The following is a 110,236-nucleotide window of genomic DNA, read 5'->3' as shown; positions in this document are numbered from 1 at the left end:
ACGGCAGAGTAGTAGTGTCCCTGCCCCTGAACCGAGGGGCCCGGGTTCAAGACCTACCTGTTCCAGAGGAGTGTAACAACATTTCTGAACTGGTTGATTAGAAAAATAAGCTTTAAAAAAAAAAACGAATCTGCCTTAAAAAATATTCGTAGACTCTTTTCAAGGACTCTCTTCCCCACCTCTCAGGGAGAGATTTCCATAGACTCAAGATCCTTTGTTGAGGGAAAAGGAAGTCTCCGTTTTGTATAAGCAAGCCCTTCTTTTTAAATAATGGCCAAAGTTCTGGATTCTCACCTAGCTGGAAACATCCTCTCGAGACCCCTCAGAATCGTTTATGTTTTGTTCGAGTCACCTCTTCTAAACTCCCATGGATGTCAGCCTGGCCTTGTCCAACCTTTTGTCTTTAGGCACCCACCCATTTCAGCGACTAACCCCAAGGATGGGGGAACCCCAGCAAACAGAAATGGGTTTGAATTATTGTGCTGAGTGGATGATCCATCTCGGCCCGATCCCCACCATCACAGATGCCAGTCTTCAGCCAATTCAATTCACTTCATGTCGCAACAAGAAATGACTGGAGGTACTGGCTGGATGTAATGGGTCCTGGTCAAAAATTGGTGCTGAAGATGTTTGCTCAAGAATTGGTTACAACTCTCACCCCCCCAAACATTAGTTGTTAAGGAACAGTTACAACGCTGCCTTCAAGTTGACCGACCAAAAAATTGTCCAATTTGGTCCTCTTCATAAAAAAGCTTGGACAAATACAATCTGGCCAATTTCTGACTAGTCAGTCTGCACTCAATAAAACTCTAAATGGGAATCACTGGGGGAAACTCTCAACTGGTTGGAATCAGACATGCCACAAAGGGAAGATGGTCATCGTTGTTGGAGGTCAATCTGCGAGAGTTCATCGGAGTTGTGCCCAAAAAACCAATCCTCTTCAATTGCTTCATTAATGATCTTACCTCTATCATAAGGTCAGGAGTGGAGATGTTTGCTGATGATTGCACAATATTCAGCACCATTCACACCTCCTGCGATACTGAAATAGTCCATGTTCATGTTAGTGGGCGGCACAGTGGCACGGTGGTGTGGTGAAACGGTTAAAAATTATGTCCCAATACATGTGTGAATCTAACCGGAATGGAGGTGTTGCTTAGTCCCGTGTGAATCTTATTACACACCTCCCCGTGTGAATCTTCTTATCTGTATGTAACCAGAATGGAATGTGTTTTTTAGCCTTGCTCTGCTGTTCACATGAATGTTTATATCTGGAAAAGAGTATATCAGCTGGAAAAGTCTCCAGTTCGGTGAGTCTGCTCCGGGGTTACGTTTAACCGCCGAGCGTGGGTTGTTGGCAACCGCTCTACGAGAACTGACGGCTCCCAGTTCCGGTAACATGTAGAGTGAGTATAAGCCAGACCCATTGTAAGTATGAGACCTGGTTGTGGCGACGCTGCAGGGAATAAAATGCTCATATTCTAGCAGACTCGCCTCTTGGTCGTTTGTTCTGTGTCAGACTACTCTCCTACGAACCTGACCTTGAGAATTTTTTAAAACAGGTGGTTAGCACTGCTCCCTCACAGCGCCAGAGACCTGGGTTCAATTCCTGCCTCAGGCGACTCTCTGTGTGGAGTTTGCACATTCTCCCCGTGTCTGTGCGGGTTTCCTCCGGGTGCTCCGATTTCCTCCCACAGTCCAAAGATGTGCAGGTTGGGTGAATTGGCCATGCTACATTGACCGTAGTGTTAGGTGAAGGGGTAAGTATAGGGGAATGGGTCTGGATGGGTTGCGCTTCGGCGGGTCTGTGTGGACTTGTTGGGCCGAAGAGCCTGTTTCCACACTGTTAGTAATCTAATCTCATCTAATCTAATCAAATGTGGCGAGACTTGGACAATATCCAGGCTTGGGCTGATAAGTGGTAATTAACATTTGTGTCATGCAAGTGCCAGGCAATGACCAGCTTAAACAAGACAGAATCATTGTCCGTTGATAATAATGGCCTGATGGGCCAAATAGCCTCCTCCTTCTCTGTAACAGTTTTTTGAATCTGCTACATCATTGTGCAAAGATAAGTGTTACGTCAAATGATTGATAAGAAGGTAAAGAACTGCAGAGAGTGGCTAAAAGGTTCATCGGGGGCAGAAATTGGGAGAAAGCAAGAGTTACAGGTATTTAAAAAATGAATAAAAAGCATAACGTGAACGTTGGCCTTTCATTGTCTTTCGGGTAACCATGTATCTGGATAGAAGTGAGAAAAATGTTCTAAACATCACCCTTCTCATGGCCATTTCCATGTGCAACTGCATCAATCTGTACATGGACCCTCACCAAGTGCTCTCTGCCATCATCCCAGAGGGGCTGCTGTCTCACTGGAGAGAGAGGTGACTGGTGATGCTTTAACCTGAGCATCAGCACACTTTAGGTGAGGGGAGAGCTTGTGAAGGAGAGTCACAGAATTCTTAACCTGCAGAGAGATACCATTCAGCCCATCAAGTCTGCACCAACCCTCTGAAGAGCATCCCACCACATCTCCGTAACCTCACATTTACCATGGCTAATCTATTCAGCCTGAACTCTATGGGCAATTTAGCATAACCAATTCACTTAACCTGCACATCTTTGGACTGTGGAGAAAACCGGAGCAGACTGACAAAGTGATCGAGAGAACGCCTCTGTGTTAATCCTTCCAACAATCACCAAGACCTAGCCAAGATGGTTCACGCGTGCCCAGCATTTCCAAGTAGTTGGATTGTGCTCAATCACCTGAACATTTTTGAGAGGTTTGTGTCAGAAAACACGTCGGACTACAGAAGCATCAGGAATCACGGAATGTCCTTGAGACCCCGTGGGGAATGCAGTCAGCCAATTGGTCAGATACTTCTCTGAGCGGAATCATCGAGAGAATGCCTCTGTGGATGTCCTTCCAACAAGCCCCAAGATGTAGCTAAAAAGGGCAGCATGGTGGCTCAGTGGTTAGCGCTGCTTCACAGTGCCATGGAGCTGGGTTTGATTCCAGCCTCGGGCGACTGTGTTGAGTTTGCACGTCCTCCCCTGTGTCTGCGTGGGTTTCCTCTGGGTGCTCCGGTTTCCTCACACACTCCAAAGATGTGCAGGTTAGGGTGGATTGGCTGTGCTAAAATTGCCCAGAGTGTTCGTGGGTGTGTAAGCTGGGTGCATTAGTCAGGGGTACATATGGGATAATAGGGTTGGGGAACGGGTCTGGGTGAGTTACTCTTCAGAAGGTCGGTGTGGACTTGTTAGGCCGAAGGGATTGTTTCCACACTGTAGGGATTCTATTAAAAGGATTGTTAATGCACATTGAGACACACGCTGCCCTTGAGACAGCAGTGGTGCTGAGAGGACCTTTGGAGCGTGCCTTTGCAAAGAAGGTCTGGAAAGAGATACGATGGTGTGTTTTGGGTGAGGTTAGTCCCAATCAGATCCTGACCTGGTGCACGTGAGCCACAAACCTCAGCAAACATCCTCTGCATCTGGAAAGCAATCAGCTTGGCGAAAGACACATTTTCTCCTTCCTGAATATTGCTGGTCTTCCAGTGCTTGGAGTTTTCCTCGACTGAGTGTTGCAGACTGGCACATTCCAAGGCTGTGTGCTGAGGGAGGCGCTTGTGCTTAGGGCTGCTGCTGCTAAGTGGGGAAAGGACTTTGTCTAAGACCAGTCATTTATAGCGTGCCAGGTAAAAACAAGGATTGCAGATGCTGGAAACCAGAGTCTAGATTAGAGTGGTGCTGGAAAAGCACAGCAGGTCAGGCAGCATCTGAGGAGCAGGAAAATCGACGTTTCGGGCAAAAGCCCTTCATCAGGAATAGAGGCAGGGTGCCTGCAGGGTGGAGAGGTAAATGAGAAGGGGGGGTGGGGGTGGGGAGAAAGTAGCATTGAGTACAACAGGTGAATGGGTGTGGGGATGGAGATGATAGGTCAGAGAGGAGGGTGGAGTGGATAGGTGGAAAGGAAGGTAGGCAGATAGGACAGGTCCTGGGGACGGTGCTGAGCTGGAAGGTTGGAACTGGGGTGAGGTGAGGGAAGGGGAAATGAGGAAAATGGTGAAGTCCACATTGGTGCCCTGGGATTGAAGTGTTCCGAGGCGGAAGATGAGGAGTTCTTCCTCCAGGCTTCGGGTGGTGAGGGTACTGGTGACTAAGAGGACCTCCTGGCCTGAGGGAAGTAGGCATTACTGAACATGTATAGCTAACGGCACATTTTGCAACTGGACTAAATCTTTTCCATGTAGAACTAGATCAAGTTTAAGAAATGGAAGACAGAGGGTGGTGATGGAGGGTTGATTTTCAGACTGGAGGCCTGTGACCAGTGGAGTGCCACAAGGATCAGTGCTGGGACCTCTACTTTTTGTCATTTACATAAATGATTTGGATGCGAGCATAAGAGGTACAGTTAGTAAGTTTGCAGATGACACCAAAATTGTAGGTGTGGTGGACAGCGAAGAGGGTTACCTCAGATTACAACAGGATCTGGACCAGATGGGCCAATGGGCTGAGAAGTGGCAGATGGAGTTTAATTCAGTTAAATGCGAGGTGTTGCATTTTGGGAAAGCAAATCTTAACAAGACTTATACTTTTAATGGTAAGGTCCTAGGGAGTGTTGCTGAACAAAGAGACTTTGGAGTGCAGGTTCATAGCTCCTTGAAAGTGGAGTCGCAGGTAGATAGGATAGTGAAGAAGGCGTTTGGTATGCTTTCCTTAATCGGTCAGAGTATTGAGTACAGGAGTTGGGAGGTCATGTTGCAGCTATACAGGACATTGGTTAGGCCACTGTTGGAATATTGTGTGCAATTCTGGTCTCCTTCCTATCAGAAAGATGTTGTGAGACATGAAAGGGTTCAGAAAAGATTTACAAGGATGTTGCCAAGCTTGGAGGATTTGAGCTATAAGGAGAGGCTGAACAGGCTGGGGCTGTTTTCCCTGGAGCGTTGGAGGCTGAGGGGTGACCTTTACAAAATTATGAGGGGCATGGATAGGATAAATAGACAAAGTCTTTTCCCTGGGGTCAGGGAGTCCAGAACTAGAGGGCATAGATTTAGGGTGAGAGGGGAAAGATATAAAAGAGACCTAAGGGGCAACTTTTTCATGCAGAGGGTGGTATGTGTATGGAATGAGCTGCCAGAGGATGTGGTGGAGGCTGGTACAATTGCAACATTTAAGAGGCATTTGGATGGGTATATGAATAGGAAGGGTTTGGAGGGATATGGGCCGGGTGCTGGCAGGTGGGACTAGATTGGGTTGGGGTATCTGGTCGGCATGGACAGGTTGGACTGAAGAGTCTGTTTCCACGCTGTACATCTATATTACTCTATGACTCTAAATTGATTGTACTTCCCAATTTGAAGTGTGACACACTTTTTGACATTTAAGTGGAAGCATATGTTTGAATAAAAATGGAAAGAGTAAGCAAAGTGAATCTTTGTCCTTTAGAGAGTGAGAATGGGTGATAGTGATAGGTAATAAGAAAATGGCGGATCAAATGAACAATTATTTGTTTCTGTCTTCATTAAAGGTAAAATTGCCATCATCTCAGAGGGGTTGCTGACTCGCTGGAGAGAGAGGTGACTGGTGATGCTTTAACCTGAGGGTCAGCACAGGTTAGCTGAGGGGAGACCTTGAGAAGGAGAATTCTTAACCTGCAGAATGAGGCCATTCAGCCCATCAAGTCTGCACCAACCCTCTGGAGAGCATCCCACCCTATCCCCTGAATCCCACATTTACCATGGTTAACCTATCCAGCTTGCACACTATGGGACAATTTAGCATGGCCAATCCTGCACATCTTTGGACTGTGGGAGGAAACTGGAGCAGACTGACAAAGTGATTGAGAGAATGCCTCTGCGTTAATCCCTTCCAACAATCACCAAGACCGAGCCAAGGTGGTTCACGCACACCCAGAAACTCACCGCTTGCTGACCACGAGATAGCTGTGGTGATGAGAAGAGCCATGCAGACACTGGGGGAGAATGTGCAACTCAAGATGGACAGTTGCCCAAGGCTGGAATTGAGCCTGGCTCCCTGGCGCTGTGAGCTGGCAGTGCTCACCACCGTGCCACCCACAGTCCTTTGTAGTAGCCTTAGCCGGTGCCGGAATTGGCAGTACTCTGCATTGCAAACCAACCAACTGAGCTAACCAGAAGCATTGGAGGTGATTCAAATCAAGTTTGCTAGATTGGTACCTGAAATGAGTGGGTTGTCTTATGGGTCATGGCACAAACTTGCTACAAAGCAGAAAGGTCCCATCTCAAGTCTGTGAACATTCATTCTGCATGAGAGATTGTCCGAGGCATAGAAACCAGGAGTAGGCCATTTAGCCCTTTTAGTCTGCTCTGTCATTCAACAGGATCCTGGCTGATCCCCGATATCAGCACCATATTCCCGCTTTCTTCCCTCCCCCCTTGATGCCTTCAAAGTCCAAACATTTACCTATTTCTGTCTTGTACCTCAGGGACCTGGCCTCTGCTAATATTCACTACCCTTTGAATGAATATTTCCTCATCTCAGTCCTAAAATTGGTCGACTCCTTATGTTGTGACTGTGTTCCCTGGTTCTAGATTCCCCAACCAAGTGTAACGTCTGATTGGTATTGATAGCCAGGCCAGCAATCATTGTCCGTTCCTAATTGTCCCTTGAACTGAGCAGTGCACTCTGCCTTTTCAGAGACCATTCAGCCACTTCGGTGTGAGTCTGGAGTCGCATGTAGACCAGGCCAGGTGTGGACGGCAGATTTCCTTCCCTGATGGATGCTAGTGAACTGGGTTGCTTCCTGTATTAATCACCATCATTCAAGAGGGGGCATTGGATGGTTATTTGGATAGAAAGGGATGCAGGGAAAAAGGATTGGAATCAGTGCAGGCTGGGTGGGCCAAATGGCCTCTGTCTGCACCATAATAATTCTGTGGTTATTACTGAGGCTAACTTTCCGTTATTTCAAACGTTTCAGCTGCTGTGGCAAGATTTGGACCTGTGTGCTCAGTGCATTTACTTGGTCTGGTATTACTCAAAATTATGGCACCAATTGGTTGAGGAAGGCTGCGTTTTACACTGTACACTGTGCTATTCAATAAGGGAGCAGTGCATTTGAGAAATGAGCCAGGTGACCCGTTACCCAAATCCCGTTGGCTTTTACAACGTTTGGCTCTTATGCATTTTGGCAATCAATGTCAGTGGGTACGTCACTCCATTCCTTAACTCACCTCGGAATTTACTCTGGGTCCCGGCATAAATGAAAGGGTTGAGGCAGGAGCTCAGCAGCTGAAGCATGAAGCCACTCTCCTCCAGCACAAAGTTGGATTCGCTGTAATTGGAGCCTGAGAAATAACTCACATTCGCAATTCGAATGTAGAGGAAGGTGATAAAAAACAACAGCCATAACAGGATCAGGAGGCCCGAGATGCAGAAGAGCAAAACGATGGATTTTCTCCGGCTCTCGGTCTCTGGGTCACTCTGACTCTCAAGGTGGCTCCGGACCTGGAGTCTCCTGCGAGTCCTTATCGCGGTTAAGATGTATCGGACGGTCAGAGCATTGAAGAATAAAATCAGAATGAATGGGAGACATGGAGTTGAAATGCGGTGAATCCAGTCAAAGGTAGCCCACGCAGGTGAGGTGTAAAATATTAACTTGATACTGCAAAACCAGGGTGTATTTCTAATTCTGTATACAGGCTCGTATATGAAATACCAGAATGTGTTTTTCACAGAACTCACACCACAAACTGCTCCTATCACCAGTGCTGCCGTTTTCTCTGTGCAGTATTTAGTTTTCAGCTTCTGGCAACAAATGGCTACAAACCGGTCAAAGGTGAACACCACAGTTACCCAAACGGAGCAGTCTCTGATCCCGTAGATCAGCACAAAGCTAAAACTACAGACTGGCGTGATGGAGAGAAAACTGAGCGGGAAATAAATACCAATGATCCGATTTAAGATCACAGCTGTAAAAATGACCAGGAGGTCTGTCACCGCCATGGATACGAGATAGTAAGTGATGCATTTAGAGAGTCCACACCTTCCACGATACAGGATGACAATCACTGCCATGTTAGCTGCAATCATGAATGGGAATAAAAAAGGTTTTTTGTGCAGGTGAGTGAGAGAGCATAATATTCTTTTTGACAGGAATATGTGTGATATTTACACCTTTATAACCAGCTCCTGAATGAAATATTGATTGTTTACATTTAGAAAACTATTAAGATGGTAAATAAATTATAACAGGGCATCAAATTATTAAGTACTATAATGACAACAATCAGAATAAGAAATAATTTTTTAAAAATCGAATGTCAGCAAATATAGGTCGAGGATTGAGGGTTTTAAAGGCAGGATTCTTGGCAGTATGGAGTAACAGAGGGATCGTGGGGTCCATGCCCATAGATCCCTCAAAGTTGCCACCCAAATTGAATAGGGTTGTTAAGAAGGCATATGGTGTTTTGGCTTTCATTAGCAGGGTGATTGAGTTTAAGAGCTGCGAGGTTATGCTGTAACACTATAGAACTCTAGTTAGACCACACTTGGAATATTGTGTTCAGTTCTGGTTGCCTCATTATAGAAAGGATGTGGAAGATTTAAAAAGGGTACAGAGGAGATTTACCAGTATGCTGCCTGACTGGAGGGCATGTCTTATCAAGTAAGGTTGAGGGATATAGGACTTTCTTCAGTGGAGTTGGAAGGTTGAGAGGTGACTTGATAGAGGTGTACAAGATTATGAGAGGCATAGATAAAGTGACTTTTTCCCAGGGTGGAAACAGCTCTCATGAGAGGGTATAATTTTAAAGTGATTGGAAGAAGATTTAGGGGAGATGTCAGAGGTAGGTTCTTTACACAGAGAGTGGTGGGTGCAGGGAGACATTAGGGACATTTAAGCAACTCTTGGCTAGGCAGGCAGATGATATTAAATTGAAGGGTATGTAGGTTAGTTTGACCTTAGATGAGTAAAAAAGGTTGACAAAACATCGAGGGTAAAGAGCCTGTACTGTTCCGTGTTCTCTGTTTTAAATCTATTAAAGAGGAATTTTAAGAGGTTAAATAATAAACAGTGATAATCATTGGCTTTGAATATTAATTACCCTCTTAGAGTCACAGAGGTGCACAGCACGGAAACAGACCCATCAGTCCAACTCAATCATGTCGACCAGATATCCCAATCTAAACCACCTGCCATCCATATCCCTCCAAACGCTTCCTGTTCATATGCCCATCCAGATGCCTTTTAAATGTGGCAACCCTACTAGCCTCCACCACTTCCTCTGGCAGCTCATTCCAGACATGTACCACCCTCTGTGTGAAAAAGGTACCCCTTAGGTCTCTTTTATATCTTTCCCCTCTCACCCTAAACCTATGAGACTTTGTCTATGTATCCTATCCATGCCCCTCATGATTTTATAAACCTCTAAGGTTACCCTTCAGCTTCTGACATTCCAGGGAAAACAGCCCTAGCCTATTTAACCTCTCCTTATAGCTCAAGTCCTCCAACCCTGGCAATATCCTTGTAAATCTTTTCTGAACCCTTTCAAGTATCACAACATTCGTCCGATAGGAAAGAGACCAGAATTGCACACAGTATTCCAAAAGTGGCCTAACCAATGAGCTGTACAACCACAACATGGCCTCCCACCTCTTTTGTACTCAATACTCTGACCAACAAAGGAAAGCATACCAAACGCCTTCTTCACTATCCTATCTATCTGCGACTCCACTTCCAAGGACCTTGCACTCCAAAGTCTCTTTGTTCAGCAACACTCCCTAGGACCTTACCATTAAATGTATAAGTCCTGCTAAGATTTGCTTTATATAAATGATGAAAATTAGTGGATTCAGCACTGATCCTTGTGGCACTTCACTGGTCACAGACCTCCAGTCTGGCAAACAACCCTCCACCACCACCCTCTGTCTTCTACCTTTGAGCCAGTTTTGTATCCAAATGGCCAGTTAGCCCTGTATTCCATGAGATCTAACCTTGCTAACCAGTTTCCCATGGGGAACCTTGTCGAATGCCTTACTGAAGTCCATATGGATCACATCATCTGCTCTGTCCTCATCAATCCTCTTTGTTACTTCTTCAAAAAACTCAATCAAGTTTGTGAGACATGATTTCCCACGCACGAAGCTATGCTGACTATCCCTAATCAGTCCTTGCCTTTCCAAATACCTGTACATCCTGTCCCTCACGATTCCCTCCAACAACTTGCCCAGCACCGACATCAAGCTCACTCGTCTATAGTTCCTTACCACCTTTCCACCTTTCTTAAACAGTGGCACCACGTTAGCCAACCTCCAGTCTTCCAGCACCTCACCAGTGACTATCAATGTTCTAAATATCTCAGCAAGAGGCCTAGCAATCGCTTCCCTAGCTTCCCGCAGAGTTCTAGGGTTCACCTGATCAGGTCCTGGGGATTTATCCACTTTCATGTGTTTCAAGACATCCAGCACTTCCTCCTCTGCAATATGGACATTTTTCAAGCTGTCACCATCTACCTCCCTATATTCTATATCTTCCATGTCCTTTTCCACAGTAATACTGATGCAAAATACTCGTTTATTATCTCCCCCATCTCCTGTGGTTCCACACAAAGACCGCCTGGCTGATCTTTGAGGGGCCCTATTCTCTCCCAAGTCATCCTTTTGTCCATAATGTATTTGTAAAAACCTTTTGGATTCTTCATAACTTTATTTGCTAATGCTACCTCATGTCCCCTTTTTGCCCTCCTGATTTCCCTCTTAAGTATACTCCTACTGCCTTTATACTCTTCTAAGGATTCATTCGATCTATCCTGTCTATACCTGACATATGCTTCCTTCTTTTTCTTAACCAAATCCTCAATTTCTTCAGTCATCCAGCATTCCCTATACCTACCAGCCTTTCCTTTCACCCTGACAGGAACGTGCTTTCTCTGGATTCTCGTTATCTCATTTCTGAAGACTTTCCATTTTCCAGCCGTCCCTCTATCTATGAACATCTGCCTCCAATCAGCTTTTGAAATTTCTTGCCTAATACCGTCAAAATTAGCCAATTTAGAACTTCAACTTTTCCATTTAGAACTATCCTTTTCCATCACTATTTTGAAACTAATAGAATTATGGTCTCTGGCCCCAAAGTACTCCCCAACTGACACCTGAGCCACCTGCCCTGCCTTATTTACCAAGAGTAGGTCGTGTTTTGCACATCCACACATTGCATCAGAAACCTTTCTTGTACACACTTAACAAATTCCTCTCCATCTAAACCCTTAACACTATGGCAGTCCCAATCTATGTTTGGAAAGTTAAAATCCCCTACCATAACCACTCTATTATTCTTACAAATAACTGAGATTTCCATACAAATCTGTTTCTCCATTTCCCTCTGATTATTAGGGGGTCTATAATACAACCCCAATAAGGTGATCATCCCTTATTTCTCAGTTCAACCCAAATAACTTCCCTGGATGTATTTCCCGGAATATCCTCCCTCAGTACACTTATAATGCTATCCCTTATCAAAAACGCCACTCTCCCTCCTCTCTTGCCTCCCTTTTTGTCCTTCCTGTAGCATTTGTATCCTGGAAGATTAAGCTGCCGGTCTTGTCCATCCCTGAGCCATGTTTCTGTAATTGCTATGATATCTCAGTCCCATGTTCCTAGCCATGCCCTGACTTCATCTGCCTCCCCTGTTTAATTTATCAGTCCTACGTTGTTCTCTGCTTTGTTCCTGCCTGCCCTGACTGTTTGACTCACTTCTCAACTGTACCAGTCTCAGATTGATCTCTTTCCTCATTGTCTCCCTGGATGCCACCCTCCATCACCTTAATCGTTTAAATCCTGCTGAGCAGCTCTAGCAAATCTCCCTGCCAGTATATAGTCCCCTTCCACTTCAGGTGCAATCTGTCCTTCTTGTACTCCAGAAGAGATTCCAATGATCCAAAAATGTGAATCCTTCTCCCATACACCAGCTCCTCAGCCATGTATTCATCTGCTCTATCCGCCTATTTCGACCCTCACTAGCTTGCAGTGCCGGGCGTAATCCAGATATTACTACTCTCAAGGATCTCCTTTTTAATTATTGCCTAACTCTCCATATTCTCCCTTCAGAGTCTCATCCTTTCCCCTTCCTATGTCATTGGTTCCTATGTTCTTCTGCTTGTCCCTCTCCCCCTTAAGAACATTCTGTACCCTCTCTGAGACAACTTTGATCCTGGCACCAGAGATGCAACACACCATTCTGATTTTTCGCTGCTGGCCACAGAAACACCTGTCTGTGCCTCAGATTAGAGAGTTCCCTCACACAATTGATCTCTTGGAACCCCACATACCCCTCATTGCATTAGAGCCAGTCTCGATACCAGAAACTTGGCTGTTCTTGCTACACTCCCCTGAGAATCCACACCCTCTACATTTTCCAATACAGCATGCCTGTTTGAAATGGGGATAGCCACAGAAGACTCCTGCACTACCTGCCCACCTCGCTTACCTTTCCTAGAGTTAACCCATCTACGTGACTGTATCTGCAACTTTTTTCCCTTCCTATAACTGCCATCCATCAGATCCCCTTGGTCCTGTAAGTTGCTCATTGCCTCTAACTGTCTCTCCAACCGATCCATTCAATCTGAAGGGATTCGCAACAAATTGCATTTATTGCTGATATAATCCTCAGTAACACGTAAGCTCTCCCTAAACTCCCACATCCGACAAGAAGAGTATATCACTCTACTAAAGGCCATTTTTGCTTCTTCCAATATACAGACCCAGAAAGTAGCACTGTCTTATTCCTCTACAAAACACTGCTCCAGGCTAACTTAATACTTATAGCTTATATTTTTAACTTTAATCAAGAGATATATCTCATTAAAACACACAATCAAGAAAGAACCCACTCTACTCACTGCTGCAGACTTACTGTAAGGCCACACTTAAAAATGTTCACTTACCTGTTTCTGTGCTGTGACCTCTCCCAAACAGATTCTTCCAAAATTAGTTGTGAATTTCATTGTTTGTTAATTTTCTGAAGCACTGCTGTCTAATATTCACTCTTGGCAAACTCTTTACTCAATTTATATAAAAGATCTTCAGGCAGCACAGAGGAAAATGGAAAATTCATGGTGTCTTGCACAGAGGTGAGGGCATTATTTCTGTGATGGGCATCTGGAATCACCAATTTCAGTTCATCTAGTAGGACTGACAAATTATCCAGTCTCAACTGGCAACAGCAGTATCTTGGCACTGCAAAGTGCTCTCACCATAAGGCATGGGCTTTGTCAGTTGTGAAGATTAAACTTACAGCTTTATAGCACAGATATCAGCTTTATAACAAAGACTGCTCACCATCGACAAGGCACAAGTCAGGAGTGTGATGGAATATTCTCCACTTGCCTGGGTGAATGAAGCTCCAATAACACTCAAGAAGCTCAATACCACCCAGGGACAAAGCAGTCCACTTGACTGGCACATCCACAAACATCCACCCCCACCACAACCAGCAGCAGCTGTGTATACCATTGACAAGATACACTGCAGAAATTCACCAAGGCTCCTTAGACAGCATCCGTCCATTAGTGAACCAGAGGGGGTTTTCCAACAATTGTCACGTTCAGTATCACTGATACTAGCTTTCAAATCAGATTTTATGAATTGAATTTTACATTGTGCCAGTTGCTTCGTGGGATTTGAACCCATGAGTCTGAGCCCGGATCACTAGTCCCAGTAACACTGCCACAATCTCTGAAAACTAAAACTGAACTTGCTCTACAAATACTGCAAAAACTATCAAAGCACAGCTTCAGATTCTGCCAGATCTGTAGGGTTGCTGCAATTTGTTCTGTTTTGACTCGGGATTCCAGTATTCAGTGCTTTGTGTTCATCCTGCATTGGTACCCGGAGAAGGCTGGTAACAGGAGCAGATCATTTACACCTTCATGATGCTGTTTGGTTATTTCACAGTTCCAAGCAGCAGGTCCTTCAATGAGCAGGTTTCGAACAACCACGACCTTGGGACAAGAGGAGGCTCCCTGTGCAGCCAGTGTCTACTGTTAGTGCCTCAGGACAGTACTGGGAAGACACACAGGCAACACTGCACATTACAAAGGAGTGTCCCCTCCTTGAGAGCATGTGGCAGATTAATCACTGTGAGGGTGGCACAGTGACTCAGCGGTTAGCACTGCTGCTGTAGGAAATCTAATCTAATCTAATTGAAACTGAACAAATGGGGAGGCTACAACTCGTTTTAGGAGATTTGCAAATTTTAACTGCACGTAAGGGGTCTGAAGTTTACAAGGACTCAAGAGATGATACCCTACCTGCCATGAAATTGTATGTCTATATGCGATAATAGAATCAATTGAAGGGGAGAAATGATATTGGTGAAGGGCATTGATAAAAAGGACAGATTATAAAGCAAAGGGGGAAGAGTTTGCAAAATCGAGAGGGAGGAAATGAATAAGGAAAGGAGCAGAGCGATGCAATAAAAGAACAATAAATGATAATTAACTCTGTTACCTGGAACTCCGATTGCTGCAAGGATAGGATAATAAAGCGCAAACAGCAGACCTTTAGGTGTACCATGCATTTTTCCACATGAGAAAGAGCATTCAGATCTTGAGACATATATACCTGGTGCCAGCCTTAAGGGAGGCAATTAGCAGTGTTGATCTTTTATGTTCATTTATAATCAGTGAAAGAAACACATGGAAGTTTTGTTTTGGTAAGCTGTCTTTAACTGAACCAGATATGTCTCAAAGGAAACAAAGCAGGACCTTGATTATGTGTCTTCAGAAAAGCCACTGGAGACTGAAATAACTCCACAAAGGCCAGTATCCTGTCACCAAGTCACCCTTTATTTCGACATGCATGGTACATGATGCTGACCCAGCTAGCTCAGAGCTGGCTCCTGAGGTGAACAGAGCCCCTGACACCGATAGAATCCCTACAGTGTGGAAGCAGGCCATTCAGCCCATTGTGTGCACACTGACCCTCCAAGGAGCATCCCACCCAGACCTTACCCTTTCCCCGCAACCTTGCATTTCCCATGGCAATCCACCCAACCTGCAAATCTCTGGACACTACAGAGCAATTTAGCACTGACAATCTACCCAAGTTGCACATCTTTGGACTGTGGGAGGAAACCACAGCACCCAAAGGAAACCCACGCAGACACGGGGAACACGTGCAAACTCCACACAGTCACCCGAGGCTGGAATTGAACTTGGGTCCCTGGCACTGTCATGGCCATAGTCATAGAGATAGGTAAAAACAAGGACTGCAGATGCTGGAAGCCAGAGTCTAGATTAGAGCGGTGCTGGAAAAGCACAGCAGGTCAGGCAGCATCCAAGGAGCAGGAAAATCGATGTTTCGAACAAAAGCCCTTCATCAGGAATAGTCATAGAGATGTACAGCACGGAAACAGACCCTTCAGTCCAACCCGTCCATGCCGACCAGATATCCCAAACCAATCTAGTCCCACCTGCCAGCACCTGGCCCATATCCCTCCAAACCCTTCCCACTCATATACCCATCCAGATGCTTTTTAAATGTTGTAATTGTACCAGCCTCCACCACTTCCTCTGGCAGCTCATTCCATACGTGTACCACCCCCTGCATGAAAAAGTTGCCCCTTAGGTCTCTTTTATATCTTTCCCCTCTCACCCTAAACCCAAGACCTCTAGTTCTGGACTCCCCCACCCCACGGAAAAGACTTTGTCCATTTACCCTACCTATGCCCCTCATGATTTTATAAACCTCTATAAGGTCAGCCCTCAGCCTCTGACGCTCCAGGGAAAACAGCCCCAGCCTATTCAACCTCTCCCTATAGCTCAACTCCAAGCAGTGCTACTGAGCCACTGTACTGCCCCACCGTCCCCTATATTACCTCCTGTGTATATCTGCCAGCCAGGACTCTCTGATCAAACCATGTTAACAGCCCCAATCAGGGAACGCATATCCTATGAGCTCCACCTGGCTGACCTTGTTTCAATTACTGCATCCCTGCCCCTCTAACTCCAGGGACGTAAGCCTGTTCCTTTTCCTATAGTTTCTCCTGGGATGTTTTTCCTCCGATTCTACCTCCGGTAGCAATGTAATGGACCATAGACTGCCTCCTGTGCCCGGAGCATCTCGCAAGAAATTCTTCTACTTCTTCAAGTGGTAACGACGTTGAGCTTAAGATATCTGCTGTGTCCATCTTGTCCTCAGACATTTTGTTCATGTTAGGCAGAGGGGGATGAACCCATGGGTTCTGACAGCCTTGCTGGATGTTCTGAGGAGCTGGGTATGTTTCACTCCCGCCCCATTCGTGAGATGGCAGCTTTCAAGTGGTCCACATGCCTGTTCAGGACTGCCTCTTCTACCCGAACCTTGTACGTCACTGGACCTAACCCCGCACTGACCGTGCCTTGCAAGGGCATTCTTGTGGCTTGGACACAAAACATCGTCCCCATAAATAAACTGCCTCTCTCGCTTAGAGCAGTCTTGTGCCTGGCATTGGCATTCCTGATGCCATTTCACTCCCCCTACAGCCCACCCTCACCCCAGATCCGGGAAGATCAGGTTTAACCTGGTGCAGAGTCTTCTCCCCAATAGCAAATCTGCTGAAGCTGTCCCTGTAGTTGCGTAAAGAATAGTCCTATAATCAAACACAAACGGGGGCAGTTTGGTACTGAGTGAACCTGTAGGGTATTTCTTTAAGCCTGCTTTTAATGTTTGGCCTGCTCTTTTCACCAGACAATTGGATGATGGATAGTATTGATCTGTCCTTACATGCCGAATGCCAATTGACTTTTGGAAATACTCAAACTCCCTGCTGGTAAATGATGGCCTTTGTCTGTGACCAATGCATCCGGGAGTCTTGCAGATTTTCAATCATCGGGCTTCACAAATGAACTCTATGCACATTCAGTCGTTTTGAGTGGGTGTCCACAATGACTAAGAACATGGTGCCCATGAAAGGTTAGCGTGTAACCAACTCCCGGGTTTACCCAGCCATTCCCACGAGTATAGGGGGAGCTGCTGGCAGTAACTTCTGTCCTTGTTGGCAGTCTGGGCACTGCCCCACCAACGCAGCCATATTGGCATCCAATCCTGACCACTCGACATGACTTCTCGCCAACATCTTCAGTTTGGAAACCCCTGGATGACCCTGGTGGAGCTCAGCCAGTATCTGGTGGGGACTCTCACGCAGGACAATCACTCCCACTCCCCATAATAATACACCATCCTGGTCTTGCTGAATGGAGAAATGCTTCAGTTCTGGTTGTGATGGCCCCTTGTTTCCCCCATCACCACCAGCTGTTTCAGTTTTGCGGGGACCGGATTTTTTTTCATCCAGAGTCAGATATTATCAGCAGTGTCCAGAAGTTTCAAACCAGAACAGATTCTCACAGTGACAGCACTCAGCATGGTGTGTCTGCCAGTGGGAAGTGGGTCAAGGTATCCATATTTGTCGAGAAAGTGAGGTCTGCAGATACTGGAGATCAGAGCTGAAAATGTGTTGCTGGAAAAGCGCAGCAGGTCAGGCAGCATCCAGGGAACAGGAGAATCGACGTTTCGGGCATAAGCCCTTCTTCAGGATTTGTCACCTGGATGGGTTTGAACTTGTTATTATACTCACTGAGAATAATAGCCCACCGCTGAATTTAACCTAAAGCTATGGGCAGCACAGCACTGCCCTCTTTAAGTAGCCAAAGCAGGGGGGTTTGTTGTACTATTACAAATTTATGTCTGTAAAGGTATTGATGGAACTTTCTGACACCAAAGATGGCCACCAAACCTTCCCAGACACATTTTTGTTGGGTATCAGCCCAAGCCCAGGAAGCACATGCTATCAGGCATTCCTCACCACTGGGCCAACATTGAGGCAACATTACCCCGATACTGTACAGGGAGGCATCGCATGTCAGCACGCCATCTTGCTTGGGATTGTAGTGTGCCAACACCTTAGACAACAATCGCTGCTTCTTCACCTCTCTAAAGGCTGCATCTTGGCTATGAGACCATTTCCAAGGCTGGCCCTTTCTCAATAGCAGGTGTAAGGGTGCCAGGATGGAAGCCAGGTTACATTTCAATTTTTTGTAATCACCTGCCTAAGGAAAGGCCTAAGCTCCAGTACAGATCTGGGAGCTGGGGCACCTTTGATTATCCTCATTTTATCTTCCAATGGGTGTAACCCAGTCTTGTCAACTCTCTAGTTCAGGTAGATCCCTTGGAGTGCCTGGAACACACATTTCTTTCCTCCTAAGAAATACACTGGCCATGGAGAAATGTTTAAGCACTAGTTCCCGAGTTGTCCAAATGCTTTTTATTGGTCTTCTCAGTTTTGATGACCTGGGATAGACCTTGAAGAATGTTCTCCATTATCCACTGGAAAATTGCACAGGCTGATGAAACCCCAAAACGATCTCTCATGTATTTAAATGGTTTAAATTGTAGCACACTTCGGGGAAATCCTCATTAAATCACAATATCAGCCATATATGGCTCATGTCCAGCTTTGTGAAGGATAGCCTCACCCTCTGCCAGCTTTGTGTATAAATCATCTATGTGAGGGATTATGTATTAATCCAGCTGTGAAATGCAGTTTACCAATTGTTTAAAATCCCCACAAAGGCGAATCCACCCATCAGACTTCACAATCAGTATGACCGGCACTGCCCATTCCACAAACTGCACTGGTTTGGTGATTCCTTCGCTTTCCAGCCTCCTGATCTCTGTCTCTACGTTTTCCCATGAGGCAAATGGCACTGGGTTGAACTTGCAGAATGGTGGGATTGCTTCCTGGTTACCATGCAAGGTGGCCTTGGCTCCTTCGATAGACCCTGGACTTCCCTGAAAATTTTCCCAGTATTCAATTAGGACTTCACTCAGGTAGCCTTTTTCTAATTGAAAAATATTGAGGCAATCTTTCTCAACCAATTTCGCCCCATCAGGCCTGGTCCCAAGCCTTTTATTACAGTCACTGGGAACTGAACCAGTTGTTTCTCATAAGGGACAGGAACTGAAGTTGTCTCCTTAGCCTGGCTGAGCTCTTATACAAACTTAAGAGATGGAGTCCAGAGGGAATTTTAGTAAAGACTGGTTCCACAACACTAATACAGCCGCACTGGTATTGACCGCCATTAGACATGGGTGATCATTTATCTTGACTGGTTCTGATTAGTAATAATGCTAAGCAATATAACCGTTCCAAATCAGCTGTAGGTGGGCTTTCCAGGGTATGCACTCTCCTGGATGCCAGCCTGTGAGTTCTCTTACTCAATTCAAGGCTAGTGGGACTCTTTTGCCATCTTGAGTCCGCACGCCATCAGCAACTACAATGGCTTGTGGCCTGGATCCTCCAGAAAATTTTAAGAGGCTTGGCCCTCTTTTGCCATGGGCTGACATCCTTTGCCATCCTTTGTTCAGGATATGTCCTGAGTCAGGCTCTGCAATTGCCTTCACTGAAGTGGTGTTTCCCCAAGTTTAATTGGACTGGCAAGGTTATCCACTTCCGTCAGAATACCCTGTGACTCATAAGCTCCACTTGTTGCATTTTCCAATGATAAAGCCAGTTGTTGGGCCTGTTTGAAGTCTGGTTGGGCTTCAGCTGGTAGGCACTTTTGCATGGTCACATCATTAATCCCACGTACCAAATGGTCTCTCAGCTTCTCACTTAGAGTTAAATCAAAGTCACTGCCAGTCACCTTGACCTGGTCATATCTCCCGATATGGATTCCCTTGGTTCTTGAACTACTGAGTAAAACTGAATGCATCTCAGAATTAGAGGAGGCTTGGGATTGTAATATTCCTTAACTATATCCGTCATCCCTGGAAAGGTTTTAGTATCTGGCATGTCAGGGATAGTCAGGCTCCTAATAACTGAAAAAGCTGCGGGTCCACAAGCTGTTGGGAGAATTACTCATTGCTTTTTATCTGCCCCATTGTCATTTGCCTGAAAAAAAATGCATTCTTTTCACATCCTGGCTCAGCCTTCAATGGAAGGATTGAACAAGTCAAGCTTCCCAAGTAATAGCCAGAAATGCTTATGCAAACTCAAAGTTGACTGTTGCGAGAGAATCTCTTCAGGGGTGTGTGTCTTTCCTTCGTTGCCATTGAAATAGCTCCACAGAGGCTGGTATCCCGTCACCAAGTTATCCTTTTTTGTGCACATGCATAGTACATGACACAGAGCCAGCTCCTAGAGTGAGCAGAACCCCTGACACTCCTGTCTATATCTGTCAGCCAGGGCTCCCTGATTGGACCAGGTTAACAGCCCCAATCAGGGAACTCAGATTCTATGCTATCCAAATGACAGACCTCCTTCAGTCACTACAGAAACCCTGTTAGGTATTTAGCATCAGTGAGGGTGAATATGAAACACGCAGACTGCCGCGGTTCATGAAGAGAGTTTCTCAGGACAGCTAGTGTTGTGTAATAAATGTTGGCCCAGCCAGCCACACCCACGTTCCACAAGGAAATTAAAACATACAGAGAGAGAGAGAGAGAGTGAGGATTGCAGATGCTGGAGATCAGAGTCAAGAGTATGGTGCTGGAAAAGTACAGCAAGTCAGGCAGTGTTCAAGGAGTAGGACAATCGATGTTTCGGGCATAAGCCTTTCATCAGGAATGAGGCTTGTGGGCCGGGACAGACAGATAAATGGAAAGAGGGTGAGGCTGGGGGCAAGGTAGCTGTGAATGCGATAGGTAGATGAAGATGGGGAAGAGAGTGATAGGTCGGAGAGGAGGGTGGAGCGGATAGATGGGAAAGGTGGTGGACAGGTCAAGAGGATGGTGCTGAGTTGGAGGCTTGGGACTGAGACAATGTGGGGGGAGGGGAAATGAGGAAACTGGTGAAATCCACATTGGTCCCATGTGGTTGCAGGCTTCCAAGGATGAATATGAGGTGTTCTTCCTCCAGGCAATGGATAGTAAATGTTTTGCAATGGAGGATTCCCAGGACCTGCATGCCCTTGGCAGAGTGGGAGAGGAAGTTGAAATGTTCAGCCATGGGGCGGTGGGGTTGTTTGGGATGGGTGTCACAGAGATGTTCTCTGAAATGATCTGCAAATTGGCGTCCTGTCTCCCTGATGTAGAAGAGACCATGTCGGGTGCAATGGATACAGCAGATGACATTGGTGGAGGTACAGGTAAGTTTCTGTCAGATGTGGAAGGATCCTTGAGGGCTGAGGGGGGGGAGGTATGGGCGCAGATTTTGCACTTTCTGTGGTGGCAGGGGAAAGTGTCGGGAGTGGGGTGTGGGCTAGTGGGGAGGTGGGCGGGGGGTGGATCTAGCAAGTCTTGGAGGGAATGGTCTCTCCGGAACGCTGATCAGGTAGGGAAGGGAAATGTATCTCTGATGATGGAGTCTGTTTGTAGGTGGCAGAAGTGACAGAGAATGATGCAATGTATACGGAGGTTGGTGGGTGGAAGGTGAGATGGGGTGGGGGGGGGGTGCTTATTGCATTGGGAGGGGTGGGGTTTGAGGGCAAGGGTGCAGGAAGTGGAGAAGATGTGCTGAAGGGCATCGTCAACCACATGGTAGGGGAAATTGTGAACTTTAAGGAAGGTTTGCAGTTCTTCAAAGATCACAATTTCTCCTCCCACATGGTTAACAATGTCCTTCAGGGCATCTCCTCCACTTCCAACCCACCAACATCTGTATACATCATATCATCCTCCATCACTTCCACCACCTACAAACGGACCTCATCACCAGAGATATATTTCCCTCCCCACACTTATCTGCGTCTCGGAGAGACCATTACTTCCACAACTCCCTCGTCAGATCCACACCTTCCCACCAGCCCACACCCCACTCCTGGCATCTTTCCCTGCCACTGCAGGAAGTGGAAGGCCTGTGCCCACACCTCACCCCTCACCTCCATCCAAGGCCCCAAAGGATCCTTCCACATCCGACAGAAATTTACCTGTACTTCCACCAATGTCAACTACTGTAAACGTTGCACCCTACGTGGTATTGTCTACATCGGGGAGGCAGGACGCCAACTTGCGGATCATGTTAGAGAACATCTCTGGGTCACCCGCACCAAACAACCCCACAGCCTGTGGCTGAACACTTCAACTCCGCTACGGACATACGGGTCCTGGCCTCCTTCATCGCCAACTCCTTACCACCTGACGCCTGGAGGAGGAACGCCTCATATTCCACCTTGGGACACTGCAACCACACAAGATCAATGTGGATTTCACCAGTTTCCTGAATTCCCCTCCCCCCACATTATCCCATCCCAAGCCTCCAACTCGGCACTGCCCTCTTGACCTGTCCATCATCATTCCCATCTATCCGCTCCGCCCTCCTCTCCGATCCATCACCTTCTCCCCCACCTTCACTTACTTATCATGTTCCCAGCTACCTTCCCCATAACCCACCCCACTTCCTTTATCTCTCACCCTCCTGGCCCACAAGCCTCATTTCTGATGAAGGACTTATGCCTGTATTGTTGATTCTCCTGCTCCTTGGATACTGCCTGACCTGCTAACCTTTTGCAGCACCACATTCTCTGTCTCTCTCTCTCTGTCTCTCTCTCTCTGTCTCTCTCTCTCTCAATCTTGAGAGAGAGAGAGAGAGAGAGAGACCATGAGATATAGGAATGGGAGTCTGATGTTTGTCCCCTTGAGTCTGCTCCACCAATCACTATGGTCATGGTTGATCTAATAATCCTCACATGCATGATCCTGTCTTTTCCCCATAATCCTTTATTCCCTGACTGATCACGAATCTATCTCAACCTTAAACATGGAACCATTGAATCCCTGCCATGTGGAAACAAGCCATTTGGCCCAACATATCCACACCGACTCTCCAAAGATCATCCCACCCAGATCCAACCCCTTACTCTAAGCCCATCACTCTGCTTTTCCCATGGACAATCCACCTAACCTACACATCTTTGGACTGTGGGAGGAAACCGGAGCACCCGGAGGAAACCCATGCAGACATGGGGAGAATGTGCAAACTCCACACAGACAGTCACCCGAGAGTAGAATTGAACCCAGATCCCTGGCACTGTGAGGCTACGGCGCTAACCTCTGGACCACCGTGCTGCCAACACAAGGACTCTGTCCCCACAGCTTTCTGTGGCAAGGAGTTCCTCAGAGTCTTAAAACTCCACGGGAAGAAATTCCTCTTCATCTCAGTCTTAAATAGATGCCCCCGTATTCTGAAGGTGATGAGGCCACTTGGTATAAATTCGCTCCAGTGCTGGGCTTACAGATTGAAGCAAACAGGCACAATATGTAAAAGATCATGGAAGCTCTGCAGTCAGAAAATGCAGCCTAGTCCCAGTCATAGAGCCATAGAGCTGTACAGCATGGAAACAGACCCTTTGGTCCAACTCGCCCATGCCATCCCGATATCCCAACCTAATCTAGTCCCGTTTGCCAGCACCTGGCCCATATTCCTCTAAACAGCCTTCCTATTCATATAGCCACCCAGATGCCTCTTAAATGCTGTAATTATACCAGCCTCCACCACTTCCTCTGGCAGCTCATTCCATACACGCTTCACCCTCTGTGTGACAAAGTTTCGCCTCTCATCCTAAACCCTCTAGTTCTGGACTTGCCCACCCCAGGGAAAAGACTTTGTTTATTTATCCTATCCATGCCCCTCATGATTTTGTAAACCTCTGTAAGGTCACCCCTTAGCCTCCAATGCTCCAGGGAAAAGCCCAGCTTATTCAGCCTCTCCCTGTAGCTCAAATACTCCAACCCTGGCAACATCCTTGTAAATCTTTTCTAAACCGTTTCAAGTTTCATAACATCCATAGCAGGGAGACCAGAATTGCACACAATATTCCAAAAGTGACTTAACCAACATCCTGTAGAGCTGCAACATGACCTCCCAATGCCTATAGTCAATGCTCTGACCAATAAAAGAAAGCATACTAAACGCCTCCTTCACTATCCTATCTACCTGAGACTCTACTTTCAAGGAGCTATGAACCTGCACTCCAAGGTCTCTTTGTTCAGCAACTCTCCCTAGGATATTACCATTAAGTGCATAAGTCCTACTAAAATTTGCTTTCCCAAAATGCCACACCTCGCATTTACCTAAATTAAACTCCATCTGCCGCTTCTCAGCCCATTGGCCCATCTGATCAAGATCCCGTTGTAATCTGAGATAACCTTCTTCACTGTCCACTACACCTCCAATTTTGATATCATCTGCAAACTTACTAACTACATCTCTTATGTTTGCATCCGAATCATTTATATAAATGACTAAAAGTAGTGGATCCAGCATCGATCCTTGTGATACTCCACTGATTACAGGCCTCCAGTCTTTCTCTAAGATTTTCTATTCATGTAACTGTCCAATGTCTTTTCATTGTTGTGATGGTTCATTCCGTGTAAGCACATTTAAAGCTCTTTTTAAAAGTCTATACAGACAGCATCCATTTCATTGCACAGATTAACCTCCCTGATTATTTTTTCAATGAGATTTGTCAAAGGTGTTCAGTTTTGAGTCCAGTTACCCTTAGCCACATCTCCAGCATCCACAAAACAGCCTTTTGTGAAGAAGGATCACTACCCAAAATGTTAACTCTCTCTTCACAGATATCACCAGAACTGTTGAGTTTCTCCAGCAATTTCTGTTTTCAATCTGCAGTGATACTGTCAGGAAACTCGTTTGCATTTGCAGGGAACAGTATTTAATACATCAACAATATACAGACCTCTGCAGCATTGCTTTTAAATCTCAACACTTAACTGGTCTACAAGTGGTGGCGCAGTGGGAGTATCACAGGACTAGAATCCCAGGCCAATGCTCTTAGAATCTGGACTCTAATCACTATGCAGATGGTGAAAATTGAATTCACTCAAAAACTGCATTAAAAATATGGTCATCTAATGATGTTGCAAAAACCCACCTGGTTCACTTAGAGTCATAGTCATAAAGAGGTACATCACGGAAACAGGCCCTTGGGTCCAACTTGTCCATGCTGCCCAGATATCCTAACTTAATCTAATCCCATTTGCCAGGACTTGGCCCTTATCCCTCTAACCCCTTCCTATTGATATACCCATCCAGATGCCTTTTCAATGCTATAATTGCACCAGTCTCCACCACTTCCTCTGGCAGCTCATTCCATACACGCTCTGTGTGAAAAAGTTACCCCATAGGTACCTTTTAAATCTTTCTCACTTGGGATGAAAGGGCAGTAACATAAGGAGCGGTTGAATAGTTTGGACTTGTAGTCGCTGGAGTTCAGGAAAAATGGGAGGGGGGATCTGACTAAAGTGTGTATATATATATATATGTATATATATAGAGGGAGATTGATAAGATGGACGTTAAACAGATGCTCTCTCTTGTGGGACAGGGGGAAAGTGAAGAGGGTGGTGCTGGGAAAGCACAGGAGATCAGGCAGCATCCGAGGAGCAGGAGAATCGACATTTCCTGATGAAGTGCTTATGCCTGAAATGTCAATTCTCCTGCTCCTCAGATGCTGCCTGATCTGCTGTGCTTTTCCAGCACCACACTCTCGATTCTCCTGCGGTACAGTCTTGAACAAGAAGCCACAGTTATAGTGAGAAGAGGTAAGTTTAAACTTAATGTGAAGAGAAACTATTTCTGTCAGAGGGATGTCAATCTGTAGAAACCCACTGCCCCAGAGTGCACTGGAGGAGGCAAAATCAGTCAATAGATTCAAGAAGGAAATAGTTATGTTTCTGATGAAAAGTGGGGTCAAGTGCTATGGGGAGCTGGCAGGAAAGTGGAGTTGAGACCAGGTTAAGATGAGCCATTAAATACACCTCTTAAAACCATTGTATAATCACACCCATGAAGAGATTTGAAACCTATAATGTTTCTAATGTTTCTGAGTCCTGACAAAAGGGCATGAGACATTCAGTCTGAGTCCCTTGGATAGATGTTGCAAACCTGCTGACAATTTTTAGCACATTCTGTTTTTATTACCTTTCAACCACTGAAGTGCGAGTTTATGATTTTCACGCAATTTGGGACACTTTAAATACTTTTTGAGCCATTCAGGTTCACATGATGGTTTCTTCCAGCATTCTGAAGCTGTTAGAATAGTACTTCTCTCAGTATTTAAACATTTTTCTTTCACAGGATGTGGGCATTTCAGGACAAGGCCATCATTAGCAGTCCATCCCTAATTGCCTCTTGAACTGAGTAGCTCACCAGGCCATTTCAGAAGGCAGTTAAGATTAACTTGATTCAAGTTATGAGGAGGTGATGAAGATGATTGAGGGGAAAAGTGGTTGATGTGTCTACATGGACTTCAGTGAAGACTTTGACAAGGTCCCTAATGACAGACTGATACAAAAGATATCAGGGGGTGAGCTGGCAAGATGCATACAGAACTGGCTTAGTCACAGAGACAGTAGTGGCAGAAGGATGCTTTTCTGAATGGAGGGTTGTGACAAGTGGTGTTCCACAGGAATCAGTGCTGGGACCTCTGCTGTTCGTGGTCTACATAAATGATTTGAAGAAAAACATGGATAATCTAATTAGTGAGTTTGCAAATGATACAAAGATTGGTGGAGTTGGTAGTTGATAGTGAAGAAAATTGTTAGAGGATCGAGCAGGATGTAAATCAGTCGGAGGCATGGGCAGAAAAATGACAGATGGAGTTTAATCCGGCCAAATGTGAGGTAATGCAATTTGGAAGGTCAAGTATAGGTGGAAATTATACAGTAAATGGCAGAACTCTTAGGAGTATTGATATGCAGAGGGATCTGGTAATGCAGGTCCACAGATCATTGAAGGTAGCAGTGCATGTAGATAAGATAGTAAAAAAAGACCTATAGCATGCTTGCTTTTATTGCAAGGAACATTGAGTCTAAGGATACACAAGTCATGCTGCAGCTTATTAGAAATTTAGTTAGTCCACACATGGAATATTGTGTAGTATTCTGGTTACCATGGTACCAGAAGGATGTGGATGCTTTGGAGAGGGTACAGAAAAGGTTTACCAGGATGTTGCCTGGTATGGGGGATTTTATTGATGAGGAAAGGTTGGATAGACTGGGCTTGTTTTCACTGAAACAGGAATTTTAGGGGTGACCTGATAGAAGTTTATAAGATTGTGAATGGCATGGATTGAGGTGGAAAGTATGAGGGTTTTCCCCAGGGTAGAGGGGTCAATTACTGGGGATCACAAGTTCAATTTGAGGGGGCGGTGGGATTTTAAAACAAATGTTCAAGGTTCACACAAAGGATGGTGAGTGCCTGGAACGTGCTGGCAGAGGAGGTGGTGGAAGCAGACACAATAACAGCATTCAAGAAGCACCTGGACAAGTAAATGAATAGGAAGGGAATAGAGGGATACTGATTCGGTAAGTGAAGACAGTTTTAGTATGGAAGGACAAAATGAGTTGGTACAGGCTTGGAAGGCCAAAGGGCCTGTGTCTGTGCTGTGGTGTTCTTTGTTCTTAATCCCAACGCAATGAGTCGGGAGTAGGTCAGTACAGTAAGGATAGCTCGTGTTCTTCCCTCAAGGGCATGTGCACACTCAATGGCCTTTGTTTTAACAACAAGATTTCATGGAGCCCTGCTTTCAATTCCAGATTTGCTCATTGCATTTAAATTCCATTGAGTACTATTGCAGAATTGGAACTCAAATCCAGGAGCATTAACCTACTATTTAAAGCACTACCTCTACTTAATGGTTTTATACACCCAGGACCTGATGTGTTTGTTTTGTCACGTGTAATTAATTTCCTTTGGCGGTTCCTCAGCTGACTCTCTGGAGTGCTTGTTCCTGCATATTAAAGGGTGGACATTCAGCATGAGGTCCCAGTGCCGAAATGGCGATGGTGATGGCTTCCACCATGAGCAGGCACCATCGTTTTTCCCAGAAGATGCACCGATCCACCATCAGTCAGGTTGGAGCTATTTACTATCCGACTCTCGCAGCTATTGGACTTCCAGGTAACTAACTGCCACTAGTTCCTGTTCATCTGTTACCAGCACTAGCCTTGCAGAATGTCAGCATTTATCTTCCTTTTAGCTGTTGTCAAAAGAGAATCTCCAGATCTTGACTTCCTCTGATTCATTATTTGTACTGTTGCTGTTTTTAGGATGACATTTTAGCTTCTAGACACAAAGAAAGGGTGTAAGATGGGCTCAAATTGCCATTACCAATTTCTTAAAAATTTATTTCCTCAGTTATCTTTTAAATCTTCTGCTCCTTACCTGAAATCTCTGTCCCTCATCATTGATTCCTCCACCCAAGGGGAAAATTTTCTTCCTGTCTACCCTATCTATGTCCGTCATGACTTATACATCTCAACAATGTCCCCTCTCAATTCCCTCTGCTCCAGGGAAAACAACTCCAGCCTGTCCAAAACAAAATCAGAAATTGCTGGAAAAGCTCAGCAGGTCTGGCAGCCTCTGTGTTGAGTTCAGAGGAAGGGTCTGAGGAATGTTCAGAGGAAGGGTCATTCGACCTAAAATGTTGACAATGATTTCTCTCTTCAGATGCTGTCAGACTTGCTGAGCTTTTCCAGCAATTTCTGGTTTTGTTTCTGATTTACAGCATCTGTAGTACCTTCGGTTTCGACCCAGTTTGCCCAATCTTTCTTCGTAACTGAAACTCTCCAGCCCAGGCAACATCCTGGCGAATATCCTCTGTGCCCTCTCCCATCTCTTTCTTATGCTAGAACTTAACCAGACGCCACTCCCCGCCAATATGTGAGAACACTATTTGATTTATGGTCGCTCACATTTTGGTATATCAGAGCTCCTACCAGAGCAGCACATTTCTCTTTGAATCAGAGAGTCGAATCTTCGAACTCCAGAACCGACTGGCCTCCAACCATTTCTGTGGTCTTTTCAGAAGCTTACTGGCAAGTGGTCATGAAAGCATGAAGACCCTCAACATGATGAATTGTGTTCTGAATCAATGCTTAGGAATGGAGATTGGAAATGGATGGAAGACATTACAATCGAGCTGATCTCTTCCACACATATGTTGTGTGGAATTTTGAACACTGGTTACATGTTCAACAATTATTCCTGTGTTGATGTTCACCTCTTTCCCTGTATATGAATTTATAATCTGAATGTGTTCTGGAACTATACTCAGTAGTTTTATTCTAAAGGGAAATTAATACACATTTGAAACCGAATCAATTGCTGAGCTTTAATGGAATAGAATGACCTAAATTGAACAAAGAATGGGTGCAGGCTTGACAAGTAGAGTAGCCTCCTATAAAGATAAAATACTGTGGATGCTGTAAACCTGAAACGAAATAGAGAATGTTGAAGAAACTCGGCCGATCTGGCAGCATCTGTGGAGAGAGAGAACAAAGTTACTGCTTCAAGTCCCATATGTCCCTTCTTCAGAACTGAAGACTTTCCTGCATTCATCCCTAGTTCATTCCAAATGTTTGACAAAGTGAACAAAATATAATTCTCTGTTTGATACTCAACAGTTCCCGCCTCAGGCAACTATCGGCGTGGAGTTTGCACAATTCCCCCCGTGTCTGCGGGGGTTTCTTCCGGGTGCTCTGGTTTCCTCCCACAGTCCAAAAATGTGCCGGGCAGGTGAATTGGCCATGCTAAATTGCCCGTAGTGCTAGGTGCATTAGACAGAGGAAAATGGGTCTGGGTGGGTTTCTCTTCGGAGGGTTGGTGTGGATTTGTTGGGCTGAAGGGCCTGTTTCCACACTGTAAGTAATCTAATCTAATCTAAAAAAAAACCGAAACTGTTGGAAATTTGATATTAAGCCCATGTCTTTTATCGTGTCTGTTTTTACTGTCTATAAACATCAGTCCGGGATATCCAATGTGGTTTAAAACCAGCTAATTTTCAGATTGTCACTTGATTTGTTATAATAATCAAGGCTAACATTACCAGCTGTAGTGTAAACTCTCGTTGAGAATTATGAAAGCGGGAGCTACAATGAGACCAGAGTGCCTTTGTACACCAGTCGCTGAAAGTAAGAATGCGGGTGCAGCAGGCAATGAGGAAGGCAAATGGTATGTTGGCCTCCATAGCAAGAGGAGTCAAGTACAGGAGCAATGATGTCTTGCTGCTATTGTACAGGGTCTTGGTGAGACCACTCTTGGAGCATTGAGCACAGTTTTGCTCTCCATATGTAAGGAAGGATCTTCTGGCAATGGAAGGAGTACCACAAAGATTTATCAGGCTGATTCCTGGGATGGCAGGGCTAAGCAATGAAGAGAGATTGGATTGGCTGGGACTACATTCACTTTAGAAGAATTTTGGGAGGGTTAGGGTTAGGATCCTATACAAACCTAAAAAATTCTAACAGGACCTAGACAGGGTAAATGCAGGAAGGATGTTCCCAATGATATGTGAGTCCAGAACCAGAGGACACAGTTTAAGGATAAGAGTCAGACCATTTAGGACTGAGGTGAGGATGACTTTCTTTACCCAGAGATTGATGAGTCTGTGGAATTCTTTGTCACAGAAAGCAGTTGAATGTTTTCAAGAAAAAGTTACTTATAGAGTCATAGAGATGTACAGACCGTTTGGTCCAACTCGTCCATGCTGATCGGATATCCTAACATAATCTAGCCCTATTTCTTGTGTTAAAGGGATCAAAAGTTATGGGAAAGAAAGCAGGAACAGGGTACTGAGTTGGGTGATCAGCCATGATCATGTTGAATGGCAGAACAGTCTAAGGGCTGAATAGGCCACTCTTGCTCCTGCACTTGACTTTTTTTATGAGTAAAATGGCAACAGATGCACCTACACACTGAACGTATCAACCTTATTAGGTTCTAATCCAGGGCCTGCACTTTGGGAGAGGAGGCAAGCAAAGAGTAGTCTAGGTTGGTTAGTGCTATAAAAGTGTACCGCGTGGATTTGGGACACACACTCCTGGAGAGGAGGTGAGTGGAGAGCAGTCTCAGACGTTTAGTGACTCTGAATATGAGCGGGAAACTGAAAGGAGGGCTGTGATTTGATTGGCTAATAAGGGGACTGCTAAATTCGAATTTATGTTAAATTGATTTAATTTATTGGTTGCAACTTGTATAAGCAAAGATACCAAATCAATTAATTTTTTTAAAATTCAAAACTAATTAAATAAAATAAGGATAGAGGGTCGGGTGATGTGTTGTTTCTGCATGATGTGGGAGCTGGTGGATCCCATTGTGGTACCCAGAGACCATGTCTGTGGTAAACGCTGGTTGCCGGAAGAACTCTGGCTCAGAGTTGATGAGCTGGAGTCTGAGCTTCAAACATTGCTACACATCAGGGAGGGGGAAAGTTACCTGGCTGTTTCAGAAGATAGTCACATCCCTTAGATTAATTAACTTGAATTTGGCCAGTGGTCAGAGACAAATGGGTGTAGGTGTGAGTGAGGCAGGTGCAGGGATCCAGGAGGTAGGGTTGCAGGAGCCATAGCCCATGTCATTGTCCAACAGGTTCAAGAGTTTTGCTCCCTGCGTGGACAGGAATGGGGACTGCAGGGGGAGTGAGCCGACTGAGCGCAGCACGGTGGTGCAGGGAGCCATTCAAGTGGGGGAGGGGAGAGAAGAGAAATGTTGTTTTGATTGGAGATAATATAGTTAGAGGCATCGACATTGTTCTCTGTGTCCAGGATCAAGAGTCCCGGAGGCTGTGTTGCCTGCCTGGTGCTCAGGCCCCAGATATCTCATCTGGGCTGCAGAGGAATTTGGAGTGGAAGGGTAAAGATCCAGTGGTTGCGGTCCACGTATGTACCAATGACATAGATAAAACTAGGGCAGAGGTTCTGCTAAGGGAGTATGAACAGCTCAGAGGGAAATTAAAAAGCAGAACCAAAGAGGTAGTAATCTCTGGACCACGAGCTAATTGGCACAGGGTCAATAAGATTAAGCAGGTAAACGTGTGGCTCAAAGATTGATGTGGGAGAAATGGGTTTGAATTCATGGGACATCAGCACCAATACTGGGGAAGGAGGGACCTGTTCCAATGGGACGGTCTTCATCTGAACCGTGCTGGGATCAGAGTTCTAGTGAATCGCATAACTGGGGCTGTAGACAGGGCTTTAAACTAAATGGGGGGAGAGGATGCAGTTGTCGGGGAAATTAGAAAACCAGAATGAAAGGAGGAGGTAAAAGTGTGGAACTGAGGAGAGGTTATTAAAATCTCCAGCACAGATACACATACACCAAAGTATTTGGAAAGGGTTAGCAATCAAACTTTAATCACACTGGACAAATGAATGACAATGAGAAGAGGGACAGTATTAACCATCCCAATGTGTGCATGCTTGGTAAAGTGTGAGTGTAATGGAGTACACACCTGCGAGAGGGTGTATGTGTGAGTGTGAGGGTGTATGTATGTGTGTGTGAGAGAGAGTGTGTATGAGAGAGGGTCTGCGAGATTGTGTGTGCGTGCGTGTGCATGCATGCTACTTGACGAAGGAGCAGTGCACCAAAAGCTAGTGCTTCCAAATAAACCTGTTGGACTATAACCTGGTGTTGTGTGATTTTTAACTTTGCCCACCCCAGTCCAACACTGGCACCTCCACATCATAATTACTTTGTGTCAGTTTTCACGGCAGAAGACACAAGTAATATCCAAAAATTCAAAAGAGTGAGGGGGCAGAACTGAGTTTGGTGGCCTGAAGGTGGATAAATCACCTAGACCCAGATGGACTACACCCCAGAGCTCTAAGAGAGATAGCTGAAAACACAGCAGAGGTGATGGTGATCTTTCAGGATTCACTAGAGTCAGGGAAGGTCCTAGAGGACTGGAAAATCACTAACGTGACACCCCTGTTTAAAAAGGCAGTAAGGCAAAAGATGGAAAATTACAGACCCAATTAGCCTAACCTCAGTCATGGGTAAGATCCTGGAATCCATTGTGATGGATGAGATTTCTGAATACTTGGAAGTGTATGGTAAAATAGGGCAAAGTCAGCATGGTTTCACCAAGGGGACGTCATGCCTGATAAATCTGCTAGACTTCTTTGAGGTAGTAATGAGCATGTTAGACCAAGGAGAGCCAATGGATGTTATCTATATAGACATCAAGAAAGCCTTTGACAAGGTGCCACACTGGAGATTATTGAATAAGATAAGGGCCCATGGTGTTAGAGGCAAGGTGCTAGCATGGATAGCTTGGCTGTCTGGCAGGACGCAGAGTGAGGATAAAAGGGTCCTTCTCAGGATGGCAGTTGGTGACAAGTGGTGTTCTACAAGGCTCAGAGTTGAAACCACAACTTGTCACTTCATACATTAACAATCAAGATGAAGGAACTGAAGACATTCTGGTTAGGTTTGCAGATGATACAAAGATAGGTAGAGGTAGAGGTAGCATTGAGGAAGTGGGGAGGCTGCAAAAGGATTTGATAGGTTAGGAGATTGGGCAAAGAAATGGCAGATGGGGTACAAGGTGGGAAAATATGAGGTCATGCACTTTGGTAGGAAGAATAGAAGTATTGACTATTTTCTCAATGGGGAGAAGTGCAAAGAGACATGGAAGTTCTAGTCCAGGATTCTCTGAAGGTAAATTTGCATGTTGAGACAGTGAGGAAGGCAAATCCAATGATGGCATTTATTTTGAAAGGATATGAACATAAAAGTGGGGATGTACTTCTGAGGCTCTATCAGGCTCGGGTAAGGCCACAATTGGAGAATTGTGTGCAGTTCTGGGCCCCATATCTCAGGAAGGATGTATTGTCCCTGGAACGTGTTCAGAGGAGGTTCACGAGAATGGTCTCAAGAATGAAAAGCCTAACATATGAGAAACGTCTGAGATTTCTGGGTCTATACTCAAAGGAATTTAGAAGGATGAGGGGAATCAGTTGAAAGGTACAGAGTATTGTTTGGGCTGGACAGAGTGGATGTTGGGAAGATATTTCCATCGACAGGAGAGACGAGGAACCGAGGTACAGATTTAGAGTAAAGGGAAGACCCTTTAAACTGGAGATAATGAAAAAATTCTATGGTGAATCTATGGAATTCACTGTCACAGAAGGCTGTGCAGGCCAGGCCATTGAGTATATGTAAGATGGAGATAGATCAGTTCTTGAGTGTCAAGGGTTGGGAGAGAAAGCGGGAGAAAGGGGATAAAAATATATCAGCCATGATTGGATTTCAGACCAGATTTGATAGGCTAAATGGCCTAACTTCTGCTCCTATGTCTAATGGTCTTACGGATTAATTTTCCACTCACATTCGCTGAAGTCCATGCTGGCATGTGTGAGGATCATTTACTGGCTGCTGTTTCTTTTCCTCTGTTTCTGGCAGCCAATCTGGTGACCGTGGTGATTCTGTCTCGGGGAAACTTTGGTCTCACTAAAGGGATCACCAGGTATCTACTGGCCATGGCTGTGGCCGATCTACTGGTTGTAATTACTGACGTGATATTCAATCGGATTAATGATCTATACTTCCCGACGTGCTTCCTGGATTACACTCCCCTCTGCAGTTTGAAATTCGTCCTGGTCTATGCAGCCTTGGACTCTTCTGTCTGGTTAACAGTTGCTTTCACCTTTGACCGATTTGTTGCCATTTGTTGCCAGCAGCTGAAAAGAAAATACTGCACGCAGACAACAGCTGCTGCGGTGATAGGGGTTGTGACTGTGCTGTTCAGTGCAAAAAACGCTCGCTGGTACTTCACTTACCAACCCCTCTATGTAATTAACAATGTACCGTGGTTCTGTGATGCGAAAGTGAGCTTCTATGACTCAGCCGCTTGGGTTACATTGGATTGGATCGATACAATTCTAACTCCATGTGTCCCGTTCCTTCTGATCTTAACCCTCAATGTTCTGACAGTCAGACATATCATGGTGGTCAGCAAAGCACGTCAAGGCTTTCGCGTCCAAAGGAATGCAAACAATCGACATGACCCAGAGATGCAGAACAGAAGAAAATCAATCATATTACTGTTTGCTGTCTCAGGCAGTTTCCTGTTGCTCTGGGCCACTCACGTCACAGTTTTCCTGTATTGGCGCATCACCCAAACATACTCTTATGAAACATTGGAAGATCCATTTTACATCGCACTGGAGACAGGGTACATGTCGCAGGTGTTGAGCTCCTGCACAAACACGTACATTTACGCAGTCACCCAAACTAAATTCAGGGAGCAGTTGAAAAGCATGGTGAAAAGCCCCTTTGTGCTGGTTTGCCAGCTCATGAAATAACAATGCCACTGCGTGGCAGGCTCTGAGACAGAAGGCCACAGTGTTGGACCAACAAAACAAACCCTGAGCTTAGTAGAGAATCTGGGCAGCAAGTCTGGGCAGCATCCATGGAGAGAGAAACATAGTTAATACTTTGGGTTCTGAAAAAGTGACATATTGAGCCTGAATGGTTGACTCTGTTTATCTCTCTCAAAAGATGCTGCAAGACCTGCTGCATTTCTCCAGCATTTTCTGTGTTTGTCTCAGATTTGCAGCACCAGCAGTATTTTGCCTTGATTCCAATAATTGAAAAGTCCCAGATAAACCTCTGGATGTAAAACCTGCTGGGTGAGCTTAATTTAAAATAAAAATCTCAAATTGAAAGGCAGTAATTTTGACCAAAAAAAGTTGCCATTGAGAATGGTTTGCAATCTGTCAGAAAATCTGAATATCACTGGATGCCGGAATAAAAAAAAACTACTCCAATGCTCTGGGGATCCGGGTTCAAACCCCATTACAGTCGGCTAAAGGAATTTTAAAGTAAATTAATAAATCTGAAACTGAATACTGGCCTCCATAACAGTGATCACGGAGTTATGATTGGCTGCTGTGCAAATCCATTGGGTTCACTAATGTCCTTTTGGGAGGCAAATCCATTATCCTCACTCCACCTGGGCGATAGGAATACAGAATGACAGCAACTCACTCGATGGGCTGAATGTCCCAGTCCTGTTCCTACATGGGCTTGGGTCTCAGCTGCCTTCTGAAATGGTCGGAGCAAGCCGCTGATTTCAGGGGAGCAATTAAGGACCGTCTACCAAAAAGCTGGTCTCACAAGTGACACCCACAGTTCTGATAAAAAAAAATAATAAAACAAAAAACGTGGAAGTCAATTTTCAAAATGAATCTGTCTGTAACTTTTAAGTCATGTAAATCAACCTGGCCTTAGGTCAGGACGTGTACGTGCAACACACAAACAAGACAGTGCACTTTAATGAAAACCTGAACAAGATCTTTTGTCTTGGTGATATTACCAACTATAAAATTTATCACAGAACACATTGGAGAAAGTTAACAGGTCTAGCAGCATCTATGGAGAGAAATGGAGTTAACGTTTTAGGTCTAGTATGATTTCTTCTGAACTGAAAGAGGCTGGAAATGGTATTTGTTTATGCTGTTGACAGGTTGTGGAAGTGTCTAGAGCATAAAAAACAGGATTGCAAATAGTGTAAAATGAGAGACTGAAATGTGAGATAGGTGTTCATGCAAGATTTGAACAGGTGACAGTAAGTTAGATCTACTCAGATCAAAGTTATGTTTGGTCTTGCCCATGCACTGGAGACTGCATTGTGAGTAGTGGATGCTGTAGATCAGATTGAAAAAGACATGTCCTGGAAGGTAGCTGGATTGCTGTGTCCTTCCAGCCTCCTGGTTGTCTACCTTGAATTACAGCATCTGCAGTTTTTTTGTCTGTCACCAAGAAGGTGCAATTAGCGGTTTAGACCATGAGGAAGGAGGAGGTGAAAGGGCAAGTTTGACATATTCTGTGATGGCATGGGAAGATGTCATGGGAGGGTGTGTTGTTGAAATGTCAGGAGTATTGAAGGGGTGGACCAGGATCCTTATAATATGCTGACTATGGAGGGAGGGGAAAATATGTTTGGTGGTACCATCCTACTGGAGATGAGGGAAATGGTGAGGATGATCATGCAAATTCAGAGGGATGGGAACTGAGAACGAAGGTGATCTTATCATTGTTCTGAGAAGGCAGGGAAGGGTTGGGGGATGAAGTGTAGGAAATGGATAAGGTATGGCTCAGGGTCTGTCAACCATGGTGGGGACAGTTCTCAATTGCAGAAAATGGAGAAAATGTTGGAGGCACTCTGCTAAAGATAGCAGCTCAAGAACAGAAGGGCTAGGAGCAGGAGTAAGCCATTCAGTGCCTAAGCCTGCTCTGCCATTAAGTACAATCATGGCTGATCTTATCTTGGCCTCAACTCCACTTTCTTAACCACTCCGCATAACCCTTCAACACACTTCCAATTAAAAATCTGTCAACCTAAAGCTTAAATCTATTCAACGTCCCGGCATCCAAGGCACTCTCGGGTCGTGAATTCCACAAATGAACAGATGGGTTCAAGATGGAGAATCCTGGAGAATGGGGAATTGAAGGAATGTGAGGAAGTGTAATCAAGACAATTGGTCAGTTTGTAGTCGATGTTAGTGGATAGTCTATCACCAGAAATAGAAGCAGAGACATCAAAGGAAGGAATGGAAGAGTTAAAGATGGACCAGCTGATGATGGGTGTAGGGTGAGAATTGGAAGCAAAATTGATTCTTTTTTTGAAAACTGGATGAGAGGAAGAAGCAGTATTGATCTTGCTATGGCATCAAATGATCAAATGTGACTAAGAATAAAATGGAACTGGAGACCAGTAAAACTTAGAGAGAAAGCATGAAGTAGTGCTGATAGAAAGAGAGAAGTATACTGTGTGCATGTGGCACTGTATGACACTGAGTCCGGATCTCACTGTGTGGTAGCAACAGCTGCCTGAGGATTATTGCATGTCGCAGAGATCCCTGTAATTCTGGGCGGATTCATGAAGAATGAAATCTGTTGAAACCTATATGGGGTAAGATGGAGTTGCAGACAGCCACTGAGGAAGGAACGTGGGCTGTGAATGTGAGTTTTTGCTGAGCCTTTAGTTTACTTGTCAATGTAGGAATCTGTCGACACCACAATCACCCCTCATATTTCCCTTTTATTTTGGAAATTATCTTGTAACGACTACTTTCCTTTTGCAATGCATCTGCCTATCTCCTGATCTCCTTGCACTTGTTACCCAGCTGGGAGGCACATCCAATATACTCAGTACAGCCACAAATTCTCGAACTCCTGCAGCTTCTAGAATCATAAAGTCAGAGTGTTGTAGAACACAGAACCCGAACCTTAAGTTCAACTTTTGCATGCCGCCCAGATGTCCGAAACTGATCTCATCCCATTTGCAAGCATTTGACACATATCCCTCTAAATCTTCTTTGTCACATACTCATCCAGATGTCTTTTAAATGTTCTGTTTGGAGCAGCCTCCACAACTTCCTCTGGCAGCTCATTCCACACATGCACGACCTTCTGCGTGAAAAGTTTGCCCCTTAAGTCTGTGTTGTATGTTTCCCCTCCCATTTTAAACTTATGCCTTGTAGGTTTGGACTCCCCAAAACTGGGAAAACACCTTGGCTATTCATCATATCCATACCCCCCCCCGTCAAGTATTTTATAAATTTCTATCAGGTCACCGACACTCCAGGGAAAATGGCCCCAGCTTACTCAGACTCTCTCTGTGGCTGAAACTGTCTAATCCCAGAAACATCCTTTTAAATTATTCCTGTACCCTTTTAGGTTTCACAACATCTTTCCTGTAGCAGGAAGTCTGGAACTGAACGCCATATTCTAAAAGTGGCCGAACTAATGTACTATACAGCCGCAACATGACATCCCAACTCAATGCACTAGCCGATAATGGCAAGTGTGCCAAACAGCTACTTCTTCAATGAACTCTGAATTTGCATCCCAAGGTCTCTCTGGCAACACGTCCCGGCACCCTACCCATAAGTGTATCAGTTCTGCCCTGATCAGTCTTACCAAAACACAACACATCACATTTACTTAAATTAAACTCCATCGGCCACTCCTCAGCCCCTCTGATCAAGGTCCCATTGTACTCTGAGATAACCTTCTTCACTGCCCACTAGGCGACGAAATTTGGTGTTATCTGCAAAATTACTAACCATTCCACCAATATTGACATCCAAACCATTTATATAAATAACAAAGACATAATCATCATGCCAGGCTAATTCAGTCAGTACAGCATCAGACTTTTAATTGTTAGATTTTTGATCAGTAGGAAGGCAGGAAAGTGGAGTTGAGGAACGTTCGATCAGCCATGATCCCATTGAATGGTGTTGCAGGCTTGAGGGATTGAATGGCCTACTCCATTCCTTATGGTCTTAATTTTGCCTTCACAACCAAAGTAAGATAAGATAGGATAAGATCAGCCATGTTGAATAGCACTGAGGTCTCGAAGGGCTGAATTGCCTCCTCCTGCTCCAAATTCTTGTGTCCCTATATTCCTAATATACATTGGAGAAGGAAATCTGCCATCCTTATGCAGTCTGCCTTACAAATTACTCCACATCCACATCGATGTGTTTGACTCTTAATTGCCCCGAATAAATGAATAAAATAGTGCACCCATAAGAAACAGACAAAAACCTCAATTGCCCAGCAGAATACAAGAGACGCAGTTCCAGTCCTCAGTCAATAGACAAGGCATAGGATTTACTGATGAACAGTCAGACCCAGGAGACGCACTGAGAATCAGAGGGACCTTGGTGTGCCTGTTCACTGCTACCTGAAGGTATAAGGGTAGGTGGATAAAATTGTTCAGAAGACAAATGGAATACTTGTCTTTATTAACTGAGGTATATGGTTTAAGAGCAGAGAGATTGTGCTGGATCTGTAGGAAATGTTAGTTAGGCCACTGTTGCACATTAAAAGAGGGGGATGTGAACACACTGGACTGGATGCAGAGGAGATTTAGCAGGACGTTGCTTGGGCTGGAGAGTTTCCAGTTATGACGAGAGATTAGATAGACTGGAGTGGTTTTACTTGGATCAGAAGGGATATGATTGGGATATATCAAATTATGTAGGACACCGATAGGCTAGACAGGAGGAAACCTTTCTGCTTGGTGATGGGATCAAACATGAGGCGGCATAGATTTAAGGAAAGGGGCAAAGGTTTAGAGGCGATGTAAAGAAAACCTTTCTCACCCATTGGGTGGTGGGAATCTGGAACTCACTGCCTGCAAACCCTCATATCATTGAAGAGGTGTTTCGATGTGCACTTGCAATGTGAAGGCTTTGTGCAAACTTCTGGAAAATGAGATTAAAATGGTTAGGCGGTTACTTTTGATTGGCATTTATGCAATGGGGTCCTTCTTTGTGTTTTAAATGTCTGTGACTCTATGATTCTAATTTAATTCTTCAATCCAATTCTACCAAAGCTTTCCATCTTTGGTCAACTGCTGTGTCTCAACTCAACTTGGAGAAAGCACTTTATCTTTCAAAAGAGAACTTCTCAGTCTTTGGGACTAATCACTGGAGTTTAACAAGTTTAGATCAAAACCTTTCCCTGCACATTCATTTTTCTTTCTTTTTTAACACCTCCCCCACCCCACTACTTGTTTTTCTCCATTTCTATCACCTTATGTTCAGATCACGACTGTCTACACCATGTTGAGGTACATTGTTTATTTAACTTATCCCACCATCGCTCCTTCTGATCTTCCAGCACTGAATGTTTCCTTCTCTCCATCTGATCACTGACCTTCCCTTATTTCTTCTTGCTTCCACCCTTTTCCCTATGTAGAGATTTGAAACCTACAACACTTTGAATACTTCTAAGTCGTGATGAAAGGTCATGAGCTGTTCAGTCTGATTCCCTTGGGTAGATGTTACAAACCTGCCGTCAGTTTTCAGCATTTTCTGTTGTTATCATCTTTCAGCCATTGAGGCATTTCTGATTTTCACATCATTTGGGATGCTTTACATGTGTTATTGATCCAGTGAGAATCACATGATGGTTCTTTCCAGCATTCTGCAGTTGTCAAAAAAGAGTACTTCTGTCAGATGGGGAAGGTATTTTAAAATTATTCTTTTACAAGATGTGGGCATTTTTAGACAAGGCCATCATGAGCCGCCCATCCTTAGTTGGCGCACCAGGCCATTTCAGAAGGCAGTTAAGAGCAACCCCCATTGTGGTGAGTGTGGAGTATGAGAGAACAATAAGGACGTCCATGTCCTTCCCTAAAGGAGATTTGTGAACTCAGTGGCTTTTTTTAAATGACAATTGATCATGGTCTCATGGAGTGCTGCTTTCAATTCCAGAATTACTCATTGCATTTAAATTCCATTGAGTTACTATTGCAGAATTGGAACTCAAATCCAGGAGCATTAACCTATTATTTAGTAACACCACCTCGACTCAATGGTTTTATACACACAGAACCTGATGTTTGTTTTGTCATGTGTAATTGATTTCCTTTGGCGGTTCCTCAGCTGACTCTCTGGAGTGCTTGTTCCTGTGTATTAAAGGGTGGACATTCAGCACAAGATCCCAGTGCCGAAATGGCGATGGTGATGGCTTCCACCATGAGCAGGCACCATCGTTCTTCCAGGAAGATGCACCGATCCACCATCAGTCAGGTTGGAGCTATTTACTACCCGACTCTCGCAGCTATTGGACTTCCAGGTAATTAACTGCCACTAGTTCCTGTTCATCTGTTACCAGCACTAGCCTTGCAGAATGTCAGCATTTAGTTTCCTTTTAGCTGTTGTCAAAAGAGAATCTTAAGATCTTGTGTCCCTCTGATTCATTATTTGTTCTGTTGCGCTTTTAGAACGAAAGTTTAGCTTCTAGATGCAAAGAAGAGGTGTGAGATGGGCTTGAATGGCCATTATCAATTTCTTAAAAATGAGTTGGCAGATCTACAGCACAGAGAAAGGCCCTTCATGTCACTCAGTCAAAAACAAACCCCTGGACTATTCTCATCCCATTTTCCAGCACTTTTCCCTTCGCCGTAACCTTCAGAGAGGTGGCATGGACTTCAGATCAAATTTTGAACTCATTGGGTTTTGCGTCAAACAGAGAATTATGTTGTTTTCCACATGTTGTCAAACATTCGGCTGAACCACAGAACCAGAGAGTAATGCAGTAGACATTGAGGGCTGCAGATGCTGGAAGCCAGAGTCAATTGATATGAAGCTGGAAAAGCACAGCAGGTCAGACAGCATTAGAGGAACGGGAAAGTCAATGTTTTGGGCAGACACGAGGATCTTCAGTTCTGAGGAGGAGTCATTCTGGACTCAAACTGTTTACCGTTTCTCTCTCCACAGATTGTTGCCAGACCTTGTCTTTCTGCCTTACATGAGGGTTTCTGCCTTTCTCACTGTTACAGCCATTGAGTTGCAGATTCCACCCTCTGCGTGAAAACAAAATTTCTCACATCTCCTGTACCTTTTGTCCCTTCCCTGAAATCTCTGCCTCTCGTCATTGATTCCTCCCCCCACCACCAAGGAATCTGCTGCAAAGATAGTTTTACCTGTTAAATACTTACCTCATGAATTAGCAGCCTCCATTTGCAGCAATGGGAGTGGTGAGAGAGCAGACCAGGAAAGTAAATTTCACTCTTAAAGACTTACCTTGTGAGCGAACGCTCAACAGGAGTGGACGTAGACATGGGGATTGCTGGGCATGTGCACTGATATATTCAGGTTGTGGCTGAACGTGTGTTGTGTGCCCCACCCATCCTCCTCCTCTAACCAAAAAAAAAGGACTGTGTGTGGAATATGGTTAAGGCTGTTTTTTTTTCTCATTTATTCAATGTCTCTTGGCAATTTAGAGCAGAGGAGATGAAGGCTAGGGCAGTTGCATGCTCCTCTTGCAGGATGTGGGAGGTAAGGGTCACCACTAGTGTTCCTGCTGCATTCACCTGCAAGAAGTGCACCAACCCCAGCTCCACACAGACAGAGTTAGGGAACTGGAGCTAGAGCTGGATGAACTTCAGATCATTTGGGAAGCTAAGGGGGTGTTAGAGAGGAGTTATAGGGAGATAGTCACAGCTACGTTACGGGATAAAGGTAGCTGGGTGACCATCAAGTGAGGGAAAGCAAACAGTGCAGGGATCTCCTGTGGCTGTTCCCCTCAATAATAAGTAAACCACTTTGGATACTGTTGGGGGCGATGACCTACCAGGGGAAAACCACGGCAGCCAGGTTTCTGGCACTGAGCCTGGCAACGTGGATAAGAAGGGAAGAGAGGAGAATAGGAGAGTGATAGTGATGAACGATTCAATCATGAGAAGAACAGACAGGAGATTCTGTGGTTGTGAATGAGACTCCCAGATGGTATGTTGCCTCCCGGGTGTCAGGGTCAGCGAATGTCTTGGATCGAGTTTACAGTATTCTTCAGGGGGAGGGGGAGCAGCGAGATGTCATGGTACGCATTACTACTAATGTTATAGGCAGGGAAAGGGATGGGGAACTGCAAAGAGAACATGGGGATTTAGGTTGGAAGTTAGAAAGCATGGCAAGTGTAGTTGTAATCTCAGGATTGCTACTGGTGCTACGTGCTAGTGAGGCTAGGAATAGAGAGCGAGTGCAAATGAACACATGGCTGCAGGGTTGATGAAGGAGGGAGGGTTCATGCAGTCATCTCTAGTTCATTCCGAATATTTGACAAAGTGAACAAAATCTAATTCTCGGTTTGACACTCAACCTGAACTGTTGGAAATTTGATGTTAAGCCAATGTCTTTCATCATGCCTGTTTTTAATGTCTGTATACATCAGACAGGGATCTCCAATGTGGTGTAAAACCAACTAATTTTCAGATAGTCACTTGATTTGTGATAATAATCAAGGCTAACATTACTAGCTGTAATGTAAAATGTGGTTGAGAATTGTGAAAGGGGGAGCTACAATGAGACCAGAGTGCCTTTGTACATCAATGCTGAATGCAGGTGCAGCAGGCAATGAAGAAGGCAAATGGTATGTTGGCCTCCATAGCAAGAGGATTCAAGTATAGGAGCAGTGATGTCTTGCTGCCATTACACAGGGTCTTGGTGAGACCACTCTTGGATCATTGTGAGCAGTTTTGGTCTCCATATGTAAGAAAGGATCCTCTAGCAATGGAGGGTGTACAACAAAGATTTATCAGACTGATTCCTGGGATGGTACTATTGACTTATGAAGAGAGCCTGGATCAGGTGAGACTGCATTCACTGGAATTTAGGAGAATGGGTGATCTCATAGAAATGTATAAAATTTTAACAGGATTCAGCTGGGTGAATGCAGGAGGAATGTTCCCAATGATTCAGGAGTCCAGAACGTTGGGACACAGTTTACGGATATGGATAAGGCCATTTAGGACTGAGATAAAGAGGAATTTCTTCACTGAGTGGAGAGCCTATGAATCTCTGCGACAGAAAGCAGTCAAATGTTTTCAGGAGGAGTTAGATATAGCTAGGGCGGCATGGTGGCTCAGTAGAGGGCAGCAGGGTGGCTCAGTGGTTAGCACTGCTGCCTCACAGTGCCAGGGACTTGGGTATGATTCCAGGCTCGGGTGACTATTTGTGTGGAGTTTGCACATTTTCACCATGTCTGTGTGGTTTTCCTCTGGGTGCTCTGGTTTCCTCCTCCCGTCCAAAGATGTGCAAGTTAGGAGAGTTGGCCATGACAAATTGTCCATAGTGTTCAGGGATGTATAGGTTAGGTGCTTTAGTCGGGGAAATGTAAAATAATAGGGGAATGGGTTTGGCTGGGATACTGTTCGGAGGCTCAATGTGGATTTGTTGGGTCAAATGGCCTGTTTCCACATTGTAGGAATTCTATGATTCTGTGATAGCTCTTCAGGCTAAAGGGATCAAAAGGTGTGGGGGAGAAGGCAGGAACAGGGTACTGAGCTGGGTGATCAGCCATGATCATATTGAATGCTGATACAGACCTGAAAGGCTGAACAGCCTACTCTCGCTCCTGTATTCTACATTTTATGAGTAAAATGGCAACAGGAGCAGCTGCACACTGAATTTATCAGCCTGACTATGTTACTACCCAGGATTAATTTTCCACTCACATTCGCTGAAGTCCACGCTGGCATGTGTGAGGATCATTTACTGGCTGCTGTTTCTTTTCCTCTGTTTCTGGCAGCCAATCTGGTGACCGTGGTGATTCTGTCTCGGGGAAACTTTGGTCTCACTAAAGGGATCACCAGGTATCTACTGGCCATGGCTGTGGCCGATCTTCTGGTTGTAATTACTGACGTGATATTCAATCGGATTAATGATCTATACTTCCCGACGTGCTTCCTGGATTACACTCCCCTCTGCAGTTTGAAATTCGTCCTGGTCTATGCAGCCTTGGACTCTTCTGTCTGGTTAACAGTTGCTTTCACCTTTGACCGATTTGTTGCCATTTGTTGCCAGCAGCTGAAAAGAAAATACTGCACGCAGACAACAGCTGCTGCGGTGATAGGGGTTGTGACTGTGCTGTTCAGTGCAAAAAACGCTCGCTGGTACTTCACTTACCAACCCCTCTATGTAATTAACAATGTACCGTGGTTCTGTGATGCGAAAGTGAGCTTCTATGACTCAGCCGCTTGGGTTACATTTGATTGGATCGATACAATTCTAACTCCATGTGTCCCGTTCCTTCTGATCTTAACCCTCAATGTTCTGACAGTCAGACATATCATGGTGGTCAGCAAAGCACGTCAAGGCTTTCGCGTCCAAAGGAATGCAAACAATCGACATGACCCAGAGATGCAGAACAGAAGAAAATCAATCATATTACTGTTTGCTGTCTCAGGCAGTTTCCTGTTGCTCTGGGCCACTCACGTCACAGTTTTCCTGTATTGGCGCATCACCCAAACATACTCTTATGAAACATTGGAAGATCCATTTTACATCGCACTGGAGACAGGGTACATGTCGCAGGTGTTGAGTTCTTGCACAAACACGTACATTTACGCAGTCACCCAAACTAAATTCAGGGAGCAGTTGAAAAGCATGGTGAAAAGCCCCTTTGTGCTGGTTTGCCAGCTCATGAAATAACAATGCCACTGCGTGGCAGGCTCTGAGACAGAAGGCCACAGTGTTGGACCAACAAAACAAACCCTGAGCTTAGTAGAGAATCTGGGCAGCAAGTCTGGGCAGCATCCATGGAGAGAGAAACATAGTTAATACTTTGGGTTCTGAAAAAGTGACATATTGAGTCTGAATGGTTGAGTCTTTTTTTCTCTCTCAAAGATGCTGCAAGACCTGCTGCATTTCTCCAGCCTTCTCTGTGTTTGTCTCAGATTTGCAGCACCAGCAGTATTTTGCCTTGATTCCAGTAATTGAAAAGTCCCAGATAAACTTCTGGATGTAAAACCTGCTGGGTGAGCTTAATTAAATGTTGACCAAAAACGTTGCCATCAAGAATGGTTTAAAATGGAAATGGTTTGCAATCTGTCCTAGAGAAGAAAAGCCATTGACATTAATCAGGATGGCCAGAGCTGTGCTAATGTCACTGGATTCTAGAATATAAAAAAATACTCCAGTACTCTGGGTATACAGGTTCAATACACATCACAGTGGATTAGAGGAATTTTAAAGTAAATTAATAAATCTGAAAGTGATTACTGACCTCTATAACAGTGATCACAAGCTATGATTGACTGCTGTGCAAATCCATTGGGTTCACTAATATCCTTTTGGGAGGTAAATCCATCATCCTCACTCCACCTGGGTGATAGGAATTCAGAATGACAGCAACTCACTCAATGGGCTGAATGTCCCAGTCCTGTTCGTACATGGGCTTGGGTCTCAGCGGCTTTCTAAAATGGCCTGAGCTAGCCGCTGATTTCAAGGGAGCAATTAGGGTCGTCTACCAAAAAGCCGGTCTTACCACTGACATCCATGAAAAGAATAATAAAATAAAAAACGTGGAAGCCAATTTTCAAAATAAATCTGTCTGTAACTTTTAAGTCACGTAAATCCACCTGTCTTAGGTCAGGACGTGTAAATGCAAGACACAAACAAGACAGTGCACTTTACTGAAGAGGTCTTTTGTCTTGGTGATATTACCAACAAAAAATGTATCACAGAACACATTGGAGAAAGTTAACAGGTCTAGCAGCATCTATGGAGAGGAATGGAGTTAATGTTTTTGGTCCAGTATGCTTTCTTCAGAACTGAAAGAGGCTGGAAATGGTTTTTGTTTATGCTGTTGACAGATGGTGTGGGTGTCTAGAGCATTAAAAAACAGGATTGCAAATAGTGTAAAATGAGAGACTGAAATGTGAGATAGGTGTTCATGCAAGGGTTGAACAGGAGACAGTAAGTTAAATGTACTCAGATCAAAGTCATGTTTGGTCTTGCCCATGTAATGGAGACTGCATTGTGAGTAGTGGATGCAGTAGACTAGATTGAAAAAAACCTGGAAGGTGATTGGGTTACTGTGTTCTTCTAGCTTCCTGGTTGTCTACCTTGGATTACAGCATCCGCAGATTTTTGTCTCTCACCTAGAAGGTGCAATTAGAGATTTAGACCATGGGGAGGGAGGAGGTGAAGTTTGACACCTTCTGTGACAGCATGGGAGAGGCTGTTGCAAAAATGTCAGGCGTATTGAAAGGGTGGACCAGGGTCCTTATAATATGCTCACTATGGAAGGAGGGTACCATTCTACTGGAGATGAGGGAAATGGTGGAGGATAATCCTTCAAATGCAGAAGGGTGGGAATTGAGAATGAAGGTGATCTTATCATTGTCCTGAGAAGGTAGGGAAGAGTTGAGGGCTGAAGTGTGGGAAATAGATTGGGTATAGCTGTCAGCCATGGTAGGGAGAGTTCTCAATTGAAGATAATGGAGAACATTTTGGAGGCACTCTGTGAAAGATAGCAGCTCAGGAACATTAGGGTTAGGAGCACGAGTATGCCATTCTGCCCCTTGAGCCTGCTCTCCCATTCAATACAATCATGTCTGATCTTATCTCGGCCTCAACTCCACTTTCTTACCCACTCCCTATAACCCTTCAACACCTTTCTAATTAAAAATCTGTGAATCTACAGCTTAAGTCTATTCAACATCCCGACATCCACAGCAATCTTGGGTAGTGAATTCCACAGATGAACAGATGGGTTCAAGATGGAGAAATGTGGAGAATGGGGAATGGAGTCCTTCCAGGAAGCAGGATGTGAGGAAGTGTAATCAAGATAATTGGTCAGTTTGTAGTGGATATTAGTGGATAGTCCATCACCAGAAATAGAAACAGAGACATCAAAGAAAGGAATAGAAAAGTTAAAGATGGACCAGCTGATGATGGGTGTAGATTGAGAATTCGATGAGAGGAACAAGCAGCATTGATCTTGCTAAGGCATCAAATGATCAAATATGGCTAAGAATAAAATGGAACTGGAGATCAGGACAACTTAGAGAAAGTATGAGGTTGTGCTGATGGATGTGGTAGCAACAGCTGCCTGAGGACCATTGCACATCACAGAAGTCCCTGTAATTCTGGGCGGATTCATGAAGAATGGAATCTATTGGAACCCACATGGGGTAAGATGGAGTTGACACAGCCACTAAGGAAGAAGCATCCGCCATGAATGTGAGTTTTGGTTGAGCCTTTGGATTCCTAATCAATGACACCACAATCACTCATATTTCTCTTTTATTTTAGAAATTATGGCCTGTCAACTGTTACTTTCTTTTTGCAACCTATTTGCCTATCTCCTTAACTCCTTGCACTTGTTACCCAGCTGGGAAGCATAGCCATATGCTTAGTACAGCAACAAATGCACCAATGTACCTCAACCAAATTTATGGCCACTTCTGTCTAGAAGGACAAGAGCAGCAATACATGAGAACACTACAACCTCCAAGTTCCCCACCTGACTTGGAAATATTTGCCACTCCTTCACTGCCACTTGGTCAAAATCCTGGAATTCCCTCCGTCATGATATTATGGGATAACCCCAGGTGGACTGCTGTAGTTTAAGAAGGCAGCACATCACCATCTTCTCAAGGGCAATGAGGGATGAACAATAACTGCTGGCCCACCAGCGATGCCCACATTCCAATTGTAAAGCACAGAAACAGAACCTTCAGTCCAACTCACACATGCCAATCAGATATCCTGTTTTAATCTAGTTCCATTTGCTAGCATTTGGTCCATATCCCTCTCAACCTTTCCTTTCCATGTACCCAACCAGATGCCTTTCAAATATTGTAATTGTGCCAGCCTCCCACTTGCTCTTGGTGTTCACTCCACACATGCACCACCCTCTGTGCGAAAAGTTGCCACTTAGGTCCCTTTAAATCTTTTAAATCTATGCCCTGTAGTTCTGGGCTTCCCATCCTGGGGGAAAAAAGACCTTGGCTATTCATCCTATCCATGCCCCACATGATTTTATAAACCTCCAAAAAGTCACCTCTCAGCTTCAGATGAGAAAACAGCTCCAGCCTATTTAGCCTCTCCCAAGAGCTCAAAATCTCCAACTGCAGCAACATCCTTGTACTATGTTTTGAACCCTTTCAATTTAACATCTTTCCTAAAGCAGGGAGACCAGAATTGAATGTAGTATTCCAAAAGTGGTGTAAGTAATGTTTTGTACTGCTGAAACATGACATCCCAACTCCTATACTCAATGCACTGACCAACAAAGGCATGTATAACCAAATGTCTTCTTCATTACCCTGTCTACCTGTGACTGCACTTTGACAGAACCATGAATCTGCACTCCAAGGTATCTTTATTTATGAATACTCCCCAGGACCTATCATTAAGTATATAAATTCTGCCCTGATTTGCCTTACCAAAATGCAACACCTCACATTTATCTAAATTAAACTCCATCTGCCACTCCCCAGCCTGTCTGATCAAGGTCCTGTTGTAATCTGAGACAATCTTCTTCGCTGTCCACTATTTAACCAATGTTTGGTGTTATCTTCACACTTACTAACCATTCTTCCTACATTCACACCCAAATCATTTCTATAAATGACAAAAACGTAATCATAATGCCCAGGTAGTTCAGCATGAGACTTTTACTTATTAGATTTTCAATCAATAGGGCAATCAAGAGTTACGGGGGAAGAGGACAGGAATGGAGCGTCAGCCATGGAGGGTCAGCCATGGAGGGTCAGCCATGGTCCTATTGAATTTTGGAATTGGCTCAAGGGGCCAAATGGCCCTCCTTTATTCCTTCCGGTCTTAATTTTGACTTGCTCAACCTCTTTAGAAAGCCTATCCAGGATCTATGAGTACGTCTTCTGTATCTCCCAGGATATTACTCTCTCCTGTTCTATCAGACTATTCATTAACCTTTGTCTCTAAATGCCAAACTTGTGAGGTACTCCTGACTTTGCTGAGGAAATTCTCCACGTTTCTAACTAATACAGCTGTTTCTCTAACTACATAACCCCCACTCTGATACCACTGCAAGTTTGATTTGGTAAACACATAATAATTAAAAAAAGGTCAAAGACATACTTGATTTAAGGCAATTTATTAAGAAGCAACAGTTTCGTTTGTTATAAAGCTAATAGACATATGATCAGGACAGGTGAGAATAGATGACTGATCCCAGAGTAGATAAACAGAAGAGAGATAAAATAAAACAGATAAACAGGAGAATGGATCTCAGTGGCCACAGCCACCTCAGAATTTTTACTAGCTCTTGGGTTGGTCAGATGGACAAGCAAATAAAGGGTAAACCTGGCAGATTCTGGAATTCTGAAACAAACACAGAGAATGCTGGAGAAAGTCAGCAGATCTGGCATCCATGGAGAGAGAAATGGAGTCAGCGTTTCGAGCCCGGTATGACTTTCCTTCAGAACTGAGATGGATGGATAGCACTAAAGCCTTCTGTTTACTTTAGTAATTTGGAACTTGCCAAATTGTTAGGCTGAAGACAGCATGGATCCTTCTGGCCAAAATTCGCTGAAAACAAATATGGTGTTAAGTCAGAGCCAGCAGCACCCAATTGAAAAAAAACTATGTGCTGCCTGGAGTGGCTTATTGCCACTCGAGAGATCAGTTGTATATCTTATTTCGGTACGACGGGTTGGAGAATGTATAGAATGTATGGAAACAGGCCCTTCGGCCCAACAAGTTCACACCAACACTCCGAAGAGTAACCCACCCAGACCCATTTCCCCTACCCTATTATCCTGTATTTATTCCTGTCTAACGCACTTAACCTACACATCCCTGAACACTACGGGCAATTTAGCGTGGCCAACTCATTTAACCTGCACATCTTTGGGCTGTGGGAGGAAACCAAAGCACCCATAAGAAACCCATGCAGACACAGGGAGAATGTGCCAACTTCACACAGACAGTGGTTCGAGGCTGGAATCGAACCTGGGTCCCTGGCACTATGATGCATCAGTGCTAACCACTGCGCTGCCCACAGGCAACCTCTTCTTTGGTTTTCAATTAACAGAGACAGATGTCCAAGGTAATTGCATTCTCTAAAAGTCCACAAAGTCAATCCATGATTCCTTGCTTGCTAACATTCACCCAACTATTAGTTTACAAGACACCACCCTCTCCCACTCCACCCCCTTATTGAGTTGAGGAAGGTTGTGCTTCAGAGCCTGTGTCAGAAAAATATCTTAGGCTGAGATAACAGAGCCTGGGCTGCCCTGTTGTCAAAATGGAAAGAGAAAGAGAGAGGGAGATGCAGAGAGAGAGAACACAAGAGAAAGAAGAAGAAATGGAGAAAGAGAGATGGAGAGAGTAAGAGAGCAAAAGATGTCCAATGTGATGTTCAGTGACCTCAATGACTTGGATGTCAACAGTGACCTGGTGGACACTGAAAGACTTGGCAGTTGGATCGCCAACTAAGAAGCTCAACTTCGATCAGGGTACATGTTGCTCTACGGTGGTGGGGGATGGCGGGCTGGGAGATGTGGAGGGTGGGCTGGATTGGGAGACTATGGGAAAGGATGGGGCCAGGGGCATGTGTGGTCAGAATGCGGAGAGGGAGTGGGTGGTAGGAGTTATTGGATAAATTGGAAAAGGAAGACAGAGTCACATTTCACTACAACGAGTGTCCAAATTGAGGTGAACATGATAATGAATTCCTTTCTGCAAGAAACTTTGATATATATTACATAATACGTTATATACACACACACACTATACCTTTTGAGTATAAGAGTTGGGACGTTATGTTGAGGTTGTACAGGACATTGGTGAGGCCTCTTCTGGAGAACTGTGTCCGGTTCTGGTCTCCGTGTTACAGGATGCGTATTATTAAGCTAGCGAGGCTTCAGAAGAGATTTACCAGGATGTTACATGGAATAGAGGGTTTAAGTTATAACAAAAGGCTGGGACCTTTTTAACTGAAGCATTGGATGTTGAGGGGTAGCCTTATAGAGGTTTATAAAATCATGGGGAATAGAGATAAGGCAGGTGTCTTTTCCCTAGGATGGGAGATTTCAAGACTAGCGAGCATATTTTTCGAGTGAGAGGAGAAAGAATTTAAAAAGACATGGGGCAATTTGTTTTCTCTTCGAATGGTCATGCGTGGAATGAATTACCAGAGGAAATGGTGGATGAAGGTACAGTTACAAAGTTTAAAAGGCATTTGGTTAAGTACATGATGAAGAAATGTTTGGAGGGATATGGGTCAAATGCAGGCAGGTGGGACTAGTTTAGTTTGGATTATGGTCGGCATAGACTGGTTGGACCAAAGGGTCTGTTTTCATGCTGTATGACACTACGACTCTATGAGTGAGAGATTGAGAGAGAAAGCGAGTAAGTGAAAGATGAAGAGAGAGAACGTGAGAGAGTAAGAGATGGAAAGTGTGACACAGATAAAAAGAGAATGAGATACAGACAGAATGAGATGGAGAGTGAGAGACAGAGTTGAGAGAGAGAAAACAAGAGATGCAGAAAGAGAGATAGAGTTAGAGATGGAGAGAGTGAGAGATGGATAGACAGTGTGAGATAGAGTATGTGAGATGGAGAGAGAGTGAGATAGAGAGGGGGCAGCGAGATAGATAGTGCAAGAGATGGACAGAGTGAGAGACAGTGAGATAGATAGACAGCTTGAGATAGGGAAAGAGAGAGAAAACACTCTTTTAAGATTCAGTAAATCTATCAATATCTATGCAGTTCTTTCAATCGCATGTTCTGTCTCTCTTGCAGATAATTTGGAATCTGACAATGCTGGCATATGTTATCAGAGATGTTGCTGCAATTACCTGTCAAGTCTGTTTTGTGACATTGTGCCAATTCTTGGAAAAGCGCTAAAATAAAGTTTGCAACGTTCATGCTGTCTGTGGTCATGGAGCTTGGTGGGATGCACCAAATCAGAAAACAAACCATTACAAATGAGACAAGTGGTGTTGGCTCATTTGTCTGAAATGAAGATGACCATCCCCATTGTGGTCTGACTCGAGTACAAATAAACCTATCAGCAAACACCAGAACTGAACCCATTTGAAATCTGGGGACTGCTTGCAGTTATCAAGTAAATTAAACAAGATAGTCTTCCTTTTGATTTGACAGCCCTCAGGAAAATAAAATGACTCTTACTTACTTTACAGCAATTTCTTACAAATGTCACTTCCTTTTATCCTTTCATCGGATCACTGGCAAGCCAGCATTTGTTGTCCATACCTGATTGCCTTGGAACGGAGTAACTCACTGAGCCATTTCAGAGGACAGTTCAATCCATATCCGTAATGTGGCCAACTTAGGTGTAGGCCAAACTGGGTAATATTGAGAGATTTCCTTCCCTAATGAGCATTAGTGTATCAGGAAGGTTTTTACAATCAACTATAGTTTTGGGGCCACCATTACAGAGACTACCATTTTATTCCATGCCTATTAATCAAATTAAAATTAGTCATTCGGTACCGTTTCTTTTAGAAAATCCAGTTAATTACTTACATACACTGTTTTCCAATCTCCCAGGATACTTCTCTCCTTCCACTATTCACCTACTTCCCTCTTTCAAAGCTGGACATTAGACGTGTTGTGAAATTTCACAGAAATGTAAAATTTGTACTGTATTCCAGCCCAATTATGTCATAACCTTCCTGGTTAATGTTCAGAAACACCAGTCAGGTGGATATATTTGGAGCAGCAATTTCTAGCATAATTTCATACAATATCTAGGGAGTGGAAATATTTTCTGGATAATTATTCACTTCATAAAGTATTACCTGTTTTGTGTTTCAGGTAAAGATTTATTCTAGTGCTTACTGGTCCATTCACTTGCGGTTGTGTGTTCCAAAGTTATTCCATAATTCAGTAAATTCTAAAAGCCAGAAAACCAAAGCATTATGAATCGCATAAGTTACATGGCATAGGAATTCTTAACGCCAGCAGAAATCCAAACTTTCAGAGTAAATGCAAATTATTCCATATGTCTTTAACAGTACCAGCAACAAACATTTCCAACTCTTGCAGTCACTTGCAAACCAGCTGATATTTCAGCAGAAGGATCGAGTGAACCCCTTCACACAATGCATCTGAACAACCTCTGCCCATTGTGTACCCTTTGATGTGTCAGTAGACTAGATGACTGAGTGAACCCTTTCCCACACATGGGGCAAGTGAATGGCCTTTCCCCAGTATGAACGCGCTGGTGAGTCAGCAGATTGGATGAATTTCTGAATCGCTTCCCACACACGGAGCAGGTGAACGGCCTTTCCCCCGTGTGAACACGCCGGTGAGTCATCAGGCTGGACGACTGAGTGAATCCCTTCCCACACACGGGGCAGGTGAACGGCCTCTCCCCAGTGTGAACTCGTTGGTGAGTCATAAGGTTGGATGAATTAGTGAATCCCTTCCCACACACCGAGCAAGTGAATGGCCTCTCCCCAGTATGAAGGCGCCGGTGTGTCAGCAGACTGGACGACTGAGTGAATCCCTTCCCGCACACGGAGCAGGTGAACGGTCTCTCTCCAGTGTGAACTCGCTGGTGTAAGAGTAAGTTGGATGAATTAGTGAATCTCTTCCCACACACTGAGCAGGTGAACGGCTTCTCCCCAGTGTGAACGCGCTGGTGTGTCTGCAGGCTGGATGACTGTGAAAATCCCTTCCTGCACACGGAACAGGTAAATGGCCTCTCTCCAGTGTGAACTCGCTGGTGTAACATCAGGTTGGATGACTGAGCAAACTCTTTGTCACACACTGAACAGGTTAACGGTTTCTCCCCATTGTGATCAGTTTGATAAATATCCAGCTCATAAGAGGTAAGTACTCTCTTCTCACAGTCCCCAAATTTCTCTGGTGTTTCCATGATGCCAGTGTCCTTGTGTTCCTCCACTTAGTACAATCAATTGAAACCCTGGGTCCACACACAGAATATGCACACAGGTTCCCTAAGCTGTGACAAATGCAAAGTATTTTTTTCAGGCTGCATCACAGGTTTAAGTTATTTCCAGTCATTACAAGGGAGCAGTCTCATTCAAGTGCTTGTGTCTTGATGCCCTTCCAGCCATATGGACGTTTAAAACCAGAAAAAGACTTCTTATGCACCAAAAGGCCAAGATACTCAGGCCCTGATGAATTGCAAGACTTTCAGATTTCATTCCATATTTGGCACGTGCTCCTCAATTCTCAATCCCATCTGAATGCCCTGGAAAGCAAGTGTATAAAAGTCAGCATTGTAAGCACAAAGGGTAGAAATTCAAGGCAGGACTGATTTTAATAGTACACTGGTTCCTTCTTGATCCCCTAATATTTTAAACCCTGTGAGTTTTCTTTATTGTGTAAGGCAGTTGAACGGTTTAACTTACATCATGAGACAATCTCCATCCATCCGGATAGAAATTACCGTGCCTGCGAGGGACTCACCTGCTTAAATTGTTTTACTATTAAATCCATGCAGCTACGCAGTAATATGTACTCAATCGAAAGCCGAGCTTGACAACATACACAGACTAGGTGAAAGTGAGGAATGCAGACACTGGAAATCACAGTCAAGATTAGAGGGGTGTAAGAAAAGGGCTTTAGCCGGAAACGTCGATTTTCCTGCTCCTCAGATGCTGCCTGACCTGCTGTGCTTTTCCAGCACCACTCTAATCATGTGACTCAGATGTAGTGTAACTGGCCATTAAATAGTATATCACAGACCCATTCTGTTCATGGAGACTAAGTTTCTCTTTTGCAAAAGACTTTGTATGAGCATCCTTCCTGCTTAATATCAGTAACTTAGGCTAAAAGGTAAAATCACCATTGTCACACCAGAGCATAGGGCTGCTCTCTTATTATGGAGAATCAACCTAGTTTAACCTGAGGGTCCCACAAAGCTTTAGCTATGAGGTGAGGCTGTGTGAGCTTGGTTTGTTTTCCTGAGAAGGCCTGACAGAGATGCACAAATCAATGATTCGCATGCACAAAATGAATATAAATCAAGAGTGTGGTGCTGGAAAAACACAGCAGTTCAGGCAGCATCTGAGAAGCAGGAAAATCAATGTTTCGGGCAAAAGCCATTCATCAGGAATGCCCGAAATGCCGATTTTCCTGCTCCTCGGATGCTGCCTGGCCTGCTGTGTTTTTCCAGCACCACACTCTCGACTCTCATCTCCAGCATCAGCAGTCCTCACGTTCACCAGGAAGCAGCTGTTCCCCTGCAGTCAAGAAGAAGGGGGCATAATTGTAAAGGCAAAGCAAGAAGTTCAGAGGGGATTCATGGAAAGGTTGTTTCACCCAGCCAGTAGTCAGGACCTGGAATGCACAGTTGAAAAGTGTGGTGCTGGAAAAACACAGCAGGCCAGGCAGCATCCGAGGAGCAGGAGAATCGACGTTTCGGGCATAAGAAGGGGTTATGCCCGAAACGTCGATTCTCCTGCTCCTCGGATGCTGCCTGGCCTGCTGTGTTTTTCCAGCACCACACTTTTCAACTCTGGTCTCCAGCATCTGCAGTCCTCACTTTCACCTGCATTGCACAGCCTGGGAGGGGAGATGAGATGCTTAACTTCACAACCTTTTGAAAAAACACTTGGATGAGCACCTTGAAGTGTCATAACATTCAGGGTTGTGGGCCTGGTACAAACTTGATGGGCCGAAGGGCCTCTTGTGCACTGCATGCTTTCTGTGAAATGCAGGGTCCCAGGATGGGTCCGCCCACCCGATGACGTCAGCGTCGCGGCTCCGCGCATGCGCCGCCCCCTCGACGGCCCGGAGGGCCCGCTCCAGCGATCCGGTAACCCAGGACGCCAGTCTGTTAACCACAGGCTGGGCGGACACGGGAAAACCACGCCGCTTCGACCAAGGATCCTTAGAAAATCCTTAACCGAGACTTACAGAGCATTAGGCACCACCAAACCTACTCTGTTACTCGGCGACGTGCGGCCTGCCTTTCGAACCGTCTCCGGCAACCTCACGACCCGGGTCGATGTGAGTGCGCATGCTCCAGGTTGCCAGAACCGCGCCTGCGCCCCACTCCTCCCGCTTTGTGAATAGAGCACTTTCCTTACCGCGCGGCATGCTGGGCAATAGTTTTACCCTTGAAGGTACATTCGCTGTTCTATCATCCGAATGAGATAGAATTAATTTCTGTTTTTTAAAAAAAAGTACACAAGAACCGACATGATTAGGTTAGGCGCGAGTTGCTTTGAGGAAACGTGGCAAGCTGAAAACCGTCGGACGTTTCCCTTCTGTGAATTTCCATTTCCACCTCCCCTGGCAAAACTATCACCCGATGAAGGAGCGTCGCTCCGAAAGCTAGTGCTTCCAATTAAACCTGTTGGACTATAACCTGGTGTTCTGCGATTTTTAACTTGGCAAAACTCAGGTGCCTGGTCACCCAAATGTAGCAGGTGATTCTCCTCACCCGACCCCATGGAATGCCATGTGACAGTGACCGGGAATGGAGGGATCGATGACCAGATGTAAGGTCAGGGGGAGAAAATTTAACAGAGACGCGGAGAAATATTTTCACCTAGAGTCTGGTGTGAATCTGGAAGGGTGGTAGAGGCAAAAACTTTTATAACATTTCAGAACTGTTTAGATGTACACTTATGTTGCTAAAGTTTACATGACTATGGAAAATGCTGGAAAATGAAGTTAGAATAATTAGATGGTTGTTTTTGACTAACATGATGTGATGGATTAAAGGACTTTTTCTGTACTGTGGGTTTTTATGGCCAGATAATCTGTCCTTGTGTTGATTGAGCCCTTTATGAATTCCTGTGGACATGGCACAGAATTTTTAAAAATGATAGTTTGGTTTTATATATGGAGAGAGGAGCTTGCACTGTCTCAGTAGTCACCAGAGGTTTTCTCTGATTAGAGTGGTGCTGGAAAAGCACAGCCGGTCAGGTAACATCCGAGGATCAGGAAGATCGATGTTTTGGGCAAAAGCCATTCATCAGGAAGGGCTTCATCAGCTTTTGCCCGAAACGTTGATTTTCCTGCTCCTCTGATGCTGCTTTTTCAGCACCACTCTAATCTAGACTTTGATCTCCAGCATCTGCAGTCCTTGCTTTTGCCTAGTTTTCTCTGATTAGGCCACAAATTCTATCAGTATCAGAATCTATTGCATTGGTTGATAAAAGGAAACCCAATAGCTTTTGTAAAAACAAGACACAATTCCTCACAAGACAGTCAAGTCCCTGGCAGCAAGTTACATCTTTTTTTTAAAAATGGAAATAACTGTGCATGTTGGATATCAGAATTAAAAAGAAGAATTGCTGGAAAAGCCCAGCAGAACTAGAGTTCTGAGCAAGGATCACTGGACATGAAATGTTAAATCTGAATTCTCTCCACAGATGTTGCAGACCTGCTGAAATTTTTCCAGCAATTTCTGTTTATATTACATATTTAGTTCTGCTGTTATTCAACCTATGCTCTTAACATTGGATCATTACAAAAGTGGACTAATACTTGGAACTCTGTAAACTTTACAGACACTTTAGACACCGACATTTGATAAGTTTAAATAATCTGTTTCCATGGCAGTTGATGCTGACATTATGGATTACATTGTTCCACATTCCCCAATCATTCAGATTTTACCAAACTACACTTACCTGTGACAGAAAATGATGGGAACACTTAGCAGGTCTGGCAACATCTATGGAGAGATAAACAGTCAATACATTAGGTTAATGATCTTTCAAAAGAAGTTAGGATAATAATAGATTTTGAGCAAGGGATGTGTGGGATCAGGACAAAAGGAAGCTCTATGATAGGGTGAAGACAGGAGAGATCAAATGGCAGAAGAGTTGGTGTTAGATCATAAAACATAAAAGCAGAATTTAGGCTTTTCGGTCCATTGAGTCCGTTCCATCATTGAATCATGTCTGATAAGTTTCTGAACCCTATTCTCTGCATAACCTTTAGTCTTACTCTTATAGGACCAAAGGGAATGCAGATGAAACGCACAGAAGAATCAAAGAAAGTAACAGGTGTGTCTAGAGCAGGTGTGCTGATACCAGAACACAAAAGTTCATGAAAAAAACAAAACATGCCAAGACGAGGAAATAAAACAGGGAGAACAGAGATCTGCAATTGTTGAATTCACTGATTCTGGAAAGCTGTAAAATGCCTCATTGAGAGATGCTAAAAAGCACTGACCTTTCCTAATTTTAATGCGAAGTTTTGGATTTGAAAAATTAACTCTTATTTCTGTCTTCATGCATACAGCCTTGTCATGCTGATTATTTCCAGAGTTTTTGATTTTTTTGTTAATTTCTGATTTCTAGCATCCACAGTACTTGATTGTTGATTATTGGTTTTTCAAAGTTGTTTATATGAATTATCTGTTTAAACAGGAAGTTGTACCATTCCTTTGATTAGCTGGTAATAGAATATCCTTGGTCAACAAAGGTACCTTGGTCCAACAAAGAAACATCACAGTAGCACAGAATAACAGCAAAACTAAATGCCGGAGGAAACATCACAGAAGCGCTTCACAGGAGGCTCCCAAGCACTGAGGATGTCACCTAGACAGGGGACGAAACGTCTGCAACACAAATTCCCAGCTCGGCGAACAGAACCACAACAATGTTCTCATGGAGACTGTTAAGTGACAGCTGATCCTTAGTGGCGTAGCTATTTTTGTTTTGTATTTCTGCAAGCCAAAAATCACTAACTTCAGTCGATTTAAAGTGCAGGTCAACATCATGAATAGTATTGCAATTGACCATGGTGAGAAATGTCTACGGTGTCTGCCAGTCAGGGAGCACCATTGAAGTAGCAAGAACTACAAAACATCAGATATAGATCAGAAGGGGTCACAATGGAAGGGAAGGTAATGGCCTAGTGGCATCATCACTGGGCTGTTAATCTAGACACCCAACTAATGTTCTGGGGACCTGGGTTCAAATCCTGCCATGTCAGATGGTGGATTTTGAATTCAATAAATGTCTGGAATTAGGAGTCTAATGGTGACTATGAAACCATTGTCAATTGTTGGGAAAGCCCAGCTGATACAATAATGTCCTATCGTGAAGGTAACTGCCATCCTTACCTGGTCAGGCCTGCATGTAACTCTAGACCCACAGCAATGTAGTTGACTCTTAACTAGTTAGGGATGGGCAGTAAAAAAAAAGGCTTGTATCCAGTTCTGGTAGCTGTGGCATGAGGGAATAAAGAAAATGAGAGCTGGAGATTGCAGCAGAATGTATGGAGAATTTGGAGGAATTGGAACTGCATGCCATGATTACTGCAGATAGATATGTCCAGATGGCAACCTTCAAAGATCGGTGGGAGAGAGGGGAAGAGTGAATGGAAGAGGCAATGATTTGGATACTCAGGAGAAGGTGGATTGTCAGGATTTCTGTGGCCGAGGTCCGTTGTTAGACAGGCTGGTTTTCTCGATTGACAATCCTCTCCAATCCCTAGTGGATTACTCACTGTATCCTTCTGTGCTCGTCTCTGTCAAATCCTCTTCCCCACTCTCTTCATTGTCCAGGCTGCTCTTAACATCCTCTCTACCTGATGTGGGTATTAAGTTTGTCCTTAATTTTTTTATTCTCGTTTGCTTTTCTTTCTGATCAACAATTTTCCAGGTCAAAATGTTTCCCTTGTATAATCAGTGATTTTTTATGTTTATATTTAATATTTATAACCCTCCATTTCATGAGACATGACATATGCGACAAAGCCAGTAAACTCCCTCCAATAAAAGTGTTTCATCCCATGAGCTGGATTTTCCTATGCAAAGAACAAGATGCTATGAAAATCCTGGTAGTGGAGGAGAATCAGGTTTAATTTATTTTTTACATATGGCCACCCTTTATTTGTTTTTTGTAATTTGTTTTCCTAACAGCGGTAGTGCTTATATTTTTCGGCCACCTTTCATTACTCATCCCTAATTACCCCTGAGAAGTTGGTTATCGACTGCCTTCTTGAACCGCTGCAGTCTGTGTAGTGGAGATACAACCAAAATGCCCTTTGGGAGGGAGTTCCAGGATTTTGACCCAGTGATACTGATCCAACGGCGATATATGTCCACGTCAGAATGGGGACTGAATCAGAAGAAAATTTGTGTGTGGCAGTTATCCAAGTCAATGAGGACTTGAGAGATCAGAATCATATCAAAAAGTTCAATTCATGAGTTGCAACATTTTAACCGAAGCGATTTTTCTCGCTTGTCTGCCTTGCCCTCATTCTGATGGCTGTGTAAAATAAGTGTTGAAGTATTTTTCAACACTTTTCTATAAAAATTAAAATAAGCTATTTTCTGCTTGAGTTTAATTCTCAATTGCTTATACCTTGAACAAGCTGACCAGCAAAGAATAAGAGATGCCAACTGATTACCTTCATTTCCCATCTTGTTTTTAGGAATCACGTTGGATTACAGAGAATGCGCAAAGAGAAACTAGCTCCTCGGCCCAATCAGTCTATCTTAGTGATCATGGTCCAGCCAGTCTCCTCCCATCTCTCATCTAAATGTACCATGTGGTTCCCTGCCCTCTTCTCTCTCAATCGCTTGCCTGCTTTTTTAAATTTCTCTATGTGAGTCACTTCAGCCACGCCCTATGGTAGTGTGTTCCAGATTCCCACCACTCTCTGGTTGAAGACGTTTCTTGTAAATTCCCCAATTAAACTGCTTCCTGACTATCTTGTGTTGGTGTTCTCTGGCCTTCTGTTTTATCAAGCGATGAGGCTGTCAAGCCCCCTCCTGATATTGTAAAGCCAAGCATTTCTGGAATTGTGCTGGGAAGTCATTTCTGAACCCCTCGCAGTGCCTTGGCATTGATATTGTCAGCTGAAAAGAACCTCCAACTTTTGTTGTGGTTGTAAGTTATTTCTACTGTGATCTCTCTCCTTCCTCCCTTCACTCAGTGAAGCTGTCTTAATTTCGAAAAGATTAAGAGATGTGAAATGTTTGAAGTCTCTGTAATTGGTACCTTTTATGGTCTGTTTGAATATCCTATTCAAGGACTGTAGGAGCAGGAGTTTTTTTTCCAGAAAATTTATTTGTTGGATGTGGGCATTTCTGACTGGCCAATATTGATTGCCTGCCCCCACTGGCCCTTGAGAAGGTTGGGGGTGAGCTGTCTTCTTGAAACCCTGCAGACCACCTGCTGTGGGTTGACCCACACTGCCATTAGGGAGGGAATTCCAGGGTTTTGATCTAGTGACAGTGAAGGAATAGCAATACATTTCCAAGTGTGGGTGGGGAGTGGCTTGGAGGGGAGTTTGAAGGTCGTGGCGTTCTCATGTATTTGCTGCCCTTGTCCTTCTCGATAGAGGTGGCCATTGGTTTGGAAGATACAGTCTGAGGATCTTTGGTGAATTCCAGCAGTGCATCTTGTAGGTAGTACACACTACTGCTACTGAGCATCGGTGATGGAGGGAGGGATGCTTGTGGATGTAGTGCAATCAAGCAGCTGGTTTGTCCTAGATGGTGTCACACTTCTTGAATGTTGTTGGAGCTGCACCCATCCAGGCCAGTGGGGAGTAATAGAGTAATCCATTACATTTCTGAGTTGTGCTTGGGCTGATGGACAGGCTTCTGGGAATCAGGAGGTGAGTTACTTGCTGCAGTATTCCTTGCTTTGACCTACTCTTAGAGCCACTGTGTTTCTGTGGTGAGTCCGGTTGAGTTTCTGGTCAATGGTAACCCCTAGGATGTTGATAGTAGTGGAATCAGTGATGATAACACCACTGAATGTCAAGGGGCGGTGGTTAGATTGTCTTATTGGTGATGGCCATGGTCTGGCGCTTGTATGGCGCAAATGTTACTTGCCACTTGTCAGCCCAAGCCTGGATATTGTCTACAATTTCTTGCATTTGAAGACAGACTGTTTCAGTATCTGAGGAGTTGCGATTGGTACTGAACATCGTGCAATCCTTGGCGAACATCCCCACCTGTGACCTTATAATAGAGGGAAGGTCATTTATAAAACAGCTGGAAATGGGCCTAGGACTCTACTGAGAGGAATTCCTGCAGAGATGACCTGGAACTAAGATGACTGACCTCCAACAACCACAACCATGACTAACCACCAGAAGGTTTACCTCCTGATACTCACTGATTCCAGTTGGGCTCGGGCTCCTTGATGCCACACTTGGTTGAGTGCAACCTTGATGTCAAGGCCTGTCACTATCACCTCCCCTCAGCTTTTTTGTCCATGTTTGAATCAAGGCTGTAATGAGGTCAGGAACCTAGTGGACCTGGCTGAACTTAAGCTGGGAGTCACTAAGCAGGTTATTGCTGAGCAGGTGCTGTTTGGTAGCACTATTAAAGACACCTTCCATCACTTTACTGATGATTGAGAGCAGACTAATGGGGTGGTAATTGGCCAGGTTCGATTTGTCCTGATTTTTAATGTACAAGGACATACATAGACAATTTTCCACATTCATCTGCATTCATTCAGGGAACTGGGGAATATGCCACCACATTCCTAACTTGTGCCTTGTAGTTAATGGGCAGGCTTTGAGGTATCAAAGGGTTAGTTACTCACTGCAGAATTCCTCCACTTATGTATCTGTTGAGTATATTCTCACTTTATGATTATTATTAGTCTGTTGAATGTCTCAAAGCCTTCACATTCTTAATGTCAATGTGCATAATTTACAGTTCCCAGTTTGCACCCATTAGTGGATGATGACACATTGTGTACATTGGTCAACGTGATATTATTAGTTGATATCACAGACCCCATGGAGTAATACAATTTGTATAGAATATTATAGCAGAGTAACACTTGAAGAAAAGCTGAAGAGTTTCTATTTAATGAATTTTAAAAGTAGAGCATGGGGAAATTTCACCACATTCTTCAACTGCTCTCTGAACTTCGTCTGTGTCACAGCATAAATGCAAGTATTTGTGCAGCAACTCAGGAGCTGGAGCATGAAGCCAATTTCTTGCAGAAAGGTAGGCAGCATTACTGAATCATACCCTAAATACAGCATTCGCCACCATATTGTGTAGACCATCAATATTGACCAGAGGAGGATGAAATTCGCTGAGATAACAAATAATAAGACCATGGATTTCCTTCGACTGTCCATCTCTGCATCTCTAGGAGTCTCCCCACTGCTGTGACTTCGGAGTCTCTTACGGGCTCTGCTGCTCACTAAAATGTGTCTGACAGTCAAAGCATTGAGCAGCACAATCAGAACAAATGGGATGGCTGGTGTTATAATATGATGAAGGAACTCGATTATTGTCCAGACGGTTGATTTCATAACATCGGATGTCATATAGCAAAACCAGGGAAAGTTCTGAAGCCAATACTCATTTGTGAGCATAAAATACCAAAAAATGTTCTTTAAACAGCTCAGCACTGTTACTGTTCCCACAACCACAGCCGCCATTTTCTCAGTGCAGTATTTACATTTCAACTGATGGCAACAAATGGCTACAAATCGATCAAAGGTGAAAGTGACTGTCAACCACACAGAACAGTCTGTGACTGTATGAAGTAAGATGGCATGGATATTGCACACTTTAACGGAAAATAGGAAAAAGAACTGTTCCCGATAAACAATTGGAATCTGCCTCAGTATCAGATCAAAGATAATGACCAGCAGATCTGCTGCTGCCATGGCCACGAGATAGCAGGTGATACATTTAGAGAGACCACACTTTCCTTGAGCAAGTATTGCAATTGTCACTAAATTAACTGTTAGGAAGGAGAATAAAAATGGAGGTTAGACCTCAGACTTTTCAAATCCTTACCAGCTCTGTTTAAATTTGACTAGTATAGTATTTGGGATGAAAAGACACCTGAGGAATAACAGGTTATAAGAAATCAAATAAAGTTCACTGCTGAACTGACAGTCACATGTGAATATGAACATTGTTTGAGTGTTAAAACAAGAGAACTAATCCTCTGTTGGATCAAATCGTGACCTCAATATCTCTGGGATAATTTACATGCAAAACATGTTAAAATCCTGATGCTTATTACCTTTCATCTGAGTGAATATTGGAAAATCAACCTCGCTAGTGAATTAACTCACGTGTGTATTAATTGATGATTCACAGCCATGCATAACTCAACTCAACTCCTGAGATGTGTCTGTAAGCGTTGGTCTATTTGATACTGAACATTTGTTGCCATTGGAGAATACAATATATATTTTTCCCAAACACTAGGAGTTCAGTTGGAGAATGATGCAGTGACAAATAAATGTTTGTGTGATCAAACTTTACTGCAATGCTTCACATGAGTAGAGGAGTGAACTCCTGGAACTAGGATTCAGCAGTAAGAGCGACAAACCCCAGGAGAGGAGACTGCATTTCAAATCATTGCTAATCAAGTATAAATTTGATTGTTTCCCAATAAAGGAATTCAAAATTTTAATGTTTCTTCTATTTTATATAATCAATATGAGGTATTATGGCCTGTGTAAATATTGATCTTCCAATGTGTTTATCAGTAATTTCCAAAGTGTTTACCTATCATTTTATCTGGACTATTCATCTGGCAGTTGTGTATTGACACTTGGAAAACATTGGAACTACACAAATGAGGTTGATGTAATGTTGCGACTGAAGGTTTAATTTGATAGTGAACAAACTTTAAAATGACAAATTCATATATTATCGTCGATTTTTGGCTTGCATTTTGATAACTAGTTGGGGCACTCAATGATAAATGGCAATTCAGAAGAACAGTCAGGAATGGTTTATCGCGTTGAGAGCTGTCTGGAGAGACTTACCTGGGACTCCAACAATAGCAAGGATTGGATAGTATATGTACTGACTAATCCGAAGTGTGTAAAAGATTCGAGGTGCCAATGGTAGCCATTTGAAATATGTAGAAAGATAGTCAATCTCTGAGGAGAAACTCTTGCCCAGTGTTGTAAGATTCCAGTCTCCTGTTCCCAGATTCAGATTCAGCTCCATTGTAACATTCTAATCCACTGTTTTCGGATTCCAATCTATTGTCTGTCAGTCAGTCTGTCTGTCTGTCTCTCTCTCTCTCGCTGTCTCTGGGTCACGGATTCCTGCTGTGATGGATGTGATGCTCCTGCTGACAGTTTGCAGAACCGAAATAAAGACTTCTCTTAAAATAAGGAGGAAATCTCCTGAGGCTCAATTAGGGGCCATGGAGACTTGACTTTCATTACAGCCTTTGAGCTGACAGTTCCAATTAACCCATTTCAATTCCACACATTATTTATCACAATAATCCAAAAGATGTGCTCACTCCTGATGGGATGCATGAGCTTTGTTGAGGAAAGAAAACTTGGAAATCACATGGCACCAAATTTAACCTGGATATGGAAACCTTGTTCTGACCATTGCTGCCAACTATGACCTTCTACCTTTATATGGGCTTTGCCTCCCACAGCATATTTGTATTTAATGTGGCAATTGTTATGGTTACACTTTCGTGACATGACAACGAGGCACGGGTGATATGGTATTGAAATGATCAGCAGAGATTTATTCATGATTGTGATAATATACAACTTTGCGTTTACATGCCAATCAGTGTTTGGGCTAACAGCTATTCAGTCACAAAGAGTGGAAAGATCTCAGTAGGTGAATCCTGGATGCAGAGATTCTTTTTCTTTCAGAAGGTAATGGACTCTTTGGAATTCCCTTTCTGAAAAGCCAGTGAAAGCAGAATCCTGAAATAGTTTTAAGGCAGAGGTAGTCAGATTGTTGATTATCAAATAGATGGTAGATTATCAGGCATGGTTTGCAGGCATGATTTGATTTGATTTGAGTTATTATTGTCACGTCACCCACTTGATTAGCATTCCATTCACAATCATCCACTCTTTCCATCACCGACGCTTAGTAGCAGCAGTGTGTACGTTCTACGAGACACACCGCAGAAATTCACCAATGATCCTCAGACAGCACCTTCGAAAGACAGGACAATTTCTATCTAGAAGGACAAGGGCAGCAGATACATGGGAACACCACTCCCTACAAGTTCCCCTCTGAGCCACTCCCAATCTTGACTTGTAAATATACCCATAAACGTGCCCATCAATCCCAGTGCCTGCATTCACTCCTGTTGAGCCTTCCTGTTCCTGCAAAATGGAGGCCGCTGATTCCACGAGGTAAGTATTTAGTGTCAAACACATTGAGTAGTAGGAAAACCTCAGGCACTGATAAAACCAACACCCCGAATAGCCACGTGAGGAACCTTTTACAAATGTCTTAATTGATTATGTAGCACTCCTCCCTAAAACAAAAAAAGTGGGAATCAATATTTAGCGACCAGTATAGAAGTATGTACTAAATTTTCAGAGGCCATTCCATTCCACAGCATCAAAGCCAAAACTCATTTCTTTTAAACTAGATACAGACTACCCACAGAGATACAATCTGAGTTCAAAGTTGTTCCGGGGGGGGGGGGGGATTCAAGATGGCAGTGACCTAGAAGGATCACGTTGCTGAGCCCTGCACCATAACATTAGCAGGATAGAGCTGGAATAAGTTCCACCTATCTTTGTTTATGTTGTGGGAGAATGCCGAAGAAAGGAAGGAGTTTGCCTTCAGCCGGTGCCAGGGCTCAATCCATTGAGGCGGTGGGCTTGCTTTGTCACCAGGCCTTGGTTGAGGAGCTCACCAAATCTCGTGAGGTCCCAGGGAAGGAGTTTGAAGAAAACAAATTGGGGAAAAGCTGAAAAAGCACGAACAGCCGCCGGAAGGCCTGTGGAAAAGGACTGATGAGCTCAAACGCCGGGTCCCAGGTGTGGAAGCAGAGGCTGATTCATCTAAAAGTCGGATCTAAGCCCCGGAAACACTGGTCTGTGGGTTTGCTAGATCTGGTGGATAACCTTGTGAACAGGGGCAGAAGAACCAACCTTTGTGCTGTTGGAATACCGGAGGGGATGAAAGGTGAGCAGCCAGCGGAATTATTTGCAAAATGGTTCCCAGAATTGTTTAGTTTGGAGGCTAAAAAGCGAACCGAGCGGATCATAGCATGGAGGCCAGAAATAGACCAGTGTCCTTGCCCTGTCCTGGTACGTTACCATTATTAAAGACAAACAGAGAGTCATGGAAGCTTCAAGAGCCCAAGAAGGGATCCAAGGGAGTTGATGTGCAAGGGCTACAGGGTAATGTTTTTCCAGGACTTTTCAGCGGCGGTGATCTGGAAAAGAAGTCCTATAATGGCATCCAGAAGAGATTGAAAGAGCTTAGGATTCTGTACTCTCTATGATATCCAGCAGAACTTCGGATTAATTATAATGGATCTGTACATTTATTTGACTCACGGAGAAAGTGAGGAACTTTGTGGACATGCTGACTCTCTGAATAGCTGAAAATGTGTTGCTGGAAAAGCGCACCAGGTCAGGCAGCATCCAAGGAACAGGAGAATCGACGTTTCGGGCATAAGCCCTTCTTCAGGATTATGCCCGAAATGTCGATTCTCCTGTTCCTTGGATGCTGCCTGACCTGCGCTTTTCCAGCAACACATTTTCAACTCTGATATCCAGCATCTGCAGTCCTCACTTTCTGCTCAACTCTCTGAATAGGCACAGATAACAGAGTCCTTCTTTAGAGAGGACGTAGTGGAATCTCCTTCAGTTGGTAATAAGTTGTGTTAAATTATGCTTGGGATAGATAAAGTTGATTTCCTTTAATAACCTTTAATTTCTAAGTTAAGTTATACCAAGAGATGAGTGATGTTTTTACTTTTAACTTACTTATGTATATTACTAATCTTGTTTTTTACTCACCTTTTTTCTTTTTTTGCGACTTTATCCTGGATTGCCTGTGTTTGTGGCATGACACTAGCTGGTAGGAGTTAAGAGGGCGGTGAGAATGGTTAGTAGGGTTTTAGGATGTGTAGGCGCCTCCATTGAATTGGGGATAAATTGCTCTCATCAGTGCTTTTCCATTTTTAGTGTACATCGTTTTTTCAAGTTTTGTAGGTTGTTGGTTGTAGCTGTTTTAGTTAATGGAGTTTTTGTGTTTTGTGGACTTTCTTGTACTGAAGCTCGACGATTCGCAGTTTGAGACCTTCCTCTCTGGAGTCTAAATAGTGCTATAGAAAGTTATGGCTAAGGATATGTTCAAAAGGTGTACCTGGAACATTAAGGGGAGTCCCTTGCCGGTTAAGGGGAAGAAGGTGCTCTCCAATCTTAAAAGGGAGAGAGTGGATGTTGCAAGGAACGCACCTAGATGATGCGGAGCATTTGAAACTGCAACAGAACAGGTATGACCAGGTTTATTTCTCATCTTTCAATACTAGGAGTACGGGATGGCCATACCTGTGAGGAAGAATCTCCCATTTAAGTTGTCAGAGTGTATTGAAGACACACACATGGGAGATTCGTAATCCTTAAAGCTTTGATAAATGAGCAAGAAAATGTCATCTTAAATGTTTACTGTCCCTTGGCAAACCCCTTAAGTTTTGATAGATGCACATTCTAAATTGGTTAACCTCACATCTCAGTATACTATGATGGGGGTAGTTACTTGTCTAATAGATCCTACGGTAGACAGATTGCCCAAAGGCCCCCCGATATCATCTTCATGACCTAAGCAATAGGATTTGCGTGTTGAACTAGGACTGGTAGATATTTGGAGTCGCCCTCACCCTTCCGGCAGGGATTTTATGTTTTTCTTGAATCCGCACAAATGCCACACCAGGTTTGATCGTACATTTGGCAAGATCACTATTTCTGATCACACTCCAGTGTATCTAATGTTCAAGAGTAAGGATACTAGGGTAGGTTTGAGGCATTGGTGACTGGATCCCTTCATCCTTAAGGATACCAAGCTTAATCAATTCTTTTCCACTGAATTCAGGGCATTTTTAGACATTAATTCAGACTCGGCCAGTAATCTGCCACCTCTCTGGGAAACTGCTAAAGCCGATGCTAGTGGGTAAGTTATTTCCTATTCTGTCAGTAAGAAATAGCAGAAGAGTGAGCAGCAACGGTGCTCGAAACACTTCTGAAGGCAGCTGAAAAGGCATACTTTGATCAGCCCTCATTGGCTAAACTGAAGAGGATCCCAGTGCATTGGTCCACACTGAACTGCATGCTCACACAGACAGCTAAGAGGAAGCTTACATTTGCAAAGAAAAGCTGTTTGAGCATGGGGATAGTCGGGCAAGTACTCAGTGTAACTTGCCAGGAAAAGGAGTGCTCCTCAAACCATTAGCTCAATCAGAGAAGATACTGGAAAATTAACACATGGTTCGAAAGAGATTAACATGGCATTTCAGTAATTTTACTCAGAACTATTCCTTTCTGAAAACAGTGAGGATGGGCGTGCTAGGGTGGAATCTTTTTTTTAAGAATTTGGACTTCCCGGGAAAGACTCCTGAGCAAAAGTCTCTCTTTCATGCCCCATTGTCTGTGCAAGAGGCTGTGAGACAGCTTCAGATTGAAAAGGTGCCTGGTCCTGATGGACTTCCCGGTAAGTTGTGTAAGGAATTTATAAGTATACTGTCAGGACTGATGCTTAGTATGTTTAATGATTCACATAGTCATGGCCTCCTCCTGTCATCTTTAAGGAAGGCAAACATCTGTCTTATCCTTAAGGGAAGGCCTGGAGGACTATACTTCCTATAGGCACACCTCAGTCCTAAATGTCGATTTCAAAATCCTATCTAAGACTCTTGCACAAAGATTAGAAACTGTGCTGCCCTCCATCATTAAGGAGGATCAGACGGGTCTTATAAAAGGTCGCAGATCATCGAATAATGTCAGAAGGTTACTTAATATGATCGAAGTATGTCATCAACGATTGGTGCAGGGTTTAGTGATCTCTCTCGACGTGGGGAATGCATTTGACTGGATAGAGTGTCCATACCCTTTTTTATACTTTAAGGTGGTTTGGCTTGGGTGAGGTCTTTATCAAATGGGTAAAGGTTTTGTATAGTGAGCATCTTGCCGGGGTACTCACCAATGGTGTGCAATCAAGCAGTTTCAATATTCTTAGGGGCAGTATCATCGTCGCTTTTCACATTGGTTATTTATCCGCTGGCAGAAGTAAAATGTAGGGATCCCAACATATCTGTTCCAAAAGTGGGGGCAAAGTCCCGTAAGATGCATTGTATGCAGATGACCTTCTTGTCTTTTTGTCAAAGCCAGCAGTTTCGGTGCCTCATCTGATACAATGCCTCATCTGGTCCTGAGGATGAATCTCAATTTCCCTTTAGATGGTCAGAGGAGGGTTGTCTCTACTTAGGTATATGCATTCCTCCCTTCTTTGATCGGCTATTTTAAATCAATTTTGCCCATTTACTGAACAGAATCAAACAAAACCTTCGAAGATGGTTTCTTGGCTAGGTTGGATAGCCCTCATTAAAGTGAACATTCTCCTCTGTATGCGGTATCCTATGTGAATGCTTCCTTTGCTTTTTCCGAAGCAAACATTTAGGAGACTGAATGGCTGGTTCAGTTCCATTATCTGGTATTGCAACCCTTATTAAACTAACTAAACTGCAGCTATCTCACAGACTGGGAGGAGTTGACCTCCCTAATACTTAACAACTACCAATTAAGCTTGTTGCTATCTTATGTGAATGGCTTGGCCTGTGTGGACGCTCACTCACTACGGTTAGACATCGAAGCATCTCAGGCAAGATGCCCCCTCATTAGCTTGCTGCTCTTGGCCAAAATGAAGGCAGTTAAGGAATATTGCCACAGCCCAATAGCTATTGATCCTGTTAAAGCATGGAGGGCAAATGCATCAGAGTGAGGACAATATTGCCAAAATGTCATTTTTTACACTCGTAGTTGGTATACTGTGCTTTCAGCCAGGGATGATGGACTTGGGGTTTAAACTATGGGCAGCTGGGGATGTGTCTTGCCTGGATGAATTATTCAAGGGGGGTATAATGATGTCTTTTGACCAGTTGGCTTGGAAATACGAGTTACCCAGTAGGACTTCTTCCATTTTTTTCAAATTAAAAATTTCATGTACAATTGCAACATTCAAAAGGCATCTGGATGGATATATGAATAGGAAGGCTTTGGAGAGATATGGGCCAGGTGCTGGCTGGTGGGACTAGACTGGGTTGGGATATCTGGTCGAGATGGACGAGTTGGACTGAAAGGTCTTTTCACATTCTGTACATCTCTATGACTCTATGATTTCTAACTGATTCTTATAGACCTGACACGTAGAAGAGGGTGCTGAGTGCTGAGAATACATTTACTGTCAGCCATGTCTATCACCTATTGGAAGAGGGCCCCTTGGATGAGTCCGAATTTGCTGTGTAAGGTAGGAGAGGGAGCTGGGCATTGAGATCTCTTCTGAAGTATGGGAGGATATCTGAGAAAATGCAAAGAGAATCTCAATTTGAAACAGGACCCATGCCTTGCAATTATAGATTCTCCACAAGGCCCACCTGGCTCCAGACCATGTTTCAAAGTTTAAAGTGGAAGTATCACCAATGTGTCCTAAACACAAACTGAGTATGGGCACGCACACTCATTGTTTCTGGTCCTGCCACAGGCTGCAGGTATGCTTGAGCATTGTGGTAGGTGAAATAGAGAGGGTCTTGGAGACAGAGTCGGAGATGGATCTGATATCTCTTCTTCTTGGCCTTGTTAATCCACTTCCATTAGATACACAGCAAAAAAAAGCCTTTTCAGTATCCTCGCTTTTTGTGCAAGAAAGAACATTCTAAAAGGGTGGGTGTCTGAAAACCCCCCGGGGCTGTCGGCTAGTGTAAGCTAGTCTTGGAAAACATCTCTTTGGACTTTCTTACAAGAATGGTGCAACATAAAACTGAGAAGTTTTATATGATGTAGCAGCCTTTTCTGGACTACTTGGGTACAGATTTGTCTGCTCTACTAATAAGGGCCTTTATATAGCCACGACGACTCTGTTAATTGAATCTGGTATCTAGAGAGGGGGAACTACGACCACATGAATATGTATAACTTTATGCTCATGATGGTTGAGGGATATTACTTTGTTGTGTTGAGTTGTATTATTATTACGGTCATATCTTATTAGTTAGTTGTTAGTAATTATTTATTATTTATTTATTTTCTTAAGTGGTTTTCTTTGTATTGTTTTGAATGTAATTTGTCGTAATATACAAAAAAAATCCTGTTTTTCAATAAAAAAGTTATTCAAGGAAGTTAGAGGACCTAGAATACCTGCGGTGTGGAAGCAGGCTATTTAGCCCAACCAGTCCACACTGACCAACAAAACGTATCCCACCCAGACTCACTTCCCCACCTTATTACTCTGTATTTACACTGACTAATGTGCCAAGCCTACACATTCCTGAACAATGAGTTATGGATGTCACAGGAATAAAACAATTCAAATGTATTGTGTACCATCGCGAATCACAGGGAGAGTTTGAACAGAGACATCAAACTTTAAAGACCGTATTGAGGGCCTATAATCAAGACTATCCATAAGACTGGGATAAAAGAATTCCATTTGTATTTTTTGCAATGAGGGATGTACGTTATGAATGAACTGAAGTCAGTCCTTTTGAATTCGTTTTTAGACATGAGGTGAGAGGACCACTGAAATTCATTAAAGAAAAATTGGTGAGTCAGAATTGAGAGATTACATAAATAAAATTCTAAGGAACTGCGGAAGGTGAAAATCACAAAAACAGAAATCGCTGGAAAAGCTCAGCAAGTCTGGCAGCAATCTGTGGAAAGAAATCCGGGTTAAGGTTTCGGGTCCAGGGAACCATCCTCAGGGTTCAAGGTCATGTTGTCCTTGGTTATTTTCAAGATGGGTCGTAAAGACAGAGGTGCCTATATGTCTGAACTGGCTACTGGCTACTTCGGCCAACAGATACTGACTAAGTTAACAATCAGAGGATGGCCTTTAGGTTGTTTTTGAAACATTTGTACAATGAAGGGAGGGACGTGTTCTCCCAGTTCAAGGTTCTTCAAGGTTGGTTTAGGTTTTAGCTGGGAATCTGGAGAAGCAGCTACAGTGAAAAGAGGTTCCATGCTTCAACAGAGGTTTTGCCTAAACATTCTCCTGAAAAGATTCCAGCCTGTAAGAACCTGTGTTTGAATTTGCCTTTTTGCCAAGGGGTGTTGCAGTGATTGGAACAGCTTTGTTAAGTTGCTTCACCTGTCGGTTGGATTTTCAAACAAGTTATTCTAAATACTGTTTTCTTTTGTTCGTGTTCCATTCACAGTGTTGCAAATAAATTATGTTTTGTTTGAAGTTGAGTAGTTTGACCAGCTGCATCATTCCTCAAATATCCACCTTACATCTACCTTTACAAAAAAATAAAATAAAAGAATGGGCTACATTCTTGAAATGTTTTGAGGGTGTCTGGTCTGGTCCATAACAAATTGGGGGCCCATCTGGGATTTATTCTATAGCTCCAATTTGGGATTAGGGTGGCTGGACCCGAAGGCGGCAAGTGGTAGGTGTTAGTGTCTTTTGTTCCACGTCTTCAATTTTGTTGGTTTAAACAGTGCTTGGTGTAGTAATGGCTCTTTCAATTATTGAATGTTTTCTGGGGTTGGAAGACATCCCTTTGGGATTTTACAAAAGGTGAACAAGACAAAGCTGACAAGCTGAAAATTGAAGTTGCCTCATAGTAATAGTTCAGCATTTAAATATTCTGGAAACACCATCAGAATCTTTGGAAATGGCTAAAATTGAATTGAAAATGAAGCAGCTTGAGTTAGAGGCAAAGGGAAAAGAAAGCGAAACAGAAATGAAACAGTTTGAATTATGATTAAAAGCAGAGGAAAGAGAAAAAGAATCGAAGGTTTGAGCAAAACCAAAAAAGGGAGAAGGACAGAATTGCTTTACCAGAGCAAAACGAAAAGGAGAGAGAAGAAAGGAGGAAGGAGAGAGAGAGAGAAGAAAGGGAGAAAGAGTGAGGGAAGAAAGGGAGAAAGAGACGAAATGGAGAAAGAGAGAGAGTGTGAACTTCATGAATTGGCACTTAGATAAGAAAACCTGCCTAAAAGGATGGTGCTGAATTCAGAGAGTGAGGATGAGCAAACCATGGTAGCCAAAGGCCTGGTGAGGATCAGTTTAAATATATTCAAGGATTGCCTAAATCTGATGGGAAGTATCTGGAAGCCTTTGTCATCTCATTTGAGAAAGTGGCTAAACAAATGCAGTGGCCGGTGACCTTTTGGTTTTGTTGATCCAAACAAAGTTGAAAGGAAGAGCTAGTGAGGCACTATCAGAGGAGGTATCTGGGGACTATGAGGAAGTGAAGAAAGCCATTTTAAATATGTGTGAGCTTGGGCGAGAACCCTGCAGACAATGTTTGCAGAATCTAAGGAGGGGCCCTGGTCAAACATACATTGAGTTTGAAGGGATCAAACCATGTAATTTTGAGAGGTGGATAAAAGCATTAAAAAGAGAGCATACATAGGACGGTTTTTTTTGAGGAGTTCAAATATTCACTTCCTGAGGCAGTGAGAACTCAAGTGGAAGAGCAGAGAGTTAGAACAGCAAGATTAGCAGCTGAAATGGCTCATAATTATGAGTTGGTCCATAAATAAAAGATTGGCTTCCAACATCAATTTCAATCTATGGTGGATCGAAATTGGGGATAACAGGAATCCTCACATGTTAAGAGAAATGTAGATCTCGGTGAAGATCATGAGGATTAATTGACCACAAGGTAATAAAGCAAACCCATGAAGGGGAATGAGAAGTTAAAAAGTCCTAGTGTTTTCACTGCAATAAAGTAGACCCACATGAAATCACAGAGTTGGTGGGTTAGGAAAAACATAGGGAGCTAGGTGTAGGGAAAAAAGATAAGCCAGTGAATTTTATTTGAGTGGTAACGGAAAGCACACCGGTGGCTAAAAAACTGCATCAGAATGTACAACCTGATCAGAGGTTGCCATGGAGTAAGTACCAGATCTTCTTAAATCATTTACGTGCGAAGGTAAAGTTTACAGCATAGGCCAGGCGCAGCAGGTAAACAGATTACAGTATTAAGACAAACAGCATTATGTCAATCTTTGATATTGAGAGATGAGGAGATATGTAACCTAAAAAGATTATTGCCAGAAAAAAAAAGTGCTGGTCTGTGGAATTCATGATGAGACAAGAAGTGTTCAATTATGTACAGTGAGGTTAGAGTATGCTGTGAAGAGTGGAGAAGTTGTGGTAGGAATTCTAAACAAACTCTCAGCTCCAGGGATACAATCTGTCCGTGCTGATGATATAGCTGCTTCACAGGTAGGAATGCTGCCGACTGTGGTTGAAAAACCAGTGGAAAATTAGGCAACTGAGGTATTACAGGAAGCAAATCCTGGGATTTTTACTGACTGTGCAGCAATGAAGTCAAAGTCACCAGTTAAAACAGGAGGAGAGACACAAGAATATATTTAAGAAAGTTGAAGTAGAATTAGCAGAGACCATGTTTGATCAAATGGTTGAGATATGACAAGAATAGATGGAGGACAATGTGGATATTTTTAACTTGGAGAAATTAACTGAGTTACAACAGAAGGTTGTGTGAGAAACAAAAGCTCACTCACTTTAATAATTTCAGTCCAAGACCAAAAATCTGAAACAGAGTCGTTTATTTGTACACTTGAAAGTGGGTGCCATGTCTAATGCCAGGTAAGACAATGACAAATGCACAGTAAACCCCAACAAACTCTCGCAATTTATACAGTTTTTTCCCATATTTTTTCCTTATTCCATTGTTTGTTCCCTGCTTCGCTTACATCATTCATTTCCTTAAGACTGATCCCACAACTTCTGTTTATCCGGCCTTGTCAGTGACAAATGTCTATCTCTGCTCCCATAAGATTGTTTGACGTCATCCCATCCTTTGCTTACCATTATCTGCTCCCTCCATCTGCACTGCCCCTCACAGCATCTTATCACTGAGCCCTTTTAATTAGGGTTTGTTCCTGTGTCTCTGTACAAGTGGGGAAACAGATGTTTTTCCTGTTTGCCCATACATCCACCATTGTTCTGTAATCACGTCTCATGCTAACATACCATTTTCTTTAACGGATTATATGTTTCCTCATTTTTGCTAAGTCAGCTCTCGTCCGAAACAATCCCACACTAATGTGAATTCATTTACTCTGCATCAGAACTTATAATTGCAGAAATAACATTAATTCACCTATATCCCACAGTTGAAAAACTGAAGCAATTGTGTCATAAAGAATACATGGAAGAAGAATTTAAGTGTATTCCTAACTGGTACTGTCTGAAAAATGATGTTTCATAGAACATAGAACATAGAACAATACAGCGCAGTACAGGCCCTTTGGCCCTCGATGTTGCGCCAATCCAAGCCTACCTAACCTACACTAGCCCACTATCCTCCATGTTTCAATGAGGAAATGGAGTCCATCACATATTCAGGCAAATGAGACATGGACAGAAGTACATCAAGTCATATTGCCAGTGGGTTATAGATAGGAGGTGTTGTGCATTGCACATAAACTGCCAGTAGGAGGTCATTGAGGGGTAATAAAAATTCAAGCTAAAATACAAAGACATTTTTACTGGCCTGGACTGCATACAGATATAGTTGAATTTTGCCAGACATATCATAGATGTTAGCTAATTAGAGAACCATAAGCAATAATAATGCCTGCATCTTTAATACACATTCCTGCATTTGAGAAACCATTTACAAGAGTCTTAATTGATTGCATAGGACCCCTACCTAAAGCAAAAAGTGGAAATCAGTATTTGTTAACAATAATGGATGTGTCCACTAGGCTTCCAGAGGCCATTCCGTTAATGAACATCGCAACAAAAAGGATGGTGGACGAGTTAGTCACATATTTCACTGCATATGGACTACCCACAGAGATACGATCAGATAAGGGTAAAAACCTCAATTATTCAAAGAGGTTATGGATAGCTTAAGAATGAAACAATTCAAATCCACCATGTAACATCCAGAATCATGGGGAGTACAAGAAAGATGGTATCAGAGATCACAGACCATGTTGAGGGCCTGTATTCAAGACTGTCCAGATGATTGGGATAAAGGAATTCCATTTGTAATTTTTGCTATTAGAGTTGCACCAAATGAATCGACCAAACTCAGTCCATTGGAATTAGTTTTTGGGCATGAAGTGAGAGGACCGCTAATATTGATTATGGATAAGTTGGTAAATTAGAATTCAGAGATCACATGTTTGGACTGTGTAAAATTTTAGGGAACAATTACATAGAGCGACAGCATTTTAAAAAGTAAACCACAGTATGTAATGAAACAGGAAGCAGACAAGAAATCAAAAACAAACTCACAAGTTTGCTACTGGAGATAGTGTTACTTCCAGTGATACGTGAACCTTGAAAAGTAAGGTTTAGTGGACCTTATCAAGTCAAAAGGAGAGCGAGTGAGGTGAAGTATTTAATAAGGATAGAAATCTCACAGACTGTGTCATGTGTTTCCCTGTATTTTGACAGGGAAGGAAAGCAAAGGGAGATTGTGTTACTGGTTACAACACAGATGGAAGAATCATATTCAGTGGATTCTGAACTGGACATTCCTCAAATTAAATTGGACAATAAGGAAATTCTTAAAAATTGGGATAAATTATTGAATTACCTTCCAGAGGAAAATCAAAATGACCTGAAAGTGTTAATATCACATGAGGAGATATGTGGAAATAAGCTAGGAAGTACTAACCTAATCATGTATGATGTAGATATAGGAGATGCTGTTCAGATGAAGCAACAACCTGAAAGGCATAACCCTATAAAGTTGGTTCAGGTTTAAAAGGAAATTGAATGCATGCTCCAAGACATAATCGAAGTGCGCTACAGTGACTGGACGTCACCCATAGTAATGGTGCCAAAATCAGATGGTACCCATTGGTTATGTGTGGACTATCGCAAAGTCAATGCAGTTACAAAGACTGATGCACGTGCGTTTCCACATTTGGAAGACTGTGTTGAAAAGTTAAAAATCATACAACATCATGTTATAGTCCAACAGGTTTATTTGGAAGTACTAGCTTTCTGAGCACTGCTCCTTCATCAAGTGTTTGTGGAGAATAAGATTTTACGACACAGAATTTGCAGCAAAAGTTTACAGTGTGATGTGACTGGATTGTTCGTTAAGTCCCGGATTGTTCGTTAAGTCTCTCATCTTTTAGAATGACCATGTTGTTTTCATTTCTTTCATATGTAAATCGCAAAACTTTTCTTAATAGTTACATTCTCAAGTGACTTTAACAACTGGTGTCCTGTTAGCCCAGATAATGTATTAAAAGTGTGAGGCTGTCTGTGCCACAATGGTCAGACTGATTCCTGAAGAAGGACTAATGCCCGAAACGTCGATTCTCCTGTTCCCTGGATGTTGCCTGACCTGCTGCGCTTTTCCAGCAACACATTTCCATCTCAGACTGATTCTAACCTTAAAAAAAACAGATTTACAGAATCTTACATGGATTCATGTAGTTTTTAAGCAAAGCCTAAATCAGCTTTCTGGGCCTTGTCATTGGATATACAATGACACAGAATGCCAAAATAAAGGAAACTGGGGAGTTTACCGTGCTATTGACAAAAAGAGCAGTACTACGATTCCCGGGATTGAATGGGTTTTATCGGAAATTCATAGCAAATACTCGCAGAGTTCCAGCTCCACTCAAGGAATTACTAAAGAAAGGCAAGATGTTTCAGTGGACAGCAGATTATGGGAAGGCATATGACAGCCTGAAGGCCATGTTAACCATTGCCCCAGTATTAGCCACACCTAATTACACAAACCTATTCAAGATATCTATCGGTGTGAGTGATGTGGGTGTCGGTGCTGTGCTCCTATGGGAAGATGACGAGAAATCAAACATTCATCATTGGAAATAATTGAAAGTTGAGCTTGGTGTTGGCATTACAACATTTCAATGCTTATGTTACCAGTAATGTATCTGCGACAATCATATGCATTGATAATAATCTATTGAAGTTTGTAGAGAAATTTAAAGACAAAATCTAGACTTGTTGTTACAGCCATTCAATTTGACAATTGTGCATGTGGCAGGGTGGGAAAATGTGATTGCCATCACATTGTCGAGACCTGGGTGAGGAATGGAGACATATGGTGGTCGGAGTAAAACAGACTGAGACAGCATGTAGTAGCGCATGTTTGCATATTTACAGTCAATGTAATGTCTATGTGTTGTAGAGCACTAACAGTGTAAGATTAATGGGTTTTAAAATGAAGCCGCCTTTGGATATTCATGCTTCATTTTTTTAAAGGAGGGGGAGACCTGGAACAATTCTGCTCACTTAACAAGGTTATGTTTTCCTTAGATCTTTTTCAGAAGGGTCACAAAGTCAGAGGTTCCGAGATGTCTGGGAATGTCTACTTGAGAAAGCTTTCAAGTCTTTCTCTTAAAGCCCTTGTACAATGAAAGGGGAGCGGCAAGTTCTCCTAGTTCAGGGTTTGGTTTGGTTTTAGCAAGCAGTCTGTTTGAGGCAGCTGGTCAAAGAAACAGCTTCATGCTGATCCTCTCTCTCTCTGATATCTCTCCCGTAAGAATCTGTGTTTGATTTTACCTTGTTGGTTTGCCAAAAGGCTGGTAATGAGGATGTTGCAAGTATTTGGAGCAGCGTCATTATGTTGCGAGAGAGTCGACTGGGTTTTCAGGTAGGTTAAGTTTTTCTAAATTTGGTTGTCTTTTGTTCCTGTTCAATTCAGTAGTCTCCAAATAAATTCTGTTTGATTTAAAACTGAGTGGCTGGGCCAGCTGTATCACTTCTGGAATATCCAGTCTGCACCTGCTGGTAAAAACTAGCAAAGTTAGGATCTGGGTGAACTCCTTCCAATGTATTGTGGGAGTCTGGCCTTGTCCATGACACATACAGCAGGTTCAAAGGGCTGATTTTCCTACTCTTGTTCCTGTGTTCTATAATTTAAGGACCAGCAGCATGCAGAACATGAACAGCAGAAAAGCACGAATCACAGATTGCAACCCCCTCTTCCTTCGTCTGAGGGTGTGGTGCTGGGGAGAGGGAACATGCGACTTAGTTGTAATTGACATTGTTTTCCTCCCTCCCTCACGACACGGAAAATGTGGTGTTCCAATAATAAGGACTGTAACCTTTGCAGAAAATAGCTCAGAAAATAACCCTCTAAAGCATAATTCATGACGGACAATCAATAATCTTTTTGTTAGACATGCTTGCGTACTTTTCTCAGACATGGGTGAGCAAGATTGATTGGAGTTGGGCTTACAAACATCATGAACAGACAAATTTATGAAATAGGAGCAGGCGTATCCCATCACCCTCGAGCCTGCTCCACCATTTTATAGGATCATAGCTTATCAGTTTGTGGATCAAATTCTGCATTTACAATTGATCTTTCATTTCCTTTGCTGTCGAGAAACCATCTACCTTTGTTCCAAAAAGATTAAATAACAAACCCCCAACCTCATGACTGCCTACGGATCAGATCCAAAGCCCTTTCACAGTGGCACAGTGGTTAGCACTGCTGCCTCACAGCACCAGGGTCCTGGGTTCGATTCTCGCCTGTCTGTGTGGAGTTTGTCCATTCTCCCCGGGTCTGCGTGGGTTTCCTCCGGGTGCTCCGGCTTCCTCCCACAATCCAAAGATGGGCAGGTCAGGTAAATTGGCCATGCTAAATTGCCCACAGTGTTAGTCAGGGGTAAATATAGGGTAGGGGGTGGGTTTCTCTTCGGAGGGGCGGTGTGGACTTGTTGGGCCGAAGGGCCTGTTTCCACACTGGAGAGAATCTAATCTAATCACAACTATCAGAGAAAACAACTATTCTCCTCCTCTCTTATAAGGGCGAGCCCTAAGTTTAAAACAGTACCCCTGCTCTGCCTCACCCTCATTCTTCACTGGCCCACAAGAGGAAACATCCTTTCGGTGTACACCTTGTTAAACTGTTTCAGATCTTACATACTTTGAGTGATTTGACACATTTTATATCTGATCAGATCGATGTCACAAAGTAATATTGGGGGCATTTATTTCCTATTCCATTTATGAAGAGATGGAGAGTTGCTTTGGGATTTCCCGTCTGAAAAACAAGAGCTACGTGTTGACCACGTGTTCACTCCGACCTGCAGAGCCATTGATCAGAATCCCAGCTGGTATTCTGTTTCATTCCCAGTTGCTTGCCCAATGCCTGGAAGAGCCTGAAATTTGTAAATCCCACTTGCCCAATTCAACCGTAAAGTCAGCGGGAAAAGGCAGAATAAACAGGAAATAATACCTATTTCAGGCAGCTTCGATTGGTAAAGCAAAACTTACACTTTCAGACTGATGCTCAGTTATCAGCAGATTTTTACACAAGTTCATACCATCTCCTTATCTCGATTGAAAGTGAGTGGCCCCACTCCCATTAACTCCACAGTAGAGATTAACAGCTTTCTCCATTTTATTTTCTGTGAATTAAGTTGGAATCCGTTTGAGCTCTTCACTTATGCATTTGTGTTTTTGGAGATCAATTCACGAATCGTCCACAGAGCAAGTCTTCCAGTAAATGAACTTTATGGACAAACATAATTAGACTGGAGACTCTATGATGCTGACTACATACGGTTCTCGTGTTCTTAATAACAGAACCTGAAGTGGAAGTTAGTCTTCATAGTTCAAAGACTTCAATCTGTCCCATGATTTACCAATTTGTTGGAAGGGCTTTTCATCACATTCTTCAGCTCTCTCTGAATCTGACCTGAATCACAGCGTAGATGCATGTGTTGGTGCAGCATCTTCGCTACATGATCTGTGATAAAGCCAGGGCCTGTGTAAGAGGAGTAACATTGAGTGTGTGTCATTCATGCATAAATATTGTACACAACCCGGGTCACCCGCAGCAACACAAAACTGTCTGATATGCTGAATAGCAAAATGATGGACTTCCTTCGGCTCTCCGTCTCCACATTCTCTCCATTTCTTTGACCACTGAGACCCCTACGGTTTTGACTGCTCACTAAAATTCACCTGACAGCATATTGACCAGCAAGATCAGAAAGAATGGCAAACGAGGGGTTAAAATGTAGCTGATCATTCGAATACACCTCATGCAAGGGAAGTGAAGTAACTGGTTTTGTGGGTGCAACTTAATGCAATATTCTCAATGATGTAAAGTGGCTCATATATAAACTCCAGGGATCCCAGCAAAGTCACATTCCCCAGAAATATTGCTGCAGTCTTCTCAGTACAAACCTTTGTTTTAACTTCCCATAGCAAATGGCTATAAATTGGTCAATGGTGAATGTGACTGTGGGCCAGACAGAAACCACTGTGGTGGCTGACCCCAAGGTAGAAAAAAAAGACAGCAAATATTTGTCATTCTCATGAATGAACATGGTAAATAAATTGGAACAGTGATCCACAGTATGGCATCAAAGACAACGACAAGGAGATAGGCCATAGCCATTCCAGTCAGGTAAAGAGTCACACATTTGGAGAGATCACACTTTTCTTGGGATAGGATGACAATCACCACCAGGTTAACTGTGAGGGAAGAGAGTGAAATCGAAGCGAATATTTACAGATCATGCCCAGAGTCAAAGAATAACGTGACAGAACTAAAGCAAACTTTGCAGCTTTGTTGTTGCATGACAGGTGTAAACTGAAATATTGAGTGCTTTCTGACAAATACTTGCTTGAACCACAATTAGGAATAACATGTGTTGGAATACATAACACAGGAATTGCAAAACGCATGCAGGTTTATGGTGCATCTTTCTGGGTAAAATGAATTTCCTACAAGAGTGAAGGAGCAGACATAATCACAGCATTTAACTATCAGAATACTACCAGTATTTGTTTAAACTGCACAGTGATAAATAATTAGTCTTAAATAGCACTGTTAACATCAACTTTCACCAGGAACACTTGAAATAACAGCTTACCAGTAACGCTAATGGCTGAAATAAAAGGAAAGAAAATACCTTGTATTTGCCATACAATTGGATATGCCATTTTTGCAAGTAGCAACAACTTGTGTTGTTCTGGGGGCACACAGACCTGGCAGGAACTGTGAACTAGTGCATTCTAATAGATCCTGATTTATGCAGAGGTTAAGTCCCCAGTGACATAGTTACACCTGACATCGCTATTAGTTACACTAACTGGAACAGACACATGGCATCAACAGCTCTGACTATGAGGTGAATAACGTGTTGGTCAAAACATATACATCTCAACAGTCAGGACCATATCTTAGTTCCACCGTAACACAATGATGCTAGAATGTGTGTGTAGAGAAAACTGATCTCACTAATAATGAACAGCTTCATTCACAGTTTGCCCATAAACCACGATCCTTCCTGCTTCAGTTAAATGAATTGTTGCTGCTCTGCAAGTTAGATTGAATCCAGCAATAAAGATTCATCCCATTTTGGAGATTGACATTAAAACCACACACTTTAATTATCTAAGGACATTGGTGTCTGTCCATTCATTTGAGGGCAATGTTCACTGAACTGAGCTACAGATGTTTGGCTACATGGAGGAGGATGTCACATGCATTGGTAGGATCTAGAAGTCAGTCTTTACTCTGCCTAGGACTTATTCGCAGGTGAAAAATTGCTGATGTCTAAATCCTAACTCTGAAACCCAAATCCACTGCCAATACATGATATTTGCGTGCAATTATTCAATTAATGCTCTACTACTCTAACCTTAACCCTAACACCAACTCTACACTGATGTCTGATTTGTACAATTAACACAGAAATGGAGCGTGCACTTTCCTTCTCTGTCACTTCAATAATGTATTGGAATCAAGGTTCAGTGTAATCTGAGCAGCAGATTTTTGCCACTTTGATTTTTTTGAATTCTTGGACTTGGGCACGGCTGAATGGGTGCCCAATAAGTTATCATTATCCCTAAATGCCCTTTGAGAATGTGCTGGTGAGCTACTTTCTTGAACTAGTGCAGTCCATGTGCTGTAGGTAGAGCCACAATGCCATAAGGGAGGGACGTTTATGGCTTAGACCAGTAACACAGAAGGAATGGCTTTCAGTGTGGTAGCAACATTGAATGTCAAGGGGCAGTGGTTGGATGGACTGCTATTGGAGATGGTCATTGCCTGGCTTGTGGCGTAGATACTAGTTTCCACCCCTTAGCCTAAATCAAAATGTGTGGCGCTGGAAAAGCACAACCAGTCAGGCAGCATCCGAGAAGGGGCAGAGTCGACGTTTCGGGCATAAGCCCTTCATCAGGAATGTTGGGAGCTGGGGGCAAGGGTGGCTGAGAGATAAATGGGAGGTGAGTGGGGCTGGGGGAAGGTAGCTAGGAAGGCAAGACGTAGACGAAGGTGGGGAGTGCTGGTGATAGCTTGGAGCCGATAGTTCGGAAGGAAGATGGACAGGTAGGACAGTTCAAGAGGGCAGTGTCGAGTTGGATGGTTAGATCTGGGATAAGGTGGGGGGAAAGGGGATATGAGGAAACTGGTGAAATCGACATTGATTCTGTGTGGTTGGAGGGTCCCAAGGTGGAAGATGAGGTGCTCTTCATCCAGGCATTGGGTGGCTAGGATTTGGTGGTGGAGGAGCTGTAGGACGTGGTAAAAACAATGACTGCAGATGCTGGAAACCAGAGTCTAGATTAGAGTGGTGCTGGAAAAGCACAGCAGTTCAGGCAACATCCGAGGAGCAGTAAAATCGACGTTTCGGGCAAAAGCCCTTCATCAGAAGGCGTTGGACTTGCATATCCTTGATGGAGTGAGGGGGGAGTTGAAGCAGTTGGCCGCAGGGTGGTGGAGTTGTTTGGTGCATGTGTCCCAGAGATGTTCTCAGAAATGTTCTGCGAGTTGATGTCTTGTCTCCCCAATGTAGAGGAGGCCACATCGAGAGCAACAGACACAGTTTATGAGGTGTTCAGGTGTACAGGAAAGTCTCTGTCATATGTGGAAGGATCCTTGAGACATTGGATGGCAATGAAGAGGGAGGTGTGGGCGCAGGTTTTACACTTCTTGCAGTGGAAAGGTAAAGTGCCGGGAGTGGAGGGTGGGTTGGTGGGTGGGGTGTGGTCCTAACGAGGAAATCACAGATATAATGGTCTCTGTGTAATGCGAAAAGGGGTGAAGACGAAAATATACCTCTGGCGATTGTAGGTGGCAGAAATAGCAAAGGATGATGTTCTGTATCTGGTGGGCTGGTGAGGTGGAAGGTGAGGACTAGCGCTGTTGTTTACATCTTGGTTGCAGTAGGAAGGGTGGGGTTCAAGGGTGGAGGTGCAGGAAGTGGATGAGATGTGCTGGAGGGCATTGTTGATCACTTGGGAGGGAAAATTGCAGTCCTTGTAGTAGGATGCCATCTGGGATGTTCTAGAGTGGAATTGCTCCTCCTGGGAGCCGAGATGGTGGAGGCAGAGGAATTGGGAGTAAGGGATATCATTTTTACAGGAGGGGGTGTGGGAGGAACTGTAGTTCAGATAGCTGTGGGAATCGGTGGCTTTAAAGTAGATGCCTGTGTTGAGCTGGTCTCCAGAAATGACAATGGAGAAGAACAGGAAGGGGGAGGGAAGTGTCTGGGATGGTCCAGGTGGACCATCCTGGATTTTGTCCAGAAGTTGTTGCAAAATACATGGACTGCTTCAGTATCTGAGGAGTTGTGAATGATGCTGAATCTTGTGCAATCATCATCAAACGACCCCGCTTCTGAACTTATGATCGACAGTGATTCATTGATGAAGCAGCTAAAGACGGGCAAGCCTACAACATTCCCCTGATGATCTCCTGCAGAGGTGTTCTGGAGCTGAGATAACTGGCCTTTAACAACCTCAAACCATCTTCCTATGTGCCAGATATGACTCCACCCAGTGGAGAGTTTTCCTCCTGATTGACTCCAGTTTTCCTTGGGCTCTTGTTGCCATACTCGGTCCAATACGACCTTGAGATCAAGAGCAGTCACTCTCATCTCACTCCCCATTAGTCAGTTCAGTGCATTTGTGCATTTGTGACCCAAAGCTGTAACGAGGTCAGGAGCAGACTGGTCTTGTAGGAACCCAATCTGGGCAGGTTATGATTGAGTTGTTGCTTGATAGTACAGTTGATGACACTTTCTGTCACTTCATTCATAATTGAGAGTTAACTGATGGGGTAATAGTTGGCTGGGTTAGATTTCCTTACCTTTCATGTATGGGACATAGCTAGGCAATTTACTACTTTTATAGTTAGATGCCATTGTTGTACTGGAACACCTTGATTGTAACGTGTTGCTTATTCTGTTTGTATTTTTAACCCTGTTTTGTTATTTCACCAGAGTATTGATTATTTGCCAGCTCTTCCCAGTCATGGACAAGTCAAGGTCATCAGTATGGGTTTGTTAAGGGAAAAATCTTCGAGGAGAAAGTGAGGTCTGCAGATGCTGGAGATCAGAGCTGAAAATGTGTTGCTGGAACAGCGCTGCAGGTCAGGCAGCATCCAGGAAGGGCATAAGCCCTTCCTGAAGAAGGGCTTATGCCCGAAACGTCGACTCTCTTGTTCCCTGGATGCTGCCTGACCTGCTGCGCTGTTCCAGCAACACATTTTCAGCTTTGTTAAGGGAAAGTCAAGCCTTACGAGTTAGATTTCAAACTTTGAGGCAGTGACAAGGATATTGATGAGGGTAGTGCCATGGATGTTGTCCACGTGGAATTTAGTAATGTCTTTGGCAAAGTCCCACATGGCAGACTAGTCAAAAATGTCAAAGCCCCAAATGGGACAAATTGGATCCAAAGTTGGCTCAGTAATAGGATAGGAGAAAGTGAGGACTGCAGATGCTGGAGATCAGAGCTGAAAATGTGTTGCTGGAAAAGCGCAGCAGGTCAGGCAGCATCCAAGGAGCAGGAGAATCGGATACAAAGGGGGGTCAATGGCTGCACTTGCGAATGGAGACCTGTCTAGAAACATCTGCAGGGCTTGGAGTTGGGTTTCAAGGAGAGTTTTAGTGTCTTTAAATTATTTTTATTATCTTCCCCTGACAGAAAAAAAACCACTTGTACATCTAAATACATTATGGGTTTATGCCACACTATGGGTTTGGGTTCAAGACAGAGGCAAGAGAAGGGAAATTCGAGAACTATTTGAATTAAAGATGAAATGATGGTTTAAATAACATAACCAATTGATTCGATAATGGGAAACAGGACTGGTGTATTGCGATGTTATCATGCAGCAGGTTGGATGCACTGTTACTCCGAAAGCTTATGCGTAGTAGAGTTCAGAGGAGCTTTAAAGTTTGTGTTGATAATTTAAAATCCAGAGTTGCACTGAACTGATTTTGGTTTCTTTTTGCTCATAGACTTGTGGAAACCAAAAAAAGTGGATTATGGAATGTCAAAAAGGACTTGAGCAGGTGGTTCAGGATGGAACTGACAGGAGTATGCAAGAGACAAAGCAGGCAGAACAATGATTGAAAGCAGCTAACATCGGCGTGCCCTCAATATCAATGCTGCAAAAGCTTAGCTCCAAACAAGCTGATCCAAATTGCAGGAATTGAGATTGAGGATGGGACACTGAGCCTCACTGGCTGTGAGCTGAGAAGGAATTTCCCTGCAAGCTTGAAATCCCTTTTCTGTTATAAGCAATCATCGAACTAAAATGTGCTGCTGTATTTTGCTGGGCAAAGGAAGTCGATAGCATAGACATTACAGTTTTTGTTTTCCGCTCTCAGGCATGGAGAATGAGCTATTTATCAATGATTTTCTTTTTCCTTCTCTTACCTTTTATATACCGAACAAATACTCTTGCAACCTATTTTATTATGAGCTCCCTTACTCTCATATTTCATTTTCTCCTATCTTATTGCTTTTCTAAATTATCTTCTGTTGGTTTTTAAAGGCTTCGCAAGCCTCTGCCTTCCCATTGATCGTCACCATATTGTATGCTTTTTCTTTTGCTATTACGCTGATCCTCATCCCTTATGTTTGCCTCATCCGCCCCTTGATATGTTTCTTCTTTCTTGGGATAAATTTGTGTTGGTGGTGCTTCCTAAATTACTCACAGAAACTCCCTGCCATTAATACTCCACCTTCTTCGCTACTCGGCTCCCCTTCCCATCAATTCGTGTCTTTCTAGCTACCTTTACTTAATTGCCATTGCATTACATCTGATTCAAGATTGTCCCTCTCAGTCTGCATGGTGAATTCTACCATGTTATGGTCAACGCCCTCCGGAGGTTGGAGTGGTGTAGGAGGGGGTGTGGGTATGGGGGTTTGAGTTCCTTTACCTTCAACTCCCTAACCATATCTGCATATGACATGATGTTCAGTCCAGAGTTCCACGTGCCATGTTCCTTGTTCCACCACAAGCTGCTCCAAAAAGAAGTCATAGACATTCCACGAATTCCACAAATTTGCGATAAACTGTCAAACTGATTTTCCCTGTCCACCCTGTGTACTGAAGTCCCCATGATCACGGTGCTACTCCCTTACTTACCTGCCTTTCTAACTTCATATTTATTTTCATCCCTACATCCTGACTGCTGCTGGGAGGCCTGTACACCACTCCCATCAGGGGCATTTCTCCACCGTGGTTCCTCAATTCAGCCCACAAAGATTCTAACCTATCTGACTCCATATCACTTCTTACTGATATAACATCACCTTTTAGTAACAAGGCAATGCTGCACCCTCTGCCCTGTCCTCCCAATAATATGGATGTCCTTGAAAATTTCCTTCCCAGCCCAGATTCCCTTGCAGCCACATTTCTGGGATACCCACAGCATTGCCCCACCCAATTCCAATCTGTGCTACAGTCTCATTTTCCTTGCTTTGTGTGCCGTATGCATTTAAGGGCAACAGCCTCATTCCTGTGTTGACTACGCCCCTTCTCTTGTTGTCCCCTTGTCTGCTGTCCCTGGAGTTTATTCTGTGTCCTAACACCTGTTCTGGAAATGCTCCTAAACTCTGCTGAGCACTCCAGCCTCGAACATTTTCCATAATGTTCCATGCAAAAGAAGCGCCCTTCCCATTACTATTTAGCTTCAAGCCTAATCCACAGATAAAGTGATGTGATTCGCATGGACTCTGTTTCCAGCATGATTCAGGATAAGCTTTTAGCTCAAATGGGTGAGCACCTGATGAAAGGCTACGGGCCTCACTCTTTACATAGGACTCATGAAGATAATAGTGTATTTCTGGTAGTGTGGACTTGATAGGCTGAAGCGTCTCTTTTGTGCTGCATGATTCAATAATCTCAATCCTAAATGTCATCCTCCTTATTTTTAGAAGGTGCTCCTTGGTTGTAGACTCCTGAAGCAGGTAAAACATCATTACCCTGCATTCACCCGACATCCTCCGCCTGGTCTATTACTTGAACTATTTTGGAACTTTCCCTGAAATTATCTCACATTCACAAAACTTGAGAAAATACAGACTTGGTTTATACAAATTCCCTTCGTAGGACAGTCTCACCATCCCAGGAATAATTCTGGCGAACAAAAAAGTGAAAAGTCAAGATTGAAGGGATTACTTACCCTTGTCTCAGTCACATCACAAATCACTTGCAGTTTTGGCAAGTTAATATGAATGGGGTGTAAACGTGAAGGGTTTGGGGCATTGATACACACGTTCCAGGCGGGATTTGAGAGGGGAAAATGCCCTCTGATAATCTGAGGGACACTGAAGATGTGGTCATACATTGGAGTGGCAAAACTGGTAATAAATCATTTTCATAGAATAACAGGAGAGAGAGGCAAAATGTAAAGAGGAGATTTATTGACAAAATCTGCAAAGATGTGGATGATGAAGAGATTTATTTGCATTTATTTGTGAAAATGCCAATCAATTGCGAGTGGCACAATGGTTCAGTGGTGTGCGCTGCTGCATCAGCAGACCAAAGACCCAGGTTCGATTCCACTTGAGGTGACTGTATCAGTATAGGTTTTGCATTCTCCCCGTATCTGCGTGTGTTTCCTCCCACAGTCCAATGATGAAAGGATTGATGAATCGGCCATGTTTAAGTTGCCCTTGGTGTCCAGGAATGTATAGGTTGGGTTGCAGAGGTCATGGGAGGTGTAGGGTTATTGAGTAAGAGGATAGGTCTGGTTGGGATGCTCTTCAGCACGTTGGTAGTTTGAATGGCTTGCTAACACTCTGTAGGGTGTCTATGGTAATCTTTAGCTCTGCATCCGTGTGTTTCCTGTGCTGAGACCAGGCTTGATCCCTCACTCAGTGTGCCATTATCCTGCCTAAGACTCTTGAACCCTGTCCAGATATCAACCCACCCCCTCAACTCCCTCAGGGTTGAGGAAATGTAGAAAGCAGACCGATCCAAATGTATCAAAGACATTATTGATAAACATCAAATTACACAAGAACATTTCCAGTCTCTGCATGATTTTAATTTCTGATGGGAAAGTATATTTCTTCATTGACTCGACCTGGAAATTCAAACAGTGCAGGTGGGGTAGAGATTGTGGGTGCTGTTCTTTTTCTCTCCAGCAGGGGTCATCATGCTCTCATTTCCATTCAGTCCTCCAGCCAACACCTCTTGTCCAATGGCACACTGCTCTTTCACTTGTGTCTATTGGGAGTCTGGGACATTCAAGGACTGGAAAAAAAAAGTGGCCCCCACCTCTTGGTGCATCTCAGTTATTTTGCTTATTAAATAACTGAATGATCAATGTAACTGGATATTTCATCGCGCTTTCCAGCTGCTCTCTGAACCTTGACTGGATGACTGCATAAATAAATGTATTTGTGCAGCAACTCATATTCCGCAGCATAAACCCAACTTGTTGAAGTATATATTCAGAATCATTGTAATCTCCGGGATAAGTTCCTGTTTTGATATAGTATAAAAAATCTATGATATTTACCAACCAAAGAAGGATGAAGCTACCAGAAATGGTGAACAGTAAAATGATAGACTTCCTTCTACTCTCTATCTCTGGGTCTCTTTGATCCTCTGCCATGCTCTGACCCCTCAGTCCCTTACGGATCCGATTGGTCACTAAAATGTGTCTGATGGTCAAACAGTTGAATAACAAAATCAAAGCGAATGCGAGAAATGGGGTTAAAATTGTATCAAACCAGTCAAAACCCAGCCACCCAGGGTCTGTATAATAACTTGACTTTGGGTGACAGTCCCAAGATACATTATTGATTATCCATCCAGGTTGAAGGATAAAGTAGAATGGGACATTTTTTAAACAGAGTATGGTGCAGGTTGTTGCTAGAACCACAGTTGCAATTTTCCTAGTACAATATTTTCTTTTCAGTTTCTGGCAACAAATGGCCACAAATCTATCAGAGGAGAAAGTGACGGTGAACCAGACAGAATAGTCTGTCGCTGCTCGATACAGGGCATAAGTAACGCTACACACAGGGGTGAGGTCCAGGAAGGTTCCCAGGAAATAATAGTATTTCATCCGCCGCAGTATGACCTCAGTGATCATGACTAGGAGATCTGCCATTGCCATGGCCACCAGATAGCGAGTGGTGCAGATTGAGAGGCCACATGTTCGCCTGGACAGGATCACAACTGCAATCAAATTAACTGCAAGGAAGAGTAGGGAAAAGAGACTGGAAATTAATCGATTAAATATTCTGTTCAGCCAGACAGGGGCACCACACCAAACAAATGTATGTGCCAGGTTCAATGCATGTACCAAAAATGAAAATGTGTTAACCTAATCACAGTCCCAGCTCCATCTCACTGACAGTTAGGTTTAATAGAGTCAGGACGCAGGTTAATAGGCAACGTCTCCCATTGAGGCCAGTTATGAATTTAAATATCTGAAATGGGTTTAATCTCTTAAATGGGTTTAACTTTTCTTCATTTGAACAGGCAGGTCTGTTGGGTTTCCAAGAAGTTTTTAAAATTTTCACTGGATGGAGATGAAGAGAGGTCCCTGGAGAAGATGAGCCACTTCAGAGTAATACTTGCAGTCGAGGAAATTCTCCCCACTGTTCCCCATCCGAATCTGCCCATGGACTGTCAGACACACTGATACAGAGTACACCAATTTGGTGCAAGGGATCTCACAGATTCGACAACTTCCCTCTCTCACCCACATAAAAGTCAGATAACGTAAATTGGAAAGTTGCAAAGTAGAGATATATTTTCGTTGAGACCATTACTTTTAACAATGGGAAGGGAAAAATAATGAATGATGGACTGATTGAGCACCTATAGAGTGGCAAGCATTAAATAAGCGCACATCGACATCAGTCAGAGTAATACCAAAGAACAGTTCACAGCCCAGTTTAAACAACGTCCACAGGTACAGTCACTCACCAGGAACTCCAATGACAGCAAGGATCAGGTAATATATTTTAGCAACGCTGGAAAATGTTTCACGCATTTTCAGTGTGAGGATAAGTGTCAGTTTTGCTGCTGGTAATCTCACAGTCTTACATCTGAGATGATAGACTCCGATTAATTCAATTTATACCCCGTGGAAATATCACAGGAATTTGCAACATTGGTCTAATTGAATTTTCTTTTTACTTGAGCAGACACATTATGACATTGAGTGAAGTCCATGTTGTTGTTGAACAGATGCACTTATGAGATTCTGCAATTGGAAACCTCCAAGGGCTGGAGAGGTGTGAATCATATTAATGCAAATATGAATTGATCGTGTTATTTCTGTCACCGACAGTCCCATCCCTTACTCTTGTGTCGTTACATTCATAGATGGAAATGTGTTGCTAGAAAAGCGCAGCAGGTCAGGCAGCATCTAGGGAACAGGAGAATCGACGTTTCGGGCATTAGCCCTCGTTACATTCATATCCCACATTTACTTGATAGGAAGACAAGCTTTAGATTCAATGGGGTTCTTGAAATATGAGTTGGATTCACAATTGATGGAGATGAAAATGCAGGATTGTGTGTGTGCGTGTTGGGCTTTGGAGGGTGGGTTGTGGAGGGGGATGAGAGCCATCTACAGCATGCTTTGCAGCAACTGTCCCAGGCACCTTTCACATCACCTTCCAAAATTACAACCTCGGCAATTTCGAAGCCCAACAGTGGCGGTCACATGGGAACAACAACCCCTAAAAGTTCCCATCAAGCCACACACCATCCTGACTTGGAAATATGCTGCTGTTCCTTTACTGTCGCTGAGTGAACATCCGGGATTTTCAGCACCTCCTCCCACTCACATGCACAGCAAAATGAGATGAATGTAAATAATACATCTCACCACAACCTTCTCAAGGGTGGGCACTTGCAGTTCCTGTCAGCATTACTTACATTTCCTTTGCCTTCCACACTATCCCTTGCAGCATCCACCTCTCTATCCCACTCACTTTCTGTCAGTTCTACTCAGCCCTGTCACTCCCAATCAGCCCATGCGTCTTCCAATCAGCCCTTGCCCTTTCCACTCAATATCTGTCAATTACACTCGATCTCTCTCTCCCTCCCACTCACTCTCTGGCTCGTAGGTGCATTCTCTCTCGCTCTCTCCATCTCTTCCATTCACTCTCTCACTCCCATTCTCTTCAACTCAGCCCCTGACACTCCAACTCACTCTGTTGCTCTCACTTACCTCCTGACTCTCACTCAGGCCTTGTCTCTGCCTCTCATTCTCTGTCTGTGCCACCCATTTACTCTCTCTCCGACTCAGCCCCTTTCTCTCCCATGTGTATTTTTCTATCTGTTTAAGAGTGAGATTTATTGAGAGCTAGAGCAAAGAGAAAAGCCTTTGGTGTATCACATCACGCCCATCAGAAACAACCACCTCAGCTTTCTCATCCCATTTCCCAGCATTTGACCCATAGCCTTTCTTGCTTTGGCATCGCAAGCGTCCATAGAAATATTTCTTCAATGACATGAGGCTTTCTGCCTACACTGTCCTTACAGTCAATGAGTTCCAGATTCCCAATACCCTCTGGGTGAAGACATTTTTTTCCCCCATCTCCTCTGAACCACCTGCCCCTTACCTTAAATCTGTAAACCCCCACTTCCCAATCACTGCTCCCTCCAGCAAACAGAAAAGTTTCTTCCTGTCTACCATGTCAAATCCCCTCGTAATTTGAAACATCCCAAATCTGTCACCTCTCAATATGCCCTGCCCCAGGGAAAACAACTCTAATCTGATATCTTCAGGGACCAGTGGACATACACACCAAGGTCCCTTTGATCCATGTTGCTTGCCAGGGTCCTACTGTTCAACATGTGTTTCCTTGCTTTGTTTGTGCTGTCCAAGTGCATCACCTCACATTTCCCTTCACTGAATTCCGTTTGCCATTGATGAGCTCATATGACCAGGCTGTCTTGCAGTCTCGGCAATCTTCCTCAGTATTTCACAGCTCACCAAATTCTGGATCATATTCAAGTCTGAATCGTTTATAGAAACCACCAACAGAAAGGACCCAAGCACTGACCCTATTGGACACAGATTTCCAGTCAGAAAAACATCAGAACAACATCCCCGTGACAATTCTGTGTCCAATTTGCCAAATTTATTTGAATCCCCTGTGCTTTTACATTTCCAATCAGTCTCCCAGTCGGGAACGTTTTCAAAAGTCTTGCTGGTTCCAAGTAACCGACATTAAAAAACATCGTTCTCATCTACACATCTGGTCAGCACTTTGAAAATATAAGTCAAGTTGGTCAGACGTGGTCACCCTTTACAAAACTATGCTGACTGTTCCTGATTAATCCCTGCCTCTCCAAATGCACATTAATTCTGTCCTTCCAATAATTATGCTGCCACTAAGGTTGGACTGACTTGTCTTTGATTTCCTAGTTTATCACTTGCTCCCTTATTGAATAACAGCAACACATTGGCTGCTCTCCAGTCCTTCAGCCTTGCTTCTCTGGTCGGAGAGGAATTGACAATTGTTGCAAGTGCCCATGCTATTTCCTCCCATACCTCATTCCACAGCGTGGGATACCTTTCATCTGACCCTGGGAAGATATCAACTTTTGCCCCAGCCAGACCACGCAGAATCTAAAGTCGGGGTACGGTGGTTATCACTGTTGCCTCACAGCACCAGGAGATCTCGGTTAAGTTCTACCCTCGCATGACTGTCTGTGTGGAGTTTTCAGTTTATCCCTGTTTCCATTTGGGTTTCGTTCAGGTTATGGTGGATTGACCATGCTAAATTGTCCCGTAGTAATCAGGGATGTCTTGGTTAGGTGAACGAGCCATGGGAAATGCAGGGATATATGGTAGGGGGTTGAGCCTGGGTGGGATGCTTTTTGGAGCGTCAGTGTGGACTTGTTGATTCGATATAAACTCCACACTATCTATACTAATTTCTTTCATTGTATCACAGACCTTCTCCGTGGTAACTATATCCATATCATCCCTCTCACTTGTGAACATTGACACAAAATATTCATTTTGAACAATACTATATCCTCTGGCTCCAGGCACAAATGGTTTGTAAAGGGCCTTGTTCCTCCTTTTGTTATCCTTTTACCCTTAATGTACCCAAAAAACAACTTGGGATGTTCTTTTATTTTTGCATGTCAGTATGCTTTCTTCAGCTCTTCTAATTTAAGTTCCATCTTGCACCTACTGAACTACTCCAAGGCTTCTGCTGTTTTAAGTTTGAAGTCCTCTAATAGGTGAATGGAGATTCACCAGTTATTTCCTCTATCTCCTTCGCAACACCTTTGCAGCCACAAACACACAGACACAGTTAGGTAACTGCATCTGCATAAACATGTCCACATAAATATATGAAAGAACACATTTAGTAATACACACAAGCACTGACATTCACAATGACAGAGACAGATTGGGAGAGAACCACACTGAGGTACCTCACATTCACAAACACATTTTATGCCGTTTATAGGTGGTGTTTCTATAATTATAAAATGTAATCCCCAGCCTTCACAACTCCCTCACCTCAGATGCCTCACCCATAGTCAACACAGAATCCTTCATCCGTGTCCTGAGACCCCTCACTCTCAGTCTCTCCTGTACCCTGACCCTCATTCTCCACAGATTCCACACCCACATCCTCCCAAGTGCCCTCACTCCCAGCATCCCCAGAGCCCTCATTCCCAGCCTGCCCAGACCTCTCACTCCAAATCTCCCCCCCCACCCTCACTCCCAGTCTCCCCTGTACACTCACTCCCATTCTCCATAGATTACTCACCACAAACTCCCCAGAGCCCTCACTCCCACTCTGTGCAGACCCCTTACCCACAGCCTCCCCAGACCTCTCACCGCCAGCCTGCGCAGACCCCTCAAACCCAATCTACCCACAGCACACACACGCAGCCTCCACATCGCCCTCTCTCCCAGCCTCCCTAGAGAACTACACTCCACCCTCCCCGCCCTCTATTTTGGCACCATGAGTAATCACTTTGATTCCTGACCCCCTTTTCTGCCCCATTCACAGGCTAGATGTCAGCCCACACACACTCACAATGCTATTTTGGAACACTCGGGGAAGTGCCTTTTCCAAGTCTTTACATCACTCGTCGATGTTTGTGTACTCTCTAGCATCACCACAGACCAAGGACCAAGTGATACTGATGTTATATGAGGCTGGTTGTTATCGTCATTATTAGCGGGGACCTAGTGATGTTGTTGATGTTGTAGGATTTTGCGGACCGGCTTCCCCCCTTTTGTTATTTTTATTTTTATATTTTTTTGGTGGGGTTCGTCCAGTCCTTGTCTCGGTGGAGGATCTTATCGCACAGTTTACGGTTTTTAGCTCTCTTGTCACTGAAGAGTTATAAGAGTTCAAGTGTCAGTGACAGAGTGAGTCTTGATGTCTTTTGGGCGAACGTATCGTATCTTTCGATGCTAAGGAATTTAATGAGGCGGTTATTCATACCCAGCCACTTGCCTCGTGTGCCCATCGTGAAGCCAAAGTATTTGGGGTCCGCGCCTCCCGTCAATTCCATGACCTCGGCATTTAGGTGATTATATTTCTCGTGTTTCTCTTGCCATGCTGTTTCCAGTGCTTTACTATCATTCTCGTACCGCACTGTGACATCTACAAACGCGATCTTCTGGTCTTTTCTAAATATGAGATCGGGCTTCCATAGGGAACCGTTTTTGGCAAATAGCCTGGGCTCCACGTACGATGTCCAGCCGTACTTACTGACTTGCTTTTGCAACTGGTCAGCGATCTTGTTATGGCGTTTTATTCGAGCATTTTTCACGAAAGGGCAGCATCCTGAGATGTGTGATATGGTCTCGTTTGCCATCTCACACCTTCGGCATAGTTTGGTTCGGTTTGGCCTTCCTCTAGATTGTGTGGCTCTTGTCGGGTATAGATTAAACCACGAGAGCATGCTGCTTATGAATCTAGAGGATTTTTGTTGTACTCCGGCTTTTGTCCAAGAATTAGAGATCTTGTCATCTCTAAAGTACTGGATGCCTTCCCCTTGACATTCCAGCTTTTGCCATTTTTCGAATTCCCACTCCACCCAGCCAGCATACCTCGCGTTTGCCTCCTGGAGTGCAGGCATGATGCCTTGGACGGCGGTCATCGGGTCGATTTTCCCTTCGCCGCTGCTGCAGTTACTGGGTTGGAAATTTTCAATTTCTTTGAGGACCTTGAGCTCGCGCAGTCCCGCAACGGTCTTTGTGTTGCTCTCACCTTTATATTGAAAGAGGCCCGAATGACCACACCACTGGACATGTCTGGTGCCTCACGTTTGTGAACAATCGCGGATGGGATTTGCACCTCCAGTTTTGGGACGCCTGGACCGCCGTTCCTGTTGCTAGCGTATAGCACTCCGTCTGCGATATGAGGTGGTAGGTGTAGGAATTCTTTGGTGGCGTTGCGGATTATTTGCTCCAGTTTTGTGAGAGTAGCCTGTGACGCTTCTGTCAGGATCAGATGGAAGTACAATTGGGGGATGACATGTATCTTTAGGAGCTCCAGCCGTTGTCGTGGTCGGAGAGGTGCTGCCTGTATTCTTAAGCTTCTCCTCCCAGTCCCCTTCTGCCACACCTGCCCATGGATCGATCCGGGCACCCAGGTATTTCTCTGTGTCACCTGGGGGTATGTGGGCTATGGCTTCGTCCCGCAGCTTCCAGTTTACGAAGTGATTGTACGAAAAGGTCTTCCTTTTAAAAGTGAAGTGGAATCCCTTCGTCTTCGCTGTGTTAATACTGAGGCCTGGATGGTCACAGTATTTCTGGAGCAGCTTCAGTTTCCTAGCCATACCAGTGTGTGAGTCGCTTAGAAGGGCGATGTCATCCGCGGAGGCCAAAGTTGACTCTTCTGCCGCCCAGGGGCATGGCGACCCCTGAGTTGGCCCTCTCCAGAGAGCACACCAAAGCGATGTTAAATAATATTGGTAAGAGTGGGTCGCCCTGCTTTATGCCCCTCTCGATAGTTATTGGGTTAAGTTTCCATTCCCTTCCACCACTATTGTGTTGCCAGTGTATAGGTCTTCGATGAGACTTACAAAGGCTTTGGGCAGTTTCACTCTTTGCAAAGATTTGATCAATAGCATGTGCCCAACCGAGTCAAACGCTTTTACTAGATCGACAAAGACAACCGCGAGGCCCTTACGATTGTACTTTGCTCCCTTGATGATGTTTTCGAGGACAACAATGTTTTCATTGCATCCAGGAGTGGCTGCTAGGAATCCCTTTTGCCTGGGGTTTATCTCGACTGTTTCACTCAGGCGTTTAGCCATTGTTTTCGTGAACAGCCAGAGCAGCATTGGACCGATGGTTATTGGCCGCCAGTTACCAATGCTTTTCAAGTGTTCCTTATCCTCGCACTTAGGAATCAGGACCGTTCGACTCTTTTTTAGTGAATCAGGGATCATGCTTGACTTTAGCCATAAGGAGAAGAGGCGGGTTAGATGGGTTTCCTCCTGCTCATGGAGTGTTCTTATGTCCTGCAGTTTCAGGCCGTCTGGTCCGGCGGCACAGTTCTCGTCTATCCCCTTGATGGCCGCTTCAAGCTCCTCTACCTCTATGGGTTTCATCAAGGACCCGTCATCGACTTTGCCAGTGTATGGGGCATACTTATTTATGTTTGATTTCTTATTTAGTGCTGACAGTACCTCACGGAAACATGACTCCACTTCCTCTCTTGATAGAGGACAAGCAGATGAGGTCGGCGCCCCCATGATCTCGCGAGCTAGTTGACGCTGGTTGGATTTGTAAAGCTGCTGTGTTGCTCTAAATTGCGCCTTACATGCTGCCCACCGTGTTTTGGCTCCGGTATTGCTGCCGGGCCTTTTGTCTTTCTGGGCCCGATCTTTCTGGGGCCTCTTGTGTTTGCCCTGTCTTTTCCTACTATTCATTAGTAGGTCGTTAATACTCTCCACTAGTCCGATTCCGAGGGCAAGCGTGTCCAGGTCATTCCTCGCGCTCAAAAGCTCCTCAGCTTGTGTAAGCTGGTCATCTACGTCCCGATGTTTAGGGATCGAAGCCGGTGTTTTTCGGCTGGCTCTTTGGCGCTGGGCTTGGTCGTCGGAATTTCCCTGGACACTCTCTGCCTCAGAATCGTGCGAGTCTATACCCGTCGTTGGCTCGCTGATGTTCTTGACCTCCGTCGGGGTGTTTGCCAGGAGCCTGCGCTTGTCTGAGATTTGCTTTGGTGTTTTGGTTTTCAGGATGCTACCGGTGGATTTGTTTATAAACTTGCATCCTGCAAATCTCACCTCTAATTCCCTCAGGAGTGCCACCTCCTCCCGTGACCATACGCGGTCGCTTCTCCCAGGTTTGCCCTTGACTTTGGGTGCCGGTTTGAGACGTCTCTCGTTTCGTAGAACCGGGTGTCTGTGCCTCTCGTGTTGACCAAGGCCTGATTGTGTTGGTCACATGCGCTGCATGCAAAGTCCTCAGTTGGGGGTTGTTTCACTCCTTCGCATTTTGGGTAATGGCAGGCTATTGAGTGTTATTCTCCTGCCTTATTGCAGCGTGAACATCTTGTTCGGATGTTCTTTATTCCGTGCACTTTAGGCACATGGGTCTTAAACATGCTCACCGTGGGGAAGAGGGTGTTGCAGTCCTTGCAGAACAGCCCATTGACGGGATAGTGGATGATTACCTCTGAGACAGATGTTCTGTCACATACTGGCTCGATAACAACTCCTTCCATGAAGGCAGTTGCATCATCTGTTTCCTCGCCAGTCTCATTCATAGTCTTTTTTGTGTCTGTGCCCTGCTTTATATCTCGATAACTTTTGTTGTAGAAGGTTTGGGTGGTTATGCTTATCTCAACCACAGGGTGGGCTGCCCTTACAGTGCCTTCTTCAACGTTATCTTTGTTATTCGTTACAGGGTGAGCCGGCTCCCTGAGAGGGGTGACCAGTCTCAGCTCCATGTAAGGTAGGAGGTAACGTCTCAAGGTCTGGATGAGATGGACCTTGTTGCAGGTTTTATACATGTACAACCTAATGACTTGTCACAGCTCTCAGTTGTGGACGAGGCTGCGGGGAGGTTGTTTTTCTGGGACACTTCCCAGCCGGACTGCTCCGTTGAAAATGGAAGACTCATACTGGTTTTTTGAGAGCTGGTCAGTCTAGACCACATCCGTCTTGTACGTTTTCTGATCGTTTGGTCACCCAACATCCAGGATTGCTGGGTTTACCGGCGGGGCCAGCGGGGAGGCACGACACACACTATGCACCAAAAATACGTGAAAACGTCATAGTCGGCAACTATGCCTCCTTGACCAAGTCAAGAAAGAGAGTCATAGTTACTCCCGCCAATGATGAGGTTCCAGCTTCCTCCCTGCTATCTCTCTCTCACTCATCACTGGATATGTTTGATCACACTGCAATAACTCGTGCTCCTCACGCTGCAATATCTATCAATCAGGATCGGGGAGAAGTGTTGCCTGTGGGTGATGTGTAATTCCATCCCAGTTTTCAAGCTGGTGTCTGGTCATGACTTTGATGTTGTCTGAACTTTGATACTGTTTTTCAACTGTGATGACCTGTCCTAGCTTCCCCATTTGTTACAATTCCAGATTAAAGTTCTCAAGTCATTAAACTCCTGTGTGAGATGAAGCGGCTACTTTTGATTATAAGCCTCCTCCCTTCAACCTTTGCAAGGAATTTCTTTTGAAATGATCTCTTTCTCCGAGACCCAAAATGACCTGAGGATTTGAAAGGTGCGAATTTTATCAGGATTCCTTGAATCAGCAAAAAGATTGAGGTTATTCATTACTAAATTCGAAAATGTATCATGTGATATTGCACATATGCACAGTTTAGAAATATAAAGTAGGTCTAAGGGCTGTGGTAGATAGCACGTTTTAGGAATGACCACGAGACACAGAGAATACCTCAAGATGATAAGCCTTTAGCTGCAAACAACAGCTATGGCCATCACAGCAGATGACCCTGAAAGCCTGTGAACTGTGAGCGTACTCTAATGTTTATGCTCTTCTAAAAACCACACTCCATCCCTGTTACATTAGCATAACCAATCGCACTAAGCCTACGTTATATCCCCTTTAAACAATCAGATTCTGCCACAATTGTCTTCTGGATTGCTCCAGACCCTCACGTTGTGCGTGGTCATCTTTATTCACCTTTTTTCACCTGACAGGCTGTAGTCACGCAAGATTGAACCAAACATGCAACCCAGATCTTACACTTACGGAACGTCTCAACATGTATTACTTTGAAGTTATATATTCATATTTACCATTAAAACAAGACACAAGTTATAACTAAGGATAATATAGATATGGTCTGAATGCTCATGAAGGACAGGTAGTTAAATCTCATGATCCTTGCAATGGAGGTTACCAGCAGAAATGGCATTGGCAGGTGTGCTGTCGATTTTGAGATTCTTGGCTTTGGAAGTTGATTCCAATTCTTTCGCCCTGTTTCCTTTCACAAGTGGCAGACCGGCAGCACTCAGTGAGCAAACGTCTTTTCCTGTTTTATAACGTGCAGTGCAGTGGTGTTTAAATCACAGTTTTCAGAACTGTCACCTTCGCAGTACGCACAAGTACACACACGAATATCTCAGGCCAGTAATATGCACAGAATCGTGCTGCAGCCTGTATTAAAGGCATGTTATTTTTTAATATTTCTGGAAAACTAAAACACGAAAGTTCACACGAGATGTTTCTTGGTCATATCTCTGCTTTTGTTTTAAGTTTCCCTGAAACACTTTTGCTGCAATATTCTATTGCCCTCACAAAATATTTTATTGGATAATGACTAAATGTACATGTGCAGCCACTTTTTGTTTTTCAGTAGATTTCTTTTGAAAAGTTAACCCATCAACATGACAATGCCCAACACTGACCAAATCACAGGTCTCCATTGTCTCTCCCAAATACACGAAACTTGAGCATCCAAACATTTCTCACTGAGACTCAGGTCCTCAGACATGGCAACCCTCAAACAAATATCTGTCACCTCTAAACTGTCCATCCTTTGGGCCAGTCCCACAGCTCTTCATTCCCCTGAGAGAAATTCATAAACAAGGAACAAGAATAGCCTCTCAGCAATTCTAGCTTGATCTGCCATTCCATAAGATCATGGTTGATATTAACCTCATCTCTAGTTAAGAAGATCACAATCATCCTGGTGCCAAAGAAAATTCGTGCAGCATTCCTCAACAACTACCGCCCAGTGGCTCTGACCCCTGTAATGAGGAAGTGCTTCGTGAAGTTAGTCATGGCTCACCTCAAGTCAAGCCCACAGCCTGCCTTGATCTCTTGCAATTTGCCTGCCATTGCAACAGGTCCACAGCAACAGCCATTCTGCTGGCCCTAACTCATCCCTGGAACACTTGGATAGCATGGATACCAACGTCAGGCTCCTACTTGACTACAGTTCCGCCTTTAACACATAATTCCAAACAAACTAATCTCCAAACTCCGAGACCTGGGTATCTACACTACCCTTTGCAACTGGATCCTCGACTCCCCGCAATCAGTGAGAATAGGCAACAACAATTCCTTCACGATAATCCTCAACACCCACATCCCACAAGGCTGTGCACTCAGCCCTTACTGTACTCGACTGTACACCCGGGATTGTGTGGCCATATTTCGTTCTCACTCCATCTACAAGTTTGCTGATCACACCACAATTGTGGGCTGGATCTCAAACAATGACGAGACAGATCGCAAGAAAGGCTAGAGTGCTTGATGGTGCGGTGGAAGGATAACAATCTCTTCCACAACATGAGCAAAATTAAAGAGCTGGTCATTGAAATCAGGAATTGGGGAGGAGGACATGCTCCTCTCTACATCGGTGGTGTTGAGGTGGATATGGTCAATAGTGTCTGTTACTAAGAGTGATGCTCACCACCAATCTCTCCTGGTCCATGTTATGGTCAAGAAAGCACAACAAAGCTTCTACTTTCTCAGGAGGCAAGGGGAATTTAACGTGTTTGCAAAGATTTGCACCAACTTTTGTTGACAGCCTTCGGTCTGGATGCATCACGGTTTGGTACGGCAACCACTCTTCCCAGGATCATAAGAAACCACAGAGAGTTTGAAGACAGCCCAGTCTATCATTAAAGCCAGCCTCCCATTCATTGACTCCATCTTTAGTTATCGCTGCCTCAATAAGGTAGCCAACACAATCCTTTCCAACTTTTCCATTGGGCAGAACATACATCAACATAACCACGTGCACCAACAGATTCAAGAACAGCTTCATCCCCGCTGTCATCCGACGTCTGAACAGACTTCTCAAATTTTAAATTTAAATGTTGTTCTCACTCTTTCTGCACTCTGCAGCTGTGTCATTGTATTCCTCACCCTGTTCTATTCGTCTAAAGCACTTTGTATGGCATGGCATGGTCTGCCTGTCCCACACGTTCATCCTGGAGTTCAGTTGTTAGTGGCATACCGCATGTATTTGTTTTGGGGCCACTGTTGTTGTCATTTTTTATAAGTGATCTGGCTGTTTCGTAAGTTTGCGGATGATGCAAAGGTCGGGGGAGTCATGGATCATGCTGAAGGATGCTGGAGGTTACCGAGGGACATACATAATCTGCTGAGCCGGATTGAGAGGTGGCAACTAGAATTTAAAGTGGAAAAGTGTGAGGTGATTCACCTTGGAAGGCGCAACAGGAATAACGAGCATTGAGCTAATGGTAAGACTTTTGGTAGATGAGCAGAGAGATCTCGGTGTCCATGTACATAGATCCCTGAAAGTGACCACCAAGGTTGTTAGGGTTATGAAGAATACATTTTGTGTGTTAGCTTTTAATGGTAGAGGGATGGAATTTCGGAGCCACAAGGCCATGCTGCAGGTGTAATAAACTCTAGTGCAGCTGCCCATGGAGTATTGCATGCGATTCTTGCCACCGCATTATCAGAAGGATATGGAAGCTTTGGAAAGGGTTCAGAGGAGATTTACTGGCATGTTGCCTGGTATGCAGGGAAGATCTTAAGAGGAAAGGCTGAGAGACTTGAGGTTGTTTCGTTAGAGAGAAGAGGTTTTAGAGGTGACTTAATTGAGACATATAAGATAATCAGGGTTAAATAGAGTGGACAATAAGAGCCTTTTTTACTCAGATGATGATAGCTCGCACAAGGGGACATGGCTTTAAATTGAGGGTTGATCAATATAGGGCAGATGTCAGAGGCAGTTTCTTAGAGAGGAGAAGGGGCATGGAATGCATTGCTTGTAACAGTAGTAGACTCGCCAACATTAAGGACATTTAAAAGGTCATTGGATAAACATTTGGATGTTAATGGAATAGTGTACGATAGATAGTCTTCAGATTGGTTCCACAGGTGAACGCAACATCGAAGGCTGAAGGGCCTGTACTATGCTGTAATATTCTATGTTCTAAAACAAATCTTTTCACTGTGCCCAGGTACATGTTCTTAATTTATTTGTTTTGTGAAATGTGGATGACAGTGGCTGGGCCCAACATTTGTTACCCATTCCTAGTTGTCCTTAAAAAGGTAGGGGTGAGCTCCCTTCTTGAACAATTGAAGTCCACATGCTGCAGGTAGACCCACAATGCTATTAAGGAGAGCATTCCAGGATTTTGACCCAGTGACAGTGAAGTAAAGGAGATATATGTCCAAGTCAGAATGGTGAGTGGCTTGAAGGGGAGCTTGCAGTGAGTGGTGTTCCCGTGTATCTGCTGGCCTTGTCCTTCTATATAGAAGTAGTCGTGGCTTTGGAAGGTGCTGTCTGAGGATCCTTGGTGAAGTTCTGCAGTGCGTCTTGTAGATAGTGCACACTGATGTTACTGAGCGTCGTTGTTTGGGGAGAGTGAAAAGTATGGAAAGGGAGACCGTGAAACTGCTGGATTGACGTGAAAAGCAAATTTGGTTCCCACTGCCCTTCAAGGTGTATATCCCGTTACCTTCCCAGTTTGGCCCATGTGTGACTCCAGAATCTCGACAAAGTGACTGACTTGTTTTCTTACTGCCCCTTCAAGCTGCAATGGAAACATTAAACAGGAATAAAACCAAATCCTCACCCGATGTCGACCCAAATCCCAGAAACAGAGAACACTTACCTGGCACTGCCCTCCTCACTTGTACAATCACTGGCTGAATTGGCCCATTGGATTGCTCATGCAACAGCCTGATGTAGTCAGGCTGTCCGAATCACACCTTACAGACAATGTGCCAAGCTCCTTCATAACCCATCCTGGCAAATCCTTTAACACCAGCCTGATAAACACACCACTGGTGGACATGGCAGTGTGTTATACAGGAGGGAGTTCACAATATTGACTCCAGATTGCATGGGGTCATAGAGTTTTGACAGCACGATCCACTGTATCTTTTCCTTTCTTCATTCAGAGGATGTGGATTTTGCCAAGGCCGGCCAGCGTTTATTGGCCATCCTTAATTGCCCGGGAACAGCTAAGATCCAATTGTATTTATATCCGTCTGGACTCACATGTAGGTCAGACCAAGTAAGGACATCTCCTTCGCTGATGACATGGAGGACCAGATGGGGTCTTCCAACAACCAGGAACAGTTTTATGGTTACCAGAATTTTATCGGTACTTTTTTGGAAAAGATTGAATTCAGATTTCACCCTGTATCATGGTAAGATTCAGGGTTTAGTCTCTAAAATATTACTTGATTCTCTGTCATGATAATCCAGTAACAGCACCAGAAGACAACCACCTCCCCTTCAGAATGGACGGGTCATCAAACATCTATTCTCATCCAACTCTGCAGCATTGACCTGTAACATTGAATACCTTGTTATTTTAAATCCTCATCTAAGTCCTATTTGAATGGATTAAGGTACCCTTCTTCTACCATTCTTTTAGACAACGAGTTCTAGATATCCACAACATTCTCAGTGAAAACAATTTTCCTCAAATCATCAAACCTTCTTTCTTTTTATCTTCAATCTGTGCCTCCAGATCATTGATCACTTTATTGAAGGGTAACATTTCTCACTATGAACCATGGCTAGAGTTCTGTTTATATTGTAGATCCAAATTAGACCCCTAAGCCTACTCTACTATAACGAAATCTCGAGACTTACACAATTAATGTTCCGGTCCTGGGAGTGTTGTTGAGCAGAAAGACCTCAGGGTTCAGGTACATAGCCCTTTCAAAGTTGTATCACAGGTAGACAGGGTGGTAAAGAAGGTGTTTAGGAACCTTGTCTTCATGATTCAGACCATCGAGTATCGGAATTGGCATGGCATTTTGGATGTTCGTGAGCCACTTTTGAAATACTGTGTGCTGTTCTGGTCACCCTGCTATGGGAAGGAGATTATTAAATTGGGCAAGATGCAGCAAAGGTTTATTTGGACATTACAGGGGCCACAGGGTTTGAGCTATAATGAAAGGCTGAATAGGCGTTCACCTTTCCCCCTGGAGAGCAGAAGGGTGCGGGTGGACCCCACAGAGGTCTATGAAAAGTCATGGGGGGGGGCATAGTTAAGTTAAAGAGCAAAAGTCTTTTTCCCGAGACTGGGAGCGTTCAAACTAAAACGAACAGGTTTGAATTTAGGGAGGAGAGATTTAAAATTGAATGAGAGGGCAACTTCTTCACACAGCGGGTGGTGCATGTGTGAAATGAACTGCCAAAGAAAGGATGAGGGGCAGATCTAGTCACAACATTTAAAAGACATTTTGATAGGCACTAGAAATGGAAAGGTTTGGAGAGATGTGGGTCGATGGCAGTTAAATCTGACTAGTTTAGTTTGAGAAATATGGTCAGCATAGAGGATTTGGACTGAAGGGTCGATTTCCATACTGTATGACTCTCTGACTTAGCAAAAACGTGTCCAGCATATCCCATAACCTAACATTGCCACGAAGCCAGGAAATAGAGTAAAATTTGTGACGCCTTCCTTTCACACTTAAACACAGTTGTATCTCGGTTTAGATTCAATATAAGTCCTTTAGTACATTGACCTGGAGAATGCAAGGGTAGTTCCGCCATAGATTTCTCATATTAAATAATTTCAATCTTTAAAAATGTTTTTTTCAATCTGTCTTTTCCTCTCAATACTTCGTTCACAGTACCTTATTTAACAAGATAGTCTTGATGTTAATGCACACTTTATGTTACACTCTCATTGACAACTGGCTGTCTTAATGAGGCTGACAAGTGTTTGTCCTATTCACAAGGGTCAGCATCTTGGTTGTCACACATAGGGTCAAGTTCAGTTCAAGTCACAATCAAAATCAATGACCAAAGCTCAGAAACCTCCACTGCGAAGCTAACTTCCGAATTCCAATCTCGCGATCACTGACTGCCACAGTGGGATCTAAACTCCTGCCTTAAAGTTGCCCTGGGCCCTTCCAATAAAATGACACAACATTGCCATGAATGCTTTGAAATTTTATTTTGTCGTCTCCGATTTAAAACAAGTAAACTCAGGAATATCCAATTCTTAACATCGCATTGACACGTTCTGTCTGGTGGCACAGTAATAATGTCACTGGGCTGGAAACACCACAGCAGGTTAACCATTTGAAGGAAAAAGATTCAAATCTCAATGAATGCAGGTGGTGAAATTCGAATTCAGAAAAAAAAATCCAGCTTCGTGATGCCCATGTCACTATTGGCATGAGAAACGCATCTGATTCACTGGTGCCCTTCAGGAAAGGAAATATGTCACCTTTTCCCAGGCTGGGCTCCACGTGATTCCAGACGAACCAGTGTGTGGTTGAATCTGAACTGCCTTCTGAAATTGCCTGTGCGAGCCTCTCAGTTGTCTCATACCCAGAGAAATTCAGGATGGGTAAGATATGCTGACCAATCAGTGACTCCCACAACTCAGCTACAAAATAAACCTTGCCTTGCCATTGGCTGAATGTCAAGGTGAGTTGTCTGGACTGGAGGTGTCAGGTTTCTTTGCCATCCCAAATAAATGGGAGTAAACTCTATTCAAGATGTTGGGATGAGGGCACAGAATTATTCTAGTATACAGGGAAGAAACTCAACACCTTGAGTCCACACTGGCTTTCTAGACAGCAATGCAGTCAGCGTTCATGACCCACTCCATATGTTTGATTGACCAGCTTATTTCCTTCAGGTCCCTATGCAACACCCATTCGGATATGTTTCATGATTGCTGCTTTCACCATCCATTGAGGCAAGAAGCCCATGCATTACCACACATCCATAATTATTCTTCAAAACACTTAAATTGTCCCACTTGGTCCTATTCTTATCTGCTAATGCGAATTACTGTGTCTCTCTTACCCTCATTATGTTGCTCACCTCTTTCAAATCTCTGCTCGAACTTTTTCATTTCAAGAGAAACTGTTGGAACCATTTCAATCGAGCCTTACACCCAAAATCTCCCACTGCTGGAACGAGACCTGGGTATCTCTCGTACATAGGTCACTGACACTGAGCATGCAGGTGCAATAGGCAGTGAGGAAGGCAAATGGGATATTGATCTTCCGAAGGAGCGGATTGGAGTACAGGAGCGGAGATGTCTTGCTGTAATTGGACAGGGTTTTGGTGAGACTGCTACTGGAGTACCGTGTGCAGTATCACAGGAAGGCCGTTCTGGTGATGGAGGGAGTGCAATGAATGGTTACCAGACTCACCCCTGGGATGACAGGTCTGATGTATGAAGAGAGACTGTATTGGTTAAAATTACGTCCACTGGAACTTTGAAGAGTTATTTGGTACAGATTTCAATTTTAAAAAAAAACTCAGGAAATTAGACCAGGACCAGATGGGACAAACACAGGAAGATGTTCTTGATCACGGTAGACTCTGGAAAAGTGTATCACTGTCTAAGAATACCGGGTAGACCATTTAGGGTTGACATGAGGAGAAATATTTTCACCCAGTTAGTGGAGTGCTTATGGAAGTCTGTACCACAGAAGGTGGATGAGGTCTCAACATTGAATATTTTCAAGAAACATAGAAACATTGAAGACAGCAGCAGAGAGGTCCATTCGGCCCTTCAAGCCTGCCCCACCATTCATCACGATCGTGGCTAATTGTCCAATTCAATAGTCTAATCCTGCTTTCTTCACATAACCATTGATCCCATTGCCCCAAGTGCTATAATTAGCTACCTCATGAACGCATTCAAT

At 43.9% G+C, this 110,236-nt stretch overlaps 7 protein-coding genes and 1 long non-coding RNA gene across 9 annotated transcripts; 3 read left to right on the top strand and 5 right to left on the bottom strand.

Moving 5' to 3' along the window:
* Window positions 1-7,037: 7,037 nt before the first annotated feature.
* On the bottom strand, window positions 7,038-14,560 carry LOC148136924 (putative G protein-coupled receptor 139). The gene is made up of 2 exons (XM_087982882.1): window positions 14,491-14,560; window positions 7,038-8,066 (listed from the first exon to the last, which is right to left on the bottom strand). Exons 1-2 carry the CDS (start codon window positions 14,558-14,560, stop codon window positions 7,147-7,149), a joined length of 990 nt encoding a protein of 329 aa, XP_087839008.1. The 3' UTR covers window positions 7,038-7,146.
* A 13,196-nt stretch (window positions 14,561-27,756) lies between these two features.
* Window positions 27,757-35,064, top strand: LOC122545578 (putative G protein-coupled receptor 139). Its single transcript, XM_087982860.1, has 2 exons — window positions 27,757-27,880; window positions 34,163-35,064. Exons 1-2 carry the CDS (start codon window positions 27,757-27,759, stop codon window positions 35,062-35,064), a joined length of 1,026 nt encoding a protein of 341 aa, XP_087838986.1.
* A 6,171-nt stretch (window positions 35,065-41,235) lies between these two features.
* On the top strand, window positions 41,236-45,714 carry LOC122547439 (putative G protein-coupled receptor 139). The gene is made up of 2 exons (XM_043686061.2): window positions 41,236-41,359; window positions 44,813-45,714. Exons 1-2 carry the CDS (start codon window positions 41,236-41,238, stop codon window positions 45,712-45,714), a joined length of 1,026 nt encoding a protein of 341 aa, XP_043541996.2.
* Window positions 45,715-50,138: 4,424 nt separating this feature from the next.
* LOC122544367 (uncharacterized) lies at window positions 50,139-56,782 on the bottom strand. 2 transcript variants are annotated; one of them, XM_043683600.2, is made up of 2 exons: window positions 56,594-56,782; window positions 50,139-55,243 (listed from the first exon to the last, which is right to left on the bottom strand). In XM_043683600.2, the coding sequence occupies exon 2, from the start codon at window positions 54,902-54,904 to the stop codon at window positions 54,119-54,121; it is 786 nt and encodes a 261-aa protein (XP_043539535.1). In that variant the 5' UTR covers window positions 54,905-55,243; window positions 56,594-56,782; the 3' UTR covers window positions 50,139-54,118. The 2 variants fall into 2 exon arrangements, with proteins under 2 accessions (XP_043539535.1, XP_043539536.1); XM_043683601.2 differs by having other exon boundaries at window positions 56,621-56,782.
* A 2-nt stretch (window positions 56,783-56,784) lies between these two features.
* Window positions 56,785-61,677, top strand: LOC148136923 (uncharacterized). Its single transcript, XR_015754327.1, has 2 exons — window positions 56,785-57,006; window positions 59,385-61,677. It is a non-coding gene; the product is annotated as an uncharacterized LOC148136923 (long non-coding RNA).
* A 2,118-nt stretch (window positions 61,678-63,795) lies between these two features.
* LOC148136922 (putative G protein-coupled receptor 139) lies at window positions 63,796-65,935 on the bottom strand. Its single transcript, XM_087982687.1, has 2 exons — window positions 65,737-65,935; window positions 63,796-64,694 (listed from the first exon to the last, which is right to left on the bottom strand). The coding sequence occupies exons 1-2, from the start codon at window positions 65,921-65,923 to the stop codon at window positions 63,796-63,798; spliced, it is 1,086 nt and encodes a 361-aa protein (XP_087838813.1). The 5' UTR covers window positions 65,924-65,935.
* Window positions 65,936-91,452: 25,517 nt separating this feature from the next.
* Window positions 91,453-93,171, bottom strand: LOC148136921 (putative G protein-coupled receptor 139). Its single transcript, XM_087982859.1, has 2 exons — window positions 93,105-93,171; window positions 91,453-92,363 (listed from the first exon to the last, which is right to left on the bottom strand). The coding sequence occupies exons 1-2, from the start codon at window positions 93,169-93,171 to the stop codon at window positions 91,453-91,455; spliced, it is 978 nt and encodes a 325-aa protein (XP_087838985.1).
* Window positions 93,172-99,131: 5,960 nt separating this feature from the next.
* Window positions 99,132-101,143, bottom strand: LOC148136920 (uncharacterized). Its single transcript, XM_087982858.1, has 2 exons — window positions 100,681-101,143; window positions 99,132-100,558 (listed from the first exon to the last, which is right to left on the bottom strand). The coding sequence occupies exons 1-2, from the start codon at window positions 101,141-101,143 to the stop codon at window positions 99,132-99,134; spliced, it is 1,890 nt and encodes a 629-aa protein (XP_087838984.1).
* Between the last annotated feature and the right edge of the window lie 9,093 nt (window positions 101,144-110,236).

Source organism: Chiloscyllium plagiosum, unplaced genomic scaffold (genome assembly GCF_037043375.1).
Source record: "Chiloscyllium plagiosum isolate Xiang-an unplaced genomic scaffold, Cpla_swu_hap1 HiC_scaffold_44, whole genome shotgun sequence".
Classification (NCBI taxonomy): domain Eukaryota; kingdom Metazoa; phylum Chordata; class Chondrichthyes; order Orectolobiformes; family Hemiscylliidae; genus Chiloscyllium; species Chiloscyllium plagiosum.
This window is presented reverse-complemented; position numbering and strand designations above follow the sequence as displayed.

What these genes read in the sequence shown, in the direction of transcription:
- LOC122544367 (XM_043683600.2), bottom strand. Translation starts at nt 54,904, where the DNA reads ATGGAAACACCAGAGAAATTTGGGGACTGTGAGAAGAGAGTACTTACC.
- LOC148136924 (XM_087982882.1), bottom strand. Translation starts at nt 14,560, where the DNA reads ATGCATGGTACACCTAAAGGTCTGCTGTTTGCGCTTTATTATCCTATC. An exon ending in TGCAGCAATCGGAGTTCCAG is followed by an intron (nt 8,067 to 14,490) that starts GTAACAGAGTTA and finishes TCATGATTGCAG; the next exon opens with CTAACATGGCAGTGATTGTC.
- LOC122547439 (XM_043686061.2), top strand. Translation starts at nt 41,236, where the DNA reads ATGGCGATGGTGATGGCTTCCACCATGAGCAGGCACCATCGTTCTTCC. An exon ending in CGCAGCTATTGGACTTCCAG is followed by an intron (nt 41,360 to 44,812) that starts GTAATTAACTGC and finishes TGTTTCTGGCAG; the next exon opens with CCAATCTGGTGACCGTGGTG.
- LOC148136921 (XM_087982859.1), bottom strand. Translation starts at nt 93,171, where the DNA reads ATGCGTGAAACATTTTCCAGCGTTGCTAAAATATATTACCTGATCCTT. An exon ending in TGCTGTCATTGGAGTTCCTG is followed by an intron (nt 92,364 to 93,104) that starts GTGAGTGACTGT and finishes TCTTCCTTGCAG; the next exon opens with TTAATTTGATTGCAGTTGTG.
- LOC148136922 (XM_087982687.1), bottom strand. Translation starts at nt 65,923, where the DNA reads ATGGAGCTGAATCTGAATCTGGGAACAGGAGACTGGAATCTTACAACA. An exon ending in TGCTATTGTTGGAGTCCCAG is followed by an intron (nt 64,695 to 65,736) that starts GTAAGTCTCTCC and finishes CCTTCCTAACAG; the next exon opens with TTAATTTAGTGACAATTGCA.
- LOC122545578 (XM_087982860.1), top strand. Translation starts at nt 27,757, where the DNA reads ATGGCGATGGTGATGGCTTCCACCATGAGCAGGCACCATCGTTTTTCC. An exon ending in CGCAGCTATTGGACTTCCAG is followed by an intron (nt 27,881 to 34,162) that starts GTAACTAACTGC and finishes TGTTTCTGGCAG; the next exon opens with CCAATCTGGTGACCGTGGTG.
- LOC148136920 (XM_087982858.1), bottom strand. Translation starts at nt 101,143, where the DNA reads ATGTATAAAACCTGCAACAAGGTCCATCTCATCCAGACCTTGAGACGT. An exon ending in AAAGAACATCCGAACAAGAT is followed by an intron (nt 100,559 to 100,680) that starts GTTCACGCTGCA and finishes CAACACAATCAG; the next exon opens with GCCTTGGTCAACACGAGAGG.